Raw genomic sequence first — 144,179 nt, forward strand, 5'->3', positions numbered from 1 at the left:
ACGGGGTAAGAAGCAAGTCAAGCCACCTACCAGCATTCCATGATCCAGGCTCATTACACATCACTAATAAGCATTTACTACAAGCTACTAATTTACTCCATATCACCAGTTGTTTACTAAATACTAATTGACTATATTTTGTTAATACATATTTTCCAATTACTAACATATCTCACATTGCTAATTAGACTTATATCTGTTACTGAGATGTCACCTGAAGCCTAATGCTCCTTGAGATTTTGGTACACTTGGATTAAACTGCTCATTTCAAGGCCTATGAAAATCAAGAGCATCACTGCCTCGAACTGCAGGTGCTATCTATAAATTCCTTGAGAATTTATTTTTTTAATAATCCTCTCTCTTTCCACACTTGGGTCTACGAAGTCTCTAATCTTGCACAGAAGATTAAAAGCTCACACAATTTTTATAGATTTGGCAAAAATCAAGGAAGACTATCTTTGGGATTATCTTTGTGATAACTAAATATATAACAAGTGGATCCATAACAATACATATCTAAAGTTCCAACAATAAGCAGGGGCTAAGACAGATTTAGAGTATAAGGTATATATATTAGCTAATGATATATGGGAAGAGAATTGTAACATAGCCATAGGATAGAAGCAAGAGAAATCTTGACTTAGGATCTTATCTGGATAGTTTGTATGCCAGTATATAGAACTGGCAAGGCAGAACCACCTATAGAAATGTAAGGAAATCCAAGAAAAAGCTGAATGCAAAGGCAGTGCATCTCAGAGATAAATATATACCTAGGAGGCAGAAAAAGTCTTCAGATACAAAACATCTTTATTAATCTGCTCCCAAAAGAAACTTGAGAAGACGGGAAACAAAGAGGGAACAACCAAGATAGAATATAATTCATAACAACATTATATGGGATCACACATAATCCAAAACGTGTTTTAGAAGCCATTGCAGATTATTTTATGGTAGATGTTAAGGATCCAATAGGCAGATACTTTTCCAGAATTATATTTAAAGACAGAAAGGGCAAAAAGGAACTTTTTAAAAAATGTTTAAATTTTTATTTATTTTTGACAGAGATAGACAGAGCATGAGCAGGGGAGAGGCAGAGAGAGAGGGAGACACAGAATCCAAAGCAGGCTCCAGGCTCCGAGCTATCAGCACAGAGCCGGGTGTGGGTCTTGAACTCACCAACCTTGAGATCATCACCTGAGCCAAAGTTGGATACTTAACCAACTGAGACACCCAGGAGCCCCAGCAAGGAAATTTTTTAGAAATAACCAGAAATGTATGAAATACAGGATTCTGTGCAATGGAAGATTAAAAGTTAGTAAATCAATGAGGTCACAGGCATTATATATATTTGTCATCATATTCCATATTCATCCTCTCATTGATTTAATTGATGTCTACAGTTCTTGTTAGAGGTATTTGTTGAAGACACTTGCTTTCCCAGTCACATAGGGTAATAAGCAAGAGTGGATGGTTTGAAGTCCTGAAATGGGAAGAGACTGAGAATTTTCTAATTTTGAGGGTCAACTTTTAAATATATATATATATATATATATATATATATATATATATATTTGTTCACTTAAAAAATGTTTTAATGTTTATTTGTTTTTGAGAGAGACAGAGAGAAAGACAGAACACAAGTGGAGGAGGGACAGAGAGAGACACACACACAGTTCGAAGCAGGCTCCGGGCTCTGAGCTGTCAGCACAGAGCCCGACACAGGGCTTGAACTCTTGAACCACGAGATCATGACCTGAGCTGAAGTTGGACACTTAATTGACTTGAGCCACCCAGGTGGCCCTATTATATATTTAAAAAATTAAAAAAAAATTTTTTAATGCTTATTTATTTTTGAGAGAGGAAGAGAGACAAAGCATGAGTGGGGAAGGTGCAGAGAGAGAAGCAGACACAGAACCCAAAGCAGGGCCAGGCTCTGCACTGACAGCAGAGAGCCTGATGTGGGCTCAAACTCATGAACCATGAGATCATGACCTGAATGAAGTTGGACACTTAACTGACTGAGCCACCCAGACACCCCTAAAAAAATTTTTTTTAAATACAGTAAGGTTAATAAATCCCAAGTGACAGCTTGATAAGTTTGTACATATATCTTTTTTTTTAATAATATGAAATTAATTGTCAAAGTGGTTTCCATACAACACCCGGTGCTCATCCCAACAGTGATGGGTCTGCCTCCCTGTGCTGCAGGGCCCCTCCCACAGGGACCACCCACTGCAAAGTGAGCTAAGCCTTCCCCTCCTGCCCCTGTGCACCTTGCAGATCCACCCGGGCTAATACGCCCTTGACCAGATCCCATCGAAGCAGCACCACAAGCCTGGCAGTGTGCAAGTAGCCCAGGCAGGGGCCACACCACTCCACAGTGAGTCCTGCCCCTGGGAGAGGGGAAGATAAGGTTCACACCAGTCTGACTGTGGCCTCAGCGGTGGGCTGGGGGCAGACATCAGGTCTGACTGTGGCCCTGTCCACCAACACAAGTTACTCCCCACAGGAAGTGTCCTGCAGTTTGGAGCCACTGCAGGGACTACCCAAAATGACAAAATGGAAGAATTATCCTCAAAAGAAAGTCTCGGAAGTAGCGACAGCTAACGAATTGATCAAAAATGATTTAAGCAATATAACGGAACAAGAATTTAGAATAATCGTCATAAAATTAATTGCAGGGCTTGAAAAAAGCATAGAGAACAGCAGAGAATCTATTGCTACAGAGATCAAGGGACTAAGAAATAGTCATGAGCTATTTTTTATAGTTGAAAAATGCTATAAATGAGGTGCAAAATAAAATGGAGGCAGCCATAGCACGGATTGAAGAGGCAGAGAGAATAGGTGAATTAGAAGATAAAATTATGGAGAAAGAGGAAGCTGAGAAAAAGAGAGATAAAAAAATCCAGGAGTATGAGGGGAGAATTAGAGAACTAAGTGATGCAATCAAATGGAACAATATCTGTATCATAGGAATTCCAGAAGAAGAGAGAGAGAAAGGGGCTGAAGGTGTACCTTAACAAATCATAGCTGAGAACTTCCCTGATCTGGGGAAGGAAAAAGACATTGAAATCCAAGAGGCACAGAGAACTCCCTTCAGACATAACTTGAATCAATCTTCTGCATGACATATCACAGTGAAACTGGCAAAATACAATGACAAAGAGAAAATTCTGAAAGCAGCTAGGGATAAACAGGCTCTAACTTACAAAGGTCGACCTGTACATATATCCCTAAAGCTAAGGAACTTTATTGATTGTAGTGAAGATATATTGGAAATATATACCAGCTTTGGTATGGAATACTAGCTTTGCTTTTAATTTGCCTTCACTTTTGAAAGATACTTTTTCTGGGTGCTGAATTGCAGGTTGGCAGTGTTTTTCCTTTAGCTCTTTAATGATGTTCTCTGTACCCATGGTTTTTGCTAAGAAGTCATCTTTAATTCTTGTTGTTGTCCCCCTGAAGGTAATGTGTCTCTTTCCTCCAACTACTTTTAACATTTTTCCCCTTATTTTTCATTTTCAGCAGTTCGACTATCATGTGCTTAATCGTGATTTTCTTTGTATTTACTTGGTTGTGGTTCTCTGAGATCTTGAATCGCTATAGGTTGATGATTGGCCATTTTCTCTTCAGGTAATACTTTTGTCTTGTTCTTTCTCCTCACTTATGAAGTTCAAATTACATGTATGCTAGATTGTTTTACTATACCTCACATTGTTTACTATACCTCTTTCACTCTGTTCCAGAATTTTCTATCCTTTTTTCTCTCTAACCTTGAGTCTGAATGTATTCTTATTGACCTTTTATTGCTGCGTCTTGACTACTATAAACTTCATCTGCTAAGTTTTTAATATAAGATTATATTTTTCAGCTCTAGAAGGTCCTTCTGGTTTACAGATTCTAATTCTCTGCTAAAATTAGTGATTTTTTCAGCCACTTTGCCCATATTTCTCTATATTTTATTTAACATATTTATTGTAATTCTCTTAGGTCTTATCTGCTAATTCCAACACCTGAATCATCTGTAAGTCTGCTCCTATTGATTATTTTTGATATTGATCACTGTTCTTAGGCTTCTTCACATGTCCTGTTTTTTTCTAAACTTTATGTCAGACTTTGCATATAAATGAATTGTAGAGATTGAAGTTTGCATTCTTTTCTCCTCAGAAAAGCCTTTCCTTCCTAGATCCAATCAAAAAGTGAGTTGGGATAGAGCTGGAATGTAGCTTTAATTAAATTCAATCTACCTCTGGTTTCAAATGTCTCAAGGAAGAAAGCTTCCCAATTTGTGATTGAAAGCCTGGCAGGTCTCCATACCATCTCCCACCCCAAAAAGCTGAGTGAGTCAGTGTCTCTCTGGTAGCTTTGAGCTGTTTTCTCCAGCCTTCTGATCCATGATCTGGCAAATATTTCAAATGTCTTAAGGAGAAGACCAGTCCTGTGTTTAATGAAGTCCCTCTTCTTCATGTAGTACTTTATCTCCCAAATATTGCTGGGTGAGAGATGGGGGGAAATGGCCACCATGTTTTAGAGGTCCTGAAGTTTCCGGTTTGATAGAGTTGTCTTTAAAAGTAAAAGCAGGGGCGCCTGGGTGGCGCAGTCGGTTAAGCGTCCGACTTCAGCCAGGTCACGATCTCGCCGTCCGGGAGTTCGAGCCCCGCGTCGGGCTCTGGGCTGATGGCTCAGAGCCTGGAGCCTGTTTCCCATTCTGTGTCTCCCTCTCTCTCTGCCCCTCCCCCGTTCATGCTCTGTCTCTCTCGGTCCCAAAAAAATAAATAAACGTTGAAAAAAAAAAATTAAAAAAAAAAAAAAAAAGTAAAAGCATTGTTGGCTTCTCTTCTCCCTCAAGTCTTATCTTTTGTCCTCACTCACAATTTGCAAATACCCCCAGGTAAGTAAGTGGCTGGCCATAGCCTGCTTCCTTGTAGGGCTTGCTATACTTGCTATTTTAGTTCATTCAGCCCTCCTTGCAACACATCGCTCCAATGTCTTCAAATATATATGCACATATGTGTAAAAACTATACAAATATACATACAAATAAAAATATATATGTAAAAATTACACACACACACACACACACACACACACACACACACACAGTTGAGTTTCATTATTTGAGATAGTTAAATTCACCAACACTGAATTAGCAAAGACTGAATCATTGTCCGTAGGAGAAATGCATGATTAGATTATTTGATGTATACTGTTACTTCATTAATGTTGAATTCACAGCCAACAGTGCTATAACTCATGTGCTACCTAACATATCTATTTTCTTCATAAAGCACATCATGCTATTCTTGAATTTAGCACTTTAGCTAAGGGTCATTTTAAAAAGCAAAATCACCAACAAAAAGCCCCAAAATGCAAAAAACATGGACCTAAATAGATAATGAAAAGGACACTTGTGTACCGTATGAAAGCTGAAATAAGAATCAGTGTCGTTGCCTTGGTTGAGCTCAGCTGGGAACATGCATGTGGGGCCACTCAAATTCTTTGCCGTTCTGTTCATATGCATATCTCAAATGACCAAAACGCACTGTGAACTTCGTTTTAGCATTAAAAATACATTTTTCTTGAATAAATGAACTCTCAATTAAGGAATCTGTGAATAATGAGGGTCAACTTATAGTTATATAGATATAGTAATAATGTTCTTTAAATTATGTATATAAATGTATGTTATATATACACTTTAAAATATATTAAACTCTCTCTATATACATATTTATATATATATTTTTTCAATTATCTGGCTCTTTTAGCTGTTACAGAGGGAGTAGTGTTCTTTTTTTTTTAAGATTTTTTAAAAGTGATCTCTGTACCCAAAGTGGGGCTTAAACTCACAACCCCGAGATTGAACCACATGCTCCACCAACTGAGTCAGCCAAGCACCCCAGAGGAGTGGTGTTCTATTGCTTTCTACTCCATCTTGCTTAGAAACAGAAGCCCTCAATCACCATTTAAAATATTTTTAAAACGTTCCTGATAGCATTATTTTCTGCTAAAAACATTTGTTGCTAAAGCCCTTAGGAACTAGCTATAAGATTTAGGTTTGGTGACAGGCAGAGAACAATTTATGATACTCTGAATGATTTCTTCTGATTAAGAGCATCACCTCACCTGTCCAGTTCCATTTTGATTCAGTTAAATTTTGTCTTTTCATTCGTCCACTTTTAGCAAGGCTGGCGATCTCTCCATATCTGCTGGTAGATAGTTATTAAATTGGATAATGTCAGCATGGATCATCCTGTAATTTGTAAGAACATTCCATGGTGGCTGTTGGAGAGGTTCTTATAAAATACTGATCTCTAAACTAGATTATAAATCACTCTGTGGTGAGAGTGCCCCTCCCCTGATGGGAGCAGGGTGAATGTCCTCACATCTGGTTCACTGAAGAGAGTGGAGAGCGAGCTCCTAGCCAAATAGGAAACATATGGAAGAAAGAACAATCTGGGAGTATGGAAGGACTTGGGGCAAAGAGGCAGGGAGCTGGAGAAGAAACCTTTCAAAACTTTCTGAATTAGTCTTCATCTCAACTCTACCTCCTTCCTATATTCCTGAATCTGTGTTGGTTTTCAGAGAAGCATGGAAAAGGGTGAAACTAGGGAAACAGAGATCCTACCACAAGAGTTGCAGGGAAAGTGAATAAGAAAAATCCTCACTGGGAGAAGGCACAGAAGCAACTCTGAAGAATAGTGCTATGAGGGGGTTCCCAGGCAGAGGAGATCTCAGGGAAGAGCTAGCTCATTACAAGGCCAATGCCAGAGATCTTGCAGGCCTAATGACAGAGAGAGTTTTGTTTCTGTTTTTGTTTTTTGTTTTTTGTTTTTACTTCCCTAGTGGCATTATGAGTGGCATTAGGAGAAGGCCCTCCCAGACATGGCAGCCTACAGGAATAGGTAACCCACATACAAGCTCAAATAGTAATGCTTTTTAAGCTAGTTTCCTATTAATAAATCCCCTTTATTCAGCTCTGTGGTAAAGTATGAAGACTTGGACCGTGCAATAGGGCCTGTTTTTCCTTCTTCCTTTCCAGTATCGCTGAGGAGGGACTCATGCAAGTAAAGAGTTAACCATATTCCCCCTCCCCCAACATAAAGTTACTCAGGAGTACTTTGACCAGGTATCCCTTCTAGCATGAAAAAGGCATCTGCTGCCCCACTGTAACTATGCCTAAATTGTCCCCTTTCAAGTGTCCTTATTAGGCAGAGCAGATAGGAGAGGAGAATCATTTCAAGATGATGAAATGACTATGAGCCCACAACTAGGAGGCAAATGATTTTCTGTTAATCAGATGAAAACCTAACATTCTATAATAATATATAGTCTGTTTACACTGTAAATTTACAGATAAACATTATATATATTCATATATATTCATTCATATATTCATATATTCATATATATAATGTTTATCTGTAAATTTACATATAATGTTTTTATGTAAAGACAACAGCATATAAGTCTTTATTTTTTAATATTTATTTATGTATTTATTTATTTATTTTGAGAGAGAGTGAGAGTGAGCAGGGGAAGGAGCAGAGGAGAGGAGAGAGAGAATCCCAAGCAGGCTTCATGCTGTCAGTGCAGAGCCTGATGCAGGGCTCGAACTCACCAAACTTGACGGCATGACCTAAGCTGAAAACAAGAGTCAGATGCTTAACCAGCTGAGCCACCCAGGTGCCCTGAGGCTTCTTTGGATATGCCTCATGCCTTGAAACCTACAGACAGGCCTTCCTCAGGAAGAAAATAAAAGTCTATCTAGATAGACCTTTATTTTGTATTTTTAGGGAGTTGATGAGGTGAAGATTCCACAATATAACTTAGAAATGTTGCTGTAGTGTGGAAAACAGTGAAGTCATATAACAGCCCAGGCAGTAGGGGTCCAAAAATTATTCAACATGCCAAAAGGAATGAAAACAGGCATCTACACGAAAACTTGTATATGAATGTTCAAAGCAGAATTACTCAAAATAGCCCTGAAGTGGAATCAACCTAATGCCCACTGGCTGATGAATGGATAAATAAACATGATATATCCTTATAATGGAATATTATTCAGCCCCAAATAGGAATAGACTACTGATTCATGCTACAACATGGTTGGATTTTGAAAATGTTATGCTAAGTGAAAGTAGCCAGTCACAAAAGGCCACATATTGCATGATTCTATTTATATGAAATGTCCAGAATAGGCACAATGATAAGTATAGAAAATAGATTAGTTACTGCCAGAAGCTAGGGTAAGGGGAGGGAATAGGGAGTGACTGCTAATGGGTACAAGATTTCTTTTGGGGCAATGAGAATGTTCCAAAAGTTACTGTGGTAATAGTTACACAACCCTGTGAATATATTAAAAACTGTTGAATTATATCATTTCACTTGGCAAAATGTGTGGTATATGCAAAAAAGGATGGAATTGGGGAGTCTTAAATTTAGAAAAGACTTTGGATGCCGTCTATTCTGACCTCCCACACATCTGAGTGCTCTGAAGAAAAATCACAGGCCCACATGGACAGATGCTACAGGTTTCATCCTCATTGTGGGTCCTCAGTGCCATCTTCAAATTATTTTACCTTTCTTTCACACTACCCACAATTAGGCTAACCCTTTGTGACAGTCTCTGCAACACACACACACAGCCTTCATTCCTCTTACTCTGAGCCATTCGTCATTTACTTCACTGTGAACTATATTGTCACCAACCATATTTATCTCACTGACCAGCCCTTACCTTCTCCATATCCCTACGCATTTCCTCTCATCTCTGTGAGAGGGGCCCTTATGTTGAAGATCAAAGGCCGTTCTCTTTCTTAGCCTCCTGTCTCCTCTGGTCTTCAGCCACTCCCCATCTCCTCACTTCTCCCACCACTTCATGCTCTGGACATTTCAAACCATTTGCTTCCCTGATAAGCTACGCTCTTCCTACCCTCATGCCTTTTGCATATCCAACCACCCCACATGTCCTCTGTATGGACCACCGCTTATTGGACAACAGGATCCACACAATACTTCTGCTCAGATCTGCTCAAGCATCACCTTCTCCCTGAAATCTTCTCTGGTTCCATTCTGTCTTCTCCTATCCCCTGCACAGCATCAATTTTTCTGTCTTCACTAGTTAAACTTGGTGCACTTTCTTTTAATTGCACGGATTATACTAACTTGTCTTTATTGGTTTGTTTACATGTTGGTCTCCTTATTTTTTTTTTCAACATATGAAACTTATTGTCAAATTGGTTTCCATACAACACCCAGTGCTCAACCCAAAAGGTGCCCTCCTCAATACCCATCACCCGCCCTCCCCTCCCTCCCACCCCCCATCAACCCTCAGTTTGTTCTCAGTTTTTAAAGTCTCTTATGCTTTGGCTCTCTCCCACTCTAACCTCTTTTTTTTTTCCTTCCCCTCCCCCATGGGTTTCTGTTAAGTTTCTCAGGATCCACATAAGAGTGAACACATATGGTATCTGTCTTTCTCTGTATGGCTTATTTCACTTAGCATCACACTCTCCAGTTCCATCCACGTTGCTACAAAGGGCCATATTTCGTTCTTTCTCATTGCCATGTAGTACTCCATTGTGTATATAAACCACAATTTCTTTATCCATTCATCAGTTGATGGACATTTAGGCTCTTTCCACAATTTGGCTATTGTTGAGAGTGCTGCTATAAACATTGGGGTACAAGTGCCCCTATGCATCAGTACTCCTATATCCCTTGGGTAAATTCCTAGCAGTGCTATTGCTGGGTCATAGGGTAGGTCTATTTTTAATTTTCTGAGGAACCTCCACACTGTTTTCCAGAGTGGCTGCACCAATTTGCATTCCCACCACATGTTGGTCTCCTTAAAAGTGAGCTCTGTGAGGGAGGAAGCACTTCTTCCTCTCTGTGTCTCCCAGCATCTGTATGACAGGTACACAACAGCCGCTTGTTGACACAATTGCAGAATCTTCATGATGTCACCCTAATTGACGGTTATTTAGTCCTAACCTGAATGTTTTCAGTTACAGGGCACTCCCTCCTGTTTGAGGCAGTCTATTTCATGGGTGGGACATTGTAATACTTAGGAAAGTCTCTTTTATATTGAGCCCAAATATTCTTCTCTTTGAAGTTCACTCATTGATCCTGGCTCTGCCTTGTAGAATATATAGATCAAGAGGTTCCCTCTTTAACACAAGAGCTCTATCAAATGGTAGGCTATCACTTTCATTTGCCTTTCTCCTCCCCACTCATCCTCTGCACACACAGAGTGAAGGCATTTTGTCCTCTTCAGGCTAAATATCCCCATTTATTCGAGGCATTCTTTGTTTAAGTGGCCTCTTCCATAGTCCTACTTTACCTCTGGTTGATCAATTTCCTTACTGAAATGGCTCCCAAACTGGAAGTGGTCCAAAGAGAGGCAAGAGAGAAGGGCTAGACATTCACGTCACCAGAAGCCGAGTTGCTGTTCATGAAGCCGAGGTCGTTTTGTGAACATGTCACACCATTGTATTGGACAAAAACTTTCAGGCTTTTCCAAATGATCTGTGCCGGGATCCAACTCCCCTTCCAATGCCAACTTAATTGTTCAAGAATTCACCTGGAGTGGTGATAAGTGACACAAAGGAAGATGCCACAGAGCATTGGATTCCTGAGTTAGAGGTTGAAGAGGAGAAGGCAAAGGGGAGGACGGGGGATAGAAATGGGAAGCTGATGTTTTGCAACCACCTTATCATTTCACTAATGCCTCATATGCAGTACATTTCTCTGTGGACAGGGACTTGTGTGATTCATCACCGTATCCCTGCTACCAGGACTGTGCCTGGCACACAATATGCACTTAGTAAACATTTATGAATAAGTGGATACAATCCATGGACTGTTTCATGTATAGGCCACAGGAACACCGAAGCCTGGTCATATATTACTCACAAAGGGAAAAAAGAAAATCCACTTGTGAGTATGTGTTGTGCTGGGTGTGTGTGGACGCAAAGGCACAGGTGTTTGGTTATAGCAATGATTTTTATATGATGCTCTGAGGATAGGTTCTCATGGATTGGGGGGAAGTTGAGTGAGCTGGGTCTCAAGCACCTGCTCCATCATGGACGAAGAATAGCTCTACTTTCAGCTGTTTTGTATACTGGGTTTTCACACAAAATTTTCTTTGGAAAATATGGCTCTATGGCTAAAAATCATGTTATATTACTAGGTTTTGACATGGATTCAAGAACAGATTTAAGATTTAGGTTAAAATTACAGTAAAAACAAATCACAATGCCCATCTCTGCCACGTCTGAGTATATAGGCATATGGTTGCTGCCTGTACATTTCTAGGGGGCAGGGAGCTCTGTGCTTTACTAGACAGTCTGCTGATCCAGGTCCCCCAGCCAAGGGAACCGCACTGGGGACAAGAAGCAAAGCAGTTTTTTTCTGAGCTCTCCTGTGAGACTTCAGGGTAGACCTGGGCTAGATGAGACCTCTGCTAGAAAGACAAACTCATCTCTGTAGAAAGGAGATGAGAAATACCTAGTCCCACGTAGGTATTCCCAGACTACTCCCTGACCTTGCCCCATTTTGCCTACATTAACTAGCCTTCTCACTTACCTCTTTGTCTTTCTCAAACCTACTTCTTCACTCCCTGCATCAGGAGTGGGAACTTGTCTTAAGATGCCCAAGGGATTGTGAACCCATAACCTTAAGCAGGTGAAAAAACATGGCGGCAAAGCAGGAGAACACTGATGCAAGGCTTCTGCAAGACTTGCTGATAAAGTAAATGAGAAAATAGTCACTCCCCCACTCCCACAAAAAGAAGGCACAGGTGTAACTCTTGAGAGAAGAGCTGCCAGAGGGTCTGTTCTAGAAAAGCCGTTTTACTCCATATATCATCAGGGACTGTCTCTCATCTAATACAAGTCCTGGTAGGAGAAGACAGAATGACAACTGTGAGGCTTTCCTGGCATCTCAATGTGTAGGTTAGCTTTAAATCCAGTGCCTCTAAAAGGAAGAGAAAAAAAATGCATCTTCCAGATGTACCAGAACCCCTTTATTTAGGGAAAGTCTTAAATTCCTGACTTTCAGACCTCCCCAAAGGATCACAAGCTTGAAAGAAGACATTTTTAAAGATATGAATTCATGGGTTGAGTTTTTCTGCACAGCCACAAGTCTGTGATGGATAGTGTTTTGCTGCACGTCAAAGCTACATCTACTCAAACGAAAATGTGCTTGAGCACATCTCAGACCCAAACGGCCCAAACGTACAAAACATGAGCTTCAAATGGCACCAGGGCAAATACTGAATGTTTTCATAGTCTTTGTCCAAAATAAACATTTGAAAAATCCCAGAGGTTTTAGTTTCCTGAAGTAAAGAAAAATCATATTTCCAGCTGTCATTGGAAAATATCACACAAAATCCCACGTTTTTATCTTCCCAAATATTTTTACAATTACTAAATACTTAAAGGACTATTTTCATTTGTTTTTATGTTGGTGAGCTGTTCACACCGAAAGCAATTACGTCAGGAGTCCTAAGGTATTAACACAGATCACATAAAGCTGCAGAAGAGGCTTCCTTACTTTACCCTCCTGGTTTTTGGGGTGAAGTAAGAGTCTGATATAATTGCCCATGTGGTTAGTAAACGTGCCAAAGCACAGTCTTTTGTCTTCACTATTGAGAATGTTTTATAAACACATGGTGATCAGCATATGCTGACTTTCAGAAATATTAACTGCAAAATTGGCAGAAGCTTCAGCATTTGCAAAAATCCATATGTTCATTAAATTATTTTATTTGTGTGTGGGAGTGTTTGTCTGTATTTGAAAGCAGTTTCTGTATCATCTCTTCTCCAGCCCTTTGAGCTCCTTTAGAATTTTAATTGAAAGAAAGCAATCCAATGTCTTTGCTGAAATTCATGGGTACAAGTTACGATTTTAGAACATCTCCCTAAGTTTGCAAGAACTCTTCTAGTTGAGATGTACAACGTCTTCATAGTTCAGCAGTTTTGCCCAATTTGTAAAACACCCGAGAACTATGGTATATCCGTGCCTTTTGATGACTAGAGTGATGTGTACACTTTTGTAGACATAACCCAGGCCATCTCTCAGGACTTGGCGCTATGAAGTCATAGAACTGGAAAAGACCTGAAGGGGTTATCTAGTACCAATATTTGCCTTCAGATCCTTTAGGACCACCCCGGTGAAATGGAAACTTACTCTGTTTTTCAAGTCCTCCTCCATGACAACAATTTGTTTTATCATTTAACAACCCTAATTGCCAGGAGATAGATGATAGATAGATTTCTTTCTTCTTTCAGATTTCTTTACACCGATCAGCTAATTTCAAAAACCCTTTGCCCAGTGTATGGTGCTGCCATTTCCATTTTATGGATGGAGACACTGAGACATACGAGTTAAGTGGCCTGCCACAAGCCTCATTAGAGATATGAGTCACAGTTGGGAGTGAGAACACAGAGCCACAGCCTTCATTCCTAAGCTGTTTCCTCAACTCTACATTTTTCTTTAATACATCAAAAAGCAAAAGCAAAAACAGCCCCATCTGGGTGAGCAAACAATGGTGATCAGATGCGCACGAGCCAATGGCTATTGCGGAGACTTCGATCACCTGCAGAGTAGTGTCCTTTCAGTGCTTGTGTGGATGTCACACTTTCACCTCACCTTGATCAAAGAACAAGGAAGGGCAGTTATGGAGAAAAAGGGTACACTTTGCGTTGCTTTAACTTCAAGGATGAAGAAGTGAAATTCAGCTACTACCGAAAGCAAATTCCTTCGTTGATGTGCAACAGCAGTGCACATGAACCTGGCTGGCTCCATTCCTATTGTTCTCATATCGGTACCACTGGGCAGTTTTAATTAATACCAGAGACAGCACAGGAAACATCCGTTAATTATTCCTCTTAGGTTTAGACAAAATGGAGCTTGCTAAAAACAAAGTAAACTGTGAGTCTTTGAACTTGAACGTTATCTTTGTCCTTTGGCTTGCTAAGGTTTTGTGTTATCAGACATGATAATTTGTTCTCAGTGATACCCTTGATGAAATTAATTGAGTTTTAGACTAGCATACATTTCCTCCTGCTGATACTTTCACTCTTGGCAGGGTCTTATCTGGGCAGTTGGTGCTGTTCTCGTCTGGTTCTGTCTGCTGAGATTCAATAGCTGCAGGACTGTTGTTGTTTTAAACAAAGATATTTACTTTTGTTATTAATGTAATATTCAGTTCACTTCCCCTTTTTATCTTCCCATAACGCACAGACCAACTCCCTTTTTTTTTTTTTGATGGAGATGATAGTTTGGACTTCGCTGCTAAGTTTCCTTAGAAACACCCTAGCAGACCTTTCCAAATATACCATCATCAGAAAGGGGAAAACCATTTCAGACACTCCTATCTGTACACTTGGCTTGAATTCAGTTGATATCTAACTCCTAGCTCTGAAACATTTCCTTTTATTTTTTTTCAACTGTATTAATTTCTTTTCTAAACATCAAAGTTATATATGCTTATTGGGAAAGAATTTAGGAATGAAAATAAGATCTTCCCATCTGCACCCTAACGTCACCCAGTTTTAGATCATGCTGTGCATTGAATACCCGTTTTGGAAATGATTTGCACTATGAGCATATTACCATATACAAAGTAGATGGATAGATTAGATAAATGTTAGATTTTATACTAACAAAATTATACCATATTTACTATTTTTTTTTTAAAAACTGGGATGATTCTTTTTTTTTTTTTTTTTTTTCCCCAACGTTTATTTATTTTTGGGACAGAGAGAGACAGAGCATGAACAGGGAGGGGCAGAGAGAGAGGGAGACACAGAATCGGAAACAGGCTCCAGGCTCTGAGCCATCAGCCCAGAGCCTGACGCGGGGCTCGAACTCACGGACCGCGAGATCGTGACCTGGCTGAAGTCGGACGCTTAACCGACTGCGCCACCCAGGCGCCCCCATATTTACTATTTATATAGTTTTGTAATCAGCTCTTTGCACATATCAATTTGTCTTGGACAGCTTCCCAATATGTGTTTTATTTAATTGGTGCCTTAATGATAGAGATGAAGTTCTTCCCAACGTTTTTGCTATTATAAAACAATATGAGTTTATTTGGGAATGAGGAGTAAGTAAAGGGATAATCCATATTGAGTATTTCAAAATAGTATGTTTATTAAAAAATCAATTTTCCATGATAATATAAAAGAGAATCTTGAGCATTTAATAAGTGATACATAGCTCTCCAAAGGAACTGTTGTTTGAACCACCAACCACTGTTTACTGTTAAGCTGAGGTGGTCCCATGGCCTATGCACGAGATACTGTAATTACCATGATAACTGTAGTGGGAATCTGTTATTTTTAGTGCCCAATACCTTCCGAACAACACTTTGACAGTTTTCTATTTCCGACATTGTCAGTCTTGCGTGCCTATGAAGCCTTGTGTGGTCCAACCTCTGCCTGTATCTGCCATCTCAATTTGTACCTCTCCAATATTTGGTCTCTTAGCTCTAGTCACACTGTCCTTTACACATGCCACTCCTTCCACCTGCTGCTCCTTTGAACCACTCACATCATCTGGTAATTTTCACTCTTCTTTCAAATATTGGTATGCTCATCAAAGCCTTTCTTCATTCCCTGTTCTCCCATGTCTAGGTCAGGTTCCTTGGTGGTCCATTCGCATTGAACAAAATGCCTTGCCTTCACAGCATTTATTTCTGCATATTTCTGCAATTCAACTATAGGTGTTTTTTTTCCCCCTTTGATGATTATTTGGTTAATGTTATTTCCCACAAGAGATTCAAAATTCATTAGAGAGCACAGACCATGTTTGCTGTTATTCATCATCATATTTTCAGGACTTAGCATGCTGTATAGGTACATAGTAGACACTCAGTGAATGTTTACTGATTGAATGAATAAAGGAACAAATCTTTGTTTATTCTTGAAAATAGAGATAATGATTATATCACAGGCACTTTGTATGGTCTGAGGGTATTAACAGCATATTGTGAAGTAAGCAAAGAAGCCTGTGAGCCTGTGAAGAACAAAGGGTCAACAGAGGAGTGACAAGAGAAAGAAGAAAAATGTGTGATGGAAGGCTTGGAAGAGACTGCATCAAGATGTTTAGTGTAGGCAATAGTGCAAAAAAAAAATGCGAGTAACCAAGGGGTTACTTGTAAAGGGGTCAACAAATTTGTAGGAGAGGTGCACGGAAATAAGGTGCATGCTTGCACAGAAATCTACAGTCTTAGTGTTAGAGTCTCTGTGCTGAGTATTTATTTGGATTTAAAGAAAAAGTGACACAAATGATATTATTGTGAAAGTACACCAAAACTACCTAAGCAGAGAGTACTGAATGTATTTTTACTAATCTCAAAACTGTCACAGAGTTAGAATAAAGTAGGGTGAGGCTTCAGTAGGTCAGATACCTGCTCTCCATTCTGTTTAGATACAGGTACAACAAATACATTCTTGGCTCATCTTGCAAATGATTTCATGTTTAGAAGGTAGAGCATAGACTACGTGGAATGACTATCTAATTTCTGACTGCAGTCAGAATTTTTGAGTAAGGGACTATCAGTGAATCCAGTTGGAAGAAAAAAGTACTTAAAGGGTCTGCTTCTACTGACTAATGGGATCTTACAATTAGTTCATTTTAAAAGAACAAGTCATAACAATATTTTATAAGGTTTAAGCCTTATAAAAAAGTAATGTAATTCTCTTATTTTAACCCTGCCATAATTCTGTGAGATAGAAATTAGCTTTCCCATTTTAAAGGAAAGGAAATTTTCAATCAGGGACATGAAGTAGCTACTGATAACAGAGACTTTCAGGGGTAGGGTTTCTGAGAAACAGTAGATGGAAGAGGACACATAAGCATATCCTAGACCAGGGGTGGCTGGGTGGCCTAGTTGGTTAAATACCTGACTCTTGATTTTGGCTCAGGTCACGATCTCACATTTGTGGATTCCAGCTACGTGCCATCAGTGCTGAGCCTGCTGGGGATCCTCTCTCTCCTTCTCTGCTCCTCCCCCGCTCATGCTCTTTCTCTCTCTCTTTCTCTCTAAATAAATAAATAGATAGATAGATAAATAAATAAATAACTTAAAAAAAAAGGATATCCTAGGCCAGCAAAAGCATGTGTACTCAAGGTCAAGATGAATACAATTATTAGTTTTATTAATAGTAATCAAATGACATTTAATGCTAATTTTACAGCTTCCTCAAGGACATTCTTGTTTCAGGATCAATCATGAAAGTAAAAAAGAATTATTCGACACTGGCAATTTCAGCGCCATTTAGGTTTGTTGTCAACCATTTCCATAAAAGAATATGTTCAACAATGAGCTGATGCTGATATTGGCTGAATATAAGCAAAACCACAAGTTGAATCCCATCAGTAGATTCATCCAGTTTTAAGGCAAAGTATAATTGTGCAGGTGATGTATTCACCTAGTGTTCAAGTTTGCAACTAAATCTTTAATTTCATGTGTGTCTGTATTGTTAAAAAATGGCAATGCAGTGCCTCCTTCCACTAACTCTTCCTGTAGCAGCCATTCAGCAAGGTCAACTCCACAGAGCTTTTACTAGGGTCTCACTTATGGTGTGTGCTTCTTCAACCGATGCAACATGATAACTTAGGCCTTAAAATGCCTCAGTGGCTTTTTCATTTCTAGTCAGAGAAGTCCCAAATACAGTAAACTATTAATATATATAAAGACAGGAAAGGAAGCTTTTATCATATTTTTATTTTTTATGTGCAGAATAGATTTGTCCCTGACGTGAGTCAGGGAACTTTACAATATGTCAGTTTGACCTTTCAATATCTTTGAGACGTAGATGCTATAACCATGGGTTGAGAAGGTAAGTCTTCTAATTTTCCTGATTTAATTCAACAGTCTATCGCTACATATGAATTTATTTATAGTATCATATCTTTCATTTAAAAATAAAATACAATAAAATTGTAAAATAATGGCCTTCTGTAAGATTTCTAAATTTAGAAAAATTTCACAAACAATTCAAAAGTCTTATTACCAACCAACACAACAAAGTTTACTTATTTATCATGTGTTTCCAATATGAGGAAAAACTTGAGGATTTCAAAACAGTGATTTATTGGATGATAATGAGGTCACAGAGATTATAGCAGGCAAAAAATCAAAGAAGCATCATAAAAGTGCAGTAGGAAACACTGAGAAAAAAACTGAGCTAATCTGAAAATGCACATATTATATGTTGAAATGCTACCTTAGAGAATTCTAGAAAACATAAGAATACAAAAGCATATATCCCATTGCATTTGGAGTGATGACATCATCATGCCATGTAGCTTCTGAAAAACTGCTGTGCCCCCATGAGAGAATGAGAGTTTAAAAAAGCAATAACATCTTAGGGATTTTAGGAAAATAGTTGACCTTGAAAAACACTGAAATGCTCTTGGGGAATCCAGACCACACTTGGAGACCAACTACTTAACCTCTAGATCACTGAGCTTCCCATTGATTTGGGGCAAAATTTTAGAATATCTTAGAATCCCTAACATTGTTCCTTCCAGTGACTTTCAATAAAAGCATGCACCCTCTGGAGATGGTTTTGTGAGGAAGTGAGGAAACAATCTTTTGCCTATTGTGCCTTAGGAGAAGGTTTGGATAGTCAGAATAGTGGTTCAAAAGCAGATCTATTCAAGTATCTTCCCAAAATACCATTGTTCTCCTTCAAGTTTTGGATAGGAGCTGATCATCAGTGGTTTCTGGGGAGCATGCAGCATGACAGGTAACATGTGCTATTACCTAAGGGCAGATACCGAAGTTTTGTAATCCAGATGTCAGGTGTTACATATAACTGTTAAGACATCTGTGACATAAGCTTTGCTTGGTGCCTGTTGGCTGAGACAGTCACTAAATACTCTAGCAGGGCTGAAGATACAGCAAATTAGGAAAAATGAAGATACAGTAAATCGGTTAAAACAAATATACTGGGAGATTACAAAGGATAATAAGCAAACTTAAAGTATCAAAGCATATAAAAACAGAAACTAAACAGAGTAGAAGAGTATGGAACAAAACTCAAGTAGACTAAAAGAAAAATTAAACGGCTAACCAAGTCCCAAATTCAACATGGAGGCACTCAAGGTTCTTTTAAGTTAAAGTTGTGGGCACTGCAATTTTCATAGGTAGTTTCTATTAACAGGTTTTTAAACTTGTGTATGGATGTATTTAAAAGGGAACTGCCTCTCCAATTTATACTGAGTCCCACCCTTTCCTTCCCATTCTCTTATATACTGCACAACTTACATATTTGCTTACCAGCCTGCTCCTGCCTTTCCAGAGCTTCAGCAATCAGGAGAGCTCAGGAGTCCTTCCCCAATGGTTTCCCTAACCTCGTGTCTGTTTGGTATGCACAAGACTCACTGGGGGAGATCATTTAAAATATAAGTTCCTAAGGCAGAATTTGGATGGATTTCTCGCTTGCCATTCTTCTGCAGGTGGCCAATGAACCACACATTTGAGAAAAACTGGTGTCCTTCATATGCACCTCTGACTGACTCTATAGCCCTGAACTTCTGCCTATGGAGAATTTAATGGCCTTCAAAATCATATCCCTTCTGTTCAATAATAAACACACTCAAGATTTAATGCCCAACTTCACACTGTCTCTTCTGAATGCTCCTTCTGAGTGATGCTGCCATTTTGTCTGGTTTCAGAATCAATCTCGATTCTTTGTGGTAGCTTTATCTCTATTTTGACATTTTTAGACTGTGATTTTATTTGACTTAGGTCAACAAAAATTAGTTCTAAAGTGAATCTCTTACATTTTCAACTTTCCCAAAATCCCATGTAAACCACATTGCTTTCAAAAACTTCAAGCAAAAAGTAATGAAAATTTTGACTCTACTTAGCAAATATTGACCTTGGATAGGCATGCTGAATTTTTCCCATTGAATGTAGTGGGCACAATTCAAGGTGCACATCTATTCCAGAATGTACTAGATAAAAATAAAAAAATCCATATCTCTAAAAGGTACATGGACACATTTTCTATCCTCGGTTGTTGAATGGTTGTTTTCAAGAATAAAATATTCATAGTTTACTTGCTAATGCTAATGTTAATTTACAAATCTTCAGTGTTGTCTTTAGCTGAAAAACTCTTGGAACTGTCAGTGACTCATTCTCAATATAAATAGTTTTCACAACTATAATTTTATGCAAAAATTTCATATGGTATAGAGCATTAATCCTTTTCATTAGCATTGTGTGTGCCTTCATTTACACTTAATTTTCAAGAGAGCTAATGAGCTAATATGCAACATCCAACTGAAAAAAAAAACCCAAGTTTCTTGAATAGAATTTATTTCAAAATTGTTCTAAAAATACTTTCCCAATTACATTTTTATAAGCCATAAACTTTGTATTTCTACTTAGTGAAAAACAGGTGGTTGTTAAAGTATTCTATATTTCATTTCATCTGAATATATTGATCATCTAATTTAAAAGTATCTAACAACAATGTCTCACTGAGTATTTGTCCTGGTGCCTTATGAACATTAACAATGACATTCCCATTTAGACAGTAATGGTGTCTGAAAAATGACCACTTCTTACAAAGCCTGAGGCTGTTCTGGAGCCAAGCTAGAGAACAAAGGATAGAGTGGGGGGTTTTGGTGATACCATAATGAATTCAGTCTTAAACTGAATTCTATTCAATTATCTCTGTAACACATAAGAGAAGAGGTCCAATAAGGCATATAAAATAAGATCTGGAGCTCAGAAACAAATCTGGACTGGATATCTTTATTTGGGAATTAGGCTGGAGATGACTATTATGGATAACCTGCTCACATCTATACCAGCACCTCGCACAGGTCTGTCATGCCCCAGGGTGACAAATCTTTAAACATACCTCTTACCTAATTTTCACAGCCTCATTCAAAAAGAACTATTTTTTTTATCAGATCTGTCTATAGAATTTGAATTAAGCAATAAGAAGTTCAAAACGTGTTTGTCCATTGAAGAGAAAGTTCAAGAGAAGATGTCATGAGGGAGAGGCAAGTCTCACATGTGTGGTAAGCCAAAGTGACATGTGAGCCAAAGTCCTATGGAGAAGAAAGTGATTAAGTAGAGAAAGCCAGTGTATACAGTACAGAAACAAGGGACCTCACCAAGTGGCTGAACTGTGTCGCCAGAGGCATGACAATGTGCAAATGATGAACCCAACAACACATTTTCCATGAGTCACTTTGGCTCCAGTTTCAGTGACAATGCCCAGCTCTCTAAAACCTCATGTTTTAGGGGCACCTGGGTGGCTCAGTTGGTTAAGTGGTCAACTCTTGGTTTGGGCTCAGGTTATGATCTCAGGGCTCATGTGATTGAGCCCTGCATGTGGCTCTGCACTGACAGTGTGGAACCTGCTTGGGATTCTCTCTCTCCTCTCTCTCTCCTCCTCCCATGTGCATGCTCTCTCTCTCTGACAAATAAATAAATAAACATTTTTTTAAAAACACCTCATGTTTTGAACTTTCATAAGCATATCCTTCTAACAACTTCAAATTCATCTTTACAATAAACTCTTCTTGCTCCTATAAATAAGAGGAGTCTCTGATAAAAGCAATCAAATGTACTTGACTAAGAAATGTCTATCAGCATTTGGAATTCAAGAAAGCTGGATTTAGTATTGATTTCCTACTTATTTGCTTGTGAGTCTGGGAAAATAATGTAATGTCTTTCAGCCTCAGTTTTATCACCTGTAAAGTACTGTTATTTTTGGGAGGTATTGATGTAATACGTGTAAAGCACTTACCACAATATTTGGCATAAGCCAGATCCTCAGCGGGTGTTAGCTTCTTCCTCTAAGTGAGAAGAGAAAAAGATAAGATGACATCAGATGTCATCAAAGAAATGCAAATCAAACAACAATGAGATAGCATTACAAACCTTTTAAATTGGCCAAAATCCAGAACCCTGACAATGCCAAATGCTGGCAAGGATGTGGAGCGATAGAAACTCTCATTCATTGCTGGTAGGAATGCAAAATGGTACAGCCACTTTGGAAGACAGTTTGGCAGTTTCTTATAAAACTAGGCATACTCTTACCATATCATCCAGCAATCGTACTCTTTGGTATTTACCCAAGGGAGGTGAAAATTTATGTTTACTCAAAAACCTGCTCATGGATGTTTATAGCAGCTTTATTCACAATTGTCAAGACTTGGAAGCAACTGAGATATCCTTCAGTAAATGAATGAACAAATAAATTGTGGTGTATCCAGGCAGGGGAATATTACCTGGTGCTAAAAAGAACTGAGCTATCAAGTTAGGAAAAGATGAGGAGAAACCTTAAATGCATATTACTATGTGAAAGAAGCCTATCTTAAAAGGCTAAATACTATATGATTATGTGATATTGTGGAAAAGGCAAAACTATGAAGACAGAAAAAGATCAGTGGTTACAGGGTGTTGGGAATGGATGAATAAATGAAACACACAGAATTTTTAGGGCAGTGAAAATGCTCTGTATGATACTGAAGTGGTTGATGGATGTATTATATTTTTGTCCAAGAATGTACAACACCAAGAGTATATCAGCATGTAAACTATGAACTTTGAGTGATAATGATGAACCAATGTAGTTTCATCAATTGTAACAAATGTACCACTCTAGTGAGGAATGTTGATAATAGGGGAGGCTGTAGGAAATCTCTGTACCTTCCCCTCAATTTTGCTGTGAACCTGCAAACTTCCCTAGAAAAATAGTCTTAAAAAAAAAAGGTAAAGAGAACTCCAAGGATTATATTTCTAATATACTACATTTTAACTTTAAGCATTTCTGCTAAAATGACAAAAATTCCACTGGTTACAATTTAGTCATAGCATTTAATATGTATGAGATACTTGGAGGATCAGACTGAAAAAGACATGGCCATTGCCTTCATGGGCCTTTACCATCTAATAGGGTAGATATAAGATAAAAGTGATGGATGTTATATGAGAGGCAAAGTGTGTGGAAATGAGGAAGAGAATGGGTAATTTCCAACTGATGGGACAAAAGAAGTCTTCATGGATTAGAAGACGTTTGGCTTGAGCATTGAAGGATTAGTAAGATTCAGAACCGTCAGGAAAAGGTGAGAAAAAGTTAAGATGGGAGAAAAAGCATGGACACTGGGAAGCCTCAGGCAACTATCAGGATGACAGGTAAACTATTGGCCAGTGCTTCAAATGTGCGAGAAATCTGGGCCAGTATGTCAACGGAAAAACAAGAGCAAACATTTTTTTGTATCTTCCTGGAAGTAGTTTTTGTTGGTTTGTTTTCAAAATTAGGAGCCACACATGAGTTTTACATATTTCCCAAAGGGAGGAAACCAGAGACAGTTCCCTGAATTGTTCACCAGTGGTATGAAAGTGTGTGTGTTCTTCTTGTAAATAACTATAAAATTACACATTCAATTATTAGTTAAATTAATGAATGGCCATTTGTAGCCACACAAATGTAAACAGATTCAGTTATTTGACACTGGCCATTTTTGACTACTTGAGGTTAGCACATGGTTTATATACTGACAATGTGAGGACTTCCTTCTGCAAAACCACACACCAAGCAGCCAAATTGGCTATTGCCAATGACCACTAGATATCTCCTACTGGGGATTTTATTGGTTGGCCTCTAAGCAAATGCATTATTTGGGAGTAAAAATTAATTTAGACTCAGGAATTTTTTTGATGTACCCAGCTATCCTCTGTTAAGTAGTGCAGAAAGAAATTGAACAAATTTTCCCCAACCTTAGGAATTTAGAAATACAAAACACATAATATTAACATTCATGTGTATATCAACTTACTCAACAGGTGCAAGTGATGACCTAAGATCAAGAAATAACATGTGGATAAATTCTTACTAATGAAGTTTCTTTACTAAGTCCCTGTAGCGTTTCTCACCCCCCCCCCCCCCCCGCCCCAGGAAAGGGATAGCCCAGGGGTGTTTTATAGTCAGGTTTACTTCTAATCTGTAATTACTGCTATCCAGAAGAGAATCTTTTCTGATGAGAGATGGTGATGATGATGATGATGATGATGATGATGATGATGGTGGTGGTGATGATGGAGATGATGGCAATGATGATAAACAAACTGGAAAACAGGGATTTAACCATTATTCCCAAAACTGAATATAGTTTAGTGTTAAGATGTTTTGAGGCATAGGGAAGGCCTTTTCAATTAAGGTGCCTCTGGGGACTCATTAGCTGAGGTTCATTAGTTAAAACAGCTAACCAGAGTTGTCTGCACTGAGATGTGTTATGCTTCAATCTGTTCTTCACATCCTCCCACCTCACTTTGCTTAAACCAGCACTGTCTTGCATATTTCCTCTTAACTCTCTAAGTGTAAACTGTAACATACAGAAGAATGTAGACTATACAAATTTTTCTTACGCTCCTTCCTCATCATGAAGCTCTCCTCTCTTTAGCTAACTGTTTATCTTCTGTGAGAGTATTTCTTCCCTTTCCTTTATACTTTGACCATTTACATGTGCATCTCTAAACAATACTGCTGAGTCTACAATGATTTGAACTTTATAGAAATGGCATCACACTTGAAGTCTTCTCGTGTTTCTGGATGCTTGCACTCAACATTATTTTTTTGAACACTTTCATTTTGTGATAAGCAGATGTGGCTCATTCATTTCCATTGTGTTCACATACCAAAATAAATGATCTATCAGAGTTTGATGTTGGGTTGATAGCCCCAGTTTGGGGCTATTACCAGCAAATGCTGCTATGGATATTCTTGTCTGGAGACTCTGGTCTGTACTTACATTTCTCTGGAGGATATACCTAAGTGTGGGATTGTGAGGTCACAAAGTACACATGTTATATTCCACTCAATTAGATAATACCAAGCTATATTCCAAAGTGATTATACCAACAGACACTCCTATGAGCAGTGAATAAGAATTGTAGTTGCTCCATATCCTAGCCAACACTTGCTATTCTCAGACTTTTTCATTGCTGCAAATCTGATGGCTGTGTGGTGGTATTTCATCTGGGTGTTAGCATGCTTTTTCCCTGTAAGTAAGGAAGCTGAGCACCTTTTTCACATGTTTATTTGCCATTTGAATTTTTTCCTTTGTCATGTGCCCATTCAACTATTTTCTTTTTATTAGCTTGTCTCTTTTTCTTATGTCAGTTTATAGCAGTTCTTTATATATTCTGGACACTAATCCTTTGCTAGGCATATATGTTGAATGTAGCTTCTTGCACTGATTACTTACTTTTTTACTCTTTTAATGATGTCTTTTGGTGTACAGAAACTTTTTGTTTTAATGTAGTCAAATTTATTAATCTTTTCCTTTGTTATTTATATTCTTAATATATTCTTTGAGATATCCTTCCTCAATTCTTTAATAAAGAATATCTTTTCTATTAAAGAATTGAGGAAGGATATCTTAAATAATAAAGAATATACTATACTGATTATATTATAAAAAATTTTTGACCTTCTAATTGGTCTTAACCTATTTCAGTTCATTTTTTGTGTTTTTTGTGTTATTTCAGTTTTTTATTATCAGTATCCAATGATCTGAGCATAGGTTATTGAAGTCTCTCTGTATTAAATAATGTTGCTACTCCATTCATATCACCCTACATGATTTTTAAAAATTTGGAGCAGGTAGGGTTTTGCTTCCATCAGGTAATATTGCAGCTCTTTTATAGAAGACTGTCCTTGGACTACTGGAGACCATTCTGTCTATACACCCAGAGAGAATTGAAAGTGCCTAGAAATTTACATGGCCCCAGGATGGCCCTTAACTGGTGACTGAGAATGACAGAGTATGAGAGCCCAGATCCCTTGCCTTTTTGGGGACAATCCTAAGGTATAACTTATACCCTGTGTTCCCTTGTGAAGTCATGCCCATTCTTTTGGACACGAAACCTCATCTTAGTGTCTGCTTCTGGGAAACTAGACCTAAGAGACTGATTGTCCTTTTCTCACTGATATCCTGAGTGACTCATGTCTGATATCAAATTCCCACACATGGGTTACTCTATTTGAATGTTATCTATTCTGCACACAATGGTCAATGTATGTACCTTTGGAACAAAAATCACACTATCTTAAATTACAATAGATTTGTGAGAATTCTTAATATCTGGTAGAAAAAAATCTGGTAGAAAATTTCTTCATATTTTTTTTCTTTTCACATGTTTCAATTATTCTTAGCTTGTATAAACTTTAGAATCAACTTGAGATGTTAAAAATAAAACTAACATTTTCATTTTTGTCTATAAGTCAGTTTGGGAAAAACTGACATCTACATAATATTGACTCTTCTAATTCATAAACTTAGTGCAACTCTTCATGTATTTAAATCTTAATGATGTTCAAAAAAATTTTTTATAACTTTCTCCACAGAGGTCTTTCTACCTTTTGTTAGATTTGTTCCTTGCTACTGCGTATTTTTATATATTATAAAAGTGTTTTTGTTTTATTTATTGTTTCTTGTTTATATACATAAATAAATTGGGTTTTTATTAATTCCAAAAATATACCTTTAGACTTTGGGAGTATTTTCCCTGTACATGGTCATATCATTTATTAATCTTTTTTCAGTCAGCCTTGTCCCATGAGGCTATCAAAACTTCAGCTCAGTTCCACAGCTCTTTCCTTCAAATTGGTAAATTCTCTATTGGCCAAATCAGCCTTGGATACTGGGTTAATCTCTCTGGGTTCTCATTTCCTGCATACTTTGGCCTTGTAATTCATTACTGTCTTGTTAGCTTTTGGATTCTTTTTAAAACTTAAAATATATTTTATCTAACTTTTTAAGTTGTTCTCAATATCAGAGTTGATTGAGATAACCTAGGAGAATTTTACCTCCATTTTCAAAGACTTGCATTTCACAAATGCAATCATCTTTCTGGTGAAGACAGAACTACATACTGCAGGGTTGTAACGTCTGTCTCAGTACTGCAAGGAGGTCTCAGAAGGTAAGAAGCAGAGGTGAGGGAATCTGGTCTAGAGATACTGTGAAGATTGAGCCAACAAGACTTGCTGATGGTTGGTATAGAAACTATGTGATAGAATAATAAAAGTCAAGGAGGATGGCAAGGTTTGTGCTTGAGCAAGTGGAAACATAGAACTGCCATTGATGGAGATGGGGAACACTGAGGAAGGAGCAGATTTTAGAGGAGGAATCAAGAATTTGATTTTGAAGATGATAAATTTGGAGTGCCTATTAGACCCACAAGAAGAGCAAGAGGAGATGTTGAACAGGCAGTTGGTTCTGAGTCTGGAGTTCAGGAGAGAGGGTGAGACTAGGAGTATAAATTTGGGAACCATCAGCTTCTAGATGATATGTAAATCCACAAGACTGGGTGAGATTATCTAGACATAGAAGGAGTCCTAAGACTAATTCTAGGAGCACTTCAAAAGTTATAATTTATGGGAGGAGGAGGAGAAGGATCTCTCATATGACAGGAGATATCTCATAGGAAGAGCTAGGGAGGGTAATGGACTTTAATGCCAAATGGAAAAACAATCAACCACATCACCCTCAAGCAAATAGCCAGGCAGAAGCTAACAAAACATAAATTTTGGGGGGAGAATGGTCTATGAAATTTTCTTACTTGTTAATATGAAACAACAATGTACACAGGGTACTGAGGCCTTGATTACATGATTTATCTTCAGTGTATTTATACAGTTAAGTTAGATAATTACAAAAGGCATAAATTCTAGTTGATGCATTTTTTTATTCTTTGCTTCATTCTTATTTACTATGAAGATTTAGTCTTTGCTGTGGAAGATGGAGCTAGATTAGGATGAGTTTCTAACTGTTGTTGAGGTCATGATACTTAAAACATCATGCTAGGTCTAGAGTGCAGATGGACCAGATGGACCATTGTGTTCCTCCTCCCAGGTGATTTAACAGCATCAAAATTGCTAAAAATATCTCCCAGAGAGCCATCAGTTGCAAATTTTTCAACTGCTTTTGGAAGACTTGCAGAGCTCAAAGTAAAGGATTTATTGATTTTTGGTCACCTTCTGAAGTAAAAAGATTTGGTATTTCTTGCATCTCCCTTCTTAATATCATCTTTTAACATGACGACGACGATGACGACGGTGAAGAAGAAGAAGAAGAAGAAGAAGAAGAAGAAGAAGAAGAAGAAGAAGAAGAAGAAGAAGAAGGAGGAGGAGGAGGAGGAGGAGGAGGAGGAGGAGGAGGAGGAGGACGACGACGACGACGAGGAGGGGAGGGGAAGAGGGAGGGGGAGGGGGAGGAGGAGGAGAAGGAGGAGTTTGGGCAGTGTACAATAAATATGTAAAAAGGGTAAGATAATTAAGGTGGGAAGTGGGAAAATTTTTATGCTTCCAGGCAACACTGTGAAACCATACTAGTATTTATGTTCTTCAAACCGATTTTTGTAGTTACATACTGCAGCAATGTAAGCTGGGGTTGGTCCAGAGGCTTTTCACAGTAATAACTTTCATCTTGTAAAGGGTTTCCTTGTTGCCTGCTTACCCATTGCTGTCATCCGCTAAGCAGTGTGGTACAGTATAGAGGAAAACACCTGAGGCAGCATGTCAGACAGACATAGGGACCAGGAGAAATTGCCACTTCACTTTCACTTAGTGGTGGAGGTTGTTGGGAAATTTTAGAAGCTAGATGAATACTAGAAAGGAGGTATGCTGGTGAAATCGGGGGCGGGGGTGGTGGTGAGAGGCATGGGTGGGTACAGTAGTATGGTGACGTATGAGTGAAGGCTACAAGACAGGAGACAATAGGTCAAAGGGAACATGAGAAAAGATCGCTCTGCAAGTTGAAGGTGGCTTGGAGGACCAAAAGTACTTTTAAAAAATATGCAGGCTGATGATTAACGCTCACCGCATTTCACTAAAATTTTTACAGAGCTGTCCAAATGTTTCAACACCTGTTTCACATGAGGCAAAATCCTCTTGTAAACAACAGTGAGTCATTACCCAAGGCCTGTGAGAAAGGTGCTCTTGGGTATATGCACATTTTCTCTGGGTTCCCTTTGATGGACGGTGACTGAAAATATAGCATAACCTTCTTTGCCCCAGAAATGTGTGCTGAAAAAGGGAAAATTCTAGGGGAAAAAAAAAAAAAAAAACAGGACACGTATTATATACCTAAGCACATAAATAAATCCATCCCTTATGTATTTATGTAGGTGGAAAACATGATAATTACATTTCCAAATGGCTTTTGAAACCTCTGCAAATGTATACTTAAAAAGTCATAGCAATGAATGGAGACTGGATGGCTCATTAGTCATGAGATAAAGAGGTATCCCCTTTGGATCGCCTATTCCAAGAAGGGTGAGACCAGAAGCAATTTGACTGAATAGCGAAAACACATCCTTTGAGAATAGGTGAGATCACAAAACCCATATTGCCAGTTTTAGGATCATTATTCCTTTATTCACTCATTCAATCTATTATATGATAAGAACTGGAAATACTAAGAGAAAATAAAACCACTTGTTCTCAAGGATGCCATTATATAGGGAAAGAAAGAAGGTGAAGCTAAATTATAGCACAATGTCATAAAATCTCTGATGGAAATGTGTAGGTAACTATGGAAGTACAGAGAGAGAGAATATAAACTGGGATAATAATAATGTCTAATATTTTAATAGCTGTAAATGATTTGGACAAAGAATAGCTCAATTGAAGTCATGCTAGATGGCTCATCTATTTAATCAAAATGACAACTTAGCTAAAAGAATATTTCCTAGTTTAAAAAATAGTGATAAAGGGGGCACCTGGGTGGTTTAGTTGGTGAGGTGTCCAACTTCAGCTCAGGTCATGATTTCACAGTTCGTGGGTTTGAGCCCTGCATAGGGCTCCACACTGATAACGTGGACCCTGCTTAGGATTCTCTCTCTCTCTTTCTCTCTTTCTCTCTCTCCCTCTGTCTCTGCCCCTCCCCCACTTGTGCTCCCTAAATAAATAAATAAATAAATAAATAAATAAACTTTTAAAAATCTTAAAAAAAATAGTGATAAGGGGTGCTTGTTGGCTAAGTGTCTGACTTCAGCTCAGGTCATAATCTCATGGTACATGAATTTAAGCCTCACCAGGCTCACTGCAGTCAAGGCAGAGGCTGCTTGGGATTCTCGCTGTCTCTTCTTTCTCTGCCCCTCCCCCACTCAAGCTTTCTCTCTTTCTCTCTCTCTCTCTCTCAAAATAAATAAACTTCAGAAAATTAAAAAAAATAGTGGCAATGCTGTACTAAGGAGTCATTTTGCAATCCTTTATGAATTTTTAATATTTTTGCCCATTTTCAGGGATACTTATTATACCTTCTAAGTTTCTTTTCCTTTCCTTTTTTTTTTTTTTTTTAAGATTTTATTTTTAAGTAATCTTTATACCCAACATGGGGCTCGAACTCACAACCCCAAGATCAAGAGTTGCATATGCTCTTCCAACTGAGCCAGTCAGGCACCCCCTACTTTCTAATTTCTTAATCATTTAGCCAACTGCCCTGAAAAGTTAGCTTCTATGTCGTTCTTTTTCACAGTATCATCTCTCATGCCTATTGCTGTACCTGACACATGGGTAGGTTTCCAATACAGATTAGTAAATAAGTGAATGAATTATTTCAGTGTACACAATTCATAACTTTTCAAACACGGACTACCTTAGTGTGGAAGTTCATGTCCTCCAACACAGCTGTCCTTGGCACACATCCTTCACTTCCATCTGACATATTTGTGATGCAGCACTTTTGGAATCTTTGTAAGATACCCCAGAAGTTCAGTTCCAAGCCCAAACAACCCATTTTCAGGACGTTAAATCATCCGATGTTTCTATTAATCCTATGACTATGACATGCCCTGCACAATACTGTTTTTTAAAGAGATCTCTTGAAATGGTATGTTTATGATAATATCAACTGTCTCCAGGAAAGGGAACTGGGTGTTCGGAGGACAAGACTGGAAGGGAGGGGTGTTTCTGTTTGTGTTTGGTTTGGTTTTTTTTATTCTTTACTCTTCTGAATAGTTTGAATGTTGTACCATGTGATTCTATTCTTTTTAAAATTAATGATTTTTTTTAAAAAACCTGTGTGTAAGCATTGTGAACTTTTGCTAAATTTGTCTTTTTTTTTTTTAGGGAATTTCCATCAGATAACCCATCTATGCATTAGATGCTAGACTTGATTGAGATCATTTTAAGCTAATGTATCTCTCTTAAATAGTATTCTTTTGTTTAAAATAAAATAATGATCGTATAAGAGGTTTTGAAGAGATTTGAGTGTAATACAACTTCCTCCTTCCAGAGTCATAATTTGGAGGGAAATTCAAGTTATATTTGACCATATGGTATATAAAATACCTATTTACCAATGTGTGGCCAATGCAGATTAATCATTAATCATAACACATGCAAATACCCTGATTTGGCCATCGAAAGAGTTGAACCAGACCATAAAATGCATTTACCATTGTAATAATAGGAACAGTCAGATAGTATGGACAACTGATTGGTTTTCAATCAATTCTCTAGCTCTTTAGGACAAACTGATGAACATTCCAAAGAACACAGTTTCAAATGTCATTTTTTACTGCTTTGATTGTATACCATAGCTCAGATATTCAAAATCAGTATGGAACAGAGATATTTAAAAGGCTATGGAAGCTTTATTAAGCCATATTTTCTCTTTTAACAGTGATTTCTCCTTCCTAAAACTATTTTAGGATCTAGCTAATGAATTAGATGACTTATTGCAACTTTAAGATTTTCCTAGTTCATCAAGAAGTGACAAAATGCGCAATGACAGCTGTGATCCCAGCTCAATAAGACATTCTCCTCAGACTGTATGCTCTCTGTTTCCTTGGCTTTTCCCCTTATAATTCATATAGAGAGTGTGATAGTAGTGATGTACCAGCTTCTTAATCAGATTTTGCTCTCAGGACTGGACAAAGTATGTGATGCCCTTTTTTGGTTTGAAAGTGAATGGTATTCAGGTACAGTTGCCTATTGATAGAGAAAGCCTTAGTTACAAAAGAATGACTGTGTCCAATTACTGCCTCAAATAAAGAAAAATAGAGAGCAAATGAAAAGTCACCTTAAAATGTGATTCAGACAAAGAATAATAAACAGTGTCATTATCCTCCTTTTAAGGAAATACACAAATGTGTTCAATATGCTTTTATTAGCACAATATAGTTTCAGATTTCAGATATACTTTCTAGTGTTATGGGGCAAATGCCAAACTCTCAATGAATTTATCCCCAAGAATCATATTTTTGTGTGTTTTTACTCCACTGTGTCCTCAGAAAACATCAACAGATTTCAAACCCCACTAATCCAATGGAAAATTGCTCAGGGCAAAGCCATTACTGAAGCTCTCAAGGAGGCAAAGCTCACTAGCTCATTGCCAAAGCTCCCTCTTCTTTGTTTATCTTAGAGTAGCAGCTGTCCCAACAGGCACGCCATTCTACACATGGGAAGGAAGTGGCGACTGTGGTTCCAATATTTCCAAACTACCACTGAGGGATTTATAAACACCCTCACGCATATGGTACCATATACTGATTCTTAAAAATGCAACTTAAATCTGATGCAGTAGAATATTTGAAATTTTATTTATTAGTAATGCTAGTGTACAAGGATGGTTTACTATCTACACATATAGGTTTGGCTGTGGGGGTGTTGAACTTGGAAAATTGGAAAAATAAGTAAGCCCAGAGTGACTGGGGTGGGAGAGAGAAAATAACATTAGAAGAGCCTTAGATGTCATGTTAAAGACTTTCAATTTTATCTCAAGACAACCGAGAGCCTAAGGGACAGATTTAGGTTTTAGGATTTCCCAGGATTCCATGAGGAGAGTCACTCAACAATGCTTCCAGGCACTGAATTGACTTGGTTAGTGTTGGTAAGTCCTCAGCCCTCACTACTGGCTAAATTTGCATCTCACCTAAGCTGACTACTGATGAACTGAGTGAAAAGTAAAAAGAGATATCCAGGGGCGCCTGGGTGGCTGTCAGTTAAGCGTCAGGACTTGGCTCAGGTCCTGACGGTGTGTGAGTTTAGGCTCTGCGTGGGGCTGTGCACTGACAGCTCAGAGCCTGGATCCTGCTTCAGATTCAGTGTCTCCCTCTCTCTCTGCCCCTCCCCAACTCACATTCTGTTTCTCTCCCTCTCTCAAAAATAAACATTAAAAAAAAAATAATAAAAAAATAAAAAGAGATATTCTTACCATCTTACCCACGTTATAGATGCCCTATAGATGCCAACACTAGACAAGCCTGTTAGTGCTTTCATTTTAATTTATTATTTTTGTAGTTAGTAAACTGTGTAGTTAAACTGTGTAGTAAACTGTGTAGTTAAACAAACTGTGCTGCAAACTGACTATAGAAAATCTCTGTTGAAAAGACTTCCCTGATTTAAAGAACAAAATTTCATATGGGCTGGATTTAAGTCTCAAGAGGCTAGAGTTCTATGACATGCACTTTGTTGCAGTGTATTTCACAGAAAGTGTCTAATGATTCATTGAAATTACACATTTTTTTGTAGAATTTTATGTATGATATAGCAACTCTCTAGCATAAAAATTGCCTTGGGGGAGCCTAGGTGGCTCATTTGGTTGAGTGTCCAGCTCTTGATTTCAGCTCAGGTCATGATCTCAAGGTCATGGGATCAGACCCCACATCAGTCTCTATGCTGAGCATGCTTGAGATTCTCTCTTTCTCTCTCTGTCCCTCTGCCCCTCTCCCCTGCTCATGCTTTCTCTTTCTCTCTCTCTCTCTCACAAAAAAATTGCCTTGATGAGAAATTTAAAGTAGTTTGAAATAATTCATTCTGAGGAAGGAGTCTAGTTGGGCTTGTTAACTGAATAGCCAATACCCCACTAAAAGGAAAATGAAATAAAGTCAAAATACTAGCCACATAGCATGTGAGATTTAAAATATACCATAGAATTTTATTTATTTTTTTATGTCTTTAAGTTTAAAAATGTTTTTAGCTTTATGGAGGTGTAATTGACATATAAAATTGTAATATATTTAAAGTGTATAACATGATGATTTGATATACATGTACATGGAGAAAAGATTCCCACCATTAAGTTCACTCATACATGTACCACCTCACATACTTAACTATTGTGTGTGTGAGAATACTTAAGTTCTTCTTAGAAAATTTCAAGGGCACCTGGGTGGCTCAGTCAATTAAGCATCCGACTCTTGGTTTCAGCCTAGTTCACATCTCACGGTTTGTGAGTTCGAGCCCCCCATTGGGCTCTGTGCTGATGGCATGGAGCCTGCTTGGGATTCTCTCTCTCCCTCTGTCTCTGCCCTCCCCAGCTCACACACTCTCTCTCTCATCTCTCTCATAACAAATAAATAAACTTAAAAAAAAAAAAGAAAATGTTAACTATACAATATAGTATTATCAACTATAGCTACAACGTTATATATTAGATCTTCTAATTTTATTCATTTCATAACAAAGTTTGTAGCCTTTAACTAGCCTCTCTCTATATCCTTCCCTTCCCAGCCCCTGGCAACCATCATTCAACTCGGCTTCTACGAATTCAACTTTTTTCTGTTTTTTAGATTCTACACTTAAGTGATACCATGCAGGATTTGTCTTTCTCTGGCTTGACTTACGCCATATGCCCTCCATGTTCTTCCATGTTGTTGCAAATGGCAGGATTTTCTTCATATATATATATTCTATATATATATTATATATGTTATAATTTTCTTTATCCATTCATCCATCGATTGACATTTAAGGTATTTTCATACCTTGCCTTTGTGAAATACACTGTAACGAACATGGGAGTGCAGATATCTCTTTGACAGAGTGATTTCATTTCCTTTGGATATATATCCAGAAGAAAGATTGCTGGATCATATGGTCATTTTAGTTTTAATTTCTTGAGGAAGCTCTACACTGCTCTCCATGGTGAGAGCTGTACTAGTTTATAATACACCAACAGTGTATGAGTGTTCCCTTTCTCCACATCCTCACCAACATTTGTTAATATCTTGTCTTTTTGACAATAGATATCCTAGCTGGTGTAAGGCAATATCTCATTGTGGTTTTGATTTGCATTTCCCTGGTGATGAGTGATGTTGAGAACCTTTCCCTGTACCTGTTGGCCATCTGCATGTCTTCTTTGAAAAATGGCTATTCAAGTCATTTGTCCAGTTTTTAATTGGGTTATTTATTTTTATTTTTTCTTTGTCATTGAGTTATATAGATTCCTTGTATGTTTTGGATATTAGCCCCTTATCAGATTATGTGTTCTGCACATATTTGCTCCGTTCCATAGGTTGCCTTTTCATTTTGTTGATGGTTTCCTTTCCTGTGTGGAAAGTTTTTAGTTTGATGCAGTCGTTGTTTACTTTTGCTTTTGTTGCCTTTGCTTGTGGTGTCAAATCCAAAAAATCATTGCTAAGACCAACGTGAGGGAGCCTACCTCTACATTTTCTAGAAGTTTTATAGCTCCACATCTTATGTTCAAGTCTTTGATTCATTATGAATTGATTTTTGTGTATGGTGTAAGATAGGTGTCCACTTTCACTCTTTTGCATGTGGATATCCAATTTTCCCGACACCATTTATTGAAAAGACTATCACTTTCTGTATTGTATACTCTTAGCTCCTTTGTAAAAATTTAAGTAACCATATATACATGGGTTTATTTCAGGGCTCTCTACTCTGTTCCACTGATCTATGCATCTGTTTTTATGCCAATACCATAGTGTTTTGATCACTATAGCTTTGTAATATTGTTTGAAATCAGGAAATGTAATGCCTCCAGCTTTGTTCTTCTTTCTCAGAATTTCTTTGACTATTTATTTTGTGATTCCATATGACTTTGGGATTGTTATTTCTATTTCTGTGAAAAATGCCATTAGAATTTTGATAGGGATTGCATTCAATCTATAGATAGATCACTTTGGGTGGTATAGCCATTTTAACAATATTCATTCTCAATGAAATTGGAATATATCATACGGTTTTTAATTCTTTATTTTCTTGTTTGATTTTCAATTATAAATATATCACCCACATAGCATAGACAAGTCATCTTCTTCCCCCACAAAAATATTCCCCTACCTATTGTACAATTTGCAATGACACACTAGTTTCCAATAGAAAAAATTAGAATCAACAGTGGGATCAAATATAAGGTTCTAAACTGGTTGGGAAGATTTCTATAGACTAATATATTTTTTATTTTTTATTTTATTTTCTATTTAAAAAAATTTTTTTTCAACATTTATTCATTTTTGAAAGGCAGAGAGAGACAGAATGCAAATGGGGGAGGGAAAGAGAGAGAGAGGGAAACACAGAAACAGAAGCAGGCTCCAGGCTCTGAGCTGTCAGCACAGAGCCCAACGTGGGGCTTGAACTTACAGACCGCAAGATCATGACCTGAGCTGAAGTCGGCCACCCAACCGACTGAGCCACTCAGGCATCCCTAAACTAATATATTTTTTATTAAGGCATAACTTCTATACAGTAAAAACTCACCCTTTCTAGTGTATAGTTCATAAAGTTATGTTACCACCAGAATAAAAATATCAAGGAATTGCCTCACCCCCCAAAGTCCCTTAAGTACTGTTTAGTCAACTGCACCTTCTGCTCCAGACCCTACCAATTCTTACCTATTTTCTTACCATATAGCTCTGAATGCCTTATAAATGGAATGACAGAATGTATAACCTCTGAGCTTGGCTCCATTCACTTAGCATAATGCCTTTATGATTCACCAATGTCATTGCACATATCAGTAGTTCATCTATTTTTGTTACTGAGTAATGATCCTTTGTATTAGATGTACCACAGGATATTTGTCTATCACTCATGTGAAAGATGTCTGTGTTGTGTATAGTTTGGGGAAATAATGAATAAAGATTCTATAAACATTTGTGTACAAATAAGGATGTTTAAGTGTTAGAAAGGGTCCACACAATCCTCAGTCATCTGTCCATGCAGATAGCCACCAAGGTATTCTTTACCTCAACTGGTCTTTTGCCATTTGTCCATTCAGGCTATATCCTCCTGGGTCTAATAATTCTCTTTGTAAATCTACTGCCACTCTTGGGAAGCTGGTCAACATTCTTTCTTTTTTTCTGAATTATTTACCTGCAGTTTCTAAACAAATTTCTTAGAATATGTGACATTAGGACTTGCAGTATATTTCTATTAAATTATGATAAAATCACAGATATAATTATCTATTAAGCTAAATTTTACAGTAATTTGACTATACATCTGTAGAGATTTACCAATTATATTTTTACTAACAAGCATTGTCTTCCATAGAAGTTTAACAATATTTTCAGTGCAGACATTAAATTATTGGAATTTTGAAGTCAATGCCATTTCCCCCCAAGTAACAATAATCATTGACTTCTATATTAAAGTATTCTGAGTTTCTTAGATTAAGGACTACTTTATTATTCTTTTTCTTCCAAATTTTTATTTAAACTCTAGTTAGTTAGCATATAGTGAAATACTGGTTTCAGGAGTAGAATTTAGTGATTCATCTCTTACATATAACACCCAGTGCTCATCATAACAAGTGCCCTCCTTAATACCCATCACCCATCTAGCCCATCACCCACCTACCTCCTTCCATCAATCCTCAGTTTGTTCTCTATCACTAAAGGTCTCTTGTGGTTTGTTTCCATTTCTTCTCTTTTTATCTTCCTTTCCATGTGTTCATCTGTTTTGTTTCCTAAACTCCACATATGAGTGAAATCATATGGTATTTGTCTTTCTCTGACTGACTTATTTCACTTAGCATAGTATGCTCTAGCTCCATCCACATTGTTGGAAATGGCAAGATTTCATTTTTGATGGCTGAGTAATATTCCATTGTGTGTGCATGCATGTGTGTGTGTGTGTGTGTGTATCACATCTTCTTTATACATTTATCAGTTGATGAAAACTGGGGTCTTTACATAGTTTGGCTAACTGGTCAACATTCTGATGCTTCTGGATCACAGTAAAAACTCTACCTATGCATTAAGGTTGCTGGCCATTTGTTCTCTGCATTTAAACATTTTTTTCATGTTTATTTATTTTTGAGAGAGAGACAAGAGTGCAAGTGGGGGAGGGGCAGAGAGAGGGGGTGGGGAGAGGGAGAGAGAATCTGAAGCAGGCTCCAGGCTCTGAGCTGTCAGCACAGAGCCCAATGCTGGCTCAAACCCATAAATCATGAGATCATGATTTGAGCTGAATTTGGATGCTGAACCGACTGAGCCACCCAGGCACCCCTCTTCTCTGTGTTTTAAATGTCTATCTCTCGTTTCCTCCAGGAAATGAGGTTCAAGTTCTCTCCTTTTGGATTTCATGAACCTGTTTATGGACTTTTACCACCCCCTCAGGGCTTAATAGCAAGATACAGGCTCTACACTATAGTATCTTCATTTTCATTGCTTTCTCTCTATTTCTCTTCTCTTTAGCAAGCACATACCCCTATGTAGGTGTGCAAGTGTGTCTGTATGAGTGTGTATGCGTGCATAAACTTCACCCTATGTTTTCTCCCAAATCATCTATGTAGTGACTCATTTTGTTTTTCCCTAAAAGCTTAAGCAACTGAAAGATAGAAGCCAGAAAAAACAACAACTTTGTTTTCCATATCCATTCTCCAAGTCAATAAACACAGAAGAGTCTGGTTTTTTTTTAATTTAAATAATGGGAAATTCTTTTTGTTTAATATTTATTTATGTATTTATTTATTTGAGAGAGAAAGAGAGAGAGAGAGAGAGAGAGAATGAGCAGGAAAGGGGCAGAGAGAGAGAGAGAGAGAGAGAGAGAGAGAGAGAATCCCAAGCAGGCTCCACACTGTCAGCACAGAGCCCAATGCAGGGCTTGAACCTATGAACCGTGAGATCGTGACCTGAGCCAAAATCAAGTGTCTGGATGCTTAGCTGAATGAGCCACCTATGTGCCCCAAGAGTCTAACTGTTTTATGTGGGGGGAATAGCAAAGGAAAAAATAAAATGTTGGAAAAACTAATATTTAAAATATACTATGTTACTATAGTACCTTGCATTTTTTTTTCCTGCCTTGACTGATTTCTTCCCTTCTCTACAACTCACTAGTTACGTGACCTTAGGCGAGTTACTTAACCTCTCTCCACCTGAGTTTCCACATCTAAAAAATGGGTATAGTAGCAGTGAATTGTTACAAGGAATAAATGCAAAAAATATGTAAAGTGCTTAGGACACTGTCTGGCACCTGGTACTATTAAGTATTAGTATAATTACTATCATTCATAAAACAATTATGCAGCGGAAATGGAAGAAGGAAGCTGTATATTTCTACCTGTGGTAAAACTCCCAATTTGAGTTCTGGAAAGAAACACTGGACGTCTCCTAGCCCAGCTGCAGCATTAACAAAGCATTAAGTAAAAGTCAGAGGACTGACTTGCTGAAGAGAAGCTTATTGCTAATGGAGGACTAGAGTCCAGCTCTCTTGATTCCTGGAGAATATCATGTATATACACAAGTGTTCTCTGAGGAGAGAAAGCACACTTAAATGCTACCAACTTTCCACATCACGAAGGGCAGACACTAATTCAGATTGCTCCTAACTAAAGCATTAGCCATCTTGGTAACAAGCAGGCTAGTCAGTCAGGGGCGCTAGTAAGTGGCCAGTTTCCTACCATCTTGGGGTGTCAGTGGGTTGCTAAGCATTCTGCCTCAGATGCGGAGAGAGTGATAATATTTTTCTGTGTGTCCTTGACCATGGCACTCACCCCCTCTGGTTCTTAACTTTCTCTACTGTACACCACAGGAGTTGAACCAAGTAGTGTCTCTCCAGTTATATCCTGCATAGTACCTGCTTCAGAACCAACGTTTGCATCTCTGGGATGAGGCCTGGGACCAAATTCCCTGAATGATTCTTAAGCACTTGGTGGTTTGGGAGTGACTGGCCCAGAGGATTTCTAAATCTCTAACATGCTTCAGTTCTAAATTAAATTCCCAGACCTCACACTCTACTTGGAGCTTAGTCCGAGTAGTGTTGCCCTCATATCACTTTATGATACAACATAAAATACACACTTCTTTCTCTCACATTGTATTCAAAATATCTTTTTCCTCTGAATATCTCTGACCTCCCCAGTCATCATTGAATCCAAATTTTTCTATGTGAATGCAGAAATATCCCCTGTTAGGATAAGTCACTGCATTGATTCTCTAATTTTTGAGATTCACCAGAACATTTCTATAACATCATCTTTGGGGGTCACAAATATAGAGACTGTGTCACAGGTCACATGTGTTCCAATGAGGTATTTCTGATATTTCCAGTAATGTATCCCTGTGGACAGGCCTCTTGGATGTGCTTGGCACATCCCCCATGAGGCTCCAATGGTGGTGAAACCCCTAAGCTTCAGGCATTCCAGAATGTAAAAAGCCACCTTTACATTTAGTCAGTTTTAGCCTGCAAATATGACCAATATTTTCTGACACAAGCTTTCTTCTCATGAGGGCAAAGGATGAGCTGATTTTTGTTTTTGTTTAAATGTTGAGCTGGAATCTGAAGACAGGGCACTGTGTACCTGAACACACCTGAATGTCCAGAAACTTGCCCTGAGACTTCATTTCAATGCCAAGTGGCAGGGACCTTGGTTCCAGTCTCTAGAAAAACCAAGGTATAACTGATTATGTAATAATATTGGAAAGCAGATATTTGACTTGAGATCATTGACTTAGACCTTAATATCATTCCTTTGGAAAAATAAAAATAAAGCAGTTGCTGCAAATGAGGAATTGTTGCTTATAAGAAATGACTAGTGTGCTCTTCAGTGCAGATATATGTTTTTATAGAGGCTTTCTTTGAATGGGCATGAATTGGTTTGCTTTTAGAGTGTACTGAAGATATTATTTTAGGAATCATCTTTAATCACATTCCCTTTGTCAAATGGTGCATGACAACCTACTAACTTGCTATTGTATCAATTATGTCTTGATCCTTACATTTTTCCTGTGATCCAAAACTAGAAATAATTTCTAATTTGTTGACCATTATTTGGGACTACAATCTCTTTAATGTTAGAATTATTGCTGTAAAGATTCATTTGACTGACTACACTTTGTTACCCAGTTGCTGACTTTATAGAACATTGTCCTTGTTTAAGAATAATCTTTGATATGAATTGCTTACAGAATCTACAAACTGTCTAAAGGAATAGACACCACACTTACCTACATTCATTTAAGTGTATAGATATCTCCAGAACTATGACATCTTGGGCTATTATAAAATTATCCATGATTTTTAAACTTAAAGAATCATTTTCTACAATTAGAAAAGAATTTTCCTTTGGTCTTTCCTTCTCTGTGTGTATTTACAATAGTATTATTTGGTCAGGGGAAAGGGACATACTGAATGGAGAGTCCAAAGATATCTCAAAGCAAGTCCTGGTAAGCTGGTCCCACTTAGGTTCCTGGAAGACATCAGGTGTTTTCTTCATATGTGTTGATACAAATTAAGAACAATTCCTAAGAATTAGGAATTGTAATTATTCCTTTTTTGTTTTTAATAAGACTTAAAAAAGAAGCCTAGCCAAAAATATGAAGAGTGGCAAACATAAGTACTATCATGGGACATGTGTTTTTGTTTTTGTTTTTGTTTTTGTTTTGCCAAGGAGCCTAGGTGAGATTTTCTTTATATTTGGTTAATCACCTTAAGTTGGCTATTCATTGCACAAAGCCATTAATTACTTCAAAATACCCAATTTGCCTTTTTTCCACTCTAAAATTTATGATCATATAATTAATGAGCCTCTTAATTCTATGTTATGCATTGACTTATTCAGCAATGAAACATGACACAGTGTTAGGATTAGATTGTTGGGTTCTTTCCAATAACTGAAACACTAGATTCCTAGAAAATTTGCTGTAGCATGTCCAAGCCAATTCAAGATTAGATGGCTCAACATGCAAATTACCCATCTGTGTAATGTGCAACTATAGTTAAATCTTATCTCCTTCAACATCAGCAACTTCCCACTTCTTTTCTATTCATTCAGCCAGTTGTAAGGGAGGTATCACGGAAAAGGGCTCTTAAAAAAAAAAAAAAAACTCTGGAACAAATTTACCATGGAAAGTAGTTTTAGAAGCTTGTTATTCATTTTCCCTTTTAAAAGAATGAACTCAGACATTTCCACCTTACCTTATGTGCCTATGTGTGGGTTGAAGCAATTAACATTTTCAGCTCTAGACTTCAAAATGATTAGCCACGCAAGCATCCTCATCACACGAATGCCCTAAAAGTACCACTTGAGGAGGATCATAGTAAACTATCATGTTGCCTATTAAATGCTTTGAAATACGTGGAGAAGGGGTTAGAGATAGATAAGCAAATCATATCTTCTAAATTCTTTTTATTCATTAATTGCTTGCCCAAGAAGTCTGCAATTTTACGTCTATAACTTCTTTGCAATTGCCAACGCTCTTTCAAAGAGTTTTGGAATGTTTATGTAAAGATATTCTCTTACCACTCAACCCATATTGCAGAAGAAAACTACATACTGAAGTTTTTAAGAATTTATAAAAGGAAAATGGAACCTGTTTTATATGTACATCTTATATACTTACATGCACATCTAACTTTAAGATACATTTCTGAAGGATTCATGGATATTTGAAGCTCTTCAAGAGAATTCAGAATAAGAATGTAGCCAAAAATGAAAAGATTTATATATGTGTCTGCTTAAAAATAAAAACTCTTGTATGTCAGGCAATATGTGAACCAAATTAAACAGCAGATAAGAAACTATATTTGGATGCCTGGAAAAAAAATATTTGAATGCTATGTGTCAAACCCTACAGATATAATATATCTGTAGTATATTACCCTACAGATATAGTATAGTATATATACTATACTATACAGTATATATACTATACAGTATACAGTATATATACTATACTATATAGTATAGTATAATACCCTACAGATATAAAGGGCTCTTAGCAATCAATTGGAGAAAGATGAATACTCCCAATGAAACAATAAGGAAATGAAAAGACAATTCTCAAATTCTAGTAGACGTAAAAAGTATGTTATAGGAACACAGACAAAACTGTGGAAGCCCGAACTCTCATAGGAAGATGGCTTATTTTGTGTTGTTGAGTTATATTGAGGGCTAAGAAAAGGTGACTTGGAGCATCAGGGAAATAGAAACCTACAGAGAGAAGTAGGTCCTTTTCTTTGGGGTTCTTGTAAGTCTTTTATCCAGCATGTTCCTATATTTTGTTTTGTTTTTAAAATATAGATTTCAGCCCCATGCATTGAAAATATCATCTTTCATTAACTTTTTTTGGTATCTTCATCAAAACCCAATTGACTTGCTAGCCATCTACATGGATAGATAACTGAGGATTGTATGGACCCTCTCTAATGTTTAAGATCCTTACCTGGCTATAACTTGGGGATAATCAAGTGAAACCCTGTACTAGTCGAAACTGGGTCTCTGTCACCTTGGTAGAATTTAGGTCCAAGATAAAAAACAATAAAATTTTATTATCTGCATACTTGAGTTTGTGAAATGATATTTGTACCCAATAATGTAGAAATAATTCCAACTTTTGAGAGAGAGCAACTAGCTTTGGGATGTGGTATGGTTTTGTTTTTGCATTTGTATACTTCTATCATTTAAAAATTTTTTTTAATGTTTATTTATTTTTGAGAGAGAGAGAGAGAGAGACAGCATGAGTGGGGGAGGAGCAGGGAGAGGGAGACACAGAAGCCGAAATGGGCTCTGGGCTGTCAGCTCGATGCGGGGCTTGAGCTCATGAACTGAGAGATCATGACCTGAGCCGAAGTTGGATGCTTAACTGACTGAACCACCCAGGCACCCCTATACTTCTCTCATTTTGAAAAAAGGAAAATATACCTGTAAGTCTCTGTCATATATACATAGAATAATCAGAGATCTATTATATACTACCAGTGACACTGAGCATTAAATAATAGCAGTTGTATCTGTGGAAGTTAAAAATAGTTGGGAAACCTCCATGTGAGCTCAAACAATACAGTGATTCTTCTATTTCTAGTCAGGGATATTCTGACTACAGCACAAAAGAACTTACTCAGAATTGAGCAGTCAATTTGTGAATTGAGAGGTATACTCCACCAGTACCTTGATTTTGGACTTTTAGCTTCTAGAACTGTGAGACGATAAATTGGCCAACTGTTTTAGCTGGCCCGTTTGTGCTACTTTGTTACAGCAGCCTCAGAAAAAGAATACAGAAATATAATTGAGAAGAAAATTAAAAAAAAAAATGACTAGATCATCAGTGCATAAGCTCTTCAATGCAATAATGCTTAAAGCAAGCAAAAAGACATTCCTGGCCCAGCCATAACCAAAGTTATTAGAACCTCTGGCCTCTTGTGAAATAAGAACTCCTTCAGTACTCAGCGTTGATAGGGAAAGAGCTCAACTTGGAAAATGTTGCTCTTTTCTTTAATCCTTAAGGGAAGACGGTTTGATTCTTTATTCCTATTCACCTCGACAGAACCCATAAAACCACTACTAAAACTATATACTCACAGTATCAATGCAGATATTTACATATAATAAAAGCTCAAAGCTCTATAGAAGTGTTTTATATCCCTTTAAAATTGCCCTTTCCAGTTTAGAAGAGTGAAAAGGATCTCTTTTAAATTCAAAAGTATGTGCACATTACACTTTATATTAAACCAGTTAAACTGAACAAGTAGTAAACCTACTATCTAGTGACTTGAAGGCTATCACCTGAAACTACCTAAGATTAAATAGCTGGTTACATTTAAAAAATAATCCTGACACTTAACTGTAGCAACCCTTTAAAATTACATTCATATCCCTCCCGTAAGACTCAGATATTTATTTTCTAGAAGCTGACTGGGGAATTGCATTGTATGCCATATCTGAAGCGTCTGATGAAGAAAAAACTTCCTATTTATATATATATTTTTTCTGATTGTCTAAGAAAATTTGTGCTTCTCACTAATAATGGAAAACTTCAAGGGCCCTCAAACATTACACCTATCAAGGTAAAATGAATATATAGAAGTTCCAGGTGAAAGTCCAGATTGTACAAAAAAAAAATTAAAAATAAAAGGAAAGAGAAGCCGGTTTGCAAAAGTACAGTACTTCATCGTAGGTACTAATTTTTTTAATCTTTCATTATAAACTTTATATGAAGGAAGAGTGTTTTATTTCAAACTGAATAAGTGGAATGAGAACAAAGGGCTTTCTTAAGAGTACCTCATATTTATTTGACACAACCCTTCCAAACGCATTATATCATTTGGTTTTGCCACAAACCTTATGAGGTAGGTATGAGTCCGCCAAATCTATAGAAAAAGAAACAGAGAGATTGTACAGTTCGTAAGATCACCTAGCTAAGAAGTAGCAAAGTTAGACTTCCACTCAGGTTTCTAATCCCACATCCTGTGCTTTTACTTTCCTTCCAGGACATACGGAAGCCTGTCTTTCACACCACATCTTTCAGGGTACTTTGTCAACTGGGTTTATGTTGCAATAAAATATAACTTTCCTGCATGATTCCTTGATCTTGAACTCTTGTAGCTGATCAAGGCCTATTTGTTGCCAGAGTATAAATGGAGGCAAATAATATACTTTGATCTTGTTACACATGATCTGTTTCCAAGCTTCAGTTCCTGTACTGTATACTTGCTAAATATCATCTAATATTAAAGTGGCAGGAAAGCCATTTGCTCCACTTATTCTCTTGCTCAGCTAGAATGGCCAAGAAGAAGCAACTGAATTACAATTTAATTCATAGTTATAAATGTTATCACCAGGAAATTGTTGGATGCGATGCTATCATTTCTGTAATTACAAAAGAAATATCCATTCCATTGGAAGTTACCACAATATGGGAGTAATTGCTATGCTATTACAGAATAGTTGCATGATATGATTCTTCTTTTCATACCAACTATAAATTATGTACTAAACATAATGTAATTTATAATGAAAAACTTAACATGGCTTAAAGTAGCTACCAAATCTGAGTGGAGTTCTGTGGTCGTTGCAAAGTAATTACATAATTATTTAAGCCTCACAAACTTAGAAATTACAAAGTACTTATGAAAAGCATTACCACGAGAAGTTAAATAGAACTTAAAATAGTTACTAACCCAATTTGGGTAATGTCTTTTATGGTGCTAAGTGGCAATCCCATTATTATCTTTTTCTGAGATAGCATCTAATGTATTTTAACAAATGCTTCTCATTTGTCTTTAGTCTCAAAATCCTAGACTCTCTGTTGGAAGAAAACATTTAAACCAATGCTCTACACAGACCATGAACCTCTTTTACAGCATTCAAGACAAGTAGTTAGGGGCTGCTTCTTTAACCAAGGCAACCCAGAACTCTGTAAATTAATAGACAAAGTCAATGAATCATTTAGGATTCTTTTGTTGCATGTGACAGGAGACCTAACTCATGCTGGATTAAGGAAAAGAGGAAACTTACAAGTTCAGATCATTGAAAAGCCCAAGGTTATTGGTTTCAAGTTTGATTCAATCTAGGTGTTGAAATAATGCTTTAAGTATTCAGTCTTCTTTTATATATCTGCTTGAGTATCCTTGCTGGCTCTGTTCTTAGATAGGTTCTCTCCTTGTCATGGCAAGATGTCTGTCAGAAAGTTCATGGACAACCTACTGGTTCAGAAACCCCAATAGAGAGAATTTCATTCCCAGCAATTCTACAAAAGACCTAGAATGTTCTGGTTGGGATGTCCCATATCCCGTATCCTTCCCTGAATCAATCACTGTATACAGGTGTTCAAGGGCCACATGAACATCCCTAGAATCAGGAGGGTAGGGTCACTCCCAAAGGAATACTATGATGCCATTAATGAAAGAAGAAAGAATGAGTGCTAAGCAGAGAAACGCAACAGATGTCCATGACAGGCAAGATTTATTATTCTTTCCCTAATAAAGATATTTCTCTTGTTTCCCTTTTAGAGTAGAGGACCTCTGGGAGATGAGTTCTGGTGAAAATAAAATGAATCCGGTCAACAAATTGGCCCAAGCTGGAAGCTGACATCCGTACTGTTGGCATTTACCACAAGCACACCAGAAGGGTAATTACAAGTTTACAGAAGCTCTTCTTTTATTTTTCATCCAAAATGCAGTTTCTCTGGACACAATGTTCTTTAGCCTCAATCCACAGAGCATTGATTCACCAGCACCAATCTTTCAAAAGTACTTAAAGTTTTCTTCTGTCTTCTTTTTAAATAGTAGCCATGCATGACTCAGGATCTCTGCTGACACCGTTCATTGTCCACAGAATGCCCTGGTGAACCACAAAGCCCTGCTAGACATATGGATGACCTTAGAATCATAGGCTGGATGCATCTTGAACTCATGTGGATGAAGGGATGACTGTGCGGTGCTGGAGAAGCTCGCTACTCTACCTCTCAGGTGGGCAGAGCATGTTTTATTCCTTCCAGCTGCCAAGGTCTAAGCCTCATTCCCACTGGGCAGTTGGTGGGAGGCACACACATCTGTCATCACAGAAGCTAAAAATGCCCCCAAACTTACTTTCCCAGCTGGCATGTGGGCATGTGACCTAGGCTCCACCAATCTCATTTTTGACCGGGGGACTGAAGATGCAAAGAAGCAAGGACTGAGATGGATCTCCTCTGGAGACCATTGCAGTGAGATCAAGTTCTCAGAGCAACAGAGCCGCAGTGCCAGCAGCTGTGCTCAGCGGCTGGGGTCATTTGCGTTCATAGTTTACGTGCGTATCTAGCTCTCGGCGGCGCAGCAGCTCCAGGGTCATCCTCCCTGGACCTGTTATGCAGTGCAACTCTGCTATTGCTCCTGACTGCGCGCTTCTGAGCCTGGATTTGCAGCACTCCCATAGTTTCTATGAGCTCCCCATTGTCCTTTTATTATTATTTTTTTTCTGAAATAAGGCAGAATCAGTTATCTGTGGCTTGTATCCACAAGCCCATGCTGATATAAAAGTTCTCATTTTTTGCAGTCTAGATTTTCTAAATTTTTTTTTTCAACGTTTATTTATTTTTGGGACAGAGAGAGACAGAGCATGAACGGGGGAGGGGCAGAGAGAGAGGGAGACACAGAATCGGAAACAGGCTCCAGGCTCCGAGCCATCAGCTCAGAGCCTGACGCGGGGCTCGAACTCACGGACCGCCAGATCGTGACCTGGCTGAAGTCGGACGCTTAACCGACTGCACCACCCAGGCGCCCCTGCAGTCTAGATTTTCTAATACGGTGGTTAGGGGGATGGGCTGCAGTCCCGCCTCTCCCATAATACTCTATGATTATGTGTAAGATACATAACTAATCTCGTTTGCAGATGTCTTTTTAAAAAGTTTATTTAAGGGGCACCTGGGTGGCTCAGTCGGTTAAGCGTCCGATTTCGGCTCAGGTCATGATCTCGTGGTTCGTGAGTTCAAGCCCCACGTCGGGCTCTGTGCTGACAGCTTGGAGCTTGGAGCCTGCTTCACATTCTGTGTCTCCCTCTCTCTCTGCCCCTTCCCTGCTCATGCTCTGTCTCTGTCTGTCTCAAAAATAAACATTAAAAAAAAATTTTTTTTAAGTTTAAGAAAGAGAGCGTGCGCGCGCGTGCACACGTAAGTGGGGCAGAGGCAGGGAGAGAGAGGGAGAGAGAGAATCCCAAGCAGGCTCTGTGCTGCCAGTACATGGCTCCATCCCATGAACTGTGAGATCACGACCTGAGCAGAAATCAAGAGACGCTTAACTGATTGAGCCACCCAGGCGCCCCTCATTTGTAGTCATCTGAACTGTGAAATGGAGAGAATGATATCTACTTTCCAAGATGCCTGCAAAGGAAAGCACTTTACAGCTTTACGCTTTACTTTTACAAAGTAAAGCAAAGTTAAGCATATCTCTGGTGTATAATAAAATGTCAATATGAGCTTTTATTTTTTTTAATGTTTTTATTATTTTTGAGAGAGAGCGCGAGCGTGCACATGCATGAGTGGGAGAGGGGCAGAGAGAGACAGAAGGAGACACAGATCCCAAGCAGGCTCCAGGCTCTGAGCTGTCAGCACAGAGCCCCAGACCGGGCTTGAACTCACGAATCGCGAGATCATGACCTGAGAGGAAGTTGGATGCTTAACCCACTGAGCCACCCAGGCACCCCTCAATATGAGTTTTTTTTTTTTTTTCAACGTTTTTTATTTATTTTTGGGACAGAGAGAGACAGAGCATGAACGGGCGAGGGGCAGAGAGAGAGGGAGACACAGAATCGGAAACAGGCTCCAGGCTCTGAGCCATCAGCCCAGAGCCTGACGCGGGGCTCGAACTCACGGACCGCGAGATCGTGACCTGGCTGAAGTCGGACGCTTAACCGACTGCACCACCCAGGCGCCCCAATATGAGCTTTTAAACGTATGAAACTTACTGCGGAGGTCTGATTTCTGAGTTATAAGAAGTCATTTACTCTCATACAGAGATAAAATGGGGGATTTATACTCAACAACTCAAATTATGTCATAAAGAACATTTAGGCATTTAAAAGTTTTATAATTTTCTAATCTCTTTAAATAAGTTTATCAGGAATAGTGGCCTTGATGAAGGGTGGGGGAAAGCCCTACTTTGGGGAAGTGACTTAGAGGTGTTTCTGAGGTTTCTCTCTGAGGGTGGTGAGTGCCCTCCATTGAGCTAGCTTACAGTTTCAACCTCTATAAAATTATAAAACATAGGTCGTGATTCTCATCATTTACACTTCATTGTGCCTAACAGGTATGATCAGATGTTGTTCTAAAGGTAGGAAACAGAAGAGAATAGCTTGGAAATACTGAGAGAGCGGGGCATTTCACAGCTGAATTTGAGAAAACAATAATACCACAGAGGAGCCTGGGCCACTCCAAGATGACAAGAGCGAATTTTCCCTCATACCTTCACCCTCCTAAAAATTGGTGATTGACTCCTGGTTTGCTATGGAATTTTCCTGCGAAACCAAAAATGTATGTGCTTATTTTCCTTTTGGACCAGAATTATAACAGAAAATGCTCTCCTGACTCTCACAGACATTCACCCCTGCCCCAGTACTCATACAATTGTACCAGAAATCGGAGATGACAGCCATGGTAGAAGGATAGAGAAAGAAGATAGAGGGAAAAAGCCCAGGTTACTAAGTTAATAACCAGAAGAACATCTAAATAGGGGCAGTTCCCTTGCAATACCACATACTATTTCTTAAACAGAGTCATTCTGTGGTTTGTAATCAAGTGTCTGAATTCTGAATTTATAGGCCCCAAGATGGTAAGTGTGGTTATATGGTATTTAGCAATTTTGTGTGGTGTTGTGCTAAATATGGAAAAGTCAGAAAAGTATTTCAGTGCTTTTCCTTTGAGTCTACTCTGAAAGTTGGGTTGGGTGATGGCAGAAAGAAAGAGAGAGAGAGAGAGAGAGAGAGAGAGAGAGGGAGAAAGGAAGGAAGGAAGGAAGGAAGGAAGGAAGGAAGGAAGGAAGGAAAAAGGAAAAAGGAAAAAGGAAAAAGAAAAAAAAAAGAAACAAGAAAAGAAACCACCAGCCTGGCAAGGAGTGATCAGGTTTATCTAGCTCGGAACTTTAATTTTGTTTGAGAAACATCTCTAGAATATATCTAAATTAACTTCTTTTTTGTTCGTGAAATCGCAGTCATTTCTCAAAATCCTGAAATGCCTACTACATGGAGATTTCTGCTCAATATAACAAAAAGGATGTACTGATGTTTATAGTCTGCTCAAGGATCAGGTCTCTTCATCATTCTTAGAGGTTTTTTTTTTTTTTTAAATGTTTTATTATTTATTTTTGAGAGAGACAGAGACAGAGTGCAAGTGGGGGAGGGGCATAGACAGAGGGAGACACAGAATTCAAAGCAAGCTCCAGGCTCTGAGCTGCCAGCACAGAGCCTGACGCAGGACTTGAACTCACCAACTGTGAGATCATGACCTGAGCCGAAGTTGGACACTTAACCGACTGAACCACCCAGCCACCCCTCACTCTTAGAGGTTTTAAGCACAGGATGAAAGCTTACTAGGCAGGGCCGTGGGCTCTAGAAGCACTTCCCAAAGTGTTTGACAGCTACAACACACACTGGAAAGAGCTTGGAGCCTGAAGTCTGGGGATTAAAGGTTTGCTCTGCCACTTGCTGATACAGAATTTGGGGGGGGGGTGCAGGGTGGGGAAAGGCAGTGACATGAAACAGCCCTTCCAAACTTAAGGTTTGTCAATAGTGAGATTATACGTTTGAAATAAAATTAAAATGTTCATATCATACTCTCTAGACCAAATCCCACTCTTTCAGCATCTGTGGTGGTTTAGAAACTCCAAAGCCAATGATATTTTAAATTTAAACTTTTCACTTAATTTTTAAAATTATGCAAAGTGTTCAGTGTACTTCCTCCAGAGCCACACCTCAATTTTTGGTCCCAAATTATATTAATGTACCCCAATTTCCCACCATTTTCACCGCAGTTGATTCCAAAAGTCTTGTCTATTTTTAAAACTCAAATTTGGGGTGCCTCAGTCGGTTAGGCGTCCAACTCTTGATTTTGGCACAGGTCATGATCTCTTGGTCTGTGAGATAGAGCCTGGCCTGAGGCTCTGCTCTGACAGCATGGAGCCTGCTTAGGATTCTCTCTCTCTCTCTCTCTCTCTCTCTCTCTCTCTCTCTCTCTCTCTCTCCCTCCTTCCCCCATGCAAGTGCATGCTCTCTCTCTGTCTCTAAAAATAAACAAATAAAAAAAATTTAAAAATCAAACTCAAATTTATCTTGAAAGTAAAAAGATTTGTTACTAATGAATATATTAAATGACTGTACCTTAGGTTCTAAAAGCATTTCCCCAAAAATGTTTTCAGTCAACGTGATAGAAGAAGAAGAATACAAACTTAAGTCTCAGATTGGAGTTTGATCAACCACTGGCTCACATTATCTGTTGTCCGTGTTGGGCAAGGTACTTAGTTTTCTAATCTTTAAAATGAGGATAGCAATGCTTAGCTCTACAAATGCTGTTAGACTAGAGGTGATAAAGCATTTATAGCAGGTTCTAGCACATGGTAGGCATTCAAAAAATTACAACGAAATAGAAATGACAATATGATTATCCTAGGAGTACAGTCACTTAAGGTAGCCACTTTGAAGAAAAAAGAATAATTATTTAGGTATGTAAGTTGTGGTAAATGTTTTAGGGCATCTGTTTTATTTCCCTGTGGTAATATCGATTGTGAACTATTGAGACATTCTGAGATGGTTCTTTCCTAAGAGAGCCTTCCATTTCTAGTTCATATATTCATTCAGTGATCCAACAACACAATTAAATACACTCATCACTGCAATTTATTTGGATTGTCCTCAGGTAATGAGCTTCACTCAATGTTGCCAAGTTGGCATACTCCCTCTTCTCCCAGCCAGAGCTCCTGAGAACAACTGAAACACTAGACAGGTGTTCTGATCATAGAGAGACACAAATCACTGCAAGGCAAAACAATTATAAAGCTGTGCTTACAATGTGGTATTGATGATGACCCTCTCCTTCTCCCAAAGTTCCTGACCTTGGCACTATGCATCCCTAGTCCTGAGGACGGTAGAGAAGTTGGAAGTTTTGCTCCTAGAGGTTTCTTGTATCTGTGGCTGCCGTCTGCCCTGTGTTCTGCCTCCTTGGTTCCAGGGGATGTTGAGGAACTAGCTGCCTGCCTTAAGCTCTGTACCTGTCAATCTTTCCTGGATCACAGATAGTCCTCTTATTCCTCAAAGAAGTGTCTTTATGTGGTTTTCTCTCTCACATTCACCATTATCTTCACGATCACCATTTTCCTTTGCTGGTCAGACAGTCAGCCCTGATCTCCCTTGGGCTCACTCCTTCAGTCTTTGCCCATTGCCCCTCTCCCTAGCACATATCAGTCATGTTACCCATTGGTTGATGAGCTGCCATATTTTACGACATAGCTTTCTAAGTGATGTGAGTGTGATATGTACAAAAGTTTTTAAAAAGCAAAATATGATAAAATAGTGAGTTTGGTCTAGAGAGAACTAGGCAGATTTCACAAAGGAGCTAAGATTTGACAGATGAGTAAAAACACCACAAAGAGGGGAAGGAATGTAATTTCAGAAGGAAATGAAAGGAAGGAATTGCAGAAGGAATGAAAAAATCGAAGGCACAAAAGCATGAAAATCCATAGGGTCAGGAAAGTATGTTCACTGTCAGCAGTGTGTAGAATGTATGGTGGAGAATAACCAGAGATAAGACTGGGAGGGGAAGGTGGGACCAAACCGCACAGGCCAATCTATGAAGCTCACATTTACAGTGTTGGCAATAGGAAGCCACCAAAAATGTTAGACATGAAGTGACATGATAGAGCTGCACTTTAAAGCTGAATGTTTTAGCACTGTGGGGGCCAATGAGAAGGAAGTGAGTCTAGAGATAGGGAAATTAATCAAGAGAGATCCACGCTGGCAGGAATGAGAACTTGAACTGTGGATGGCAAGGGGAAAAGAGCAGGCAATTGAATCAAGAGACTTCAAAGGAAAAAGTAATAGGATGAGAAGACTAACTGAAACTGAAAATAGAAGTCAAAGATAATTCTGAAATGACATTTTTAATTCCTGTGCTCTCTCCCGATAGATAGATGATAGATAGATAGATAGATAGATAGATAGATAGACAGATAGAAGATATATCTATCTGTATCTCTTATATATCTATATATAGAGATCTTCATCTTACTTTCACCAATACCTTTTTTAAAAAAATCTAAACACCTGCATATAATATGGTGCCTTGATGACAAAGCACAAGTACTTGCACAATAGAATAGAAGAGCTTCAAGGAGCTCATCATTTTCTCAGAAGAGCTTGGGCATCTGGAATAAGTTACAGGGAGGTTATGGAATTTTCTTCCCTGGAGGTCTTTTACAACAACTAGATACCCATCTGTCCATGATGGCTTAGGTGTGGTCCTCTCTGAAGCCTGGGAGGTGGCCTATTGAGTTCTTATGATCTCTTCCAGGCCTACAATTCTATGGTTCTACATCATTTTATGGCTTAACCCCAAGGTATATTATTCATTTGATAAAATAAATAATAAGATGAAACTTGGAATTTTTTATGGACACTGTCATAGAATATATTCTAGAAATTCTTAAAATTAACTAGTGAGTTCACTAAGTAAATTATGAATAATGTTATGGGGTGGGATTTCCCAAAGTGTGTTTGATGGGGAACTAGTACTGCAAAACTCTTGCTTCAAAAAATGGCAAGTGATGGAAATTCACGGTACATATTGAGATGTTCTATAGGAAAGAAGCTTTAAAAAGTTTCTTTGAAATTTTCAAAGTTTCACCTAAAGTATCTCCAAACTTTTACAAGAAAGAGAGAGAGAGAGAGAGAGAGAGCTGTATCTTTATCTACCTATGACTATCAATATCTACCTATCATCTTTTTAACTTCCTATGAAAATGCGGTTTCATAAAACCTATTTTGGTAAATATTATTCTGACCTATTCTTCCTGTCATAAGAAAATCTGGGTTGGGCGTATCACCAGTAACATTTAACCTTGTCCAAGGATGATCTTTGGTTAATCTGGTAACTGAGTTATTTTAAAATTACAGTTTGTTTCCCTATAAAGTGGAGATAATAACACCTATCTCATAAGGTTGTTAAGAGAATTAAATACAATGAGATGTGTAAAGCACCTGGCACAGGGCCTAGTATCTTGTAAATACTCCATAAATGTTAGCTTCCTGCCCTCTGCTTCTCCGTTAAGTTGTGGTATCTAATACATCTTACAAAGAAATAGTTTAGGGGCTGAGGGTCAAGTGATCAGCCCTTCTCAATGACCACAGCTATAAAGAAATATGTATGTATGTGCACAAGGGTCACTATACAAAAGTAAGAATATTTCTAAAAGTGATGGGATCATGGATGGTTTGTTTCATTTGTTTTTTAACTTAATGGGTTTTGTTTTTTAGAGCAGTTTTAGGTTCCCAGAACAACGAAGCAAAAAGTGTAGAGTTCCCACTCAACCCCTTCGCCACACACATACAGCCACCCTTACTATCGGCGTTCTGTACCAGGATGGTACCTTTGTTACAACCAAGGAACCAACAACGACACATCATTATCAATCAAAGTCCATAGTTTACATTAGAGTTCAATGGTTGTATCATACATTCTATAGGTTTTAATAAATATATGTGACTTATATCCACCCTTACTGTGTCATATAGGGTAGTTTCACTGCCTTGAAAATTCCCTGTGCTCCACCTACTCATCATTCCCTTCTCCCAAACCCCTGGCAACCGCTGATCTTTCCACATAATGTGGTATGTAGCCTTTTCAGATTGGCTTCCTTCATTTAGTAATATTGGAAGCCCTCTTTTTTTTTTTTTTTCAACGTTTATTTATTTTTGGGACAGAGAGAGACAGAGCATGAACGGGCGAGGGGCAGAGAGAGAGGGAGACACAGAATCGGAAACAGGCTCCAGGCTCTGAGCCATCAGCCCAGAGCCCGACGCGGGGCTCGAACTCACGGACCGCGAGATCGTGACCTGGCTGAAGTCGGACGCTTAACCGACTGCACCACCCAGGCGCCCCTTGGAAGCCCTCTTTTAAAGGCCTTCCAACTGATTAAGTCAAACCCACCCAAAATAATCTCCCTTTTGATTAACACAGAGTCAACCGACTAGGAATTTATACACATCTGCTTTTAAGTTTCCCCTATGCCTTTTTAAAACAGTCTTGCTAAAATGAATACTTTTAAATGTAAGATAATTAAGTAGAAAATTGACAAATAGAAGAAATGAGGCAAGAAAAAAGAAAAAATGGATATTGTGAGTTAGGGACCCTGTGCTGGAGTAGCCTAGCCATACCTGCTTCACACTTCCCCACAGTGCTGAGTCCTATTTCCTGACAGGCAATTTCAAGTTGTCCTACTCTGTAGTTTCCTACCTGGCTGCTTTCCCTGGACTTCTGCCTTTCTCTTCCAGTTCAAACACCTTTTTTTCAGGGTTCCCTGTGGTCCTAGGACAGAACAATCCTAGTGAATGCAGAAAACCCAGGGATGACATAGAAATAGCTCCTGTTGATTGGTGCTTACTATGTGTCAGGCACCGTACTAAGCATTCCACATATATTATTTCATTTAATCTTCATATCAGCATCATGAGGTGCGTATATATCTCTGCATTTTAGAGATGTCCAAACTGAACTTAACAGCACAGAGGTAAGAATTGTCAGATGCAGCATTCAAGTCCATGATGGCCTGCTTCAAACCCTTTATATTAACACCGCTTTATGCTCTGAAAGGTAACCTAAGTGTCCCAGATCAGTGATTCCCAAATGTTAATCCTACCCTTAATGATGAAGTTTTCACTGATGTGAACTGTCCTGATTATTTCTTGATGGGCAGTCACATTCCAGTGTCTCAGGTGTGGGAGGTGCAAGGGAGGAGCCAGCTTCTTCCCTGAAGCGTTCACTGCTATGTTTCTGACCTACACCAGCCACAGGGTTTTCAAACACTCAAGGGAAAAAGGGAAGGAACTTTATGGGCTTTACAATTCTACTTCTTAGAGCAAAAACTGACTATTCTAAATTAAGAAAAAGGGCATTAAATTGGCTTCCAATTTTTATGTGAAGTTTGACTTAAAAAAATTTTTTTTTCAATGTTTATTTATTTGAGAGAGAGAGAGAGAGAACTTGAGTAGGGAAGGGGCAGAGAGAGAGGAAGACACAGAATCCCAAGCAGGCTCCAGGCTCTGAGCTGTCAGCACAGAGCCCGGTGTGGGGCTCAAACCCACGAACTCTGAGATCATGACCTGAGCTGAAGTTGGATGCTTAATCGACTGAGCCACCCAGGCATCCCAAAATTTGACTTCTGATAAAGATTTTTAATTGGAAAAAAAGAGCTAAGACAAGATTGTGATAAAAATCAAAGTACAGCACCAAGATGGACAACAGGCTTTACCTCAAGGTATACTGACAAACACAGAGCCTACAAAACGTCACACAAATGTGATATAAAACAAAATTTTTGTTTGCAGTTTTCAGAATTTGAATTTTAAAAGAGCCCTTTTGAAAATTCCACTTTTTCAAGGTTGAATTTCAGTAAAAGTCACTGACTTTTTAACCTACACAGTTCAGAATTTTGATGAATGTAAAGCAGTCACATGCCCACTACTGCAGTCAAGATAAAGAACATTTCCATCAGACCAAAAATCCCCTCTACTTTTTCACCTTTGCAGTTAAGCCCTTGTCTTCACCTTTGGCCCCATGCAACTGCTGATCAACTTTTAATTACTAGAGTTTTGCCCTTTGTATAATTTCATAGAAATGAATTCATATAGTGTATGCTATTTTGTGTAAGGCTTCTGTCACTCAGCATAATGCTTTTGAAATTCCTGCATGCTGTTGCATCTATCAGTAGTTCATTCCTTTTTACTGCTAAATAGTGTTTCACTGTATGGACATACCATAATTTATTTATTCACCTATTGATGGATATTGGTAGTTTTCTGTTTGGGGCTTTAATGAAAAAAGTTGCTATGAATATTTACATATAAACCTTTGTGGGAAACATGTGTTTTCATTTTTCTCAGGTAAATGCTTATAAGTGTAATTCCAAAGCCATGTGGTTAGTCTGTAGCTTTATAAGAAACTGTCCAACTGATTTACAGAATGGCTGCAACGTTTTACATTCTCACTGCAATGTATGAGAATTCTGGTTGCTCAGTGTACTTGTCAGCATTTGGTATTATCAGTCTTTTAATTCTAGCCATTCAACTGAGTAGGTAGTAGAATCTCATGGTCATTTTAATGTGAAATTCCCTGATGACTAGTCATATCAAATAGGTACTTACTTGCATTTGTATGTCTTCATTGTGAAGTATCTTTTAAAATCTTTTGCTCACTTTTTTGACTGGGTTGTTTATGTTCTTCTTTATTGAGCTGTAAGGGTTCTGAATATATTTTGAGTACAAATACTTTACCAAGTATATATTCTGTAAATATTGCCTTCCACTATGTGGCTCCTCTTTGTATTTCCTTAACAATGACCTTTGAAGAGCAAAATGATTCATCCTCATGTCCATTTATGAAGTTTTCTTTCATGGCTCATGCTTTCTGTGTCCTATATATAGTTTTTGACTAACTCAAAGTTACAAAGAGTTTCTCCTATGTTTTCTTCTAGAAGTTTTATGTTATTAGCACTTGTGTTTAGGTCTGTGATCCACTGAGAGTTGATTATATATGTATGATGTGAGGTAAAGATTCTAAGTTGGTATTTTCCATATAGATATCTGATTGTTTCTGTGCCATTTGTTGAAAAGACTATCTCTGTGGAATTATCTTAGCCCTTTTATTGAACATCAATTGATCATATATGTGTCAGTCTACTTCTGAGTTCTCTATTCCATTACATTGATCTATATGTCTGTATCACACTATTTTACTCTCTGTAGCATCACAGTAAGTCTTGAAATCAGATGGTATAAATCCTTCCATTTTTTTCTCCCTTTTTCAAAAGTATCTATATTGTTTTAGGTCCTTTGAGTTTTCATTTTAGAATGAGAATTTTAGAATCAGCTTCTCTTGTCAGGAACAAGACAGAGATGTCTACTCTCACCACTGTTATTCAACATAGTACTGGAAGCCGAAGCCACAACATTAAGTCAACAAAAAGAAATATAAGGCATCCACATGGGCAAGGAAGAAGTAAAACTTTCACTATTTGTAGATGACATGATATTCTATATAGAAAACCTAAAAACTCCACCAAAAAAACTTCTAGAACTGATAAACGAATTCAGTAAAGTTGCAGGATACAAAATCAACATACAAAAAATATGTTGCATTTCTATACACCAATAATGAAGAAGCAGAAAGAGAAAGTAAGGTATCAATCCCATTTGCAACTACACCAAAAACAATAAGATACCTAGGAATAAATCCAACCAAAGAAGTGAAAGATCTGTATTCTGAAAACTATAAAACACTGATGAAAGAAGTTGAAGGTGACACAAAGAAATGGAAAGATATTCCATGTTCAGGGATTAGAAGAACAAATGTTGTTAAAATGGCTATATTACCAAAAGCAATCTACACATTTGATGCAATCCCTATCAAAATACCAACAGCATTTTTCACAGAGCTGGAACAAATATTTCTAAAATTTGTATGGAACCAGAAAAAACCCTGAATAGCCAAAGCAATCCTGAAGAAGAAAACCAAAGCTGGAGGTATCACAATTCTGGACTTCAAGTTGTATTACAAAGCTATAGTGATCAAAACAGTATGTTAGTGGTACAAAAATAGACACATAGATCAATAGAACAGAATAGAAAACCCAGAAATGAACCCACAACAATAGGGTCAATTAATCTTCAACAAAGCAGGAAAGAATATCCAATGGGAAAAAGATAGTTTCTTCAACAAATAGTGTTGGGAAAACTGGACAGCCACATGTAAAAGAATGAAACTGGTCCATACATAAATGTAAATTCAAAATGAATTAAGACCTTAATGTGAGACTTGAAACCATAAAGATTCTAGAGAAGAACACAGGCAGTAAATCTTTGACATCTGCCATAACAACTTCTAGATATGTCTGCAGAGGCAAAGGAAACAAAAACAAAAATAAACTATTGGGGTTTCATCAAAATAAAAAGCTTCTGCAGAGTGAAGGAAACAATCAACAAAAATAAAAGGCAACCTATGGAATGGGAGAAGGTATATACAAATGACATATCTGATAAAGGGTTATTATCCAAATTCTATAAAGAACTTATCAAACTCAACACTCCAAAAATAAATAATCTAATTACAAATTGGGCAGAAGACATGGATAGACAGTTTTCCAAAGGAGCCATACATATAGCCAACAGACACATGAAAAGATGCTCAACATAACTGATCATCAGGGAAATACAAATCAAAATTACAATGATATATCACCTCACATGTGCCAGAATGGCTAAAATTAACAATATGAGAAACAACATGTGTTGGCAAGGATGTGGAGAAAGGGGAACACTCTTGCACAGTTGATAGGAATGCAAACTTGTGCAGCCACTTTGGAAAACAGTATGAAGTTTCCTTAAAAAGTGAAACAGGGGCACTTGGGTGGCTCAGTCGGTTGGGCATCCGACTTTGGCTCAGGTCATGATCTCGCGGTTTGTGAGTTTAAGCCCCCCATCAGGCTCTGTGCTCACAGCTCAGAGGCTGGAGCCTGTTTTGGATTCTGTGTCTCCCTCTCTCTCTGCCCCTCTCCCCCTTGCTCTCTCTCTCTCTCTCTTCTCTCTCTCTGTCTCTCAAAAATAAATATAAAATTTTTTTAGAAAAAAGTTAAAGATAAAACTACCTCACAATTGCATTGCTAGATATTTACCCAAATACAAAAATCTAATTCAAAGGGATTCATGTACCCTGATGTTTATAGCAGCATTATCTGCAATAACCAAATTATGGAAACAACCCAAGTGTCCAGTGACTGATGAATGGGTAAAGAAGATGTTGTGTATATATACAATGGAATATTACTCAACCATAAAAAAAAAGAAATCTTGCCATTTCCCGTGACATGGATGGAGCTTGAAAGTATTATGCTAAGTGGATGAAGTCAGAAGAAGACAAATACCATATGATTTCACTCATGTGTGGAATTTAAGAAACAAAACAAATGGGCAAAGGGGGGAAAAATAGAGAGGGAGACAAACCAAGAAATAGAGCTGTAACTATGGAGAACAAACTGATGGTTACCAGAGGGGAGGTAGGTGGGGGGACGCATAAAATAGGTGATGGGGCTTAAGGGAAGCACTTGTTGTGATGAGCAACATGTGTGGCATAGAAGTGTTGACTCACCATATTGTACACCTGCAACTAATATTACATTGTATTTTCAGTACTGAAATTTAAATAAAAATTAAAAAAAAAAAAAAAGAGTCAGCTTCTCAACGTCTACAGAAAACACTTGCTAGGATTTTTGCTTGGGAATTCATTCACCCTATAGAAAAACAGGAAAAATTCACATCTTAACAATATTGAATTTGCCGTTCTCTCACAATAATGGATCTCTACATTTATTTGTCTTCTTTCATTACTTACAGTCATTTTTTTTTACAATTTTCAGACTTATGTGTCTTTAATTTTACATGTTTTACACAGCTTTTGTTAAATTTATCCATATTTAAGGTTTTCATGCTATTGTAAATGATCATTGCTTTTTAAATTTAAAATTCTGTTAATTATTAGCATATGAAAATACATCTGATTTGTGTATGTTGACTTTTTATTCCATAACCTTGCTAAATACATTTATTAGTTCTGTAGGTTTTTTTAAGGATATTTTGGGATTTTATGCAAAGAAGACCATGTCATGTATGTTTTATTGGTTAAGATATATTACCCTTTTATACATTTCTGGATTCAAATTATTAATATTTTGGTAAGGTTTTTTGCATCTGTGTTCATGAAAGATACAGATCTAGAATTTTTTTTCTAATGTCTTTCTATTATTTTGGTAACAGGTTAATGCTAGCGTCCTAAAAATGGTTTGGAAAATATTCTTTCCTCTTTTGTTTCCTGGAGGAGTTTATGTAGAATTGGTATTATCTCTTCACTAAATGCCTGGTACAATTAATCAATGAAGTTATCTGGACCTAAGGTTTTCTTTTAAGGGAATATTTTAACTTTGAATTCAATTTTTAAAAATAAATGTAGGGCCATTTAGCTCATCTATTTTGTTTTGAGTTAGCTTTGGTAGTTTGTTGCATTTCAAAATTTCATCCGTTCCACCAGACTGATGAATTTCTTGGCTTATAGTTATTCATAATATTGCCTTATATTTCTTTTAAATTTGCAGGCTCTGTAGTTATATTCCCTTTTATATTCATGATAGCAATAATTTGTGTCTTCTTTTTTTTTCCTGATCAATCTGTCTAGTTTTTAAGGAATATATGGATCTTCTCAAATAAGTTTTGGGATTTACTGATTTTCTTATTACTTTGATAGTTTCATTTTTCTCATATTTTATTGCTTTCTGTAGTTACTTAAGTTTTACTTCTTTCTACTTAAGTTAATTACTGATGCTCTCTTGTTTCTAGTTTCCCCAGATGGAAGCGTTGATCACTGACTTTATAATTTTTCTCTGTAATAATATACTTTTTATATGCTATCCATTTTTCTTTAAGTAAACTATTTTAGATGAATCTCACAATTTGATAATTGTGTTTTCTTTTCGTTTATATAAAACTTTTACAATTCCCCTTGTGATGTATTCCTTTATCCATGAATTATTTAGATATGAGCTGTTTAATTTCTAACTATTTATGGATTTTCCAGAAATATTTTCTTTCCATAACTAATTTCTAGTTTAATGTCATTGTTATCAGAAAAAAAAAACCACTCTGTGAATATTTAAATCCTTTAAAATTTTTGGAATTTATTTTATGGCCCAGAATACTGTCTATTTTTGTTACTGCCCCATGTGCACTTAAGATTGTGTAGTATGCTGTTGTTGGGAGGAGTGTTGTATAAATGATTATAGAAATGCATCTGTCTTAGTCTGTTTGTAAATTTAACAAGATGCCACAGACTTTGTGGTTTATAAATAACAGAAACTTGTTGCTTACAGTTCTGGAATCTGGAAGTTCAAGATCAGGGTGCCAGCATGGTTGGGTGAAGACCTTCTTCTGGACTGCAGACTTCTTATGGTATTCCCACATGGAAGAAGGGAGAGGGAGTTCTGTGGGATTTCTCTCCTATGAGCACTATTCTCGTTCATGAGAGCTCTACTTCATGGCCTAATGACCTCCCAAAGACCCCACTTCCTAATACCATCATCTTTGACAGTTAGGATTTCAACATATGACTTTCGGGAGGGACACAGTCAGACCACAGCAGCATCCTAATGGCATCACCTTCCTTTTTTCAGGATATATCCTAACCTTCTAGAATGAGCACAGGTCTGGCGCTAGAACAATCGCAACTTCTGGTTTCTCAGCTGATGTTTTGAATTTGAATTCCTCTTATACCACTATGTCCCAATCTCCTTACCCATAAAATGGAAATTAAAACAGTATAGCCAACCATAAACTGAAATAACATATTGGGGGCAGGGGTTGGGCATGTGGAGGGAAAAAGAAGATATAATCTTCATCTTTTTTAAAGCCAAGATATTTTATAGCAAATCTTTATGTCGTCATCAGCATGGTCTCCTCTTCCCGACCACATTCCAATCTTTAAACAGATATTGAGATGTCACTTTTTTCTGAAGTAAAAGAAGTCTAGAGCTACCTCTCTCTAAGTTATTAGAAACATCCATGAAGAGTCTTTTTCTTTCTTCCTCCCCTAAATTAATGTGTAAATATCATTAAGTTAATTGGCACGTTACATTGTAATAGAATTACTTGGGTTGCTTGTGGTCACACTGTTGCAGCATCACTGAACTCCCTATTTATGATTTGTTCTCAATATATAAATCACTGACTTATTTAGCATTTATAGCTTGCTTTCCTTCAAGTAAAAAACAGTTTCATCATCTTTTCTGAAAAGTCATGATTCCATTGTTCCGACCCAATATTCTAAATTTAAAAGTCCTGGCATACAGTTCTGTAGGAGGGAAGACAGAATACACTGAAGTGCTGACTCATAATAGAGCACCACTCTGAGTAAATCCTAAAACAATTCAAATTATGATTTTGTTCAAAATGAACTTTTACCATCTACAATGCTTTGAACTGGTGGCAGGGTGACTTGGACTAAAATTCAGCTTCAACCAATCTAAAACCCAGTCAAAACCACTGTAGATTCTTCTACAGTGGTTTTAAGAATGCCTCCTCATTTCCCTGACTTAGAATCGTACGGTTTTGCTGGGACCTATGGCTTAAGAGAATGGTAAAAATGTCATGATATGTCAGGAGGAATGACTCAAACAATGGAAGCATATCTTGGAAAGGAGCGGATCCAAAGATGTGAGCATACAGACAGAAATTTCTGGAGACATACAATAGCTTTCACTGATCCATGAGGGTAGAACCATTAGGAAGGTAAGTGGGTGCCCCAACTTCACCCCCTTTCACTGCATCTCTGCTTCAGTCTTCTCCAAGGGCTTCTACTGCTCTAGGAAATAAATTGAGGATAAAACTAGGAAAGTGGCTGCACCTTGGATCTCCTTCCTTCAGTAGTGTTCCTGGGAATATAGGCAAAGGAGCATTTCATTTTGTGGAAGTTAGAAGCAATATAAAGTTGGTAAAGGCTCAAGTGTGTATCGAACCCCCTTTAAGAACTGGACAATTCAAAGAAAGCTTAGCCTCTGTGCTCAAATAGCTTATCTTTCGACAAGATAAGGAAACACATTTGAAACAAGAGTGAACAAAATGAAGTTATACATAATTCACTGCTAAATCATCACTCCATTAATCACATTCCATATCATTTAATTTTCACACCTTGCCTCACATAACTACTTCTGTATAGGCTGAAATTCCTGTCATTCCTCTTATTGCTTAAGTGAAGGCGACTTTGAGGACAGAGGTCCATGCCCCTCACTTGCCTTCACCCTTACACCCTGGGCCTGGTATATATAATATTCTATTTATTATTATATATGTTCAAAGTGGTTAAGAGTAATAAAAGAAAGAGATTAATGAAGATGAGGTAGTCACAAAAATTCAATTTAAAAATCTTGATCTTGCAACTCTAGGATTTGGCACATAGAAAGCTCACAATATATATGCTGTGAATGAATGGTTTGGAGAAATAAAGTATTCCAGGAGAGAAAACAATATCAACAGAGAGGCATGAGAATGGCATTTTGATGAATGTGAGAGAGATTAGCCAAACTAGATCTGAAGTTGGATTACATGAAATAACAGGAAGTAAGGATCACTAGGATGGACAAATTATGGGTCTAGAAAACTCAGAAGAGAAGCTTGGGTTGGATGCCCAAGAAAACAGGGGTCTTTGAAGGTTTGGGGACCCCTGAGCTGTGGAACAAGAGTGTCTGCAGAAGATGAATATCCATGGCCTATAGGATGAGTTAGGAAAGAGGAGGCCTCGCCTAGTCTATCTATGAGCCCATGCCAGCCATCCAGGTGTGAAGTGATAGCTGGGACTGGGGGGGGGTGGGTAGGTGATAGAAAGGAAGGAGGTGTGGATAAGAGGCATTTCAAAGGGAGACTCAGCAGGATTTAATAAACGCTTTTCAGTAGATCAAAATCTCTGCGTTTACCACATCTGCAACAGAAGAGATAAGAAAATGACTAACACTTGTAGAAGAAGCAAAAGATGGAAGGCTTAGGAAATAGAAGCCAGGCCTGGGGGTCAGCAACCCATGACCTTGCCCAGTAGACTTGCTAATTCATTCCTTAAAATCAGGAGGTAGCCTCACCGTTACAACTTGCTAGCCTCTTTCTTTCTTTCTTTCTTTCTTTCTTTCTTTCTTTCTTTCTTTCTTTCTTTCTTTCTTTCTTTCTTTTTCTTTCTTTCTTTCTTTCTTTCTTTCTTTCTTTTCTTTTTAAAAATTTTTTTTAATGTTTATTTATTTCTGAGACAGAGAGAGACAGAGGATGAGTGGGGGAGGGGCAGAGAGAGAGGGAGACACAGAATCCGAAGCAGGCTCCAGGCTCTGAACTGTCAGCACAGAGCCTGATGCGGGGCTCAAACTCACAAACCGTGAGATCATGACCTGAGCCGAAGTCGGTCGCACAACCAACTGAGCCACCCAGGCGCCCCTTGCTTTCTGACGTTGTATAAAGTCTAAGATGTAAAGAGAAAAAAATATCCTAGTCCTTGTCAGTAGCAGCCTTTCCAGAACTTTCTGGAGCTTTCTGGAACTGCCAACTTCTCAGGGCAGAATTCTTCTGAGCTTGCCAAACTCTCACCTCCTGGCCATCTCTCTTCTGAAGCTGAGAACACCCTAAGACAAGCACCCAGGGATGCCTCCACCTGTGGGAAGATTTGGGTCTCTGAACATTAGCAGGTGACAACAATTCTCAATTTCTTATTTCAGCATATACTCAATGTGATGTGTAGAAAGTGTGAACTCACTGAGTTGTAGAAATCCATCTCAGCATACACACAAAAGAAAGTACAATAGAATTAAAATTAAAGAATAAAGTGAACTACAAAAGCATCATCCATTATGTACTTTCCTTATATTTTCTCTTTTGGATGGGGATATTGCATTCGCTGTAGATTCTGCCATCTGGGGGGCAACCCATTGATGCTCCCAGCATTCATATATCTGTTCAGGAGGGAAGAAGGACTTCTCTGAAGAGATAAATTGTGGTATAGCCACACAACATATAATGGAAATGATGTTATGGAACAACGTGCATAATAAACTTGATGACACAATTTCATCTGCTACTGAAAAGAAATGATCATTGCATGACATGACAGAGGTGCGAAGTAATGCTACAGTGGCAAATATATGCTGCAATATAGAAATATGCCAAACCGACCAACATGTTATACACCTTAAACTTACACAACTTATGTAAATTATATCTCAGTAAAAGTAAATTAAAAAAAAATAAAGTAAAAACTTTATCTGCCCTGGAGAAAGCTCAAAAACAAAGCAGGCAAGTCGCAAAAGAATATATATATTAACATTCTATTACACAGTCTAAAACCTTGAAAGGAACTTTTTTTTTTTTTTTTTTTGGTGAGGGACCCATTAATGTATAAGAAAATCTAAATACTTGTATCTGGAAGCGGGAAGAAGAATGGGGTGGGGAAAACACAATGGGGTGTACACAGGGGCTTCAACTATACCTGTAATGATTCATTTCTTCAGCTGGGTAGTGGGTACACAGGTGTTCATTGCATAATTCCTTTCACCTTTCCATAGCTTTGAAACATTTAACAATATATTTTCTTTAAACCTTCAGTTCTTTCCTGGGGAGAAGGGTGGACATCCACGCTGGAGCAGGGCCTTTCCACCACACAGAAGTGGCTTCTCTCCCCCCTCCTCAGTGCAGGAGAGACTCACATCCACGGCAGGGAGACAAAGAAGGAGAGAGGAGACGCCTGCATAGAGCATTCAGTTATTAAAGGGACAAATATCTTTCATTCAGCCCTTCCTAATAAACTTTTAAAAGTCCACACATTTTTATTTTTGCTGCACAAAATTCCTCCAGGAGGAGGAGGGGCGTCATTTCTTAGCATTCCTGAGCAAGGGAAAGGGTTTCCTCCTATTACAATTCTTAAGAGGGCAAACATGTGAGAGTCACCAAAAATGCTCAAATGCCTGTGCCTTGCTGGCCAACAGAAAGGGGATTAGTAAAGCACCATTAACCCCACAATGAAAACACATCAGTTTAGGGTTTTCTTTCATCCTAAACCCAGTTTATAAACACAGCCTTATCACAGGGGCATGTTTATCTGCATGTGTTACAAGTAGATTCCCAAAAAGCAACAGTAGCTAATGAAATTAAATATGATGTTGGAAAATCTCTCTGCTCCTTCCAGCAAAAATGACACAGAAGACAGGCCAGACTGTGGTTTAGCTTCAGCATCTCCTACTCTAGTTTATTTAGAAACTTTATTAAAAGTTTAAGAAAGCCAGAGATTTGAACCAAAGAATCTCCTGCAATTGCGATCACTCACACCAAATGTCTAAAGCAAGTCAAAAGACGGAGTTTTTTCATGGCTTTGCAGTGCCAGGAGTGAAGACACATTCCATTCATTTATGATCATTTATCTGAGAAGTGGCTGATGACAAAGGAAACTTAATTACAGCTTTCTTCTCCTCCTGCTTCCAACCACCCAAGGAGGTCCAAGAGCTTCCCTGATTGTTTTTATTTATACCTAAACTTTACAGAGGCTAATTTGACTGGAGACCTTAACTGGACTTTTCTCAAAGCTTTCCTTTAAGGGTTAATGTTTTGCTATTGCTATCATCTTTTTCACCAGAGGCTCACATTTGTTATGCATAGTTACTAATGAAATGATGACACAAATGGAGAGGCAGTGCCGGCTGTCACTCCCAAAGGGCCAATGTGCAAATTTAAATATGTCTCAGTTCTTAAACATCATGCATAGAAATCTGTACAGTATGTGCCATACAAAATTCCTGACAATGGCAGGATCACAGCTAAAGAGACTTGAAAGCAAAATGTAACTTACCATCTACTCTTCTCCCCTGACATGAGGATGGGGATGGGATGGGGGCAGGTCAGTAATGAAACTAAGTATGCGGTATTTTCTGAACCAAAGCCTGGAGCCTGTGGGCTCTGAAGAGTTGATGCAATCAGAAAGACGAGAATATTTGATGTTAGAACTCTCCTGGAGTGTTTGGGGTATGTGGTTTCCATGGATAGCTGAGGGTAGAAGCAGAGAGATGCAAATGTACACCCGAGGACTCCTGTGTGGAGAGAGAGAACTTTTTTTTTTTATTTTTTATAACTGACAACATTTCTCTTGATCTCCTCTGTCTTCCCAGGACAGACAACTCACCCTATTCCACTCAGGTTGCTATAGTCTGATCTAAAGGTCTGCTGTCGAACTTGAGTGTTATTATCCCCAGCTACTGTCTAATTGTCACATCTGGTTTGTATGTCAGCCCTCCAGGGCTTCTACCCTTCCCTTTCTCCTCTTTCTCCTTGGAGGCAATCTAGTTTCCTGGCTGACTTTCACACTGTCCTGGCACTGAGAAGGAGCATCTAGTCCTGAGCAGTCCCTGGTTTGGGTTTCTCGTCTCACCCGGTCTTTGAGCATCAATTTCTCTCTTTGCCATGCCTGCTGTGGTGTGGCTTCTACCTGGTCTTTGGGAGTGTGAGGCTGGAATCCACAGACTTCTCCATTACTTACTTTTGGCTTGTTGTAGAGCTCTTGCATCCTATCCTGATCCAGACCCTTTCTGAGTTACTCATTTGCTTGTCTTCTGCATCCCTGCCTTTCTTCTGGGCCTGAGAATTCCCAGTTACTGTCTCTGTACTGCTACATAGCATATGGGGTTCTGGCAACTACCCAGACCTGCCTCCAGAGCACCTCCCCGAGACCTCACTATTTTATTGCTCTAATCCCGTGGGTTGGATTTTTCTGAGTGACTTGCAGGCTTACAAAGAAAACCTAGCACGTTTCCTGATACTTATTTTCAGATTCCTTCCAAACCTATCTGGGAATTATCTTCCTACCCCTTGTCCAGGGTGTTGACCTATGAAAGGAAGGAGAGAATTAGCAATACTTTAAGGATAATAGTTTGGAGAAGGATTATCCAGAACAAAGGATAATGAAGGTTTTATTCATTCACTTATTTATTTACCCATTCATTTATAAATTTTGACTGTGCTAAACACTGTGCTGATTATGTAAGTATAAGCAAGATATGGTCCATGCTTTTAAGGAATTTCTAGTCTAGTTGAAAGCAGGCATGTTAACAGGTATTTTCAGGGCACACTGGAGACATCCAAAACGTAAATAGATAGCTTCTATACAGACTGGCAGGGCTGTATGGGGATTCAGAAAAGTTTTCTTAGAAAAGTTCATGTTTCCCTTAAGTCTTGAAAGATGGTTGGGCTATCATCAACAGGGGGACAGAGCTTTTTTGGCACTGGGAACAATAGGAGTAAAAATATAGGGACATGAAACAGAATTAGAGAGCTACAAGTATGGTATAATTTATTATAGCTGGAGCAAAGATGGTGAAGTGGGGGGAAAAGGAAGAAGTCAAGAAGGGAAAGACGGCCAGGAGAGAGATCATGAAATTAAAGAGTTATGGGGTTTTATCATAAGAACTGGAAAACCATTGAGTCTTTGAATCAAGGGAGAGATATGTCCTTTTACCTTGTAGAAAGATTATTCTTGCCACAGGGTAGAAGGTGGACTTGAGTAGGTCAAGATTGGAAGTAGGAAGGCCAGACAGGAAATGATGAGAATGTGAATAAGGGAGCAATAGTGAGAACAAAAGGAGAGAATGGCTATGAAAAATACTTAGTAGGTAGAACTGAGAAGACTTGATTACTTGCTGATAGGAGAGGAAGAATTTGACAATGAATGGATGTTTGGGGCGGGGGGGGGGGGGGGGGGGGGGGGTAGTGGTAGAATATGCTAAGATAAAGAGTATAATACAGGAGACAGACTTTATCAGGCAGGTTTAGTTCAGTTTGGAGCACACTAAGTTTAGGGAGCTTTTGAGAAATCCAGATGGAGAGATATTTAATAGGTAATCCAATAAGTCAGGAACTAAGTGTCAAAGTCTGGGCTAATTGTATACATTCGGAAGTTGTAAGTATAGAGATAGCTGTATCAGTCTTTGCATACTTGAATATGTCTTTATTCTGCACTAATAATTTGGGCATAGGATTTTAAATGGAAATTAAGTACTGATCTGTATTCTAGTATATAGGCTTGTTGATGAGCTGTCCAATTTCCATTTTAGTCTTATTTCCTTTTATTTTCCCCCAACTCTGGGAGAACACTAGAAGGGGAAGAGAAAGAACAAAGATGAAAGCTTAGTAATACCAGCACTTTAATAGTTAAGAAAAAGATATGGACTCTTATAAAACAATCTGAGGACAAGGACTCGAAGAACCAGGAAAGCATCAAGTATTTAAAGGGAAAGGTTGAGAGGTTTTCAAGAAGGGAATAATCAACAATATAAAAATTCCAAAAAGATCAAGTAAGATCTTGATCTTTGGGCCAGTTAGATTTGACAGTCAGTGGGTCATAGGTAACATTCACTAGAACAGTTTTACTCAAGTATTGGGTTGGGACTTCTGCTTCAAAATGGCAGACTGAGCACACACATCTATCTCCCTTGTCACCCAACTGAGATGACTGGAAGAATTGTTATGGAGCCTAATTCCATAACAGCACTGAGAATAAGAAGGAGAGGTCATCAGTGTACCAAAAATTTTGACAAATTTCTGGAAAACAAAAAGTAAACAAGCTTTTTACTTTATGACTAAGCAGAACCAAGTGAGCTAAAAAACAAAAGATGCACAGAAAGCCAAAGAAGCTGCTCTTCCTATGGAACCTGGAAAGTTCTGAGACTGGAGTCAGAAGGTTAATTACAACTCAAATCCAGAAAGAGACTGATAAGTTACTGTTAATGTACATGAGCAAAAATGTAAAACTGTGTGAGGGAATGGCTTTTGAGGTGTTGGACCAAGGAGTGTAGAACACAATTTTCAAGTAGGCGAAGTTTATAGATATGAAAATTCTGATCAGAGATGCAATGTGCTAGTTAGAGCAACTTGGTGTGGTACAACTGTTTGCATGGGTGGAGGACTGAAATCCAGACTCAGCTATGGCCCTTGAGAAAAGAGGCTAGAATGCCCCCAAGTTCCTCACAGTAATGTAAAGAAAGGAACCAAGGAGGTAGGGAGGGGACTTACTATAGACTATTTATCACCCTCCCTTTAAACATATCCTCCAGGGCACCTGGGCAGCTCAGTTGGTTAAGTGTTGACTTCTGATTTCTGCTCAGGTCACAATCTCATGGTTCATGGGATTGAGCTCCACATAAGGCTCCTTGGTGACGGGGTGGAGCCTGTTTGGGATTCCCTCTCTCCTTCCCTCTCTCTGCCTCTCCCACCTCAAAATAAAAAAAATAAACTTAAAGCAAATATATATTCCAAGAGGGCTTAGGAGATCATTCTTTCACCAAGACATTGAGAAGTACACTGACTCCTGAGTTAAAGACAAGGGACTTCTTTATCCATGGTACCGCAAACATGAGCATGTGTGCAGCAGTTCCCCTTGTCCCCATGTCCCTCAGCAGTGATTCAGGTGGGCCCAAATGGATATGTGAGCAGGAAGTGGGTTGCATTACAAGAGAAAAATGCTGACGGGAGGGAACCCGGATCTTTAATAATGAGCAGTAAGCATGCCTGCCCTTTGGTGAAAGGGAGACACTATTTCCATCTTCCAAAGCTATAAACAAACATGTCCTTTGCTCCCAGGGGAGACACTGTCACTATCTTCTAAAGCCATTTGCCACATGAACAGAACAGATAATATGGAACAAAAGGCTGTCAGTGTCTTGCTCTCAAGACATGCAGAAGTACAAGAGACCCACAGAGAATTATCACTCAATATCCACATGGAGTCTCTACAATGTCTTAGCTTCTAGTAAAATTTTCCATTAATATGCCACTCTATTGGCCACTCTGATTAATCTGAATGACAGAGCCTGGGACCAAATCTGTTCAGTTCGTCTCATACAACATTTAATTGAAGCTGCTCTCAATAGGACTGGAATCAGCAGGATGGGGCCAACCCACGATATTGATCTCAAAGATCTTGGACCTAGCAGCCAAACAAATCCCATCAACCATCAGGGTCTACCTTACTCCTTAAGTTTCTGCATTTACCTTTCCACTGGGCTTGAGGAATTGATCCTGATACAACAGGATGTATTAGCAATTACATAGACTTTGTCTTGGCAAAGCTTTGGCAAATTTCCTATATGGGAAATCTAGGGCAATTCTATTATGGACAACAACCCTGGCCATTAAATTAGGCTTCCTGGAATACTTTCTACAGCTATGGTAGTGTCATTAATCACTTTAGCTAGTCAGGGACATGTTTTTTTCACCTTTTCTAATTGGGCAGCTCCTGTTATACAGATACCTGCCCACACAACATGTACATAAATAATGGGTCAGTTATCCTCTGGGAAGCTCCCCTTGATTAACCAAGGGTAGCTTCATTTTGGAGAGCTATTTACAGCTATCTGAGGACTACATTATTTACTGATGGTGTTTCCTTAAACATTTGGCGATCTCTTAAGATACCCCTAAGAAAGGTACCAGTCATTTTGTTTTGGAGCGAGAAGCAAGGCAATGCCTAACTTCTTCACAAGAAGTATATTCCCAAAGACATATATGGTGCTTTCAGAAAGTATTGTGCACGATGTGGGGGCCCTTATAAGTGAGACCTCCATCATCTTTAGGTACAAGCTGATCTTTGTGAAGAAGGTTCTTGGGGTGATTCTGAAAGATTTCATTAATGTCCGTCCCTCTCCTGTAATCAGCCAGGTCAAAAGTGTTTTTTTTCCAGGTGTCAGGATTGTTGTTCTCCCTTCACTGCCACAAAATTGCTGTGTCTCTTTTTAGTAGCCACAATTACATTGTTTCTCCAGTCATTACCTATAGACTCTCCAACTAGAAGGATCAGATTCACAATGGACAAGAACATTTCTATAGAACACACAGAGACCAACACAGAGCACCTCAGAGGTATTCAACAAGCAGTATTCTCAACCAAGTGGTTGTTACGATATAGGATCAAGTTAGTCCAGTAAGGGAACACAGGTGGCTGACTCAGAAATAAGCTTAAATTCACCAGGCTACCTTTTAATTGGGCTGCCACCTAGAGGGTATATCAATTAGCCTGGCTTGGAGTCGTCACTGGGAAGCAGAAAGAGTCATTGTGCCCAGCAATTGTCAGTGTGAAATAACCAGTCTTCCAAAGAGGTTGATACAACTTCCTACATCCTTTGTCTTGGGAAGTGGCTGAGAGATGACCCCTTCTTGGAGAAGGCTGCATTCAGTGATTAAATTGTCTTACAAAGGTATGTGGACAAGGAGAAAGTAAGGAAGCCAGAAACAGAAATCATGTTTAAGTAGAGTTTTTAAAGAGACTGTTCTAACTTTTTTCAATACTAGATGCCCATAGATGGTAGAAAACATGGAAAGATCCATCATGTACCTTGATCACAAACCCACTGATGAGTGGTTTCTTTTATTAAAGGTATATTATTGTTGTCAGGCTGCAAGTGATCTGGAAAGCTGAAAGTGTGACACAGATTAGTTTCAAGAGTCACAATGGCATGTTGGGAATTGGCTAATCAGGCTGGATAGCAATACTATATCCTGAAAACTTTTCAATATGGATAAGGTACCCCCAGTAGTTCCAAGAGTAGGTCAAACGTCCAGTATGGTCAGTCTGCCAGGAGTAGGCATGGGACAACTGTGTAAATGTATGGCTAAAGGCATAATTCCAGCAATATACTCCGTTAGTTTTTCCTAGTCTATAATGATAGATGAGTTGTTATATTCAGTATAATGACGGATTGCCAATGGTGGCACTATGGACAGTACAGTTTTCATCAACAGTCTTCCCAGAGAATAGTCCCTTATCATGAGCATCTACATTAATGAAATAGATGGTTTGATCCGAAGCTGTGATTCCCACTCCCCTCCCCCCAGCTTTCAGTCCCAAAGAAGGGAGTCTCTGATATGCCAGTGTGTTGTTTTCCAAATGCAGACCAAATTGCTAGGTCACTGGCAGCAATTCAGAGTCAATAAAAATATAACAAGCATCATCAAGGAGAATATTGGCCAAAGCTATGAAAATGGCCTGGATATTTCCCCATTGAGCATAGTGACCACATCTATTTTCAGATCTACAAGTTGAAACAGAGTTTCAATAGCTCCTGCAGCCCAGTGAACACAATCAAGTTTTAATTTTTTTAATGTTTATTTATTTTTGAGAGACAGAGATAGCATGAGCGGGGGAGGGGCAGAGAGAGAGGGAGACATAGAACATGAAGCAGGCTCCAGGCTCTGAGCTGTCAGCACAGAGCCCGACGCAGGGCTCGAACTCACGAGCCGTGAGATCATGACCTGAGCCGAAGTAGGATGCTTAACCAACTGAGCCACCCAGGCGCCCCCAATCAAGTTTTAACTTAGCCAAACCATGAGTGAATTAGGCCAAGGTGTTTAGGGATATCTCTCTGGATCTAGGATGAAATAGATGTAGCAGTAGCTAAATTTGGGTGCCCCTGTCCTATAAGGACAGAGACTTAGGTAGGATGGAGTCTTGGGTATCTGTATCCAACAGAAGCATAAAAGTTTGGTCCTCCTCTCTCCAAATTTTCCCAGTATATGCAAGTAGGTATGTATAGCCTTGAATGTCTTTTGGGGTCAGGGGAGCCCTCCTATCCCTAATCACCTATTTCCTTAAAGCAGCTGAAGTTAGGGTAGAGGAAGATGGAAGGATCAGAGGACATGGAGGTTATTAAAAGTGGCTCTGTACCAGTAAGCAAGGATTTATATGCATGTGTTTAAAGTAGACTCTTGCAGGATTTTATTCACACATAGAGGTGGCCCTGAAAGACACTATGGAAGAAAAATTATCCCAAAAGATATTTGGGATTGTTAGTTATTTGGTTTGTTCTCTTTGCTTTGTAAGAAAGGTAGCTACAGTTGGACTGAAGCTTATTCATTGGCCCTGGCCAGATGATCAGACATTAGAAGGAATTAATTTAGAAATTAATGATAAGACATTTGAGGGAGATATGTAGATGAATTGTTTAGAATGATCCCAGAGTCTGTGAATATTTGTGTTTTATATGAATAATCAGCAAAATTCCCACCATAAGGGAAGCTTCTATTTATTTATTTTTTTAAGTAAGGGAAGCTTTTAGTAAACGCAGCCAATGGATTTATCTTAGGCATTTTTTATCAGTCACCGTAAGACTTGTTCAGTGGGGTCATATATTAAATGACCACGGTAACGGGAATGGAGGTGATGCTTAGACTTAACAGGATAGACTTCTCACAGGTAACATGCTTGCTGAATGCCTAACTCGCCAGCAGCAACAAAAATCAACTTTGGGCCTCCTATAGAATTCCATAATATGGGATGGTCCAAATATCCACTGGGGCAAGTTTACATCATATATTTTCCCTTTGGGGGAGATGACAATTGTCCTCACTTAATTGTACACTAACTTTTATCTGCTTTCTCTGGTCACCTTCATAAAGGACCACTATTCCAAGATTCACTGAATGCTCTATCCTCAGTGATTTTAACCTGTGTAACACTGCTTCTGACCAAGAAACTCATTTTATGGTGAAGATTTTAAGGCAGAATATCTTCATAGCAGCATTATTAACATTTTAGATATGATAACTCTTTGTTCCAGAAGGCTGTCCCGAGCACTGTAGGATATTTAGTATCATCCTTGTCCTCTACCAACTAGACACCAGTAATACTACCCCCGGCCGACCCCCACCCCCACACACAAGTCATGACCATCAAAAATGTCTCCAGACATTGCCAAATGTCCCCTAAAGGGCAAATCACCCCCACTCGAGAACCAATGATTTATGGCAATGTACTGCAAATCTTACATAAAGAAGAGTTGGCTTTATAGGACAGTTGGGTGGCCTACTTTAGAGTCAGCTACAGCATCATCTGGGAAACAATAACACAACCTTGGTAGGCTGGAATGGTATTTTTTTAAGATGTGGTTTATTCTCTGAATCAGTATCCTATAAAAATGATGATTCTCCCACAGCCTGAATACATTGGTCTGGGAACCATGGTACAAAAGATGGGTGTCATCTCTCATTATTATATCTAATGATTCACTGAAATTTTTTGCTCTACCATGCCTACAACAATGACTCTTTTATGTTAGAGATCTTGGTACCAAAGGAGTTATTCCACAAGGATACAAAACAACTGTTACAATGGATTGAAAATTGAGATCACCATCTCATGCTCATTTTGTTAAAGGGGGAAACATTCTCAAGAAAAGGTGGAGTTTGAATCTTACCTGAGGTCACTGAGCCTGATCAGTAAGGACTGTTGCCACACAATGGTGGCAAGAGGGTATGGAAGGAAAATATCCATGATATCTCTTAGCAATGCCATGCCGAGGGAAATTAATGGGAGAATTCCACATCTGGTAATGAAGCCTATCTTGATGAAAATTAATTATCCCTCCCCCACCACCCAGCAATTGGGAATCTGCCATAGCAGCGGTGGCTGGGTGGCTCAGTCAGTTAGGCCGCCAACTTTGGCTCAGGTCATGATCTTGCGGTCCATGAGTTTGAGCCCCACGTTGAGCTATGGACTGACAGCTCTGAGCCTGGAGCCTGCTTCGAGTTCTGTGTCTCCTTCTCTCTCTGCACCTCCCCCACTCTGTCTGTCTGTCTCTCTCTCTCTCTCTCAAAAATAAACATTAAAAAAACTAAAAAAAAAGAAAAAAAGAAAAAGAAATCTCCCATAGCAATACTTAAAGTCAACTTGGCCAAGAAGCGTGACTCATTTATATAAAACAGTCACTTGACAAGGAAGATACAACACTTCTAAATTTGTTTGTTCCTAAAGGCATAGCTTCAAAATATATAAAGCAAAATTTCAAAAGACTAAATGGAGAAGTAGACACATCTATAATCTGAGTGGGATACTTTCATCTCTCTCTCTCTCAGCAACTGAGAAAGTTGAGAATAAAAATTAATAAAGACATAAAAGATCTAAACAAACTTGACCTGACATATATAGAACACTATACCCAACAGATGAAGGATACACATTCTTTTCAAGCACACATGGGACATGGGACATTTACCAACGTTGGCCATTATGGACCATAAGACAAGTCTTCACATTATTTTGAAAATTGAAACCAACAGAATATATTCTCTGATCATCTTGGAACTAAGTTAGAAATCAGCAACAACAGGATAGCTAGAAATACACAAATGTTTGGAAATGAAGCAATACACTTATAAATAATCTACAGATGAAAGAATTCTTAGTGGAAATTAATTAGAAAATATTTTGAACTAAATGGTAATGCAAATACAGCACACCAAAACTTGTGGTACAGTAATGACACATGTGATCTTTGGGATCCTTGTATGGGCTCATCCTATAGATCCTACAAACATTAAAAAGGTAAAACAATTCTATTACAAACCACTGCATGGTAATCAATTAGAAAATTCGGAATCAATGCACAATTCCCCAGGGGAAAAAGAGTTACTAAAGTAAACTCAAGAAGATGAAAAAAAATATGAACAGTTCTAGAAGTATTCAAAAAATTGAATATGCAATTTAAAACTCTTCAGCAGTAAAACTCAAGACCCAGATGTCATCTCTAGTGAGTTCTTCTAGCATTTAGGGGAGAAATAGCATCAGTCTCCAAAGATTAGAAAACTTAATGGAAGATTACAACAAGTCTAACTAAGCAAGATCATCAAAGTCTCAGACTTTCAGGTATGAAGGTATGATTTAATCCACCAAAGGAAAAAAACTGCCTGAAAGCAAAAAGAACATGGAATGAATAATAGAATAATGAAATTATAAACATTATAGCTCTTTAACCAGCTGCAGATATGTGGATTATAACACCTACCTGTGGTTTTTTCCTTGTTGTATAATATATATGTTAAAATTTACATACATATGCAAAAAGATAATTTTTATCTTTCTCTCTTTCCCCCCTATTAGTGCCCATCATGCTAATAAATTGCCCTCTCCCAAAGGCTCATGTAGCCCCTGGAGATGAGTCCAGTATAATGATTTGTGCTAATATGGTCATCATCGGTATAATGAAGGACGTTGGAAAAATAAGAACTGCAGGTGGTATATGTAGTAATGAAAGAATGAAGCACAGAGTGAGCTCTCTTGGGTCACTGAGGATCATACCCAGAGGCAACGTGTCTGAGTAATTCCTTCTGAACAAAGCATAGTTCAGTGCTATTCCTGGATCTAAGCCTACTAAATATGTTGGGGTTTGATAGTGATCAAGATTACACATCAACAGATAGTTGAATGAACAAATGGATTAACATCATATGTTAAGTATGAGCCCAAGAATGTGTCTGAAAACAGCTGCTATGAGAAGTACTGGAACAGAGTCATGATAACAGACTAGCACATTCTGGCCCCCAGGACAGAGAGTCGACCATTTGATGAACTTAATAAAGCATTGTGTTTTCTGATACTGCTGCTCCAACAAGTTCAAATCCCCCAAGAACAGTCAGAGAAGCTAAAGAATGAGGTTCTAATCGAGCCCTCACTAAATCAAAAGGGAAGTCCAAGCCCAGGAAAGTCAGGCCAATTATCGACTCAGAGACATGGGCAGTTCCCCCCATGCTGCATAGAGTCCCGTTATTTTTTTGGCTCAGTTCAAAAAACAGTACTTCTGGTCACCTGTCATAAGCAGGAGATTCTTATCTTAACACAAGATGATTTTCATGTACTTGGAAAATTCCCATCTTGTTACAAAATGTTTTGAAGTAACAATAGATAACACATTTTCTTTCTTCCTAAGAAGCTAAAGTACTTTGACATATATCTTATCTAATCTTAAGCAACTCCTTGGATTTATGGAAAGGAGGGATTAAATATATTTTGCATATGGAATGCCCAAAGCTTGGGCACAAATGGTCAAGAATAGAATGCAGTGCCTCTAGCTTCCAGCCCAATGGCTTGTCTTAGACTTAGCCTTTCTTTGGTGACTTTCTGCACCCAGTTCTATCCATAAGAAGTTCACCTCAGAACCTAGACTTCCATTCAATCAACAAAGACTTGTTGATATTTGCTATGCAATTTAATAAGCGTCAGGAGGGTATGGCGGATGTTGTGGCTGATAGCAACATCCATTCCATTCCTCCTCTAATGAATGTTATCAAAGCAGTTTGTGGAATTGCTGGTAGCTTGAAAGGCAGATCTGAAAGGTCTAAAGGGTTATCCTATCCCTCATGACAGTGACAGGTTTAGGAGTGGGCATGTGACCAGAGAGATTTTCTGGAGGCTTCCGAGTAAGTGCTTTCTCACTCTTAAGAAAGAGCAACAGGAAAGTAGACACTCCCCTGCTGATTGCTACTGGCAGTCATCCCACAGCCCCGAGAGAAACTGCTTTAGGATTAAACTGACACTGTAGACAGCAATGTGGAAGATGAAAAGACGCTAAGTCCTTGATGATATCATTGAACTTCTGGATCTACTAAAGCTGAAGCCCACCCCTACTTCTGATTTTCCTCACATATGTAAGCTGAAGAATAACCTTATTGTAAAAGCTAGTTTGAGTTGGTTTCCCTATTGCTTAGAGCTGAACACATTCTAATGCAAAAGGATTCGGGAGGAACCATGCTCACCTGCCAAAAAAAAAAAAAAAAAAAAAAGAGAATCTTGTTTCCAGTCTTCCTTTCACCGGACCTGGTGTTCACAGGCCCAACAGCCCAGGACACACCTTCATTTCTAACCCCATCTTCTCCTCAGCCACCTTTTTCTAGCAAATTGCAGTACTTATGGTCCAAGCCACTAAATATCCAGGTTTATGAAAGTACCCATCCTTATTTATAAAAATACTCTATGTGAGGTTGACCCGGGCATGTCCAGGGTCAGGGTCATGCTGGGATAGGTTAGCCCCAGCTATGTTCCTCTTACTGCACTTCAAGACTTCCTCCCAGTATTTTGTCCTCAGGGGGAAAGGGGATGAAGGCATTGTGTTCCCTGTTGTCGTTTTTCTGTCCCACATAGTGATTTTTACTCTCCTTGGTCTTTCCAGTCTTCAGTGTGCACAGAACTACTTCCTAAGCTTTCCTGTGCACATGCACAGGTGTCCCTGACTTGATGTTCTCCCAAGACCAACCTAAGAGAGGCTGCAGGTGTCCAGAGCTGAGCTCCCAAAGGAAAACTTCTTACCTTATAACCAGGGATCCAGTGTAACTGAAACTGCTTGCTGAGCAGATGTACAAGTGCTACGCTGAGCCCCATAGGTCAGGGTCTGAGAACTGGGGGGCCAGAGCAGAAGGACAGGGAAGAGCAGACTCTTGGTAATTTTAGGAAACCTATTCAGGGACCAGCTAGAGGGGTAGAATCCTGGATAGCTTCACCATGGGGGTGAAGGAGAATTGACTTTGAAGTCAGAATGACTGGATTCACTTGTCATCTCCCAAATGTACTAGCTTTGTTGTCTTTGACAAGATCCTCAACTTCTCCGAGCTCCTATAGAATGGGGCTGACAATTGCTGCCTCTTTTTGATTGTTTTGAAGACAACGGAAACGAAGTGCATAGTGCACACCTTCTTTTATGGCATCTTTCAGGATCCTTTACCCTTTTTTCCTTTGCGTGAAATCTGGAAGCAGGTGAGTGCTTGCACAGTGGAGGAAGTTGGCGCTTGGCGCCAGGATACATCTGATTTGAGGTCATGTGCCCCAAGGGAAAAAGCATAGGTGAGGAATCTAACAATTCAGTGCAAGACCCAGCTCTATCACTGGGTGAGTGAGCACCCCACTCATCTTTTCTATGGTTAGCCTCCTTTTCTGTGCAGAACAATGTTGAACTAAATAGTCTCTTAAGGTCCCTTCTGGGTCTCAGGGTTTTAGGAGGAGGAATTGACTACTATGGGCAAGGCAGCCAAGGCCTGCAGGAGGATCTGCTTATATCCTCCCACAGCTCCTCTGCTGGCCCCTGTGAGTACTCCCCGCAGGTTCCCAGCCCTCCTCCTCTGGCCACACATCACCCTGCATTCTTTCCCGCCCTCCTATTTTACACTCCTTCGGGGAGACAAATGGTAGTGACCACCCCTTTTAAAGTAATCAAGCACTGTGTTTGATCACATGCTTACACAATTCTTTCAGGGCTGTTTACCTAATTATTTCTTCTCATTCATTCTATCAGTTCCAAATTAGGGATTGCTTGTGGTTTTTTGCTCTGGGATCCTATGCCAGAATTTAAGCAGTCTAGGGACAGCCCTTTCAACTCGCTCCCTGTAACATTCTCCCAATGTCTGATCTTCACCGTCTTCATGGAAATTGCTTTTCTGTTTGGACTCGTCTGAATGCAGACGCCTTTCTCAATTTCACCTTATGCAGTTCAAATGGTTTCTTGATAACCTTGTCATGGTCTCCATAATCTCTCTTTTCAAGAAGATATCTTTCTCACTGTTTGCCCAGTTTGAGGTCCCATGTTTTGCTTTTGTAACAGACTCCAAAACCAGGCTCTCTCTTTCCAACAGAATTGCATGCTTGGAAGTTGAGTGAGCATGTGGAACTCAGGCCATGTGTGCTGAGAAGTCCCAAGTGACCTGTGCTGAAAATGCAGATTTCTGACCTCAGGCAGGGTGCCAAAAAGAAGTTTTAATGTCCAAGTGTTTTATGCTTCAAAGATAGGCCCTTGTGGTTGTTGGTTTAAACCTGCATACTACACAGGAAGCAATCTGATATCCCACTGACTGGAACCCATAAGGTAATTCAGAATTGCTTAGATTGAGGCCAACAACTTTGCTGAAGATTTGATACTCTCTAGAGATTATTGCCCAAAATAGGTGAGTAGAGTAACAAGAGTAACAAGTTGCTCAGCTAGCGCCACACATTACAGGCCACATTTAAGAACTTAAGTGTTAAGATACCTAAAGAATTTAAGCTTTAGGATAACCAAGAATTAAGTATTCAGATGAGCTTTATACTCCGTATTTTCTGGCATTCCATAGCTTTTCAAAACCCTCGTTTTAAAAAGTTGGAGACAGTCCTTTTATCGTTTTGTTAACTGCAAAGCAAATAGATTTCTCCACTAGGAGGGGTGCTCTCCCGTTCTGGTCAAATAAAGGTATAATATTGCCTTTATGATCCCCTGTCTAGGAGATACTTCAGTCCACATGGTTGCTGAACCGAGTTAAGATACTCTTTTAAAATACCACTTCATTCAATAAATACATAGTGAAAATCTGTATATGCAAAGTACTAAAGATGACACTAAGATGAATAGACATTATTCATCTTCTCTGGGGCTTATAGCTTAAAAGACACATGTATAGGAAGATATCTATATTATCTATATCTTTCGTTCTCTCTCTCTCCATCTACATACATGCAGTGAAAAGTGGCCAAGGAGGAAATTAAAGACCCCAAGAGAATCTCACAAAGTCTTACGGAGGAAGTGGGTGCTTGAGCCGAACCCTGACAGATGGCAAGGACTGCCACAAGTAGAGGTGATGGGAGAGTGTTTTACCTGAGGAGGACACCTGAGCCCCAGTTCAGGGAGAAGAGGCATGGAGATACAGGTGAGAGACAGAACGGGTGCACAGTGTACATGGGACACAGCTTTAGGAGAGCCCGAGAGGCCAGCTGAATGTGAATGCCTCTCTGAGAGGTTGACAGTTTTTCTCACTCTAGCTGGGTACTCTGGGATTGCTCAAAGGAATCGCTCACCAGCATTGTGTACATAATCCCAGAAAATACTGTATCAAATTGCCCATGAGAGAAGCAGCTCCTTGGAAAATCAATACCTATTGCAAACCGGCATCTGCAATTCTGAGAACCTGCCCTTAGACATTTAAGTTGGGTTCAGATTGGGAGCCCTTCTTTGTTTTCTTTGTCTCTGGCTGATTTTGTTAGCTTTGCCTCTTCCAGGCAGGAGTCACGCAGGCTGGTTTCAGCAGCAGATTCCAGTTGCTCTGAAGGTTAACCACCTATATCGTTGACACGCCCTCCTGAGTGCCTCCAGGGGAATTCTGTGCGGGCCACATACCTCTACATCTTAAATCATGCCATCCCAAATGTGTCCTCCACATTTGATGAAAACCTTTCCATGTGTTTTTTTATGTGATAAAGTCAGACAAACAAGAGAAACTTAATTTTATCTATCTAGGTGAATAGAAAGCCGCAGCCAGATTGGTGGCATACTTTAAAAGGCACAGTGCAGCGGCAGGTTGATGGATAACAGAATGGGTCAGGGGTGTTAGGAGGATTTTACAATGCTCCAGGCAAGAGGTAACAAGACCTGAATTAAAGCACTGAGACTTAAAAGAAGGGGCAGGTACTGGTGGGTGTTTTGGAGATAGGATCAAAAGGGTTTGGCAACTGATTGAAGGTGCGGGGAGAGGGAGGCAGAAATGCTGAAGCGGCTTCCAAAGGTGTGAGGCTGAGTTAATAGGAGGATGATAATACCATTACACCAGGAAGGGAAACCCAGGAAGAGTGGTAATTCTGGCGCTAAAGGGGGGTAACTTATGTTGAAAATAACAAGAATATGCGTGGCCTCTATTCATTGAGTTAGTTATAATTAGGGTGACTATGTCATTTTACCATCTAAACTGGGACACCGTTGAGAGAGAAAGGGGAGGGATTCTTTCATAATTGCACCAGGACAACAGGTCTAAACCAAGATTGTTCCAAGTGCATCCAGATGTTTGGACTCCCTATTTATATAAATTTTTTTTTTCAACGTTTATTTATTTTTGGGATAGAGAGAGACAGAGCATGAACGGGGGAGGGGCAGAGAGAGAGGGAGACACAGAATCGGAAACAGGCTCCAGACTCTGAGCCATCAGCCCAGAGCCTGATGCGGGGCTCGAACTCACGGACCGCGAGATCGTGACCTGGCTGAAGTCGGACGCTTAACCGACTGCGCCACCCAGGCGCCCCTGGACTCCCTATTTATAATACCTTTCAGTGCTCACCTAGTTGGGGATGAGTGTGAAGGAAGCTGGCTCACAGTTCATTGAACTTAGGATCTCAGAATTAGGGGGCAGCCTAGAAATCCATATCACATAGCCTCCTGGCACTCCCAGAAGTCTTCCAGCCTCTAGTCCTCAAGTCCAGCCTCTGTGGGAATGGTTTCCAGGGACAGAGGACTGACTATGACATTCAGAAGCCCATTCTGTTTTTGGACAGTTCTAAGTTGTCTTCTTTATTATCCTTAGCTGAAAGGAGCTTTCCTGAAAACTCCACACGTTGGTTCTAATACAGTTCTAATAATGACATCAACCATATTAAAATAGCTAACATTTACCGAGCACCCACAAGAACCAGTCTTACATGTATTACTTCTCAAGCTCTCTAATACCTCTACAGCAGACACTGAGAGAGAATGTTACCTGCTAAAGACACACAGCTAATAAGTAGTAGAGTTCTGTCTCCCTGACCCCAAAGACCACATTCTTTCCACAATAACACATATCTGCATAATGTAGACTAAATACAATCTCTCTTCCATACATCATCTCTTATGATATTTGAAAATAATGATTCCTTCTCCTGCTGACCCTGATTCATATTCCATCCTTCCCACATTTGCTCTGCCAATAGAGTCCAGCTTTTTCTTCTTAAAATTTCTGGATCCCTCACTTTCAACAAGTTTCAATTTAAGAATGTACCTCTAAAAATGTGATGTTCAGGATCAAACCCAACACTTTAGGTGTGTCTCAACCAGTGCCGACTACAGCAAGCCTCCTCCTTGCTCTGTTTTGAGCACAAAGCCTTCAGTACAAGCCTGCAGCTTCTGAAGGTTGTTCTTTCTATTCATTACCATCTGCCTTTCGTTGATCATTAGTGCATCACATGCATGTCAGGTTGTTAGGTATTTACAATGGTTCTGCATAGAGAGTGTGGCAGCTTGATGCAATCCATCGCTAACACTAAAATGCAGGTTTCGTTGATGGTGGGACTGCAGTTTTTGTTTGTCAGAACCTCCTTCTGGTAACAGTGTCCATATTTCTTTGCCCTTTCATCTTTTATGCTAAAGGTGAGTCAGATTCCACCACTAGGTTCTAGCAGTAGAACTCACAATCTAGGCTTATCCAATCACATTCCAACACCTTGCCTTCGTGTATGGTATAGTGATGGGCACAGTAAACTGTATCAGTTAGCTACTGCTCTGATAATGCCATGTAACAAATTATCACAAAACTCAGTAGCTTATAACCATAGGCATTTGTGTTTCCTGCTCACTTTCTGCAAGTGGCAAATAAAAGCTAGGTTGGAGGGCATTGGCTCCCAGTGGACAATTGTATGATACAAGAAGCTTGAGCATACTTACACAGTTGGGCTTGCTCCCTTGCTGCACCTCTCCCTTTTTGCCATGAGAAGAACATGGCTCAAATGTAAGATTTGTTTGTGCAAGGAGAGTGAGAGACATAGGGAGAAACCCTGGACATAATCACTCACCTGGAGCCAAATCATCCAGCCAAATATCAGCCACCTGAAGAAATGTGAACAGGAAACAAACGTATAAGCCACTAGGTTTTTCAATAATTTTTACGTGGTATTATTAGAGCGATAGCTAACAAATACAGTCTACTAGTCCAGGGTTTCTTCAGGTATCTCTCATCCTCCTTGCACAAGCAAATGCTATATACAAGGCATGTTCTTCTCTCACTGCAGTAAGAGGGTAAGCCCAACTGTGTGAGTATATCCGAGCCTCTTCTATTTGTTAGTGTCACATTCACCAAACAAATCATGACCAAGGCCAATGTCATGGGAAGAGGTGGAGTATACTTTGCCTATTTTGAGGCCTTGGCAAAGGCAGGCAAAACTGCTACAAGACAATGAAGAATTATGACCAAAAAATAACTCAGTTGACCACAATAATACAGTCAAGGCCAATGAACTTCAATTCTTGGACTTTCATTTGAGCTCTTCAAGAGGTGAACCTTATTTCCAGTGGACTGGGTGCTATGATGAAATGTGTTTTCAGTTTGGGAGCATCCCTCAGAGCCATAATTGAGCCACCTTGAGAAAGAAGAGCCCATAGGTGGAGCCCCTTGACAGGAGTTGAGCCCTCAACCAAGCTGCACCTGAAGTTAAAGCCACCTGTTGAACATTATTTAGTTATGTGAGCCCAATAAATTCTGTTTTGCTTCAACCAATTGAGTTGGGATTTCTGTCACTCACAAATAAAGGAGTCCTAAGAACTGTAGTGAATGAGTAAAATTGTCTTCATAAGTGAGCTATAGCACATGATAATTAAGCCTGTAACTATTCTAGCTCAAATTTTTATAGCACAGCCTTCCAGCCCATTCATCAGTGATGCAGTCATCCCTAGGTGGAGTGATATATACTGTACCCAAAACTAGAAGGGCATTTCTTCTCATTTCCTTCAAAATCTTTTGAAACCTTCCTGGTCATTAGTAGGCTAAACTGATTTTTAATTATATTTTACCCTCCTCGAAAGCCCTTTTCATCTTACTTCACTTCAAATATTTCTTCATGTAAAAATATGGAGGATGGAACTGAATTTAAAATGCCAGGATAGGGCTGCCTGGGTGTTGCAGGCAGTTAAGCATCTGACTCTTGATTTCTGCTCAGGTCATGTTCTCACAGTTTGTGGGATCGAGCCCCACCTCAGGCTCTACACTGGCTGTGCTCTCTCTCTCTCTATCTCTCTCTCTCTCTCTCTCTCTCTCTCTCAAAATAAACTCAAATAAATAAATACCAGGATAAACGCTCAAAAGAAGGTAGAGTTAGTATTTTTTCAGGCAAAGAGAGAGAGAGAGAGAGAGAGAGAGAGAGAGAGAGAGAGAGAAATGTTTTATAATTGCATTGTATCCCTGACTCAGGCAACTGAGCTTTTTACTCTACTTAAGGTAGAAATAACATGATGTGGTAGGAAGGGTTCTTAGTTTCCAAAGCCAGCAGCTTTGTCCCGGCTCATCACATTAGTGTCTGTGAGATTCAGCTTCTCCATATGTTATAGAGGGAAGAGTTTCTGTCTCATGTGAGTTATATGGTTGTTGTAACAATCGTTTGAGATAATGGGTAAGAATGGGATATTTTTATTACATTCATTATAATAAAATGATTTCCTAAATGTAACTAGTTTAGCGAGAAACCACTTAGTTTAGCTACTAGAAGGTAGGTCATTGTACCTTATGCCACATAGCTAGATGATTCCTATAACAGTACCAACAATGGAAATGCATTCTTAGGAGCAAGAAAGCCTTTCCCAGAAGCTCTCAGTCAAGCCTCGTTTCATGATTTATTGGCTAGAGGTTGGTCATATGTCCACAATTTGTAAACCAAACATGGGTTAGGGAATGGAACAGCACAGATTGGCTCACAGCAGACCCTCTCTGCACCCAGCACCTTGTGCAAGAGAGGGTATACATAAACAAGATCAAAGTTTATTTCACAAGAAGAGGGGTGTGGCACAGAGGTTGGAAGGCAACAGTGTTTGAGACTATACTTCCCAAACTCCATTATAACATGCCTGTTTACAGGTCTAAACCACTTACTCTCTACCCTCTGAGTCCAGAGGGGCACATCCCCAGCTGCATATCTCTAGCATCCCTTAAAATTTCTGAGACCCGATGGTTTTGTTATCAGATTTTAAAACCATTTCAGCTCTAAGGCTCTGTGAACATGTTTCAGCTGTAGGCTGACAATAGTTTCTGCGCTTTTCTTGGTGCTGGGCAGAGACCTGGCAAGGAGAAAGAAACATCCCGTAGTATGTATAAAATTCTTGTTGGCCTTCTGTGACTCTTTGATATTTAGAATGATTTCATTTCCCAGCCCCCTTTACATTATTATCTAAAACCTTTAGAACTAATTAGAAGTGGGAGGATCAAAGATGATATATTTTAAATTTGCTTCCCGCCTCACCCACTTAAAGTAAAGAATCCTGCATAGCCCATTAAGCTGGAGGTACTTGCTGACAGGAAGGAAACCATCTGGTGAACAACTTCTGTTAATTATGTTGGAACATACTAACGAGAATAAAGAACAGCCTTTAATGACCTTCCCCTTGGTGGCAGAATCCACTGCCGAGTAGACAGTCGTGGCTGGGAGCCAAAAGTTAATGGTTAGTATTGGCACCACTCAGGCTCACTAGTACTTAATAATCTCCCCTCGGTGGAGAAAGTATTTCAGGCATTCACAGCATAAATCCTCCTAGCACCTGCATGTAACTGAGCTCCAAAATAGTCATTTAGGGCATTATTTGGAATCCCTTAGTAAATGTGAATCTGGGTGTTACTTTCTCTGTATCTTTCTTTGCGTTTGGACCCATTGTATGAGGCCCACAAGATGTGCATTTTGTTTCACCTAATAACAATACTTAAATGTACTTGGCAGAGCACCGATACAATTATTTCATATCCCAGAGGGATAAAGATACACAAAAATAATTATCCTCATTATGGCCTAGATGAGTTAATCATTTATAGTAATATTATTTCTAATTCCACTTTACCCTTGGAAATCTAGGCAGCCCTGTGTCATCCATGCAAAAAAGGCAGAGTTAAAGCTTTGGCATTTGTATCACGAATGAGCTATAGGTGTTGAAATATCAGTATGTTTTGCTTCATTCATTGTTTCGGTACTCTGAGAATTTTTTAAGTGGCTTACATAGCGTGATAAGATTAAGCGAGATTTAAAAGAATATTATTTGAAGTTTAAAATTTCAATGTTAACAATTTTTTAAAGAACATTTAAAGAAGAAAACAGGGATAAGAAAATAAAGTCAGACCGGCATGAGACTAGTACACAAATATGCAAGTCATGAAATTTGACACATTACTAGAAATGAACAAACATAGCTCTGAGCTTCCTAGCATCCAACCAGAAGAGGGAAACAGACACTTCAGTGGGTACTTGCAGGGCTCAGGAAAGACTTTTAAAAACCTCAGGTATGAGAGTTTTCCAGTATTAAAAATACTTCTAGCTGACAATATCATCTAGCGCATTCACAAGACATATGCATAAAAAAAAAAAAGAGAAAGAAACAATCCTAGAAATTGCTGCTTCAAATCAGGTGGGAGATGTTATTCTGATAGAAACCTTAAATAAAAGTTCTGTAACCAGGAACTGTCAACATTTAACTCCTAAATTATAACAAATCTATAAAGAATATGGATCTGCAATATATTAAAGTTTAATAACCCCAGTTATTAGCCAAGAAACTGCTTTCTATATAATTTCTTGATGTCTATTTAAGACTTTTCATATGTAACCAAGAATATAATTTTTATAAAGCCAGGTATGTCCAAGAGTTTGCACAGAAGTAACAAAATAAAACTTGTTTGTGCCTAAATCATCCCATCTGTGCCTCTTGGACAATACTCAACCCTCTTTGTAACCACATGCATCAAGCAATTGGCTAAATATCCTTGTAGACAGGATGTCTCCTATTTGCATTTGAAGGACTCTTCTGTTTAAAATATAAATGCAATTAATTTGCAGTATTTATTTAATCTTTGTATACTACTGTCACAAAACTGAAAATAAGTGTTAGGTCATTATCAACATACCTCAAACTATTTTTGCATGCAATGAATTGAAATGCTAAAACCAAACCAAAAAAACCAAAAAAACCAAACAACCCACCCTCAACGTTCTTTGAAGCTTTGGCCCTTCCCCACCTCCTACTATCCTCTGCACAACCCACCACTATCTTTGAAGTTGGCTCATCTGGTAACAGACTTACTGGAAGCCATAGTGCACACCTACCACTCAAAGAGTTACTTGTTGTCCATGTGACGGATTTAATCAGTCCCTTGGTCTCTCCAACACGCAGCTGTTGGTGAATTCTTTTTGGCTAGTGTAATATTGCAAGGGTCTGAGGTTAAGATTAAAGCTGCCATTAAATTTTCATCTTGTTCTTCAGGAAGATCATTTTCTGGAAGTAGCACGTGTATACATTTGTAAGTGGCAGTGCCACAGAGATATTTTATCTGCTACATCAGATCTCTGGTGTTCAGAAGGAATGGCTCGATTTAATAGAAAAGTTGGTAAATAACCCAAGTTGTTGGATCTGGGCAAAAGCAGGTCACCTAGAATTATTGGTAAAAAAATAAAAATACGACCCCCTTTGGCAGTTTTATGCTACAGATGCTGCGTTTAAGATGACAGCATTGAAATACAGAAAGACATGTGGGATTTCTAGAAAGTCTGCCCATGTCCAGATTGTCTGGCCTCTGCAAGTCAAAATGTCACTTCTGAAACACATCATTTACCAGTCCTTCAGCAAAACAAACAACCTTTAGAAAAGTCCCCCACAGCACCAAAGAGGTAGATAGTAATAGAGTAGGAATGCCGTTATGATCAGGAGAGAATAGCGTTTCAGGTATTGCCAACTTTTCATAAAGGAAACAAAAAAGGAAAGGGAACTAAAATTGAGTATCAGACAGAAAAAGGCTTTGAAACAACAAAATGAACTTTTGACAACCAACCCCAAGTATGTATCCTGGAGGAGACGCTGGGTGTGGCTGAGAAGACAGAAGGTACTGGTAAAAAGTAGAATACTTAACCCATTCTGTGAAGGATAATGAGAACTCTGAGGATCGAGGAAACATTCTAAAGATTAATGCTTTGTTATAGTCACTGTCAGGTCTCCTACAAATTCTATATCTGGACCTATAGCAGGAACCATTTTACAAATTTCTACTGCAGGTAAACAAAGTGTGTCAAATGTTCAAGCTCATTTTCTAAAGCACAGAAGAAAAAAAAACGGACATTAAACTTCTATTATTCCTTAGGAAAGAATTCTACTGAGCTGAAGGTGTTGCTTATGATCCAATATTGGAAATGGTTGGGTCCTGGGGTCAGACAATCTGGGGAGATTCCATGCTTTACCACCTCCTGGCTGTGTTACCCTGACTGAGCCAATTTCCTTGAAGCTTCAGATTCTCATGAGTCAAATGGGGATAGATTCTCATACGTCAACACTCTTTCACAGTGTTGAAAGAATAAATGTGAATTATGTTGAGCCTTTAGCAAAGAGTATGTCACATAATAAATGCTCAATAAAATATATCTGGGATTAGTAGAGAAAACACACTAGAACTCTACATCCTAATAAGTGGTATGAAATTATTCTTATCTAAGGCTGCAAAGTACTATGTTAGGAGCATTTTACAAGAAGACATAGATCTAAATGTAGGATAGATTTGGAAGACAAAGATTATACTACATAATAACAAATTCCACACCTTCTTTGAAAAGATTGTGATTCAGTTCCAGGTTGTTTAGGGAACAACATGCTACAGCCTTAAGGTTCTGTAAAGCAATGGAGAAATGAATTCATACCTGTAAATATGAGCCTCTCTCTTTTTGAAAAATGTATTATCATTGTTTGGGGATGAAGTCTAGTAACTTGGGAACAAAAAAGCCAGGTTTCAATTTTGCTCAATCTTTTTTAAAGGATAAGTAAAGGCTTTGTCTTAGTTTAACAATTATCGAGTTCCTCGCAGAGGGTGGAAATTTGACTCCATATCTACAAACTTACCTCGTTATAGGCAAATAGCTTAATCTCCTTATTAACCATCTTCCTCATTCATAAAATAGCACACTAATATTTACCTCCCTCACAGGGTGTTGCAAGTTTTTATTAAGGAATGTTTGGGTGATTAAGATCCTTAGATGAAAGGAACTGTCAAATAGAATTATCATTTATTTTTGTGTGATACGTATGGGAAAAGACTTTGAGATGCTATTTCTGTGGCAAAGGCCAATAAAAATATGCAGATCTATGCATCTGATTGCCAACAAATAGCCAGTAAAATGATTCTGTTTGGGAAGGATATGAGAGGTTGCATCAGATTCTAATTTTAGAATGTTTCCTTTTTAAGGAAACATTTCCTTTCCTTCTCTAACCACCTAAGTTAGCTACTGATGAAGGAAGAGAATTAAAATTCCCCTCCACCATCACAGAATTCTACCTTTGGTCTTTACCTGGCGATCGATCACAAGGACTCCTGTGACATTCAGAGTTCATTCTTTTTTTTTTTTTAAATTTTTTTTTTCAACGTTTATTTATTTGTGGGACAGAGAGAAACAGAGCATGAACGGGGGAGGGGCAGAGAGAGAGGGAGACACAGAATCGGAAACAGGCTCCAGGCTCCGAGCCATCAGCCCAGAGCCCGACGCGGGGCTCGAACTCACGGACCGTGAGATCGTGACCTGGCTGAAGTCGGACGCTTAACCGACTGCGCCACCCAGGCGCCCCCAGAGTTCATTCTTTTTAAGGTCAAGTTAAGGGGAAGTATCTCCAAGGATAAGAAATTAGAAGTTAACAGTAGGAACAGGAGTAAGGCATTTCTCTGTGTTCACCCCTTTTTTTTTCCCATCTGATTATTTTCCCTTTCAGTAACATCTTTTGCATCAATAGTTCTTTCCTCTTCAGGGAAAATGCCTCAAACCTTACCATTGAAAGTGAAATTTTAGTACACAGAGGCACAAGGATTAGAAAATACCCAGTTACACAGTGATGTTTCCCCCTTACCTTTTCAATGGCTAGGGCAGATTTGAAAGACTATTGCAGGGTTTGATGATGCTTGGGAAACAGTGTAGACTCCTGAAAAAAGCAGAGAGCAGGCCAACGTATTTCTAACCAAGTTGTCCACCCCACAGACTTAAAGACACATCTAATCACATGACTGGCCTGCTCAAAACCACCTTCCCATGGCCCCCCCACAGTCTACAGATCAGGGCTATGATTTAGGGGCTCTTTATAAACCAGCAACAATCTTCATTACAGCCTTATTGCCTGCTGCCCTCTTTACCCCAAACCCTCAGCCTGAAGTGCTTTTTCCCAACCTCAAACTTATCCTTCCAGACTAAGCTCAAAAGTTATCTCCCCCATCATCCCAGAAAGCAAGTTACTATCTTCTGTGTTGTCATAGTATTCATATTCAAAAACCTTTGTGCATTAGCACCTGTCACATTCATATATATACAAATATAACGTTTATATAGCATATATGAAATAGTATTGATATATTTATTTTACTATATGTATTACTGGAATTTAAATTATTTAAACTACACTACATTTTTATAATATATTCACATTATTTAAACTTCATATACTTATATACATTATTTCTCTAAATTGTATTTTGTCCACATATTTATATACTTTTGTATAAATATTTTAATTAATGAAATACATTAGATATTATTTAAGTATATCTATATGTTTATATAAGTATATATTCATGGTTTATTTATGTTTCATTATTATTTACTTAGCATTTTATTCATATATTTACATTTTTATATTTAGAGTATGCTCAATTAAATATTAAATTTTAAATAAATACATTACAGTAAAACCTTGGATTGTGAGTAACTTGTTCTGTGAGTGTTCCACAAGATGAGCAAAATAAATTTTAACTTGATAAATGAGCAATGTCTTGCAATACGAGTAGTACCTGACACAGAACGTGACATGATCACAACTGAGCCAATGGTTCTTGAAATTCGCTTTGATATACAAGTGCTTTGGATTACAAGCATGTTTCCAGAGCCAATTATGCTTGAAAACCAAGGTTTTACTGTATTTGATATCCTGTCTGCCTCAAGCACTAGGTTTGTGTGAACTCCTCTGGAAGAATTCAGAATGAGATTCAGACTCAACCAACACAATAATAGCTACCTTTATAGAGCATTCACTCCATGCAGATAGTGAGGTCAGTGATTTGTGTACATTATCTTGTTTAATCTACACAAGCATCTAATAAGATGGGTGCTACTACTAGCTATATTTATGCATGAAGAAATAGGAACACCAACAGATGAGGTAACTGGCCCTCAGTACTAAGTGCTTAGTTAGCTTTCAGACCCAACTTTGATCTTGACTCCAAGACCTGGACCTTGACTGGTAGGTGAAGGGGAAACATCATGCATATGTGAATATGCATCACAGCAGTTAAGGGAAAGGGCTTGGGAGCCAAATGACCCAAGTATAAATTCCTATTCCATTATCCCATAGCGATGTGGTCTAGAATATTCTTCCTGTCTTTCACAGGCCTGCTGCATGAGAGAGACTGAGATGTAGAGCAAGTGCTAAGAGGGAAAGGAAAACCACGTCAGTGGTTAATAACAGTAAACTTAGACTTTGTAAAAAATTGACATCTATACTTCCCCATGGACAAAATTAGAAATAACACTGGCTATAGATTAAACTTGAAATTTCACCCATATTTGGACAGCTTATATCCTCACATTCTTGCTACTCAAGAACAGGCACTATCAGCATCACCGAGAAGCTTAGGAGAAATATAGAATGTCAAGCCCCACCCCAGACTACAGACTCAAACTCTGCACTTGGACAAAGGCTCTTGGGTAATTCTTACATACAATAAAGCTTGAGAAGCACAGGTCTTGATCATTCTCGCTTTCTGCCCAATATCATGGTTCTAAAGACTCTTTCTGAGTTTCCATTGTTATTCCAACAACTTGTTTCTAAGAGACTGATTATAAGAGAAATGTGGGGGTGAGGTGGTAACCCAAGAATCAGATTCTAATATCAGGCTTGTTACAAATAAGCTGTGTGACTGCAGGCAAATTACTGTCTCCATAACTTAAATTTTACTTCGACGACAAGTGTTTTTTGGAGGAAAAAGACAGGAAAGATGGAAATTAGCATAGATTATTATAAGGTTACTTTTCAGATTCAAATACCCATTAAATAAATATTAATAAAAGTAAAACATAGACCTAACACTTGTGAGGATTATGTCTCTGTCTTAATCACTGCTGTATTTTTTAGCATGCAGTAGTTGCTCAAATATATGTACCACGAATGAATGAATGTTCACTCTTACCTCTCAGAAGTCTTTCCCAAAGCTAGTAGCACTTTCTGTCCTCCTATCATAAGTTTTACACATATTAATTGACACAAGACAATGTAACAAATGTTTCTTCAAAAGCACTTATAAAGTATTTATTACTTTGCCAACTAATAATATTTCTGCAAATTTTCTTCTGTATGTATATGTCTTTCACATAGCTAAGGTCACAGGGAACATAGATTTGAAGTCTGCATATTTCTTTATTATCTTAGGGCACAGCTACGTAGTAGGTTTCCATAGACATTTGTGAATGTAAAGCAGCTTTCATAATTATTTTAGGACTGTAGAATATTCCTTGAAGTTAATGTACCCCAACGTTTAAATCAAGGTCCATAATGTTGAACATCTTGGTGATTTCTCATTTTTTTACTAAAAAAAAAAAAAAAAATCTAGAGTGAACATCTTTGAAAATGCATATTTGCGGGTCTGGTGAGTGATATTTCTTTGAAATTCATTAGGGTGGGTTGACTGGAATAAAAGGTATGAGCATCTTTATGGTTCTTGTTACGTACTGCTAAATTTTCTTTCTAGTTCCAAAATTCTAGGATTCATAGAGAATCTCACATTCTCAAGTGGCTGCAGCAAAGACTAGAAGCCAGCAGCCAGCTACTGGTGCCACCACAGTCCTAGAAAATGGCAAAACAGACATTCCCACATTCTTTTCTTTCATGGATGATTAAAACAAAATGGAAACCTTGTGCTAGAAATTGGCTTACAGCATCCAATGGAAGAAATATCATGTTACACAAATGACCAGAGACTAGTTGGATAAACAAGATAAACTCAGAGTTGCATTCTTTCCCAGAATCTGAGTGGAGCGCTTTGGAACATGGATTCACAATTCTGTTTCTAGCCTATTTTTAAAATATTGAAGAGAAGGACCAGATGTCACAATGAATTAATATCCTAGACTTTTAAATCTGGAGACATAGGTTCAAATTCTCCCTGGTTGAAAGTAAATATGAGTTTTCTGGCTTCTTGGAGATCCCTTATGGATATTTCATTCACCCCCAAACTTGACAGTTGAACAGGATGATCCCTGCATCTTCTTTTTCATTGCGACCCAAGGGCTGGAAGCTCAGAAGAGGTGAGGCAGGTGCCGTAACTAAACTGAGGGAGGAGTCATCTTCGTCTCCTGTCTTCTCATGTATCTTCAATGTAAAGTCAAAGGCCATCAAAGTGTAGCTGCAGAATCCGTGGGCATGGCTATGGGGCCGCTGCCGTTCATCCAAGTGGATCTAATGAAAGTAGTCCCCCCGCAAGTTTCCCCTCAGCAACACACACCTCTGTTCTCAGGTCAGTTTCTGAGGTCTCATCACAGAGACTGTGGCTATGTCATTAGCAGTCTTATGCACCATTGCCATTTCTTCTGGAAGGTCCTCCTGCTCTGTGAAGGTTATGTACCCTTTCTTTGTGCCCTCACCACATCCTTCTCCCCGTCATAATATTTGTCTGACTTGTAATCATGCTGTACCTGTTGGTTCCCCCAGCTGGTCTATAGACTTTCCCCCTCCACCCACCCCCGAACAGAGTACGCGCATACATACCCAGGTCTCCAGCAGAGTACATACCTGCGTCTAGACGCATCCTCTGACCTGAGTCTCTCAGCATCTCAGGAGGATGTTCTGAATCACCCTGGAAACCCTCTGAGACATCTTTCTGAAGAGAAGAGCAGTTCTGATGAGGCTTTCCGATGTGACCTGTGATGATGGAGTGGTCTCGGGCTCCCTGCCAGCTGAGCATCTCAGCACAAGTGAGCTAGACTTCCCCCAGAAACTCCACACAGATCCTCACAGGAGAAGTGTGACTGGTATGCTGATAGGAAGTGACAGGTGATCTGTCTCAAAAAGACAAGGGAACAGAAGGAAGGATCATCCTTTATTTGACTGATGTCAATATGCAGCCCAGGATAACTCCACTTCAGGAAAACCCAGCCTGAGGAATTTGGGGTCAAAGAAAAAAAAAACTCAACTACATGTACAACTTTATATCTGCTTTCTTTTTAGTTAAGTTGGGTTTTTAATTTAAGGTGTGTTTAAATGGATTTTTAAAAAGGCAGAGGGAGCACATTCCTTCACATGTCTCTCTCCTGACAGTGTTCCTATGGGATCTTTGAGTGAAGAAAGCCTGGCTGATCCCAAATTTGCTCAGTAGGTGGGCTATGCACTTCTCTTTTGACACATGCTTGAAAAAAATCATGTCTTTTATGGTATAGTAAAGACGATTGAAAGCATTCCTTCTCCCCCCACCCCAGAAACCTAGGAATGAATTCCTCATCATTGAGGAAAAGTCCAGAGAGAAAAGAGCAGCCACCCAGGGTAAAGAAGGGAACCCAGAGAGCCAGTCAAGTCAGACCTGAAAAGACCAGCCTCCTGTTGCCAACCTGCAGTCACAGGTAAATCCCAGAGAACCTCTTTTTGTTTCATTTTTTCCTGAAAAACAGAATTCAAAGTTCCTTCTCTGAGCCTCACTATACCCTGATATCTGGGATGATTGCATCCCACCTCTCTTGAGCTTGGGTGCTAAACTTTCTTCCCAGAGTTGGGTTTTTAAAGAAAACAGGTTTAAAACTGTCAGCAAGGGAGGAGAGAAGTCCAAATCGCTCTCATGCTTGAACCTGTGGGCCAATTTGTTTGTAATTGGATTGGTATGCAGCAAAGATAGAGCCGACCAGGGGAAATGCTCCATGGCCCCCCCTCTGGAGGGGATATTTTTCCTGATGCTGATCCTCAGTCCAGCACCAGCCCCCAGTGGGGGAGAGGCAGAGAGACCCTGACCATGGAAAAGAAGGGCCAATTGTGTGCAGCAAACAAAACAAAAGGACGGCAGGGACAGCCCCTTGAAAGGAGGCAGGACCCTTCACCAAAATAGACCCAGAAAGTAGAGCACACGTTGCAGGGTCTGTGTCCAAACTCAGAGACTATGGGCCAAGGAGGAAGGTTGGATGAGAGCAAGGGGGGAGGAGACAGTGCTAGAGAGGGTTCCAACAAGAAACTAACAGCAGCCCTTGCCAGAAACCTGAGGAAAACTTTTTTTTAAATAAAATGAAATTGCTACCACTTCTATCGCCTCCTCAGTTGAGCCTCCACAATCCAACTGTCAGCCAGTCATGTAAGTTCCACCTCACGGCCAGCGTCAGTGGCAGAGGGAGAAAATGTGGATTTGGGGAGAAACAGATCAGGGTTCTAATCTCGGTTTTGCTACTTGCTATTGAGGAGATTTGGGGGCAAGATATTTAGCCCAATGGAGCCTCAGTTTTCTGGATCTGTAAAATGAAAATAACTCCTACTGGAAGGCTGGTTTAAAGGGATCTTGAAAGTTTGAAGAACCATAATGGATACCATTCGTTGTCAATCAGCATTATCCTGACCCCTTTCATAGGTTCCCCTTTATCTTGGGTGCTAGATGTCTGGGAGCCACATGTCCCCAAACTTTGTTTCCACCGATGTTCTGGATATAACATGTTTAATAATAGAATTCATTCGTGGGATATCTGTAAGGCAGAAGAGAGAAAGAGCCCCATCCTTCTCTCAGCACTGGTCCAGGGTGACAATGTGAGCTTTAGCAGATGTGACCAGCGTGGCAGCTGGCTGGTCTCTCTCACTGCCAGGCCCCAGCTTCAGGGTTGTGGGTCAGTTGTGATTTCCCACAGCTACCTGGAAGCCTGTGATGGCAACCTGAAAGCAAGGAGCAGCCCACCTTACTTTTTTGACTCCAGGCTTTTCTGCAATCCAAAAAGCACTGGTATTAGTTTTCTACCGCTGTGTAGCAAATTACTACAAACTTAAAGCAGCCTGAAATAGCACGTGTTTATTACTTCATGGTTCTGTAGATCAGAAGTCAGGTGGGCTCAACAGGGTTCTAGGTCAAAGTCTCACCATGCTCAAATCAAGGTGTCAACTGTTGACAGGGATCTTATCTGGAAGGTCTGGGAAGAATCTACTTGCAAACTCATTCAGGATGTTGGCAGACTTTATCTCCTTGTAGTTTGAGGACTTAGGTCCCCAATTGTTTGCTGGGTGTCAGACAGAAGGGTCTCCCATCTCCTTAAAGCCATGCACACCCTTCCCCAAGCGGCATCCTCCACTTTTAAACCAACAATGACACACTGAGTCCTTTGCCCAACATGGCAGCCAGAGCAGAACTCATCACACCCAATCCCCTCACACTTGGACTCTGATTCTCTTTTCTCCTCTCGGCCAGACAAAGCTCCCTGATTTTCAGGGCTTGTGTGATTTGATCAGGCCCACCCAGGTAATCTCTCTTTATGGGCCAGGAGAAGCAATAAGAGTGCCAAGGAAGGATGGACCATGATCAGATTTATATTTTCACACAAGTATTTACTGAGAACTTACAATGAAGGTAGAAAACCCACCTTGGTACTGGGAATAGTGCCATATAACATCACATAGTCACAGGAGTGATGCATCAGCATATTCGTGGCTTCTGGGAGTTGGGTGAGACATCTTTGTGGGAGCATTTTAGGAATTCTGTCTACTGTAACACCTAATTCCCTCTATTAAATTACATTCTTCTTTGAAAAACTTAGAGGGGTTTTGTTTTTCTGTACTCAACCATAAGTGATCTGAGATCACAGTCTGCAAACAAACTCTGACATGAAGAAAACAACACTTTATAATACTCTTACCCTTGGAACTTTGTGGACTCTTACCCAACAAACATCAGTTCAACAAACAGTTGTCTAGCAACTGCCATATGCCAGGTTGTGCTACGTTTAAAGGAATCAAAAAGGGTAAGAAACCCTACCGTTATGGTCTAATGGGAAAAAGAGACACATGAATAGAGCTTTTTCAATGTAACATGTCATCAGAGATGATAAGAAAGATTAGGTTCAAAGTTGAGTATCATTCATTTACTCAAGAACTATTGATCTGATATCTACTCGGGGTCAAGCATTGGCTTAAGTGCCAGTGACTTAAAGATCAATGAGGCATATTATTGCCCTAGAGAATCTCAAAGCCAGTGGAAGAATCAGATATCACATTATTGCCAGACAGCACTTTTATTGTCAGGAATCACAATAAACTGCTGTATTTTAATAACAGATGCAATTTTTGACTTTTTGCTAGTAAACCCCAACTATGCTAAATACTTTAGACATATTATCATATTTAAGTATGTTAAATTAAGTCTGTTACCTTAAGTCTGAAAGTAAGATGTAATTATTTTCTGAATTTTACAGAGACTGGAAACCAGCCATTTTTCTAGGATAAGATTGATCTGGGTTTGCAACCCATATAGACTCAATTCTCACACCCCTTGTAGAGGGTATCATTGGATGTCTAATGTTCATGTTTCTGCCCAAAAATCCTTCAGGATCCTTTTCCACTACTTTTGTGCTGCCTGCCCCATCGATCCCATGAGACAGAAAAATTCCTACAGCCAGAACCTGCCCTCTTTCCTGGGGAACTATCTTCTGAGTCTCCTGTACCCACACAAATGGAGAGTGCAGTGTCTGGGAGTGCATGTTCCCTGGGTGGTCCTTAACCAGTAACTGATGGAAGTGAGAGTTCGAACACACTAGTTCCTTTGCCATGGTCAGGAAAACACTGACACTTGATTTATAGAGTTCCTGAATCTGCCTGCAGATGGGGCAAATTGGATCTTTGGTTGGACTTCATGATTGCACAGTTACTCGGTTTCCTCCCCTCCCTGCCCTCCACCCCCACCCACACCTTTCCTAGTTTCCCCTGGGAATTTCCTTACAAACATTTACACACAGATCTGAGTCTGCCCTAAGACATCTGCGCTCTGACATTTATACTGCACTACCATGGGAACCAAGGGATGAGGGTGATTAACTCCATTTGGTCCCGTTGGTGAAGACTTTCCGGTTATGAAAGATAAGCAGAGGTCTGCCAAGATGGCAAGTGGGGAGAACAGCATTCCAGGCAAAGGAAACTTCACACACAAAAGCACAGAGACAGGAAGATGAGGACAAGTCAAAGGATAGATTTAAAAATTGGACATGCTGGGGGTGCCTGGGTAGCTCAGTCCGTAAAGCATCGGACTTCAGCTCAGGCCATGATCTTGTGGTTTGGTTTGTGAGTTCAAGCCCTGCATGGGGCTCTCTGCTGTCAGCACAGAGTCGTCTCCCTCTCCCTCCTCCCCTCCCCTGCTCTCTTACACGCTGTCTCTCTCAAAAATAAATAAACATTAAAAATAAATACAAATAATAAAAATAAAAATTGGACATCCTGGAGAGAAGGTAGAAGGAGCTGAGGGGTCTGCCAGGAGTTGGAGTTCCCAGGTTGGGAGAAGCACCTGAGGGTGCTAAAGAAGGATGGAGCATGATCAGATTTGTGCTTTCACACACCAAATACTTATTAAGAACTTACAATGAAGGTAGAAAAACCCCCTCAGTACTGGGAATATTGCAGGACCAACCTGATCTGGGTCCCTCGTGGACTTATAGAATAATCTTTTCTGTCCAACACAGCACCACTAAAGATGTGTGCCCATTTAAATTAGCTAAAGTTGAAATTTAGCTTCCCAGTCACATTAGCCACATTTCGAGTGCTCAATAGCCACATGTGGCTAGGCTTTTCCATGGCTCAGTGCAAAACATCCTCAGCCTTGCAGAAAGTTCTATTGGACGGTGCTAGTCTAATTACATCAGAGGATAGCTATGAGTCTTCCACCTAATTTAAATTTTTTTAAGTTTATCTATTTATTTTGAGAGAGAGAGAGAGAGAGAGAGAGAGAGAGCAAGCAGGAGAGGTGTAGAGAGAGAGGGAAAGAGAGAATTCCAAGCAGGCTCCCCACTGCCAGCGCAGAGCCCAATGTGGGGCTCAAACTCACAAATCATGAGATCATGACCTGAGCTGAAACCAGGAGTCAGACGCTTAGTGGACTGAACCACCCAGATGCCCCTCTTCCACCTAATTTTTAATTTGTATGTGGCTATCTCCTACTTAGTCTTTTTAAAAAAGTTGCTCCCTGTGCTTTTCCTTTTTTTTTTTATTTATTTTTTTTTTTTTTTTTTGTGCTTTTCCTTTTTATACAGAAGACTCTGAGGATTCTTTTGATTGCACAACTGGGCCTCTGCACAACCACCTGCATTTGGCAATCAAATTATAGTCGTGGTTGTCAAAAGACCAGGATTGCAGAAATCCCTTTGAAAGTGCACGTGGTCCTTTTATGTGCTGGATGAGGGAGATATGCTCACACCTGCCTGCAGAACCCAAGCAGTGGAGTCTGCCTGCCTCCATCTGTTCATAGTGTTCATTCTGAATGGTTGGAGCTCAAAGCCCATCCTGTAAAAGCAAAACAATATTCAGGAAAAAAGTTCAACGTGAATTCCTTGCCTGGCATTCTCCCATTTCCAGGGCCACAAAAATGGAAGCAAAACAGCCACTAGCAACAGTAATCTCTGAAATCTGTCAAGAGATTTAAAACTGATGATTGTTTAAAAATTTTACATGATGGGGCACCTGGATGGCTCAACTGGTTGGGCATCCGACTTCAGCTCAGGTCATGATCTCACTGCTCGTGAGTTTGAGCCCCACATCCAGCTCTGTGCTGACAGCTCAGAGCCTGGAGCCTGCCTCAGATCCTGTCTCACTCTCTCTCTGCCCCTCCCCTGCTTGCTGTCTCTCTCTGAAAAATAAACATTTAAAAAAAAAACATTAAAAGTTTTACATGACATCTTTCTCTGACTTATTTCACTTAACATAATACCTTCCAGTTCCATCCACGTTGCTGCAAATGTCATGATTTCATTCTTTCTCATTGCCGAGTAGTATTCCACTGTATATAGAAACTACATCTTGTTTATCCATTCACTGTATGTTAGCCAATTTGACAATAAATCATATTTAAATATATAAATAATCACTCGTTACTAATTTAAACAAATTTTTACATGATAAACTAATAGGAACTGGAACTTTTGTTAAAGAGTCATTTCCCTGTAATTCATCTATGTTCTTACACGAACCAATGAACAACAAAGTGTTTAATGATAGTCTAGAATAAAGCCATCAAAAACATAAAAACTGGACTATGTAATCAAATATTTTAATCAAAGTGTCACTGTAGAGAAATTTAAACCTAACCATTCTGAAGTACGCAGTACAAATCGTAATGACTGTGGCACTCAAAAACTAAATTCACTCTAAAGAGGCAACTTTATATTCAGTTGAGTAAAGATTATGTCTCCCTATTCCTGATACGATACAGTTTTTAGGCTCTAAACAAACATTGCCAACCTTATGAAAGCTCTTCTATTACAACGATTAGAGGGGTTGGTTATGCATAAGGGAAGAGAAAGCACTATTTTTTTTAAATAACAAAATGTTAACTTTCCAGGCTTTTTAGTAGCCTTGATTTCTAATAAACTGGGAAACACTGGTAGACTAGTTCCTAAAGGCCTGGATCAGCTACAGAAACTAGGGGCTAAGTAGCAGAGATTGTATTATTTCCAGGGGAGAGAAGGTATGGCTGCAATAAATAAGATTGCTCTTACACATACTTTGTTATGTTTTATTTCTTTCATTTTCTTTGTTGTTTTTTGTTTAGCACTCGGCTGATCCTGCTGCCCTGCCACTGGCATGCAAAAGAATACAAGATATTCCCACTCTCCTCTTTGTCTAATTCCACAAGCCTAAGGAGGCAATAATGACCAACCTCTTGGAGTTTTCCAGTTGATTATAGAGAACAGCATTGTATCCCGCAGTACACTCTGGCCGCCCTGCCACCAGATGAAAGGAAAAGCATAAAAGCCTGAGCAAGCCTGGGACTCTGCCTTTCCTGCTGCAACATGCCATCAAATGCAGCCGGGGCCCTCCACGGAGGCAGCCATTCTGTTGTTCACGTTCACCGAGTTCAGCTGAGGATGTCTGAGATCAACAGGTGGCCTTGCTAATGGAACAGATTCGCTCATTGTTTGTGTGTTTAATGAATCATTGAGTTACTGATCAGCAGTGAGCAATAGAAGCTGTTCAAACAGAAAAGAAGCCCAGCCGGGAGGTGGTGCCGCCACCACGCTCCTTTGAAGCGCTGCTGGCCCCACGGGCTGTGAGGGAGGCTTAGGGTTTACTCCCTCCGGTTCCCAGAAAAGCTGGTAGCAAGAAGAGGGTATTATTTCTAATTGGATGATGAAAGTCAGCTCCGGGGACAGAGACCAAAGGGCCAAACGTAAAAAGGGGAGGAAGTGAAAACATCTGAATCAAAAGGTTGAGGTAAAACCAAGAGACAGGTGTTTGCAGTGAACCGCGCAATAACCCTCGTCTTGCCTCCCTCCCCAGGTCCTCAGGAAGCAGCCGAGTGGGGAAGGACAGCAAGGAGTAAGAAAAAGCAAGGCTGAGGATTCGGAAGCTGATTTCCTTACAAAGAGTTCATGGTACAGTGGAAATTCTCTGTCTTATCAGGAGGCAAGGCTGACCTTTCTTTGTGAGATTCCCACAAGTTGTACCAGGGCCTTTCTTGTGAGTAGAATTTGACTGAAGATATGCCAGAATGGCATTACTGGGCCATGCGTGTCCTTTTGCCTCCACAGATAAGACTTTTCATTTGTCACCATTTGAAGTCTGAATTTTAAGCAGATTTGTAGACTAGTGGCTCATATCCATCCACTCGTTCGGCTGTATCACCTGTCTTATCCCAGGGGAATTTCCAGAATTATTGCCTTCACCATGAAGTGACGTGAGTTCCCCAATTCAAACCTGGGCTTCTTTAGCATTTTTACTTTTCAAAAAACATATCATAGAGAAGATAGACAGATTGGCAAGGCTTTTTTATGTCTTTCCCAATGCTGACTGCAATCGGTTTATTGACAACATATTTAAAGTCATTTGTACCTCTTCAGTCATGATTTCCATCATCTTCTTCTGGATTTGGTGGACCTGTAGGTTCTGAGTGTGAGAGGTCTTCCAAATATGATCACACAACAAATGAAGCATATAACTATTCGTAGTCTTGATATCGACATGAGCTTCAGTCACGGCCTGACATTTTCTCGACCACGGAGCATATTTTTCATGGGTAAGATCCATGTCATACAAATTGGGTAGGCAGTTTTGCCTTGAATATCCTCAGTAATTACTTCGGATTTGCTAATGCACATTCATCGTTCTGCAGAGCAGGCCTTACTTTAACAAAATGACCTTTGAGGCAATCAGATGCATTTTGGTTCCTTGGGTCCCTGAGACTAACAATTTTCTGTGTTTCCTATGTCAAACATGGCTGGTGCTTTCACATCATTTCAATCTTCCTTAGAAAATGGTTCTTGGTTTCCTTTTGCCACCTTTTGTGGGAAGTGTTTTTTTTTTTTTTTTAAAGGTAGGGAACATATGAATGATATAACAGAGGGTAGTTTGGTGAGGAGAGCACTGTGCTATGGGTTAAGTAAGGTGGGTCTTAATTTCAACTCTGCCACTGTCTCTGGAGTACCATTGGTCATATACTTTCCATGGTAGAGACTGGCTACCTATTCACCAAACCTCTTTCCTTCCCTCTCCAACACACAGCTAAACCCAGGTCCCAGCTTTCCTCATAGTCAGATGTGTCCATATGACAGGCTCCAGCCAATGGAACATGCACCAAGGTTTGTAATTAGACCTGAATTATAATTCTTGCAGCTGGCCCTCTGTGCTCTCTTTTCCCTTGTCTTCAGCTGGATATCGATACCTAGGTTGACCTTGAAGTTCACAGAGCCTCTGTAAAGCTTGGGTCCCTTTGGCCCTCAGGGTACCTGGAGAATCTAAGGTAGCTGGAGTACCCAAGTAGGACACCTCAGCTGTAAGCGATCTCCTCCATTTACCTTAGCACACTGTACAAACTCCTTCTACATGTTCCATAAAGCTGAACAGTAAAGAGGAATTTCCATGGACTCTGATGTTTCTCTTAGACCTACCCTCTTTGATTCAAAGCCATCACCTCATTTATACCTTCATCTTCTACCCCAGAAGGGAGGATGCCCTTCCTGTCTCTTCAAGCTCTGGAGGAAGGAGTGAAACTTTTCTCTATTACATTCTCCCTAAAAGATAGAGATAGGGGCACCTGGGTGGCGCAGACGGCTAAGCGTCCGACTTCAGCCAGGTCACGATCTCGCGGTCCGTGAGTTCGAGCCCCGCGTCAGGCTCTGGGCTGATGGCTCAGAGCCTGGAGCCTGCTTCTGATTCTGTGTCTCCCTCTCTCTCTGCCCCTCCCCCGTTCATGCTCTGTCTCTCTCTGTCCCAAAAATAAATAAACGTTGAAAAAAAAATTAAAAAAAAAAAAGAGATAAAGGAGGAATAAAGAGAGAGAAAGCAGAAAGTCTATTAGAGCCCTCCTATCAGTTAATGGGAGAGAACAAGGAGAAAGTATAGAAGGCAGTAGGATGAATGGAGATTCAGGCCAGAGAAAGAGGGTGTGATTTGCCCTTGCATCTGCTCGTGGCAGATCTTTGGGCTCTAAATCCCGAATGAGGGCCTGAGTCGTGACAACAAACTTCTATTCCACCAGCACATCTCTTGCCATGGGTTTGTGCTTAATCGATCCAGCCTCAAATCCTTTCAGAACTGAAGATCTCAGCTATTCCAAAATGTATTTCCATATGTCCTCTTCAGTAAAACCTTCTTTTCAGAGGAGGATGTGAAAGCTAGCACTCCTTTTGGCAATGTCATTGCTATTTGAAAAACCAAGATGTATATACGCACATGTGCCCTGTGTGTACATAACTTACAATACAATTTTCTGATTCTGAATATTTGTGTGCACAGTGGAATGTTCACTCCTCCTGGATGTACAAGCTGCACCATACGTCCCTATAGCGGGAATGTGTCTCAACTGTAGAATAAATGGGTTGCATTTGGTCTGTGGCATTAAACAGGCAAACTAAGTACTCACTACTGAGACAGGCATAACTAGTCTACAAAGATGTTTATAATCCCCCTTTTTTTTTACAAGGTGTGTGAAAGATAATTCCATGTTTTTATGTCTTTTTTTTTTACCTTTGAAACATTTATATAGTGTTTATTATATAACAAGCATAATGTAATGAATATTGTTCTAAATGTTACTCAGATATTAGTTTATTTAATTCCCTATTAAAGTGGGATATTCAGGACTCCCACTTCCTGGTGGGAATCTGGTGGGAAGTGGCAACGACCCTGGGTCAGAAGATCTTGTTTCCACATCGGAGCATGACCAAGTTTGGCTGGCAGAGCTGGAGTGATGAAATCGCACCTCCGCTCTGCTATCACGGTCTTGCAGTAAGAAGCACAAGCTAGATGACCTCCAGAGTCTAATCCAATTCTAGGACCATTTTGAATTCACTCTTTTCCTGGATCCCATGGCTCCCTGTGATCTGGCACCTGACAGACTTTCCAGTCTCATCTCATATCCCAACCTCACTCAGCTCCAGTCCCATTTGGCCTCCCTTCTTTGTTCCAAAAACACTGAGCTCCTTCCCAGCTTAGGGCCTTTCCACTGGCAGTTCCTGCTGCTTGAAGCTCTTTCCTTGCATCATCTTGTTGCCTCTTTTTTTGTCATTCAAGTTACTAATTAACCTCTTCAGTGAGTCTGTCCCCAACATCTCAGCCTAAACTCTTCCCACACCCAATACTAACTTCCCATCAATCACTCTGATTTACTATCACCTGTCACCATCTGATATTTTCTTGTTTATTTATTTGCCTCTTTGTGTGTAGTCTGTCTCCTCTCACTAGGAATAAACCCCATGACAGCGAGACGTTATCTGTCTTATTCATCATTGTATCTCCATTGCTTACATAAAAGCACAGTAGCCACAGAGCCCAGCAAATCTAGGGCTTCCAATAGAGGCAGAAATGGAGCCTGGGACCTAGCGCCATAGGATTCCCGAGTCACACGCGGGAGCAGAGGGGTCACTTAGTGCTCCACTTGCCCTTTCTCACTCAATTCAGTGATTTCAGAGCAAATGTCAGGGTGACTATGCATCGACACACATCCTTTTGCTCCTACTCACCTTCTACCTCTCAGAGACAAACTGTGTATTCTCAGGGACATCCTGTGCAGTTGCCTCACAAGCAGTAAATAGCGTATCCGCCTAAGGAGACCAGTACCTCTCTGCTGAGAACAGCTGTGCAGCTCTAGTTCTGCAGATTTGGGCTTCACAGTCTGAGGGATGAAGGCCAAGACTAGTGGCCAGTGGGACTTAGACAGCCTGGATGCTAAGCCCTATGTGATGCTCTGCAATGGCAAGAAAGGTCTCAACTGAAGCTGATCCAATACTGGCTGCTGCCCTATGCAAGGGTATGCCTTCTCTCCTAATAGAAGAACAGGGTACCAAACCAAACATAGTAAACATTCTGTCTCAGAGAAAATCCTCTGGGGTTTAAGGAAGCCATCGAGTTTCTGGGAGGGACAGCTATAGAAGGTGCTTCTTCCCACTCAAAAGGGAGAAGTGATGCTTAACTCACAGCTGGAGGCATGGTCCCCACCCAGGTGAATCACCTGGGACTAAAGTAGAATAAAGAGGAATAACGCTGGTGAAGTCACAGGGCAATGTCAGAGAGTCACCATCTGGATTTCAGGAGGAGGGGCAGGGCCCTGTGTGTAAAGATTCATCTCAACACATCTATAACCCAGAGATAAGAGTCCACGTGATCGTTTTTATGGTCAACTAACTTTGACATTTCCTTCTCTCTGACCAGTTTCGGAACATCCAGGTCTGTCAAGAGATATCCTTGTGCTCTCCCAGATTCCTCCACTCTTCAGGATCTCCTACATCAAATAGCACAGGTAATGACAACTCAGGACTACTAGTGATTTTCTATCCTATAATAAAAAGATTATAGGGTCAAACATTTCAGCACTTCCCTGTCCCAGTATTTGGTCAAGAAGTTCTTCCTTAAGCATTGCTGACATACCTCTTGCTGCAATGTCAGCCCATTTCTTCTTTTCAACCTACTGTGGAGAAGCAAAATAATGAGTATCCATATTCTCCATGATTTTTGAAAACAGTGAAATCAACCCTTAGCTTTCTCTCTCTCTCTCTCTCTCTACTAAATTTCACAAAAGGCCATGCCCCTACCACTATAATCTATCTGGTAATTCTTTTCTGGACTTTAATTTTTTACATTATTTAATTTATTTTTTAAATGTTTATTTTTGAGAGAGAGAGAGAGAGAGAGAGAGAGAGAGAGAGAGAAAGAGAATGAATGAGCAGGGGAGGGGCAGAGAGACAGGGAGACACAGAATCTGAAGCAGACTCCGGGCTCTGAGTTGCCAGTACAGAGCCCAGTGTAGGGCTCGAACCCACAAACTATGAGCCAAAGTTGGACGTTTAACTGACTGAGCCCCCCGGGCACCCCTCTTTGAATCATTTTAAAAATGCAGAAGTCAGAACTGCACATACTGCTCTTGTAAGGTCTTTGGCAAGTCTTGAAGCAACAAAAGGTTTCTTTCCGATCGGTGATGTAGAGTTTCTGTCATTTTCAAAGTATACTGCTGAATCATATTCAATTTGCATCTGGATCTCAGGTTTCTTCTTGTCACATATACTCATCCAATCCTTTCCTGGACCGCATTCACTTTTTGTTCCTAGGTGCACGATGAGATCCCAACTTTATTCTCTTGTAGACAGTTGGCCTCCCAAATTTCAAAAGTTTATTTACATTTATTGTACCAGAAAAGTCAGCCAGCTGAGAAGAGATGGCTGTACATCACCTGACAAAAATATGGAATGATCCTGGTCCCAAGAAGATACTGATGCAGCAAACCTGGACTCCCTCTCGGGTTCATACTGAGCCTTTGATGACCAGGATTTGTTTCACGGTTCCTGCTATGATGTACCCACTGCATGTTAGATCCATCTGGCCCTCAACTTTCAAATAGTTGTTGGAAATCCATTCTCAGCATTTTTTATTTCCCTGACTTGTTTTCACATATACACAAACTACTCTATTGTTTTGTGTGTCTGGATACAATTTTTTGCTTCTTTTTGTTATACGTATATGCCCAGGTCTTTTCTAAACATCATTAACTGCACCAAACATCTGCCCCTAGGTTTAGTGCCCTCACCCCAACTTTGTCCTCTTTCAGATCATTGGCTTCCCACATTTACCATGTTTACTTACATTTTTCTTTCCCTTTCCTGAGAGGTTTTAACATACTCAGCCAGTAAAGACCGCCTGGAGTAGTCAGTTTACATTTGTACTTTCTGCATAATTATCACAGTGTTTCCTTTAGCTCTCCAAAGTATTTTGATTTGAATGGTAAATTATATGGTCACCCTACAGATAGAGCAGGCTGCCTCTCTGCTATTCTTTCAGACTGACTCTGAACCACCTGAGGGCACCTTAAACTTGTTATACATTGTCCTCCCTCTGAGACTAGTTTTGGTGGTCTAGAAAATGAGTATCTGACCCTGGCAGGGATGCTGTGGCATTGCCTAGGACTTTAGGCTGACCTTTCTACCATAAGGGCCCATGAGGATTAGATGTTGATTGCTCTGATTCTATGAAGCATTGCATCATGAAGGTCGTGTAATGATTAAAAACTGTAACTTTGGAGGTGGATCTGTTGAAGTTCAAATCCTGCCTCTGTCACTTTTATTTGTATTATTTAATTGGGACATATAAACCCACATACAGGTTTTTTTTTATCAAGAGAGTTCCGAAAGAGCGTTCACACATGCACAGACCCGGCACTCACTACATGGTATTTGCAATCCAGTGTTTGTTGACTTCTCATGTCACAAGATCTAATGACATGGATATATCACAGGCGACTCAGCTCCAGGCCAGCTTGCTTATACCACTTTAGTTGACAGTAAACTTGGCCAAATTTCTCCAGCACTAGAACTTCCACTCTACAGGACAAACCCAACAACCCTTCTTGTTTGAATGCCCAGTAAAGGTTGAATTATGTCCTTCATTTATTCATTCAGAAAGCACATGTTCTTTCAGGCACACAGAGCTAAGAGCTGCAGGGAACCTGAAGAAAATAATGTCCATGCCTAACCTCAAATAGCTTCTTATTGAGCTGGGGATAATAGAAGTATACACACAAAATCCAAATGACCATGTGAGACATCGGACCCAGAAATGTTACAAAGAAATATAATGATTGGGGCGCCTGGGTGGCGCAGTCGGTTAAGCGTCCGACTTCAGCCAGGTCACGATCTCGCGGTCCGTGAGTTCGAGCCCCCCGTCGGGCTCTGGGCGGATGGCTCAGAGCCTGGAGCCTGTTTCCGATTCTGTGTCTCCCTCTCTCTCTGCCCCTCCCCCGTTCATGCTCCGTCTCTCTCTGTCCCAAAAATAAATAAAAACGTTGAAAAAAAAAAAAAAGAAATATAATGATTAAATGTTAAATTAGCAGGACCTCACATAAGACCTAAGTTCAGAAAAGAGACAGATAACCTAGAAATATGGACACCAAGGGAATCAAGACCTAGAATAAGATAGAAGTAATGGATTGGGAAGAGAAAGATAAATGTTAGCTATACACTAAGTTTCAGAATCACACTAATATTTGGCATAAGTTTCAGCCTTGTTTTCTAGAAGGCTAACTAGCTGAATGTCTACCTCAATGTCATTTTTAGTAACCCAGACCATGTAAAATGATCAGCAATCCTGGGATTGTGCTGTTTACAATTTCATCTAATGAGCATAACAACACTAGGAAGATAACAGAAACACGACATTTTGGATTAATTTTTTTGATAGAGTTACCAACTTTTTATTTTGCTGAGTAAGCACTTGAGGAAGGACAACACTTACTGTCACTTCATAAAAGGATATTGTGACACCAAAAAAAGTAAATAAGACACAATCAGACAATTTTAATATCTTAACTTTCAAGTATGGGTCTGTATTCTAAATCTCGTATGTGTGAGCATATGAATGAGCGCCATTCATATGGGTGCTCAGAAAGGAATTCTAGCACAGAATAATGTAACAGAATAACCAGCAACCAACAGAAAGATGGTGAGCCGCTGTGGTCAGTTCTCTTTAGCCACAGACCAAACCCCTTGATGCGAAAGAGATTTGAGAACTTCATGGTACTTGTGCAAGGTATACAAACAAGACAGCATAGTAGCTATTGCATGTTTTGAAAAAAGCCACTTGACAAAGTCTTCACCCTTTACAGATAGCAGTGCTGACGCAGCAGGACTTAGTACCACCAAGGTCACCTGTGGGGAAGGATGGTGAGCTGAAGCCTGCTGAAGAAGTAGCAAATGGGAGGCACCTGTAGAAGGCAATGATTCCTTCAGGGTACCTTTTCCAAAGACTCCCCATCATTTCACGCCAGGGTGTGCCTAAAATGAGAATAGAAATCCAGAAGGAGATTCTGGAAAGGTCTTGTTACCTGGAGATCAAATTACCTTGTCCCACTGACACATTTATATATCCACATTTTAAATACAAATTTTTTTTTCTCAAATGATGAAAGGAAGCAGCAAGAAGGTGCAAAATACACGAAATAAACAATTTAAATGGGAAGGAAAATCTTAAATTAGCTTTTGATAAATAATCAGAAAATTAGTTCTTTATGTATTTTTTTCCATTCATAATCACCTATTGACTATCTCTGCAGCACCAAATCTGGAACCATGCGGCATGCATTCAAATCCCAGCTGAGTCACTTGCTGGCTATATGACCTTGAGTTAGTTATTTAAATGTGCCTCAGTTTCCTCATCTATAAAATGGGAATAATCAGAGTGCTCACTTTTTTTTTCTTTTTGAATTTTATTTAAAGAACATCCACCAGAGAGAAACTTTCCATTAAGTAGAAGAGAAATCAAATACTCTGTAATAAAGACCATCCAACTAAAAACAGATTTGATCCATAAAATGATAAACAATTTGTGTTTTATTTCAAAGGGCAAACTCCATTCATTATCTGTAGGACAATATAACCCACTTGTCTTGAGTGTTCAATGAGTTAATATGTATAAAGCATTGGGAATAGTACCTAGCAAGTAACACACATGATGTAGTGTTTGAGTTAAAATGAGATGTACCAAGCATAACCACGGCTCACAAACGAAGGTACCCTTTTCAAGATTATTTCAAATAAATTACATCATCACCATCAACCAAATTTTCAAGTCTAGGAGTTATAGAGAACATAATTTATAATTCTAGTTAATTAGTTTTAGAGAAAGGAAAGTTTAATAATTTGATGGTGACACTGTTATCAGCCATATCCCACACTGGGGGATTATCCAAACAGTATCTTGCTTCTTCATCAACCTTAGCTGAAATAAGTGAATGCTGAATACACATTGATTGAATTAAATTAGACTGAAGAGAAGAGGAATCAGTTCAGAAGATGGAGCCATGTGGTACCATGGATGCTAATGGAAGAAAAAGTATAGAATAAGGGCACATGACAAGGTCATTTACTTCAGGAAAGTTGAGAAGCATACAGGCTAAGAAAGGGACAGTGGTTCAATGGATTAGGAGATCCATGTGGCCTTTGGTTTCAGTAGCAGTTTCGAGAAAGCCAGATTACCAGAAGTTAAGGAGAGTGTTCTCTGGAGTAAACTGAAGGCAAAAGTAAGAATATATGGAGGATGACACCTGTAGATGTTAAAAGGTTAAAAAAAAAAATCCTTACTGTATGGGAAACCCACATGTTTAGAAAAAAGACACCAGAGAAGGAAGACTGAAAATATATAGAAAGTAGAGTATAACTGATGAAGAAGATTCCAGAGGAGGCTGAAGGGGGATGAGATGAAGAACACAGGCAGAGCAATTGTTAGGTGGAAAAAGTGAATATGAGGAAGCTCAGATCAAATGTCCTTGATTTTCCTGGTAAAGAAATAGAGTAAGGGTATAGCAGTTTCTCAGAGGACTTAAGGAAAATAGAAAAGTTTAGAACTGCTACTATGAGGAAGATGAGATGGCATCAGCTGGACATGAATAAAAAGTGATCCATTTAGCCCTGGACACCCAAATAAGATGCCATAACAGAGATCTGTGGGGAATCTAAGCACCACCTTCAGTAATGACCCACTTTCCAGAACGGTGAGAAGGTATGTGGAGATCACAGGCTTGGGAGAACCAAGTCCATAGAGGACCAATTTTCATCTGGAAAGATCCTGCATGGCTGACCCAGGCTGGAAATAATGAAGTGAAGGCAGAGGTGGAAACAAGTACAGGTTCTGGAATTGGAGGGTACAGTGAGGACAAGGAGTGGCTTTAAGATGTGGGCCTATGGGCATGAGATGGAAAGACAGTGCATTATTATCAGAAGAGTGTTCGAGGAGTATAGGATCCTGGAGGTGGCAGAGAGCAAACGCCAAGAATCAAGCCTTGAAAAACGTGCAAAAGGAAGCTAGAGACTATTAGAGACTGAGGGCAGCACAGACAGTTGGGATGTGCAGAGCACACTTCTGGGAGACAAGAACTGGGAAGACAAAAGGCACAGAAGGTGGAATTAGGATCCTGGGGATTGGAGTTTGGCACAAATGGGTTCAACCCCAGGCTGAGTCACTTAGTTGTGTGATCTTGGACAAGCTATTCCATATTAACTAAGCTTTATTTTCCTTAGATGGAAAATGATAATGGGAAGAATACCTGCTTCATAGAGTTGTTCTGAGAATCAAACACAATTCCTATAAATACTTTTGCTCAGTACTTGGCTCACAATACCCATTCAAAAATGTTGTTATTGTGCAAATTGCATGGTTAACTTTACTATAATCTGCCTGCCAACTTTCTTTGTAAACTTCTCTTCTATGTAGGCATTCATGATATGGCCATGCTTTGATGATCCTCTTACTACCTCTCTGCTCTATATCAGTTCTTTTTCTCAGAAAAGACTTTGCGAGACAGAACAACAAATTCTGTTATCTACTCTAGGTAGGAAATAATGTGTCCTGATAAAACAAATATTCTGCTTTATACATGGATAACCATTTTTTGAATAATTAACATAACATAACATAACACATTTACTAAAACTGTGCTCCTCATAATGTAAATGCTCTTTAATGATTAAAAAAATCAACTTGGGGTTTTTACTGTCTTCATTATCTATACATCATCATCAGCATTTATTATCATCTTCCTGTAGATGAGCAGAACACCAGTTACATTCCTTATAACAGAGAGCATCTGACCTCTGTGAACGTATGTATAATAAACATTTATATGTACACTGTATTCAAAAAGACCAAGTTCCAAGAATACTAAAAATATGATAGAAAGATCGACTATATGCATATTCAGTGTCAATATTTTGAATTAAGGAAATACCCGGAGTCACCAAAAACTTTTGGAGTTCAGCATCAACCTTCTAGTTTGTTCCTTCAGATCAAAGAAGTATGAATTCAGCTATGCATGGAGAAAACAAAGGACAGCCAAGAAATTAAGCACATCTATTACACTCATTGAGGCATCAGAATTTAACTTTTGGAAATAGAGGCTGTTTTAGATAAACTTCATTTTAAAAAATCCTTATTTAAGGACCTCCACACACAGCGCCAAATTCTGTCCTCAGATTCTTAAGGGAAACTGGGTCTGAAATCAATATAGGCACTGTTAGAAAGGATTTGAGGATTGAATCAGAGAATAGGATTTGGCCCCTAGGACACAAACCATGCTACTAATCCCGGAGAAAGGATTTGCCCGTTTAAAGGATTATAAATTTTTGAAAAGCATATTCTGTTGATAATACTTTTCATTTCCTGCAAATCAAATTACTGAAGGATATTTTATTGTGCATAGAATTGGACAATATTTTCATTGTTGTTGTTTTAATTTCTTTTGTATTAAAGGGTACCAAATTTCAAAATAATTAGATATGAAGTTTCATAGGCCCAAATGGCGACACATCTGAAGACTCCAACAAATAAGCTAGAAATAAAGCCTACCAGCAAACTGGAAGACAATCGCGTCTAAAAGAAAGTCTCGTCTTGATTTCTGGTACTGGCGTTTATGAGTATGGAAATATCTGCAGTTTTACAAGACAATAGCACAAAGGGATATGGACAAGGAAGCACAAGCCCAGCAGACTTACGTGGTGGACTCTGTCTCATCCTGGCCACTTCCCACCCTGGACTCATTTTACTCCAGTGAAACAAATAGTATTTTAATAAGAGGAAAACTCATTGGTTCTTCAACTTCCTTAATGGAACTGGGCCTCCAGAAGCTATTTGTCAGGCTCAAAAGAGAAAGCAAGCAAGCAAGCAAGGGAAACATTTGAGGTCATGTAACGCTTTGGTCTCCAATATTCTCAATGCTTCCCTCTGTGCACAGACCTCACTTTGAAGTTACCACCAGCCACAGGCCTAGAAAATCCACTCACTGGAGACCATGTCTAATTCTTTGTTCTAACAGGCTCCCAGATGATTTTCTCTGGAGACATAGCCAGCAGCAGCAGCAGCAGCAGCAGCAGCAGCAGCATATTTTATTTACGCCAGCTTAGCATAGGACCATCCCCACAATATAGCAGTAAAGATCTGACCCTGTGGGCTTTTTCTTGCTCTGAATTTTCTGCTGTTGCTCAGACAGGGGACCCACCATGGCTGAGAAAGGAAAGGTGGGATGGGGGTGGGGAAGGAGACTGCCTGAAGTCACAGCATAATGCCATTAGTCTGAGTTCTCCCATGACGGAGCCCTCGCTGGGAAAGACAATTACATGTGAAAAGATGATAACCTCACGAGGCAATAACTTTCTGAGAGATCCTGAATGTTATTATGTACTGGTTATTAATTTGATTAGCTTTCAGAGAAGTAGCCACACTTCAGGGGCCCTCTAAGAACCTCGTCAACCCTTCCAAGGTTTGCCCATCTCTAATAAGCTAGGTCTTTTCAACAATCATCTAACCACATGATTTCTGCAATTCTTGGCCAGTTGCATAACGACAAAGATAAATGAGGCTTTTTCCAGTTGCTTCTAAAATAAGTTCAAGACTGAATTAATATGAATGGAAATATTTTTTGTTTGGGTAAAGGGTAGAAAGAAGAGACTGTATGTGTGGGATTTGCCAACACCTGCAAATATGTACACCGTGTGTCCAGAGTGAAAAACTCTGGAACCCAAAACTCCTAAAGTGGTGACATTCCATTAAATTCATTCAGTTCCAGCAGGAGCTAGGAAATTCCAAATTCCGAAGATAGACTTAGTTATAAAAGAGATATTTCTGGGATTCTTGAATACCATCACTCATTCAATGAAATATGACAACTATGTTATTTCTAAAAACAAGGGTTGAAAAACGTTGGAATATCTCCAATCTATTAATTTATGTACTCCTTCAGCTCTCATTTGTATTAGGAATATAATGGGTGACAGGAGAGCTTGAGAGTCTGAGAACAGCAAAGATTTAATGACTGCAAAAGAAAAACATCTTACTCAAAACTGCACGAAAAAGTGGGATCTTCATGCTCTAAGAATCTGGACTGAACAGAAAAAGACATTTCCCTACTTGTTAAACTAACATCTCACCATGTACCATTAATTCTTATTTGAGATACACTTACGGTTACTAGATGCCTCTGATTAAACGGTACCCATGTGCAGAATACTATAGATTAAAGACAAACAAAAAAACAACTTGAATTCTTGTTCTGATATAGCACCTCATAATCTAATGGAGGGAAATAGCATCCACAGACCGAAGAACCTGCAAGATCTCAGAGATCACCATTCCAAGTGAAAACACACAACAGAGGGCAAAGTCCCTGAAGGCAAGTGGAAATCGTTAAGAACAAGGGAAGTCAGTCAGGGATACCTTTCCCAAAGAAACTTGGGGTTTTAGGTAAATTTGAGAGGATAACATGGCTGGATGACAGGAGAAGGTAAGATATTCCAGTGGAAATGAAGGAAATTAAGACCCTGAAGCAAAATCCACTTCATTGTTCTTTTCTTTCAACCTTAACTGCAATCCAATCCTCTCCTCCTAATAAGTAAAGGAAGAGTAGATATCCCTTCTATGGTTAAGTTATAAAGACTGAGAGGTAGGTTCCAGTTCAAGATGGGGATGTAGAAAGACTCTGAACTCACCTCCTCTATGGAACACACCAAATTATACCTATTAATAGAATAATTGCTCCTGAAGAGCTGAGGGATGATTGAAAAGCTACTGAACAACCAAAGACAGAGAGAACAGCAAGAGAACAACAAAGGAGACAGAGACATAGTAACAAAGGGAACCCCCACTCCCAACACAATGAATAGCAGTAGGGAGGGATAGTACTAAGGGGCTGGAAATAAATTCCTCTGTCCTTGGACACAGAAAAATACCCATGGTTTAAAAGAGCAACTAGCATACAAAAGAAACAATACTACAACTCTGCCAAGCAGCAGAGGAGCTGTGGAAATGCTCTCCAGGTCAGAGAGACTGGGGAACAAGGCTTATGTTCCCATGCCCCCATGGAAGCCTGGACAGGAGTGCGGGCTGGTCCCATCATTTGGGTTAGCTTATGACTTTAGCAAGCCCGGGTCCACAGGTCTACACCAGCCCAAGATGCAGTGGGACACAGAGGAAAAACCATGGTTGAGAACAGCTGAGGAACTGTAGGAACGCTCTCTCTTCCTCTACCTCAAGGACCCAGACCAGAGCAGGACCCAGCTAATGGTGAGCTTCTCTTTTTGTGTGTTGTGGTATGGACCTCTTTGGGTTCGTTTTGTTTGGAATTCTGTGCTTTTGGAGTTGGAAGTCTATTTCTCTCCTTACATTTTCAGGGAAGTTTTCAGTTACTATTTCTTCAAATAAGTTTGCTATGCTTTTTTCTCAGCAAGCCCCAAGTCTCAAGCCTACTCTACCTGCCCTGTGGTGCTGAGGCATAAAAAACAAACCAGAAACTACCCCTTCCCCTTCCCCTTCTCTTTCTTCTTCTTTAAATTTTTGCTGTTTTATTTTACCTTTTTTTTTTTAACTTTTTAAAATTTGTCTTGTTTTGTTTTTCTTTTTTTCTTTTGGGTTTTGTTCTTTTCTTATTCTCTTTTTCTCTTTTATTTTTTTTCTCTTCTTTTTTCTTTTTCTTTTTTTCCTCTTTTTCTTTTCTTTTTCTTTTTTCTTTTATTATACTTTCTTCTTTATTCTCTCTGTAAAAAGTCATGGTTTAAAAGAGTAACTAGCATATACTACCACTGTCCAGCCAGCCCCAGCAAAAGTCACCAACCACACAGAATCTGCATAGGGGTTTCCATACACAAGGCCACTCCTTCAACTTTAGAAATAGTAGTTTCATCTGATCCATAATCAAACACAGAAAGGTGAGCATAATGGGGAGACAGAGGAATATGCTCCAAAAGAAAGAACAAGAAAAAGCTTCAGTAAAAGAATTAAATGAAACAAAGATAAACAATATGCCTGACAAAGAATTTAAAGTAATGATTGCAGGGGCACCTGGGTGGCTCAGTCAGTTGAGCATCCAATTTTGGCTCAGGTCATGATCTCACAGTTTGTGGGCTCAAGCCCCACATCAGGCTCTGTGCTGACAGCTCAAAGCCTGGAGCCTACCTCAGATTCTGTGTCTCCCTCTTTCTTTGCCCCTTCCCCACTCACACTCTGTCTCTCTCTCAAAAATAAATAAACATTAAAAAATAATAAAAAATAAATAAATAAAGTAATGATTATAAAGATATTCACTGGGCTGGAGAAAAGAATGGAGGACTTCAGTGAGACCTTCAATAAAGAGGTAGAAAATATTAAAAAGAACCAATCAGAGCTGAAGAATACAATAACTGATATAAAACATACACTAGAGAGAATTCAACAGTAGATTAGAGGATGGAAAACAACATATCAGTGATCTGGAAGATAGCATGATGGAAAGGACACAGCTGAACAGCAAAAAGAAAAAAGAATTTTCAAAGATTAGGATAGATTAAAAGATCTCTTGGACAACATCAAGCAAACAAACATTTGTAGTATAGGGGTCCCGGAAGAAGAAGAGAGAGAGGAAAAATGTAGAGAACTTATTTGAAGAAATAATAACTGAAAACTTCTCTGAGAACATAGGGAGGGAAATAGACTTCCAAGTGCAGGAAGCACAGAATTCCAAACAAAATGAACCCAAGGAGGTCCATATCACAACACATAATAATTACAGTGTCAAAGATTAATGATAAAGAGAGAATCTTAAAATCAGCAAGTAAGAAACAAAAAGTTACCTACAAGGGAAAACGTATAAGATGATAAGCTGATTTTTCTTGGAAGCCAGAAGGAAGTGTCATGATATATTCAAAGTCCTGAAAGGAAGAAAAAACTACAACCAAAAATACTCTACCAGTCAAAATTATTCAGATTTGAAGGAGAGAGAGTTTCCCAGACAAACAAAAGGTAAAGGAATTTATCACCACTAAACCAGACTTAAGAGAAAGGACTTCTTTAAGCAGAAGAGAAATGGAAATTAGTCATAATTAGACATAGAAAAATATGAATAAAAAATGTAAAATATGACAACATACTAAAGCATGGAGAAGGGAGTAAAAAGGGAAGAGAAAAAGGAAAAGAAAAAGATTTTTCTTTTTCTGTTTTTTTTTTTTAAGAATGTGTTCGAACTTTAATGACATCAAACTAAATATGGACTACTAATTACTTAGGATGTTATACATGAATCTCATGGTAAAGAGAAACAGAAAACCCATGATAGATACACAGAAAATAAAGAGAAAGAAAACAAAACAAAACGCTATAGATATTCATTGATCCAAAGAAAGAGAGCAGCAGAAAAAGAAAGGAACTAAGAAGAACTACAAAAACAATCAGAAAACAAATTTTTTAATGCCAATAAGTACATACCTATCAATAATTATTTTGTGTGAAAATGGCCTAACTGCTCCAATTAGAAGACACAGAGTGGAAGAATGAATAACAAAAACAAGACCCATCCATGTGCTGCCTACAAAAGATTCACCTCAGACCTAAAGATGCATACAGACTGAAAGTGCAAGGATGGAAAAACATTCACTGTGCAAATGGAAGTGAAAAAAAAAAGCCAGGTAAGCAATATTTATATCAGACAAAATAGACTTCAAAACAAAAATTATAACAAGAGACAAAGAAGAGCATTATATAATGATAAAGGAATCAATACAACAAAAGGATATAACAGTTATAAATATCTATGCACCTATGCATCCAACACTGGAGCATCTATATACATAAAGCAAATATTAATGGACATAAATAGAGAAATTGATGGTAATACAATAATAGTAAGAGATGTTAACACTCCACTTACATCAATGGATAGATCATCCAGACAGAAAATCAATAAGCAAACAGTGGCTTTGAATGGCACACTGGACCAGATGGACGTAACAGATATATACAAAACATTCCATCCAAAAACAATAGAATATACATTCTTTTCAAGTGTGCATATAACATTCTCCAGAACAGATCACATATTAGACCATAAAGCAAGACTCATTAAGTGAAGAAGATTGAAATCATACCATGCATCTTTTCTGACCACAATGGTATAAAACTAGAAATAAATCAAAAGGAAAAAAAAAACTAGGAAAAAACACAAACATGTGGAGACTAAACAACACAATATTAGAAAAACAAAGATCAATGAATCAGTCAAAGAAGAAATAAAAAAATACACGGAGACAAATGAAAATGAAAACAAAATTGTTCAAACTCTCAGGGACACAGTGAATGCAGTTCTAGGAGGGAGTTTATAGCAATACAGGCCTACCTCAAGAAATAAGAAAAATCTTAAACAAAAAACTTAACTTTATGCCTAAAGTAACTACAAAAAGAAGAACAAACAAAACCCAAGGTGACTAGAAAAGGAAATAATAAAGTTTGGAGCAGAAATAAATGAAAGAGACTAAAAAAAAAAAAATCAATGAAACCAAGACAAACAAAATTGACAAACTCCTAGCCAGACTCATCAAGAAAAATAGAGAAAGGACCCAAATAAATAAAATCAGAAACTAGAGAAGAGAAATAAAAATGGACACACAGAAATATACCATGATCAAGTGAGATTCATTCCTGGGATGCAAGGATAGTTCAATATTTGCAAATCAATCAACATCATACACATCAATAAAACGAAGGACAAAAATCATATGATCATCTCAACAGATGCAGAAAATACATTTGACAAGATTCAACACCCATTCATGATAAAAACCCTCAACAAAATGGGACTAGAGGGAACATACCTTGATGTAATAAAGATCATGTATGAAAAACCCACAGCTAACACTATTCTTAATGGTGAAAAACTGAAAGCTTTCTCTGAAGTCAGGAATAAGACAAGGATATCTACTCTTACAATTTTTATTCAACATACTACTAGAAGTCCACTGCAATCTAACAAGAAAAAAAGAAATGAGAAGCATCCATATTGGTAAAGAATAAGTTAAACTGTCACTGTTTCCAGACAGCATGACACTACACATAGAATGTCCTAAAGATTCCACCAAAAAACTACTAGAAGTAAGAAACAAAGTCAGTAAAATGGCAGGATACAAAATTAATACCCAGAAATCAGTAGCATTTCTATGCACTAACAATGAAGTCACAGAAAGAGAAATTTAAAAAACAACATCTAGGGGCCCCTGGGTGGCTCAGTAAGTTAAGCATCTGACTTCAGCTCAGGTCATGATCTCACAGCTCATGAGTTCAAGCCCCGCATCAGGCTCTGGGCTGACAGCTCAGAGCCTGGAGCCTCCTTCCGACTCTGTGTCTGCCTCTCTCTCTGCCCCTCACTCTGCTCACATTCTGTCTCTCTCTCAAAAATAAATAAACATTAAAAAAATTTTTATAAAAAACACAATTTACTGGGGTGCCTGGGTGGCTTAGTTGGTTAAATGTCTGGCTCTTGCTTTTGGCTCATGGTTGTGAGCTCAAGCCCTGCATCAGGCTCTGTGATGCCAGTTTGGAGCCTGTTTGGGATTCTCTTTCTCCCTCCCTCTCTGTCCTTCTCCCACTCACTCGCACTCTCTCTCTCTCAAAACAAATAAATAAACTTAAAAAAATAAAAAACAACACTATTTACAATTGCAACAAAAAGAATAAAATACCTAGGAATAAATTTAACCAAGAAGCAAAAGCCCTACACTCTGAAAACTATAATACATTGATGAATGAAACTGAAGATCATGCAAACATAGAAAGATATTCTATGCTCATGAATTGGAAGAAATGATATTGTCAAAATGTCCATATTACCCAAAGCAATCTACAGATTCAATGCAATTCCTATCAAAATACCAATAGCATTTTTCACAAAACTAGAACAAATAATCCTAAAATTTATATGGAACCACAAGAGACTCCAAACAGCCAACGCAGTCCCGAAAAAGAACAAAGCTGGAGGTATCAGAATTCCAGATTTCAAGATCTATAAATCTATAATAAATAAAACAATATGGCACTGGCACAAAAATAGACCCATAGACCAATAGAACAGAATAGAGACCCCAGAAATAAACCCACATATATATGGCCAATTGATCTGTGACAAAGGAGGCCAGAATGTACAATGGGGAAAAGACATATTTTCAATAAATGATGTTGGGAAAACTGGATAGCTACATGTAAAAGAATGAAACTGGACTGCTTTCCAACACTATACAAAAAAATAAATTCAAAATGGATTAAAGACCTAAACATGAGATCCCAAACCATAAAAATGCTAGAAGAGAGGGGTGCCTGGGTGGTTCAGTTGGTTAAGCATCTGACTTCAGCTCAGGTCATGATCTCACAATTTGTGAGTTCAAGCCCCGTGTCAGGCTCTGTGCTGACAGCTCAGAACCTGGAATCTGCTTAGGATTCTGTGTCTCCCTCTTTCTCTGCCCCTCCCCCACTCACATTCTGTCTCTCTCTCTCTCTCTCTCAAAAATAAACATTAAAATTTTTAAAAATCCTAGAAGAGAGCACAGGCAGTAATTCCTCTGACATCAGCCATAGTAACATTTATCTAGATACATCTTTTAAGGCAAGGGAGACAAGAGCAAAAATAAACTATTGGGACTGCCTACATCAAAATAAAAAGCTTTGCACAGGGGTGCCTGGCTGGCTCAGCTGGCAGAACATGTGACTCTTGATCTTGGGGTCATGAGTTTCGAGCCCCACATTGGGCACAGAGCTCACAAAAAGAAAAAAAAAGCCTTTGCACAATTAGAAAACCATCAATAAAAGAAAAAGACAACCTACTGAATAGTAGCTATTTACAAATGATATATCCAATAAAGGGTTAATATCAAAAATATATAAACAGCTTACACAACTGAACACCAAAAAAACAAACATTCTGATTTAAAAATGGGCAGAGGAACTGAATAGACATTTTTCCAAAGAAGACATACAGTTGGCCAACAGAAACATGATAATATGCTCAACATCACTTATCATCAGGGATATATATCAAAACCACAATGAGATATCAGGCCTCATTTATCAGAATGGCTAAAATCAAGAAGAAACTACAAATGTTAGTGAGGATGTGGAGATAAAGCATGCGCTTGTAGGTAGGAATGTAAATTGGTGCAGCCACTTTGGAAAACAGTATGGAGGTTCCAGAAAAAATTAAAAATAGAATTACAATATGATCCAGTAATTCTACCATTGGATATTTACCCAAAAAACCCAAAAACACTAGCTCAAAAAGATATACGCACCCCTAGGTTTACTGCAGCATCGTTTACAAGAACCAAAACACGGAAGCAACGTTAAGCGTCCATCAGTAGATGAACAGACAAGGAAAATGTGTATATAAATACAATGGAATATTACATGGTAAAAAAAAAAGGATGAGACTATGCCATTTGAGACAACATGGGTGGACCGAGAGGATATAATGTTAAGTGAAATAAGTCAGACAACGAAAGACAAATACCATAAGATTACACTCTTAAATGGAATTAAACAAAAAAGAATAAACAGACAAAGAGCAGAATCAGAGCTATAAGTACAGAGGGCAAACCAATGATTGCCAGAGGGGAAGAGGGGAGGAAGTTGGGCAAAATGGGTTAAGGCGAGTGGGAGATACAGGCTTCCAGTTACAGAATGAGTAAATCATGGGAATAAAAAGGAGACCATAAGGAATATAGTCAATGATATTCCAAAAGTGATGTAATGATACAGATGGCAGCTGCTTGTGGTGATCATAGCATAATGCATAAACTTGTCAAATCACTAAATTGTATACCTGAAATGAATGTAACATTGTGTGTCAACTATACTCAGATTCAAAAAATAAAAAATAAAGACTGTTTTCTTTGTTATATAATGCAAAGCACTTTTTTTGCTAGCCATAAGCAAATCAAATCAGATCAAACTGTTGAAATTCAATTCACACTTCTCTATAATGTGAGAAAATAGACATGGGCTTTGAGGGAAAGGTAATCATTTGCTTTCTTATTTTCTCATCTTTCTTTGATCTCCCACAAGTGCCTTTAATACTCATCGTGATGATTTTTTTCAATAAATTCTTTAATATATCAAAATACCCCTCAAATAAAAAAATCTTCAGGTTGCTGATGCACCTTTAAGACTAATCCCTTTGGATTTCTTTTTAAACAATTGCTTAAAATTCCCTTACTTTCTTCTATGTTATATAAATTCAATCAGCTGCATCCATAAATGCTCATAGTCAATTTGATGTTCCTGTTATTTATGTGTCTGAGACTAGAGAGTAATAATGAATACCATGTGTTAGGCACTTAACACTCTCCAGGCTCTGGCCTAAGCCTTTTACATTCATTAATTCATTTAATCCTTATAGCAACACTAAACAGTGTTTCCAAATTCCCAATAGATAATAACCTTTAGGAAACAAGAAATCAGAATTCCCAGGAATTTTTGTGAGTTCCCGAAATCCTAAATTATTCTGCATTTTAGTGGTATTTACCAAGGGAAAGTTTTTAGTTGTGATTTTTATTTTATTTTGTTCTGTCTTACTATTTTGGTCAGATTTATAAAGAATTATACCCTATAGTGAATATTCAGACATTGGAAAATGCCAGCAAAAATAATTGTATAATGCTGGAAAAACCTAACCTTCAGATATTCTAGCAAGATTAACAGCACTACACAGAATTATATGTCAAACTAGCTAATTTAAGGACTTGGTTTGCTTCTAAATACATTCTTTCTTAAAATACAACTCATATAATTTGTATGAAGTATAGTATACATACAAATTTATTGGTATTTATTTTATTTGTAAGAATAACCCACTATTAGTCAGAAGACCACAAACAAGCCTTAGAATATGGTTCATTAGATTTCTTTCTTTCTTTCTTTTTTAATGTTTATTTATTTTTTAGAGAGAAAGAGGGAGACAGAGCACAAGCCAGGGAGGGGCAGAGAGAGAGGGAGACACAGAAGCTGAAGCAGACTCCAGGCTCTGAGCTGTCAGCACAGAGCCTGCCGTGAGGCTTAAACCCACCAACTGTGAGATCACGGCCTGAGCCAAAGTCAGACACTCAACTGACTGAGTCACTCAGGAGCCCCATGATTTCTACTGCTCTGTAACAAATTACCACCAATTTAACAGCTTAAAACAACACAAATTTATCTCATAATTTTTGTAGGTTAGGCCTGTAAGGGCTGAAATCGAAGTGTAAGCTGAGGCCACAGTTCTTATCAGGGGGCCCAGGGTCCTCTTGAAGCTCACTCGTTGTTAAAACAATTTATTTCCTTATGGTTTTAGGACTGAGGTCCCTTTTTTCCTGCTGGCTGTCAGCTAGGGACCACTCTCAGCTACTAGAGACCACCCACAGTTCCTTGCCTGTGGTCCCCATAGGCAATTCACAACCTGGATGTTTTTCTTTATTCCAGGCCAGTTGGAGTGCTCTCTTTGCTTTCTTCTTCTGTGGCCAGCCAGAGAAAACTCTCTGCTTTTAAAGCACTCATGTGATTAGGTAAGATCCACTTGGATAATCTCCCTATCTTAAAGTCAACACATTTAAGGCCTTAATTACATCTCCAAAATCCCTTCACAATAGCACCTAGATTAGTGTTTGATTGAATCACTGGGAGAAAGTGTGTATACACCAGAGACCTGGAAACTTGGGGACCATATTAGAATTTTGCCTATTACACATGACAATAGCCACAAACTACATATGCTGACCACCTATGTAATTTGATTTTTTGAGAAGCCACATTACAAATGGGGGAAAAAAAAAAAACCCAGGCCTAATTAATTTTAGTAATATATTTAACCCAATATGTTAAAAATATTATCATTTCAATATGTAACAAGTGAGAATTATTGAGATATTTTTTTTTTAATTTTTTTTTTCAACGTTTATTTATTTTTGGGACAGAGAGAGACAGAGCATGAACGGGGGAGGGGCAGAGAGAGAGGGAGACACAGAATCGGAAACAGGCTCCAGGCTCTGAGCCATCAGCCCAGAGCCTGACGCGGGGCTCGAACTCACGGACCGCAAGATCGTGACCTGGCTGAAGTCGGACGCTTAACCGACTGCGCCACCCAGGTGCCCCTATTGAGATATTTTATATTCTTTTTTCCATAGTAAATCTTTAAGATCAGATATGTGTTTTATACTTCTAGCACATCTCAATTCAGACTAGTCTCAGTTCAAGTACTCAATAATCACATATACTGTATTAGACTGAGCAGGATTCAATTGTGGCTGTTTTTCTTCTACATGGTCCTGGCCCAGTTCTGGAAATGTCTGCCTTGACTTTCACTCTGATAGAAGTCCTGCTCTTACTTTCAATGTGACATCAGTGACTGTCTTAAAGCAAAGAACATTTATATATTGATTATTAAGCTTTAATCCTCATAAGAGAATTATAATAGTTTGTACTGTTTTCCTGATTTCTCAATGATTTTTCATGAGTTGCAAGATTCAGAAAAACATACATTCCCTGGAATATTCTGAGAAGGGCTTCCCAGATAGAAATACTACTATAAGATATATACTACAGAAAGTAAAACTGAGGCTCAAAGCAGTTAAGTTATTGCCCCAAATCACACAGCTAGTGTGACTATCTGATCATCCTCTTGGCTACTATACAACATTATTAATTCCCGTATGATCAAAAGGACAAGCCATCATACTTCCTCTTCGCTCCCCGTTTCCGCTATGTTAGAAATTAATTCTCATCTAAGACTTAATCAGAGGGACACTTGGGAGCAATATACTCACACTTCAGTTAGATCCTTGAACGTTCAAAGGAACATCCAGAGCTAAATTTGGAGGTAAGGGTTGGAAATCACAGAATTACTCTACTTAAAAACATAGAGGTAAGCCCAAATGTGCCAAGACAATAAATAGGGAAAGCATATTTTTTTACAACAAATAGTGCTGGGACAACTGAATATCCATCTCACACTATATACAAAAGTTAACTCAAAATAGATCAAAGACTTAAATAAAAGAGCCCAAACTGTAAATTCTTAGAAGAAAACATAGGCATAAATCTTCAGAAACTTGAATTAGGCAATGGTTTCTTAGGTGTGACACCACAAGCAAAGCAATCTAAGATAAACTAAATAAATTGGGCTTCACCAAAATGAAAAACTTTTGGGCTTCAAACAATACTACCATGCAGGTGAAATGACAACCCATAAAACAGAAGAAAATATTTGTAAATCATGTTTCTGATAAAGGTCTAACATAAGCACTGTTACAATTGGACAGCAAAGAGACAACACAATTTTTTAAATGGGCAAAGGACTCGAATAGACATTCTTCAAAGAAGACACACAAATGCCAATAAGCACCTGAAAACATACTCTACATGGCCAGTCATTAGGGAAATGGAAATCAAATCCATAATGAGATACCACTTCACATGTACTAGGATGACTGAAATAATAAAAATAATGTGTGGCAATAACGTGGAAAGCTTGGAACTTTCCTACATTGACAACGGGAATGTAAAATGGTATAGCCACTTTGGAAAACAGTTCAGGAATTTCTCAAAAATTAAACATAGACTTGCCATTTAACCCAGCAATTCCACTTTTAGTTATATACCCAAGAGAAGTGAAAATATATGTTCATACAAAAACCTTTGCACAAATGTTCACAGCAGCATTATTCACAATAGCCAAACACTAGAAACAAACCTAATATTTGTCAACTGGTGAATGGGTATACAGATAATGCAGATAATGTCTATCCATACAATTGAATATTATTCAGTCATTAAAAGGAAAGAAATACAGATATATATTATAGCATGGAAGACCCTTGAAAACATTGTGCTAAGTAAAAGAAGTGAGATCCAAATGACCATATATTGTATGATTCCATTTATGTGAAGTGCCCAGAATAGGTAATCCATAAGGACAGAAAGTAGATTGATGGTTGCCAGGGCCAGGGGTTTGGGGCAGAGGAATGAGAATTACTAACAGATATGAGGCTTCCTTTGACGTTATGAAAGTCTTCTGAAATTAGGCAGGGATGATTATTGTATGACTTTGTGAATATACTTAAAAAACCCACGGAATTGTTCATTTTAAAATAGTGAATTTGATGGTATGTGAATTATAGCTCATTTTAAAAATAACATAGAACGTAGAAGAACCTGGCCTCAGTTCTGGAGAGGAAGGAGAAGTAGAAAAGGAATCAGGAGCAAGAAGAGAAAAAAAGAGCTATTGGAGTGACATTGCTGGAGACTGAGCCTTACTCGCTGAAAGGGACAAGGATAATTTTAAGATTAAGGATACCCAATGTTCAGTGTTAAGATGGTGCAATATTAAATCCTCTTTATCTTACCCAAACCTCAATGAAGTCTGATAAATACATAAAGACTTCGTATAAGTGGTTTTTTTTGTTTGCTTGGGTCTTCCTCTGTATATGTGAGAGGGTGAAATTCAATAAAAGCTCTGAATTCCAAGTGTAGGTCAACACATCATGGAATGTGACAGATGATCCATCTACAAACACAACCATCATGGGAGCAGCCAGAGCATGGAGCCAGAGGTGGGCATGGGAATGTGAGACCTTGGAAATTTGCAGAAAATTTTGGAAACATACTTGACTTCCTACAAACATTGCAATGGAATTTCTAAATAATATCATCTAAATCTTAAGGGAAAGAGTGACCCCAAAGGACACGTGAGTAATCAAGTAAAACTTAATCTAACAAAGATCAGTATTACTTCTTTTATATGAGATTTACACCAGGCCTGCCTTCATGAGGACTGTTTATATTTCAGATTTCTAACTTTAGTTTCTCAGTTCCTATAAAGTGAAAAGTTTCAACTAGATCCTTTTTCATGCCAGAAGTCTTATACCCTGGAAAATTGAAAGCAAGAAACTCATGTTTTCAACCCAAAGCTTTCTGGGTTAAACTGGTTTTTTTCATTGACAATTTACCCTCAAATCAATAAAACCTCAAATAAGTCAGGAAAATCACAAGGATGGCAGCAAGTACTTGCTAACAGAGATATAAAGCATAGCTCTTCTTCAACTGAACATGTAAGGCAGGAGAGACCATCCTCCAGACCTATAGTTCTTAAAATTTCAAGGTCCAAGTCTATATTGTGTATTTACTAATGGTTTTAAGTTTAAAGTACTCTAATTTGCAAAATGGGAAAGTGTAACTTCTTGGAAAAAGGGGTTTTCTTTTCTGCTTTGGCAACTCTTCTCTATCTGAACAATGATAATCCACCAACAACCTTGTTCCTGTAACCAAACACTCTCAGGTGAAGCAAATCCAAGATAAATCCATATAAAGTCTTTATTCCTGTCTCGTTATACTTAAAAACCATGAAGAATGGACAGTGGCCAAGAATGAAGTTCTCCGATCGGAAAGGTCTTCTTCCATCTAGAATGTAAACTCTGTGAGGGCAGGGGATATATCTTATTCATCATTATATCCTTAACACCTAGAATAATGTCTGACATAAATCAGTTGTTTAATAACCATTCAAATAAATGTTTGAAATACCAACTCTACCACCGTGATGTAATTCACTGAACCTCTATTTCCTCATTTATAAGAAGGAGATAATCATGTTTCCTTCAGAGAATTTTCAACAGTGTGGTGTGTGCAGTGAGTTTAGCACAAGGGCTGACACATAGCACTTACTCAATCCATGGAACTTCTTGTTGCTATTTTTATAGCTGTCTCTGAAGCATTTCTTCATACACATTATGAAAGTCTTTCAAAAAGTGAATGGCTTGTCACACGAATCCGACTACCGGAGCATTGCAAAGATAAAGTAATTTCAGCTCAAATCAAAGGCCAACCCAAATAAATCAGACAGAATAATTTTAACGAGGGAGCCACTGTTTGCATGAGAGATCTAACACAAAAGGAACAAAAATGCCATCTGCAAATCTGACCTCCCATGGGCCCTCAGAAAGTACTTGAGGAAGAAAAAGTATTGCCATCTGTTTTCACCTCCTACTATTTCTATGGCTCCTAAAGCATCCACCAGACCCTGTTCCCATCTTTACGACCACTTTAGAAACTTCAATGAAAATCAGAGGTAGTGATGGGAAATCTATGAATGGAGAAATCTCAGCACCATAATTCATACCACAGGATGTCTGATTGCCCGGTGTTGCAAATTAGCAAGTGAACAAACCAATTTAAAGAAATGAGGACAGTGCCACATGAAACACACTCCTCTTATTTATCTTGACAAGGAATGGTTCTATTTGAATGATTTATGTTAATGTTTTATTGTACAGTGGTTATGCCCTGAAGTACATTTTATAAGACAAATGAAGTCTTAGTAATCCCAGACATCTTCTCCAGTATTTTCTTATTATGTTTTTGCTGAGAACTTGTGTGGGAGAGACCACCAACCACCATGTGAGTAAGGAAGTTGGTGAATTAATGAAATAAAAAAAATCAGTCAAATTCTACAGTAGTGAGGGGTCCACAGGCAGTTCCAGTGGGATTTTGTTTTCACACAAAAATGGTCTATTGGTCTTCATCATAATGAGAGATGAGCAAACTCTGCTGTATTTAGGGTTCATCAAACATCAAACCATTTTTTTCAAATGTTTTCGGTTTGCCAAAATCCAAAACACGTTTTGCCCTCAGCATTTTTCCCTTCATTTTCAAACCCCTGTGTATTTTAAGGGAAATTTAATCCTTATGTTTCTGACTCATTTACACTTAACACGTGAACATGTTGTTTCATAAGACTTATTTGACGTCTATGAAGCCTTGTAAGTCTTCTAAAGCCCTTTTTCCGTAGTGGCAGGAAGCTGTGTGGTGCAAAGACATGTGAACTTGAATCCCCAATGAGTGGAATTGGTTTGGAACTCAGGATTTGTTAAGACACAATGTTCAATTGAATTAAACTTGGTAAAATCCGTTGCCTCTCCTATAATTACTATCCTATACTTTGGTGCATGGCTTTTAACAATGAAATCACTGAGACCACAAAACTCATTCTTGACATTCCTGTGACATATACCATAAGCTGGATTTCCATAAAGAAGGAAGGAGCTGAGGTCATTTACTATCTGTGGCCAGCGGAGTACAGTTTAAATTCTAGACTTTCTAGCTCCTAGTCACAACCCTCCATGGTGGCCATTATCTCCTGTTCAAGCTAAAAGGCTCCTCTGCGGTCCTGGTCTTTCTTCTTTATCTTCCCCCAGTCTCACAAAGGCTTGTGTGTTGTGTGATGAAGCGCATCTATTTAGAATTTAACTAGACTTGGGTTCAAATCCCAGTGCAATCACTTCTTGAAAGGCATGTGGGGTGATGAGCGAGTGCTGTCTGGACACAGACTATTTCTTACCCTAGAGATTCAGAAAATGAAACCCAAACAGCAATCAATGCATAGAGTTTAAATCCAGATAACTGGCAGTATTGGGGGTGAAGAAATGGAGAGGCTTCAGGTCTTTCCCTATTTGTATGTCCAGCCCTCTCAGGTACCCTTTATCCCTAAGCAGTTATTTCCACTGCCGCGGGACCCCAGAAAGGTCAAAGCTTGGTGTATATAGGGCACTCAAAGCCATTTCCGGATTCCTCCTGAATCAATACAAACCACGGTCCTCCTGATGTTTCTTGAGGGCAGAAATTATTTGGAATGATTTGGGGTAAAGCACAAGGATTTTAGAGTTAATCAAATCTAAACCTGTATCTTGCCTCTACCACTTCTTTGTTGCTTAATGCTTGGGAAGTTAACTATATCTCTGAGCTCTATCTTCTAACTGCAAATGGAGACTTAAAAATATATTGTAAAGTGATTACACTAGTAAAATGAGATGAAACATGGTAGCGTTTAGTGAGCACATACTAAATGCACCATGAATAGCAGTTGTATTTGTTGCCTTTACTATTGCTCTTGTTCTTGTTTTTGAATCAGCTCATATAGGATTTCTGATATCTGGAGTTCTCTCCACTATTTACAACCCTTTTGCCATCCTAATATTTGCATAGGACTGAATATCTAAGAAAAGTATTATGTCACTATTGGGTCTCCTCAAGGTGTCAAGTTAAATAAAGGTGACTTCTTCCTGTCTGCCCACATGATTTATCCTGCGCAAAGACATTGGGGTAATCTTTTTTTAAATTTTATTTTTATTTTTATTTTTAAGTAATCTCTACACTCAACGTGGCACTTGAACACACAACCCTGATATCAAGAATTGCATGTTCCCCCCTCTGAGCCAGCCAGGTGCCCCAGACATTGGGATAATCTTTAACCTTTAAGCAGTGGTCTTTAGTACCATTTCTTTGTAGGCTCAACAGGTTGAATTCAAATATATTTGCCTTTCCTTTGAGGTTGTCTTTCCCTTTCCTTCATTACAACAGATTCTTCCTTTCTATTCACTCCTCTGTAAGCAGACACATTTATCAATAGCCTTCTTTCTGCCTCCATGCATTGATAGCATTTCTTTCTGGTATTTATGGAGTACTTTCTCACTTCCCATCCCCTTCAAGAAACATCCTTGGTGGGGCATCAGGTTGGCTCAGTCAGATGAGCATCCAACTCTTGATTTTGGCTCAGGTCATGATCACAAAGTTCATGAGATCAAGCTCTGTGTCAGACTCTATGCTGACAGTGTGGAGTCTGCTTGTGTTTCTCTGTCCCTCTCTGTCTCCCCCTCCTCCACTTGCACACGTGTGCATGAGTGTACATGCTCTCTCTCTCTCTCTCTCTCAAAATAAATAAATAAACTTAAAAAAAAAAGAAATATCCTTGCTTTAACTCATATCCTGACTTCAAAATTAATCCCTCTATCTTCCTCCACAGATTAACAAATGATTCTACCATCTTCCCAAACACTCAAGCCCAAACTCTGGAGTCACTTGGTTTGTCCCTTACCATAGTGCCCTGCATCTAATCACTCTATTGATTCTACCTCAACAACAAATGTATTTACCCACCCTCTTCTCTTCATGTACATCACTAACACTCCAGGCTAATCCACCATTACCTGAGGCCTACCCCTACTGTAACGGTTTTCATTTGTTTCCACTCTTCATCTCCTACAGTCCATTCTCCACACGATAGAACTGTCTTCTTAACATGGACATCTGATCACCTCATCCTTCTGTCTGAAGGCTTGTTGTGTCCTTCTAATGTTTTTAGAATCCTACAAGGCCCACATAATCTAGCATATTCTGTTTCATTTTCTCTAGCTCACCATACATACCACCCTTTCAATTTTCCAAAGTTGTTGATCTCCTTTCCACATGGGGGTCTTCTCTCTGCTGATAACAGGGCTCTCCTCTTCTCCCTTAATCATATCAGCCCTTGGTCTTTCTTCTTGTCAAATCTGAAACATCACTTCTATGAAAAGCCTTTCCTACCTTCCTCATGTACTCTCACAGCACCCAACTTCTTTGTGACACTTAGTAAAAGCACCATAGAATAATTTGGGGAATGACTATTTGTCTACTACCTCCTAGTTGTGTCATATGCCTAAACTCTAAGAGGGACTGTGTCTCTTTCTCACTACTGAATTCCCATTGTAGCAGGAATGACTCAGTCTGGTTTTTCTTAATAAAAATGTCTTGAATGAATTAACCCCACCTACCTCTTTGCACTCCTGCCCCACATCCCTTCCCAGGTGAGTTTCAGCTTGCAGAGCTGAAATTTCTACTTGTCTCAAAGTCCTTTAGTGGTGTAGTCAAAGTACTTGGATCTGGTTTAGGATTAGATTGTAAGCTCTATGTGAAAAAATGCTACATTTTCTATTTCTTTTGTATTCACCACATATTTGCTACTCCCAATACCATGAAATTATATTTACTAGTGTTTACTGGTTGATTGATAACTCACACTCTTCCTGGACAACTGTATTTATCTTCAGGATTCATCCTTTCTGTGATATCCAGGTCTTGACATCACTATGATAATGTATAGTTGATAGATTCATATATATACGTAGGTGTATAGTCACCTATAAATATATATATGGTTGGTAGATTCTTCTATCAGCTGAGTGGCAACATGAAATTAATATTGTTAAAATTCAGTAATTGTTTTAAGTTTTTAATAAATTATTAGCTTAATGTTAAGTAACTTCATGCCTTTGATAAATTGTATTAATTCTAAGGTATGACCAAATTACAACTGATTGGATGAAGGCCATCTACATTAGGGAAGAAAATCTCCTTTACTCAGTCTTGTGTTAATCTTATCTAGAAACATCCTCACAGGCATACCCAGAATAATGTTGATCAATAATGGGCACCCCATGGCCCAGTCAAGTTGGACACAAAATTAACTTGGTTTTGTGATTTTTCTAAATTCTTCTCCTTTATTTTTCTAAGAAGTTTTTAAAGGTTAAAAGATTGAAGCCTTCCCTCAATCCCTACCCTAGACTAAATCCCCTGACTCTTCATGCCCTATAGTCCCCCATCCTTTTTTATTCATAACGTTCATCATCCTTGTAATTAATCACATGTTTAAAATCAGTAATCCCCTGGCCTATAGTTCCATAACTGCAGAAGCTATATTTCACTTGCTTTTTCTATCATAGGTCTAGGTTCTCTGAACTGTGCCTGACCCAGAGGAGGCACTTGATAAACATTTGTTGAATTTAACTGGTTATATTCTAGTGCCTTGGTTTTCTGACCTCCAAACAATTATGTCCCTGGTCTGCACTGCATTCCGAGTATAAATTATGGTGGTCCTCTTCACATCTGTTTTCTACTGAGCAAGGGTACCAGGACAAAAATTTTTCTCAAGCTTTGGGTTTAGCAGAAATCCATACTGAGCCAAAACAATGAAAATTCTCTATCTGTTGCTCATTCTTCCAACATACAACAGTGGTTTCAGCAGCATACAACCCAGCCTGTCATCATCTACCCACACTACCCTCAGAGAGGAAATCCTTCCACCTAAGGAGCAGCAGAATTAGGTGATTGTGGCTACAATTATTTGCCAATTCAGCTTGCATGTCCCAATCAACTATACTATCAAATGAAGGAGAAGGAGAAGGAGAAGGAGAAGGAGAAGGAGAAGGAGAAGGAGAAGGAGAAGGAGAAGGAGAAAGAAGGAGAAGGAGAAGGAGAAGGAGAAGGAGGAGAAGAAAAATTAGAAGAAGAAGAAGAAGTAGAAGAAGAAGAAGAAGAAGAAGAAGAAGAAGAAGAAAAGGAAATCCTGATGTAATGCTTAGATAAAACAAAACCTGCGGTTTCTCCTTCCTAAAAAAATGCAATAATCAATGTTCCATGTTCGAACTTAAAATATTATGAAAATTTTCTGCAGTCTTACTATAGTTAAACCTTAGCTACGAGTCCATTTATTCTAAGAGATAAAATCCTAGCAATACCCTAATTTACATTCATTTTTAAAAGGGAAAACTGTGACAGCGGATTACCACTAAAATGCTGCACTAACCTTTAAGATGTCTTACAATGCAAATGTTGCTATTTCTTATCTTCTTCTCCCTTAGCATTATAATAGGGAAGGAATGAGACCAGCCTAAGACTCAGAAGACCTACTTTTGATTCTTGGCTCCATTTCTTACTCACCCTGTAACTTCAGCTATCAACTCATTGGTGTATAAAAACAAGATGGTAATGTCTTCCCTAACTACCACAAAAAAAGTTGTATAAATTAAATGAGATATCATATGTAAACATACTTTATGAGGTGCTATATATGTTAAGCTAATATCAGTGCCACATTACACCAGTATATTTAATTTTTCAATAAAGGCTTTCTCAGAACAAAAGAATTTTCCATTAAGATATGGCTTATAAATAGTACTTTTAAATAGTTTCTTCAGTTTTCATATGTAATTTTTTTCCAGCAACTTCTTTTCCTAACTCCATTAGGATATCTCATACTTTGTGGGTAATGAACAAATAATTTGTTGAGTGAACAACTGATTGCTTCATGTTTGCAAGTTTCAGGTGGGTACTTTGGTAAAGCAACACCTTCAGTTAATTTCTTAGCCAATGTACATATAGGCAACTGCAATTTTCAGGAAGAGCTTTAAATCTCAGGGAATTCAATGAAATGGATTTAAATTAAAGGTGCTCCAGTATGAAGCACCAGTCAAGATGTTGAACAAAAGGCAATGCTGGCACCATGTTCAAACTTCTCAGTGAAGCTTCCCACTTAGCCCTTGATGGTTCATTTCCACCAGGGCATCGGAGACAGCAGCATGTTCCCACCATCTGGGTATAATAAATGAAGAATTTGAGTCATAAAAATTTCTACCCAATTTAAGATGCACAGTATTGCTTTTCTCAAACTAACTGCCCCTGGCAGTTCTAGTTAATACTTCCGTTCAAAGAAAAAAAAAAAAAAAAAAAAAAAAACCTTAAAAGCCTTTTAAACAGACATTTAAAATAATTTGGGAAACAATACTAAGATTTAATCTCCTTTACATCAAACCTCCTGTGAGATATGATTGTAAAAACTTCCGACTCTTCCCCACGTATAGCAGACCTGCTGAGAAGCAAGGTAGAGGGCAGAGATCAGTTTCCCCCAGGAAAACAAATGATGAGACAGTGTGCATTTTAGATTTATCCCCTGAGCTGGGGTTAACCAACAGCAACAAGAACAAACTCAACAAAGAGGATTGGATTCCACTAAGTCATGAGCAAACTGAGTCAAGAGCAAAATGTGATTTTTTTTCAATTGCTATTCTAAAGTTTGAATCTTTGTCAAACAATGTCCCATAATTTATTTCCAGCTGGTGGGAAAATATTTTCTACTTAACTATTTGACTACTAAAGGCTCTACAAAAAACTGGTGTGAACCAAAAGTAGAAGCCTTAAAATTGACCAAAAAAATATGTATTTTTCCAAAATTAACCATGAATTGTCTTTGATTGACAGATTCTTTTGAAGAAGAAGGAGGAGAGAAAGCAGGAGAAAAGGAATCAGAATGAGAAAGAAGTATCTCTTCTGTGAGAAGTAAGGGAGATGATTCATTTTCAGAAATACTAAATAAAAGCTGTGCTTTCCAGTTAACAGTAGGTTTACAACCTACTGGAAATATGTAGCTCCCCTCGACCCCAGTGGCCACAATGGAGTCCCAAACCTTTGGACACTTCACTCCCTGGTTCTTCTTCTTCCCTTCTCCCTTTCCTGGGCTTATTTTCATGGGGTTAGCTTGGGGGCTTTGCAATGAGCATGGGTCAAAAAATAAAGGGAGGAGGGACTGAACATTGCCGCATCACCTCAGGGAATGTATGTTTGCTCCAATCAGACTACTTTTTGCCTTACATGGGCATCAGCGATATCTGGGAAAAGCTGTAACCTCTGTAGTACTCAGCCAATGAGGAACCAGGAGAAGGAGACGTGGTGGAAGATAAATTGCCTGCTGTATCCGCCGGAGTGTGCCTGTCCATCAGACACTGCTCTTGCATAAACTTTGATTTAAAGCCTCACTTCACTGTGCTCAGAGTCTCCCTGCCCCTCCTTTGTTTCGGTCGGTGGCCTTGTTTCTCACATCTTCTACCTCTCCTTAGTGAAAATTTAATTTCTTATACAGATTTTACTAAGACAAGCATAATTTCAGAGTTCATAAATTTAAAAACATGAAAGAAATCACAAAGTAAAAAAAATCTTAAACTGACTTCATAAGAATGTAAAATCTGTGTACATCAAAAACAAATAGACATTTGGTTCAAATGTGACCAAGAGTTACTTTCACTACTATATATGAAGAGCTCATGTATGTAGATACAAATATCAAAAACATCCCCTCAAAACTGGGGCACCCGGGTGGCTTAGTCGGTTAAGTGGCCAATTTCAGCTCAGGTCATGATCTCCTGGTCCGTGAGTTGGAGCCCCGCGTCAGGCTCTGTGCTGATAGCTCGGAGCCTGGAGCCTGCTTCTGTTTCTGTGTCTCCCTCTCTCTCTGCCTCTCCCCCTTTCACATTCTGTCTCTCTCTGCCTTTCAAAACTGAATAAACGTAAAAAAAAAAAAAAAATCCCTGTAAAACTGAATGGTGCAGACTATCATAGATGGGGAAATCCAAAACAAAGAAACATATGAAGAAAAGGTCAACTGTGCTCGTAAGCAAATCATTATAAATTAAGGGAAAATATTATGCTTTGTCTATTAAGCTGACAAATATTTTTAAATGATATTAATTATAGTGAATTTGCAGTGAGATATAAACTCTTCAACATTGGGAGAGTGTAAATTAGTTTAACTTTTCTGAAATAATTTTAACTATGAACATCAACAGTTTTTAAAACACAGTCTTTAACCCAGTATATTCATTTCTAGGGTTCTATTCTTTAAAAAAAAAAAAGGTGGGGAGGGAGCCCCTGGGTGGCCCAGTTGGTTAAGCATCTGACTCTTGACTTCAGCTTAGGTCATGATCTCACATTTGTGGGTTTGAGCCCCACATCGAGCTCTGTGCTGACAGCCAGAGCCTGCTTGGGATTCTGTCTCCCTCTCTCTCTCTGACCCTTCCCTGCTTGCTCTCTCTCTCTCTCTCAAAATAAGTAAAAATAAACTTAAAGCAAAAAAGTCAAAGAAACTCACAAAAACTTATGTAGAAAAATATGAGATGACAATGGAAAATGTCATCCGGTGGACTTAATGAAAACGTAGGATACAAAACTACATATGTACCATGACAACATTTTGGTTAAAATACATGAATTAAAAAAAAAAAAAAAAAGACAGGAAGGAAATGTAAAAAAAAAAATCAACAGAGCATAAAAGAGTACTATACTTTCTTTTTTGTACTTGTGTATGTTCTAAATGTTTTATAATAAACATGTTATTTTATACTTTTTAAAAATTCTTATTTTGGAATAATAGACCCACTGTTGATACATTCTTATCAGGTAGGCTAGTGAGATATAAACTTGGATTCAGAAGGGAGTCAGCAACTACAGACAAAAGATATTTCTAGTTTTGAAATTCAGAGCTCAAATTCAATTTGACCCATTAAGTATTCCATGGAAACTCCCCTAAGTATTCTAACTCAAAGAAATTTCTCCCTTCAAAAATACACAATTTGTTTACATGCATCTTTTTATTAAGAGTTAATAGTCATTAATATCCTGTCCTAAGACCCTTTGATGTGTTAACTGTTATTATTCCTATTTTATAGATGGGGAAATGAGGCATAGAGCAGTTAAATAACTTGCCCGGAATTATACAACTAATAAGTGGTAGAGTGTGGATTCAAATCCAGTTAGTGTGACTTATATACCATTTTTCTCTATGGCATTTTAGCATGTTCTATCTGTTTTGTCACCATTTTATGTGTGTTTAGTCTACTCAGTGAGACTACAGTTGCTTTATAGTTGCTTTAGGGGCAAGCATAGGACCTTAAACTTGTTTAACCTATCTTCAACATTACCCAAGATGGTGCTAGGGACTAAGGATGATGACCATAAAGAAAGCAAGCAAGCCAAACGTGTCTATATATGCACCAAAATCTCCGGGGTCTGGGGGGGGGGGGGGGGGGGAGGGGATGTACTTTAGAGATTAATATTATTGGTTTTCAAAGCTTTTTCTCTAGACATAGATCTCTAAAAAGCAAACCATAGCTGATGTACACAACTATATGCTCCAATCTTAATTTCTCTGTTATAGCAACATAGAGACTAATAAAAAAATTTTTAACTGCAAAAATCAGGATGCTGTTATGAACTGCCTCTTATATAAATCCATTTATTACCTGTGGAATTCTTTAGGACAAATGAAATTCAAAGGTAGAAAATGGGGAAGGATGAAATGAAAGACACTCCCTTTACATTCTTGCCAAATAAACAAATGGTTTATCGGGGCGCCTGGGTGGCGCAGTCGGTTAAGCGTCCGACTTCAGCCAGGTCACGATCTCGCGGTCCGTGAGTTCGAGCCCCGCGTCAGGCTCTGGGCTGATGGCTTGGAGCCTGGAGCCTGTTTCCGATTCTGTGTCTCCCTCTCTCTCTGCCCCTTGCCCGTTCATGCTCTGTCTCTCTCTGTCCCAAAAATAAATAAACGTTGAAAAAAAAATTAAAAAAAAAAACAAAACAAATGGTTTATAAACTTGACTTCTGAAGGGAGTCAATGAGTACAAAGCACATTTATCGTGCTACCTGCTGCCTCAGCCAGCTTGGCAGTGAAACATGTTTAATACCATGTAATGTGGCACAAGTTTGGGGAGGAAAGAGAAGAGAAAATGCAGTGTCTCATCCAAGTGAAATTACTGGGGAATTCTGGGTCTGTAGATTACCCAAATTGGGTTTTGGCCAAGTGATTGAAGTTAAGATCTCTAAATGGATAGAAAATGCTGCTGGACTTTTACTGACATGGGCAGATTACAACTCCATGTCACACCTCAGTGGAAAGCCAAGCCTTCCAACAGTGGCCCCTAACACTAAGGCTGGCACAGTCCTGGTTCAGAAGAAAGAGTGCCAACATGTTGAATCATCAAATCATTTCCTAGAGCAGATACTTTTTGGATGTCTACCATGCAGTTTCATCAAGGCGAGGATCCTATTTCATTTATGAGTTCATAGCCCAAATAGATGTCTATATGAATATTCAGATTTTGGTTTAAAGGAAGATCCAAGAATATTTTTTAAATCTCAAGGTGCTGAAGGACGTCTGGGTGGCTCAGTGTGTTAAGCATCCGACTGCGGCTCAGGTCATGATCTCACGGTTTATGATATTGAGCCTTGCATTGAGCTCTCTGCTGTCGTCATGGAGCCTGCTTCAGATCCTCTGTCCCCCATCTCTCTCTGCCCCTCCCCCACTCTCTCTCTCTCAAAAATAAATAAACTTTTTTTTTTTTTTTTTTAAGTTTATCAAGGTGCTGAAGGCAGTAAAGGAAAATACGGGGCTTCTAGGCCTGGAGACTTGAAAACAACACACCATGATCCTTCTTTATTGCTCAGCCACATATGCCATTTCTAGTGACTGTCGCCATGGTTCTTACATGCCACATCCCTTATTTTAGAAAGCTGTTGCCCTATGTGCTAATGGGACCTCTGGCAGCACCACCAATGAGAAAATTTTGTAAGTGTTGGTAACTTTTGTAAGCTTACATCTATTGGATCCTATCTGTTTTTCCAATTCCTAAATGTATAAATAGCATAGTGCCCTGAAGTTGGTGGGTACACCATGTATGTTGTTAAATTCCCGATTCCTTTTATTACAATGTAGACCTGGCACAATAAAAAGCCCTAAACCTGTTCCCCACTTCTATGCAGTCCTTCCTTTCTACCATTACCGTGACATCTCCTACATAAGATGATGACCCTATTGAAGTGTATTTTGGTAGAGCATCTTCTGCTCCAGGGGTTTACTACAGCAGCCAAAAATCCAACTCAAATATCTATCTGAAGAAAGAATCTTAAGGTTGTCCAGTGACTTGCCTCTTCCTGTTTAACTGTATCTTCCTCTTCACAGCTAAGCCTCTCAAAATCCTTTGTGTGTGGCTGGCCTCCATTTCTTAAGATTGCAGTATTTCCCCAGAGGGTTTCCATCTGCAGGGGACAGAGAACTATTTCCTTATCTGCTACAGTGCATCACCATCACAGTTTAATTGTCGTCAAGGCATTTAGAGAGAAGAATCCTGACTAGACTTTGGAAAACCAAGTCTCCAGTATTGAATGCAGGAAAACACTTGACCTTTGTCTCATTTCCAAAGAAGTCATAAAGATCCCTATCCCAAATATCTCACCAGTAGCAAGGATTAACATCTTCAATATAATTTGAAAGTCCATAAAAGCACATGGAATTATGCACATGAAAATACAAATACATACAGGCAAATGCAAACCTCTAAAAAATATCAGTTGTTTCATAGTATGGAGTTAACCTTAAGGTCAACCAAAATTTACCTGCAAATGGCGTCATTCATATTCAAATTAAAAGAGCCTTTTAGTGCCATTCAAAACAATTAAGGGTATTGGCCTAAAAAGATAAACACTGTAATAGGTCTTTGAAGTAGGAACTGGTTCTGCTACCTCTCTCCCCCACTGCGGTCCCTTCAAAATCATCAAAGCAGTGTTCTTAAAGTGTGAATGTCTCACAAGTAGCTCCTAATGGATTCACCCTTCACTCAGTTTCTCACTAATCAGAGGTAACCTGACTTTTACATTCCTAATTATGCCTCTTTCAAAGAGCATTCAGGCTAATATTGGTTTTAAATGGTCCTAAATGCATCTCTGTTTTTGACCTGGGCTGCTCTGACCGACATACATCCTGATATTAGAGCAATCCCAAAGACAGTATGTCCCAAGGGCACTAGCCAGTAGGATTTTTTTCCCCAGGGTCACTTCCCTTTCCTTTCTTAACCACCTGCAGGATGTTCCCTAAGTGGTTGATTTCCTTAGACCCCTCCCAGAAAAAGAGTCAAAGTTTGTCAAAGGCTCACTCTTGTCTGAAAGAGTGATTTTAAAATTTAATGCACTGAAAACAAAAACAAAAACAAAAACACAAAACCCAAACTCTTATGGGATATTGTTAAAAATGAAGACCCCTGGGCCCCAAATGCCAGATGTTTTAATCCAGTTGGGGTGAGGCTGGGAATGTGCATTTTAAATAAGCAGGTTAACCCGTTCAGGTGTAGTTGATCTGCCTTTCGAAAAACACTGTCCTACAGAATAATGTCCTTTCCAGGCCCGAATAACTTTCCAGGCTTATCTCCCACACTAACTCCCAAATCTCATCCTTAGTGTGTGCATAAGCAAGGCATGCATGCGGACGGACACACACACACACACACATATACACACATACACACATGCATGCACGCATGCACACACAGGTATTAGGCCTCAGAAATTGACACACAGCCCCACCTTTGTGCTCTTCTCCTTGTTCTCTCAACCATGATTGTCCTTCTCTATTCCCGCTGTCACACGAAATCTACCCAGACACCAGCTCTGAAGCCTGTCCCAGTATCTCAATTA

The 144,179-nt window shown here is 38.9% G+C and overlaps 1 long non-coding RNA gene and 1 pseudogene across 1 annotated transcript; both read right to left on the reverse strand.

Annotated features, from left to right (window-relative positions):
* Positions 1–23,985: 23,985 nt before the first annotated feature.
* On the reverse strand, positions 23,986–96,859 carry LOC147579954 (uncharacterized). Its single transcript, XR_015251853.1, has 3 exons — positions 96,597–96,859; positions 92,673–92,744; positions 23,986–24,112 (listed from the first exon to the last, which is right to left on the reverse strand). It is a non-coding gene; the product is annotated as an uncharacterized LOC147579954 (long non-coding RNA).
* A 7,724-nt stretch (positions 96,860–104,583) lies between these two features.
* Positions 104,584–105,268, reverse strand: LOC112855770 (small ribosomal subunit protein eS1 pseudogene; annotated as a pseudogene).
* Between the last annotated feature and the right edge of the window lie 38,911 nt (positions 105,269–144,179).

Source organism: Puma concolor, chromosome B3 (genome assembly GCF_028749965.1).
Source record: "Puma concolor isolate L17-30 chromosome B3, mPumCon1.1.hap2, whole genome shotgun sequence".
Classification (NCBI taxonomy): Eukaryota; Metazoa; Chordata; class Mammalia; order Carnivora; family Felidae; genus Puma; species Puma concolor.